The sequence below is a fragment of the Mus musculus genome, chromosome 5, assembly GCF_000001635.26.
Source record: "Mus musculus strain C57BL/6J chromosome 5, GRCm38.p6 C57BL/6J".
Lineage (NCBI taxonomy): Eukaryota > Metazoa > Chordata > Mammalia > Rodentia > Muridae > Mus > Mus musculus.
Genome location: NC_000071.6, coordinates 53,547,442 through 53,691,620, shown reverse-complemented (window position 1 = coordinate 53,691,620; position 144,179 = coordinate 53,547,442). Strand labels below are relative to the sequence as shown.

The 144,179-nt window shown below is 42.5% G+C and overlaps 1 protein-coding gene across 9 annotated transcripts; it reads right to left on the bottom strand.

Moving 5' to 3' along the window:
* Positions 1–34,175: 34,175 nt before the first annotated feature.
* Positions 34,176–135,842, bottom strand: Rbpj (recombination signal binding protein for immunoglobulin kappa J region). 9 transcript variants are annotated; one of them, NM_001277116.1, is made up of 13 exons: positions 101,135–101,275; positions 90,871–90,920; positions 90,659–90,788; positions 64,200–64,238; positions 55,564–55,659; positions 49,432–49,597; positions 45,577–45,751; positions 42,113–42,250; positions 41,846–41,958; positions 40,141–40,281; positions 38,859–39,014; positions 38,436–38,539; positions 34,176–38,316 (listed from the first exon to the last, which is right to left on the bottom strand). In NM_001277116.1, the coding sequence occupies exons 3-13, from the start codon at positions 90,736–90,738 to the stop codon at positions 38,001–38,003; spliced, it is 1,524 nt and encodes a 507-aa protein (NP_001264045.1). In that variant the 5' UTR covers positions 90,739–90,788; positions 90,871–90,920; positions 101,135–101,275; the 3' UTR covers positions 34,176–38,000. The 9 variants fall into 9 exon arrangements, with proteins under 9 accessions (NP_001264045.1, NP_001074397.1, NP_033061.3 ...); NM_001080928.1 differs by lacking the exons at positions 90,659–90,788; positions 90,871–90,920; positions 101,135–101,275 and adding an exon at positions 135,718–135,842; NM_009035.5 differs by lacking the exons at positions 90,659–90,788; positions 90,871–90,920.
* Between the last annotated feature and the right edge of the window lie 8,337 nt (positions 135,843–144,179).

Below are 144,179 nucleotides of genomic sequence, written 5' to 3'. Positions count from 1 at the left end.
TTGTTACAGCATGTCCTGCACAGGGTGTATTTATTTGCCCAGTCTGCAGGCCTATGAAGGGATTCTCAGTGTGTTATCATAAACAGTGGAGAGAGTGAACTGAGATAAAGCAAATGTGACCAGGCATTGTCCTGATGGCTACAGGCACAGAGGGGACAACAGACACTGCCGATCACCGTGCCAGTTGTGAAGGAAGGAAAGGACTGTCCCAGGGGCCGTGAGTCTCAGCCACCATCCAGGCCTATTGCCCTCATTTGGAGTCCAGTGAGAGAATCTCAGACTTCTATTTCTATGGCTGCCCCAGAGATTCACCACAGTGGTGCATCAAGACAGCAAGAATTCCTTATCTTGTGCTCTTGGAAATCAGACTAAGAATAAAGAGTCAGTAAGAAACTCTAGGGGAGAGTACACTCTTCCCTTTTCTGGTTTCCCAAGGCTGCCTGCATGCTCTGGCTCTTGGCCTCTTTCTCCATCTCCAAGGCCCACACTGGAGCATCTTCAACTGTCTCCTGATCTCTCACTGTTTTGTCCTTTCTCCACATCTCTGTGTTGATCTAGTTTTCTCTCTATCACCCATCCCTTCTCTGCCCCTCGTTTATAAGACTCCCTGTTAACAACATCAGCTCACCTGAATGGCGTACCCTAATCACATGATCTTGCAGTCAGGACACAGCTACACCTGTGAGGGCCCATTAGTCTGCCCACCATGGCTTTTCTCCCCTGGAATACCTGTTGCTACGTCATGGCTACTGTGGGGGGGGGGGGGATAGGGTTTGACTAGAGTTCCTGGTAACTAGGTCAGTGCAGGCAAAGCAAGGTTCTAAGTTTTGAAGGTTGAGATCTTAAGAGACTTAAGGTGGGGAATTGGCATTAAAAGAAGAAATACAAATTTGCAGTTAGAATTCGTAGATAATGCTCAACTGGTGCACCCTCCAAAAGTCAAACAGGACTGTGGATCCTGGGGGGACATTTCTAGCACCCTAGGAACTAACTCCAACATGCTTGCAAAGTTTCACTTAGCTTTGCCAGACAGTACAGGATACTTTCTCTCGAGATAAGAATTCCAGAGTGGCCACCAGCCCTGCAGCCTCTCAGCCACACTCCTATCTGTAGATGCCCGCGGGAGGTAGGGAAACATTCATCCTTCATGAATCTCTATGCCTGTATGAGGTTTCTGTGGCTGCCATAACTAAGGGCCACCAACTGGGTAGCTAAACATGGAGAAATATGCCTTGCATTTCTGAAGCTGGGAAGGCAAGATGAAAACAAATCAGCTGCCTGCTTCCTCCCAAGGGCTAGGAGGGAGAAGCTGCTTGGGGCCTGGAGGTAGAGTTCTTTGATTTGTGGAAGCACCTCCTCACCAATGCTCCAGATGCCTGTCTGTCCTTCTCTGTGCTCTCTATAAGGCCTCGGGTCACCTTAGATTAATTAGGGCCACCCTAACGAGCCAGTGACACCTGTAAAAACTATCTTTAAATAGAGCCACAGTTGGTTAAAGACTTCACAATGGGGTTTGAAGAGACACAATTGAGCCCCAAAGCCATCTCTTAGGAAGTTAAAGAGTTTCTACATTTTTCGGCTTCCTATGAAATAGGCACAAGCCACCATACACACACAAAGGTACCTGTGATCTCAGTGAGTAGATGATGTAGGTCCTTCAAATGCAGGTGACCCCTTGCATGCTTAGCCCAGATCAGATGGACATTGCTCCAAAGATGTTCACAGCTTTTGGAGGTAAATGCAGGCCTCAGTTTGCAGCACAGACGTTAGGAGATGAGCTCCAGGCCCAAAGCCACGCTACCAGTGGGGTAGAATGAGGACAAAGCAGAAAGGTGCACGTTTGAGATACATGTGCATCGGCCTCCTCCTAAGAAGGATGAGTGAGCGAGACTCGGGTCTTAAATCAACAAAAGATGTGCCCTAGTAAGGAGCTAAGGCCCCTGTGGGGTACTGATCAGACTCTGCATGCTTCCAGTGAATTCACTAAGGTACAAGATGTCCTGTCAGGGAAGAGCTGACAGTAAAGCACTTGGGAAGCGTTAATAGCCAGGGAGGCCAGCTCTGTGACAGAACTCTAAAGATATACCTGGAGAAGGGAAGGCTGTTCTTGGGTCAGACAGTATGACATTTAGCATTTTGGGCAGGTCAGTCAACAGGGTCTGCAAGAGAGAGAGTGGGGACTGAGGGGCAAGAGACTCGAAGAATGGAAACAAGACAGGCTATCTGATCAAGTATCAAGTCTCATTTATTGAAAGGCAACTATGAGTATATAAGCACAAGCTGGGGAGTGCAGCTAGAGACACTTAACCACAGGTCCAGGATGTGTAGGAGAAAAACAAGATGTTATCAGAGTGTGTTTAGCTGTGGTGGGCTTCTTGCAAAAACATCATGCTAGGAAAACGAGTCTCTCATCAGGGTGGGAAAGTCCCACCTGTAAGTAAATAGCCCAAGATGGCTGCAGAGATGATAGCCGCTTTCTGCTAGGAGTTGGCTCCCAAGAAGATGTCACACTACCAACCTTTGTATAAGTCTGGGTCTGTCAACGTGAGTAGCACCCAAGCATCGTTTCAAGAATTCTCTGTGGAAGGGAGTGGGGGGATCGCATTCCCAAGCAGCATACAGCAGAACATAGAAAGAGTTTAATAAGATTTCAGAAACTAAGGCTTTAGCCAAGAGTCTCAAGTGAGGCTCAGAGAAACTTGTTACCAACTCCCCTGGGGTGATATTTAGGCAGGTGAACCACCAACTGGGTTTTCAGAATCTCTACAATTGAACTTATTATTTGTTAGGGGTTTGACTCCCCTTTCCCCAAGACAAGGATGGCAGGATCACAGACCTCACTAATGCCCCTGCTTGTGGGCCACTGGAGAAATGACTGAGACACAGGCTGTCACCAACCAAGAGTTGTCAAGCACAGGGAAGAAAATCAACCTTTCTGTTCTGAGAACATCATGGAACAGGAAACACGTTACATGGCCTGGGAATAACATGGGTGTGTAATGTCACGTGACCATCCTAGCATATGCCTCAGGTCCTCTCTCTGAAGCTGGACTCAGGAGTCCTTTGGCAAACCAACAAGAACTGCCTGCCTTTCCGGTCGGGTGAATCCATCCAGTTCCTGCCGCACCGTGGCTGACAGTTGCCTGTTTGCACCAGCTGTAATTGCGAACAAGCTGCTGCCAAGTTAGAGAAAAGCTTCTTCAAGTCTCTCTCCTTGCCTGTTCTTGGTTCCCACTCTAGGGCTTTCTCTCTTTATGCAAGTGGCCACATGACCCATGTGACCTCTGAGACTGTCAAAAGACAAGCTGAACTCAGAAGGCAAGAGGTTCTGCGCATGTGCACAGAGGACTCATCAAATAAAATGGAGTTTGGCTTCCTCACTGTCCATTTCGGTCTGTCAAAGTCTCATTTTTAGCTTTGCAAAAGCAGAATATGCTTATTTAGCTACGAAAATCGCCGTGATTATTGAGTATCTAGTGGGAAATATAACCTTATTAAGGTGATTCTGAAACTCTGGCCCCTTGCATATACAAGTGGAGTTTTAGAAAATGCAGAACGCTGGAGGACAGCTGGGTATCTTACGGCAAGAAGAGCGTTGGCTTCAGGGAGCAAGTCAGGAGCATAAAACTCCTGATAGGAAAAAGGGGAACCTGATGAGCGTTAGCACAGTGGAGTTAGCAGGGTATAGAAAGTGGTGGAGCATTTAAGACAGGAGAGAGAGGCTGATGGTGAAGTTGTTTTCTCGGGGTGAGGCACAAACATTGACTCTAAGTGAGTGTGCTGACCCCTAAGATTTTGTCAGATGCAGGAAACCCAACTGCATAATTAAGGTAGTATAATTGCACCTTCTCTTGGCTCTTGTGATGTTTGTGGCTCAGTAGGTGATCCATGCCCAAGCATTCACAAGATCCTGGCTCAATCTCTACCACCACCAACATGGGGAGGGAGTGGGGCAGAGGTGGGGCCAGGGAACACAAAATCCTTTGAGGAATAAAATTCTGTTGCAGGAGCAGGGAGTTGGGACCTGAAGGCCCTGAAGTCTTGAGAGTCATTGTCTTAACTCCCGGTAGGGCCCAGGAAAGTAGGATGGTGCTAGAAGAATCTGAAACACATGCTGACATTAGAGATGGTCTCTGAGCTCCAGGCTGCCTATGGAATTTTCTGGTATCATTCGGCACATAAACTGTATCTAGACATCTCCACTACCACCTCTGTGTGTGTTTATGTGGGGGAGGGGCATATTTCCTACCCCATAAATATTGCACCTGACGGTGTAGCCCAAAGAACAGGGTGAAAGTTGCACTGGGCAAGTTTATAACTGACAAGAGGAGAGGCTTTGTGAACTCCCACCGGTAAAAGCTGGTCCTAGAATGAAAAACAAGCAGGGCAGCTCTGGGCCCACGGAGCTTCCCACCGGTCTGCTGAACTTCATTGATAGACACACAAGGGAGAAATCTAAGCTTACCCCCACCGCTCAACACTGTGCTTTGTTATGTAGTAACAGTAGCTTATTGGTACACAGTCTTTGTTTCCTACCATCTATATGCGATTCCGTCCTTTTTTTCTCTACTTCCTATCAAAACCTTTCTGCTTAAACATCTTGGACCAACCCTGTAACTCTTGGAGTGAATTTCAACTGTAGACTTCTCCTTCCAAACATTCTTCAGGCCTCTAGTCTCTGCAGAAAGACATTACTGTTAGACTCTTAGGAATCCTCGAGCAGATGAGACTGGACATATACAGGCATTTTTCTTGGGTCTCTTGATTTCCCATTTCTCATAGCCTAGGGCAAGGCAAACTCCAGTGCATACATGATATCTCTCTCTCTCTCTCTCTCTCTCTCTCTCTCTTTCTCTCTCTCTCTCTCCTTTCCCAGGAAGGCTCAAAATACTGCAAGGGGAGCTCAGCAAAGGCCAGGCCATGCATCTTTCTCACCGTCTTGCTTGCTGGGAGAAGATGGGGATGGTGGCAACCGCAGCTGGTGGATAAGGACTCCTCCCATCCCCACTCCAGCTCTGGCCAGCTTCCCAGTCCAAATGGCAGAATGCATTCAGGGAGGAGATTAATGTTCACAGAAGACTCCAGAGAACCTCTCAGGGCCCTTCTGTTTATTAAATCAAGAAAACCATGTTTAAATATAATGTCAAGGGTATGACACAGACCAACAGGATCCAAAACAGACTGTCAGCCTTAACCTTGAATAACTAGGTATTCTTCAAGCTTTGACTTGCAGGCTTAAAGCCTCTGACAAATTTTCCCCCCTGAAAGGCCCAGAATCCTAGAGACGAGGTCAGCACTGTCCAACAGAGCCATCCATTTCTGTCCATCAACCGTTACTAATGGCAGAGGCAGAGGTTGTGGCTTTTGTGGCAGGGTCACCACTTCGCACCAGGCAAGGGCCCTGTCTAGACTAGAGGGGCTCAATATGTTTACCTATAGCCCCTAGAATTCTCACGTGCCTCTATTCAAGCCCGTTGTAAGTAGCAAAAGGCTATTATACATGGATACTTGACAATGCTCTATGTCTCCTGGCTCAGAAAACACTGATATGTTAGTGGGCAGCCTGTTGACAAGCTAGAAAGAACATAGAATGTGGTGAGATGGTTCCTTTCCATATCCCATTGAGGTGAGTAAGGCAAGGAGAAGCAGGCAGATGTTTCATGCAGTTAATGATCTGACAGACATGATACATGTCTGTCATACATGTAGGGACTCTTATCTGCTCTTTTACAGCTGAAGACACAGGCACACAGGTTAGGTAACTTTATCTGTATCAGCAATAACAGATGAGGACTGGAAGGCCAGTCAAGGTACTGTGGCCACCAGCCACCCTCTTATCTTCCGGGCTCTGTCCTACCTCAAGGAGCCACGGAGACTAGAGCAGAAGCAGGCAGCAGGAAGGCAGCAGCCATGTGAAGGTCCAGGGGAGAGTGTTCTAGAAACAAGAAGATATTTCAACCCTTAGGCATGAGACGAGGTGTCGTGTCAGGGGCTAGCATCGGGAGCAACAGGAAGTGGCAGACTAAGGGACGGTTTTCACTTTTGCCTGTTCCTGTTTAACTAATGACCCCATAGGACTCGAGTTCACCTTTTTACTTGCCTCAGTGCTAACGAACAGTGCAAAGTTCATGAATTTGTCCTCTTTTAAGGTTTTAATTCTTTTGTCTTTGGCAATTTCGTATGTGTATTCACACATGTATATGATGCACTGTGGTCATATTTATATTCATACATGAATTCACGTATGTATGTGACACTCTGTGGTCATATTCACCCTGACTTACTTTCTCACCCCTTCTACCCTGCTGACCCACTTCTGCCCAACAACCCTCCCTCTTACCTTCTCTCTCTCTCTCTCTCCTCCCCCTCCCTCCCTCCCTCCCTCCCTCCTTTGTGTGTATGTGTGTGTGCAGATCTCATGCAGGTAGCCACAGCTGCTTGGGCCCATGACTGCAACAATCACAACATGTCCAGAAGGGAGCACTCCATAGGACTCCTCCCCACCTTCCAGTTTCCAGCTCTCAAACTCTTTTTTGACCCTTTCCCTGGACCTTGGATGGGGTGGAATGGATGTCCTATTTAGGAACAGGATGATCACACAGCAATCACCTTTTCTCGGGACTTTGACCAACTGAGTCTCTGCATTAATCCCAGCCCTCTGCAAGAACCTATTCTGACCAAGGCTGAAAGCAGCACTAGTTTGTGGATAGGAACATAAAGACTTAGACGACAACTTAATATCATGTCTATTTATCAAAACCAATAGTAGAATTTCTCCCCGCTGGCAGGGGAAGCTGTGAGCTCCCCAGCTACAGATTTTTTACCAGGTGTACAGTGGCTGGTATTTATTCCTTAGCAGATTTATAGTAACCAGCTTCAAATCAAGGTAGAAAGTAATTGGTTAACTCCCCAAACAGTTCACACCACGGTTGCACCTGTGTCCATATCTTGACTGGCAGGCCCAACATATAGTATCAGGGTCTACAGCTGGGGAAGACAGTTGATTGGCAGGTCCATAATATAGTATCAGGGTCTACAGCTGGGGATTACTGTTGATTGATGGGTCCATAATACAATAAACAGTCTTCAGCTGGAGATGGCAGTTGATTGGCAGGTCCATAACATAGTATCAGGGTCTACAGCTGGGGATTGACTGTTGATAACTTTTCTCACACAGCAGCTTCTATAGCACCTCTGATATTACAAAAGCTAACCAGCAGGAAGGGAGATACCAGCTCAGTGCCAGCTTGACTTTTCTGTATTCTGTATCCAAAGTGTGTCACGTCTTTAGTCATCAGTCTTACCTTCTAGTTCTGGTATGTATCCAAGAGTAATGGCAATAGCCTGTATTGTTTGGGGAGTGTCTGGGGCTCCCTGGCCAACAAGTTATAATGAAGTATCCCATACCTGACACTGGGATTTTCATTTGAAAACTCATGGCTTCTGGGAGCAGCCTTTAATTCCTCTTGGGGATAATTAGTTAGATAACTAATTAATGAGCATTGTGCCAGTTGGCTCTTGGCTTGAATACCAAATCCTTCACTTGTTAATTGTTCGACCCAGGGGAAGTCACGTGGCTTCTCTGATCCTGGTTTTTATTTTATGTACAATGGAGATAAAGGACAATCCCCCAAAGTTGGCTGTGGAGAGGTTTAAGTGGAATAACTTATGATAAGAGTCAAGGGCGAGGCTAACACAAGGCAGATCCTGTGAAAATCTCATTTTTTTTTCTCCACTGCAAGCAAAGCCTCCGTCAGTGCAATGGCAGACCCCTGCTATAGAATTAAGAGTTGAGAAGGACAGTATGCCTTGCTATTCAAAATGCTGTCCAGTGACCAGCTCCATGGAATCTTGAAGGAGATAGGAACTAGAATCAAACCCAATTCTATGCACAAACACACGGAAACAGGGGTTGTAAGGAAAATCCCTGGATCTGTAGGCTGTGTGAACCCCTCTCCTCTCTCCACATCATTCTTATTATCAAAAAGGAAGTTTAAGGTTTGGCATGGTGGCTCACATCTGTAATTTCAGCATTCAGGAAGCTGAATCGGGAGGATTGTGAGTTAAAGGCTAGCTTGGGCTATATAGTAGTGAGGTCATCTCAAACAAAACAAAACAAAGCTGAGTAGGGTTGAGCCTGTTCTGGCTCAGGGCCCCTTATCCCAAGCACTGTCCTTTGCACTTGAACCCCAGCCCTCCATGCCTCATACACCAGTTCCCATCCAGCAGCCATTCCTTAGATACCTGGCACTTGAAGTGGAGTCCTGATAACTTCTGACAGCCTCGCATCAGATATCCACACAGACCAGTCAGCAAGGTCCAAGGGAAGGTCCAAGAGCATAGTGCACAGGGATAGCAGTGCACTCCAATTCCTGGAGCATGTCTTCTCCTATTGGCTATTGTCCTGGCCTGGTTGCTATGACTGGAAAACCTACAAAGCAGCCGCCTGACTGTGGCCAGGGGCTCCTTTCTGTGCCACTGCCCTAGCTTCATTTCAGTTGCCATGACGAAACACCTTGATCACACCTTTAATCCCAGCACTTAGAAGGTAGAGGCAGGTGGTTCTCTATGAGTTCAAGGCCAGCCTAGACTAGGGTTCCAGAACAGCCAGACAGCCAAGGCTATGTAGAGACCCTATCTAAAAAAAAAAAAAACCAAACAAGCAAACCCAACAAGAAAAAAACAAAAACAACAATAACAACAACCCACGTTGACCAAAAGTACCACAGAGAGAAAAGGACATCTCAGTCATTGAAGGGATGTCACAGAGGCAGCAGCTCAAGCAGCTAGCCACAGTCAAGAGTCACACAGTCATGACCATAGTCAAGAACAAAGCCATAGCAAACATAGCCTTGCTTGCTCTCATCTAGTTTTCTCCTGTCCTGCAGAGTTCAGACCCCTGACTTAGAAACAATGCTACTTACAATGAGTCAGGTTTTCCAACATCCATTAATAGTCAAGACAACCCCTCACAGACATGCCCAGAGGCATGGTCTAGATAGATTCCTCAAATGAGTCTTTCTTCCCAGGTGACTCTAGGTTATAACAAGTTGACAGTTAAAACCAAGCAGCCCAGCCACAAGCCCACAAACATGAAGGCAGTGGCACGAGCAAGGACAGATCCTTAGCGCACCACACCTTAGGCCTGTCTATAGTCACTTGTCTATTCAGAGCTTAAGAAACAATAGCACGTTGTTTCTTCATTTCTATGATAGAACTCCCAGAAATGGAATTTTCTTTTCTGAGTTGGCACAAAAATCCCTCCTGTGAGGCATGGAGCCTGCTTTCTCGTTCTCGTTTGTGCTGGTGAGAAGGGCGAGCTAAGAACACGTCAAACATGTGTAACACCTCTGCTTTACAGCTCAGTGTACCTGCTTTGATAGGCTTCCTTGCCCAGGGACGACTACTAACTTTCAAATGGCCATGATGGCTATTCCTGGTTGTCAACTTGACAACATCTGGAATGAACTACAATCCAGAAACGGAGGGCACACCTGTGATCCAGATCTTGAGGCTGGAAGACACAGGCTTCTGACCCAGAACTTGACATGGAGATCTTGAGGCATAGTGGCCATTAAAAGCTTAGGCCCAGGCAAGGTAGTACATTCCTTTAATCCCAGGAGACTGAGGCAAGCAGATCTCTGAGTTCAAGGCCAGCCTGGGACAAAGCAAGTTCCAAATCTAGGCGTGGTGGTATACACCTCTAATCTGGGCCACATTTTCTGCTGAAGACCTACATAAGGACACTGGAAGAAGAAAGACTCACTCTTCTTTGCCTGCTTGCACTTTCTTTCCAGCACATCTGTTGGAACCTATCTCTTCAGGATTCCATCTTATACAGAAGACCAGCTGAAACAACTAGCCTCGTGGGACTGAGCAGCTACAAGAGTCTTAGACTTCCCACTCACAGCTGTCCATTGTTAGTTAGACTGTAAATCATTATGATAATTTCCCCTACTATATAGAGATATTCCACGAGTTCTGTGACTCTAGAGAATCCTGACTGATATAGGCATTGATCGTCTGCTATTAGCATTCTACCCTGAACAAGGTGGGTGTGCTAGTCAGCTTTCAAACTACTGAGACAATCCACTCAACACAAGAGAAGGAGTATTTTGGATCACAGCGGCAACGTTTTCACATGCATGGACTTCACAGAGAAACCACAGTCCTGAGAACTGGCAGCCACTGCCCCTCGCCTTCATTCAAACTGTGTCCTTGTGTGTGGTGCTGGGGACAGGTCCCCAGCTCACTCATTCCCGGGAAGCCTTTCCCACTGAGCCGCAGCTTCAGGCCTTCCTTTTCTTTGTATTTTGAGACAGGATCTCACCAGGTTTCTCAGGCAAGTCTTGAACTCACTCTGTAGCCCGTGTAGGACTTGAACTTATGGTTTGATTCCCCTGTCTCAGCAACCCAAACAGAGTATACAGGCCTGCACCTCCAGTCCTGGCTAACCTTTCCATCCTTACTGGACTGGGGCTGACTCATATGCTAGAAATGCAAGAAAAAAAAAAGATAAAAAAATAAAAAATAGGGCTGGAGAGATGGCTCAGTGGTTAAGAGAACGGACTGCTCTCTGAAGGTCCTGAGTTCAAGTCCCATGAAGTTCCTGAGTTCAAGTCCCAGCAACCACATGGAGGCTTACAACCATCCGTAATGAGATCTGACACCCTCTTCTGGTGCATCTGAAGACAGCTACAGTAAACTTAGATATAATAGTAAATAAATCTTTAAAAAAAAAAAAAAAAAGAAGTTGCCCAAGATGAACAATTAGATGGTTAATATCCAGTCTAAGAGGTTACTCTGAAAGCAGAAAACAGCTAAACAGTTTTAAGGTCTTCCAAGAAAAAAAAAATAATAATAAATAAGCCGGATGTGGTGGCACACACCTTTAATCCCAGCACTTGGGAGGCAGAGGCAGGCAGGTTTCTGAGTTTGAAGCCAGCTTGGTCTACAAAGTGAGTTCCAGGACAGCCAGGACTACACGGAGAAACCCTGTCTTGAAACACCCCTCACCACCACCACCACCCCCCCAAAAAAGAATCTACATTCTAGGTCAAGTTCAAGTTTGCTGCCATCTTCTGGCCAACACCGCGGGAGCTGTACCTGGCTCCAGTTTAAACGTGTGAAGCATAAAAGCATTCGAAGCAGTTACAGCACCCTAGGCTCCCACAGACTCACCGTATTCCATTTCCCAAAAGATGAACACAAACTGCAATGTTGGGTTTGTAATGTTTTTCTAAGTTTATATTATAAATTAGAGCTCAAAGAATCTCCAGTCAATAAATGATGGTCAGGCAGCAATGGTACACTCCTTTAATCCCAGCACTTGGGCAGGCAGATCTCTGAGTTCAAAGCCAGCCTGGTCTACAGAGTGAGTTCCAGGACAGCCAGGGCTACACAGAGAAATCCTGTCTTGAAAAACCAAAAAAAAAAAAAAAAAAAAAAAAAAAAACCCCTTGGTGTAAAGTCTGTGGGAATGAGCATATGAGAGACCGTGCAGGGGACATGCACTTCACGGTCTTTATTTGACAACTAGAGCCACCCCAGGAGCTTACTTGGAGCCTTGACAGACAAGGTTCTGGGTCCCGGGACTGTACTGTGGTAGGAGAGAGAGATGGTGCCATCTCTTAGGTCTCGTCTTCCAGTGGAAGAGAAAGGCAGTAAGCACACACGCAGCTGGAGGAGGAGGCTCTGTAAAGACAGCAGGGCCAGAGTCAGTCTGTCACGGGCTGCAGGAGAGAGCCTTCCTTGGTGGGCAGATGGTCCTCAAGCGCCCATGTGCTAGAGGATTAGTCAGCAGACAGAGATACCGTGGGAGGTGGTGAAACTTTTAAAGGGTGAGGCCCTATGTGGGAAGCTATAAATCCTTGAGGATTGGACCTTTGAAGGGACTACTGGGGCTCTGACTCTTTTCTCTACTTCTCCCAAGAGGTAGCCAAGGGGTGATCAGGTTTTCTGTGCCTGCCTCATGCTTCGACCATGATGAGCTACCCCATCCCAGGTTCAGGGAGGCTAACCAGCTATGGTCTCAAGCCTTCAACAGTATGAACCAAAGTTAACCTTTTCTCTTTGGGTTGATTGTCTTTTTTTGTTACATCAGCGGGATGCTTTTTAGAGCAGCTGACTTACGGGAAGATAATACGAATTGGTTCTTCATCCTCTGAGAATAGCTCACAGTTCATGCCACATGGTTTGGTTTGGTTTTGTTTACTTGTAGAGGGAAGAAAACAAGTGGTGAGAACTGGAAGAAACATTCACTCCTGAGCCAGGTGTGAGAGCCAGCAGTGGGTTGGGGTCGGGGTCGGGGGCGGGGCGGGGTGGGCGGGGTGGGGCGGGGTCAAGTGGGGGAGGTGCTGAGGTAGGAGAATGGAGAGCTCCACGCCAGCTTGTTTACAAAGCCACATCCTGTCATAAGCAGAAAAATGAAGTGGAATCAACAACCAACAAATTGGACTCCTGCCCACCTTGGAGAGGCTTATTTTTTTTCTTAATCTTTTACCTTGGACAGAAGTTCTAGACACTTCTATTCTCTGTAGTCTCTGTCATATCTCCTGCCTTAGCTTGTTTGGCCAAGGGTGCCTTCGGTGACCGTATCTTGTGGCACTTTGCATATTTTGCCAGCTTCCCTCGCTGGATGTCTTAAGAGTGGGTAAGGATCAAGGGTCCCTATAATCCAGGCAAGTTCTGTGGCTCCCTGGATTGAGTTCTCCTTGGCCCGAGGTATCTCCAGGCATCAGTTGGGTACCAGGCAAGCTTGGGGAAAGCAGCTCAGCGGGGTGATGCTTTTCTGCTTAATGAGATGGCGTCTTGGAGCTGCTGTGCTGCCCGCGGCAAGCAAGCAAGACGAACACTCATTCCCTGCCCGCCTCTCCACGAACACCTATTTGAGTAATTACCAAATATAACTTAATCCGTCTTGCAAGCCCTACAACTCTGAAAATAGAAGGCCTAAGGCCTCCCAGGACCACCCCTTTCCTCCAAGATGCCTGCCCTTTCTCATATGCAGATGAGACTCTCAAGAATCAGAAATGAGGAATACACCCGGGGGGAAGGCGAGTAGGGAAAGAACAGGAGACTCTGAGTGACAGCGGGCTTGAGGGATGCAGCCAAGGGTCTGCAGAGGATGTGACATTTGGGTCTAGCTCAATAGATCATGCTGGATTAAAGATGACAGGGTTGAGGGAAAAGGTATTCCCGACAGAAGCAAACGACAAGGCTTTCAACACAACAGATAGAAGACAAGAAGAACTGATGAGGGAGAGGGAGGAGTAGGCGGGGATGCAGAGACAGAAAAGATAAAGGAAAGAGGAGATGGGAGAGGAAATGGGAGGGCAGGACTGAATATGCCAGACTTCCCTGGCTACACTCAAAATGAGCTCTGACAATTGACTCAGCCACGGGGAATGTGTTGGCTTAATCTCGTAATTCACTGCACCAGTTCTTTGCACGACTTAAAATATATTTCTTTCCTTTTTCTTTGTTTTTTTTTTTTTTTTTTTTTTTTGGTTTGGTTTGGTTTGGTTTTTCGAGACAGGGTTTCTTTGTGTAGCCCTGGCTGTCCAGGAACTCACTCTATAGACCAGGCTGGCTTCGAACTCAGAAATCCGCCTGCCTCTGCCTCCCAAGTGCTGGGATCAAAGGCGTGCGCCACCACGCCTGGCTTTTAAAATATATTTCTGAACACATTAAAGGATTTGATCATTTATAGTCAGTGGACTATCAACTTACATTTATTAATTATAGTACCTTTTATGAGGCTAGAAATTTTAGGTTCCACAGAATAGGTTTATAATTAAAAAAAAAATTATGGTGGGGGGGGGGGCTGGGGTGTGTTATGTGTCACCATATGCATGTGGAGATCAGAGGACAACTTTTGGGAGTTGTTTCTCTCTGCTCACCATGCTGATTGCATGCTTGATTGAGTTCAAGGGGCAGTCTCTGAGACAAGCATCCTTGTCATCTGAGCCTCTTTGCCTAGCCATGGGCAACAGGATTAAGAGAGAGATGTGGTACCTCTTTAAATTTAGGACATCCCATTGGTTTACATGGAAACCAGGATGTATGAGGGGATCCTAGGCAAAGAGAAGACAAGAGAAACCCATGCAAGAGTGACAGAGGCCTGGATGCTAGGGACCATGGAAAGAATGCCAGAGGCAGAGACAAGCAAAGCTCAGGAGACAGCTCAACAGAACGGCCATGCAGATACAGCAGGTCCCGAAACGCTTTTACTCCTGCCTCCCGGTACGACCTGCACTGGTACCTAGACGCAACAGGGTTGGACTATTCGTGGCAGCTCAAGAAAGCAGCTCACAGGGGAGGATGCTGGCCCTTAAGATGTGGCATGCACAGAGGCTCTAGGACTGTAAGACAGCACTTTCCTGGATACTAGAATATCTGGTCCAGGAACTACAGGATACAATTAAGATGTTTCTCCTCTCCTTACGGTCTCCGGTACCCATGTTACAAACTTCAACTCCTCATCCTCACTCAGACTTAAGGCTCTGCTCACTGAGGTGAAATTTATGATCAACCTGTGACCTGATTATCTTCTTTTTGTAAGTAAATAAATGAGCAATCAATGTGTCTAATCTCTTCGGATGCCCAGCGCGTTGTGGAACGTGTGTGTTTGGCTGCACACGTTCTCCTGTTAGTTCAAAGGAGTCTGACTAAGGTCAATATTTGCTTGCTGAACTCTTTTGAAAATTTATCTCTGTCACTGTTTGCCTCTCAAGGCTTTGCCCTGTGTGGGAACCACCGCATGCACTGCCTGAATGCTTCACTGTTGCATCTGTGAGATCCTGCACACCTGTGTGCCCTCACCATGGGCTTATCTCATGTGGGCGAGCACGCCTTGGAGCTCCAGGTGATGAAGCCAATGAGAGTGTTGTTTAAGTGGCTGCCAGTCACCTCACCTGTAACATTGGGAGGGGGTCTCCTTCCCTCTAGGTGGAAGGCTGTCGTCAAAAGACAGGGGCTATAGACAGTTTCCCATCTCCTCCTCTCCTTAATGACTCCAGGACTTTGGATATTGTGTGTCATTGGTCAATTGCAGTAACTCTGGGCTGCATGAGATTGAAGGTTCTGCTTCATATCTTACCCTCCCCCAGACCTCAGGCCTCAATTCCTCCACAAAAGACTTCCACTGAGGAGCATCTGTGGGGTGAGATTTGCATTGTTATACAGAAATGCAAAACCTCAGGGTTGTGTTTTATCAAAATATAAGGGAGAGAAGGAATATGTGTGGTGGAGGTATAGTCAGGTATGGGGGAAGGGGTGTCTCTGCAGGTCCATGCTGAGGCATCGCTTGCTCCTGAAGGAACAGCCACACAGTATAGTATAGAATAGAGTTTATTTATAGACAGTATAGTATAGAATAGAGTTTATTTATAGACAGTATAGTATAGAATAGAGTTTATTTATAGACAGTATAGTATAGAATAGAGTTTATTTATAGACAGTATAGTATAGAATAGAGTTTATTTATAGACAGTATAGTATAGAATAGAGTTTATTTATAGACAGTATAGTATAGAATAGAGTTTACTTATAGACAGTATAGTATAGAATAGAGTTTATTTATAGACAGTATAGTATAGAATAGAGTTTATTTATAGACAGTATAGTATAGAATAGAGTTTACTTATAGACAGTATAGTATAGAATAGAGTTTATTTATAGACAGTATAGTATAGAATAGAGTTTATTTATAGACAGTATAGTATAGAATAGAGTATATTCACAGCATGGGGAGGGGAGTTGGGGGAGTAGAGGCAGAGAAAGGCAGAGAGAGAGAGAGAAGAGGACTAGAGGCAGGCCATAAGCACTTGGAGAGAGGAGGGGAGGGAAGTGGGGAGGGGAGGTTAGGAGCAAGAGGACGGACCAAGAAGACAAGAGAGCGAGGAGGGGCCAAGCAGCCCCTTTTATTGTGAGTCAGGCACACCTGACTTTTGCCAGGTAACTGTGGTTTAATTAAAAATGTCAAAATTAGAAAGAGGTGATGGTGGGGCAGGAATAGGGTCATCATGATCATTAGTTACTTCCCGATGACTCTGGGATGACATGTCTCTGGGAAACCTAGGAAAATGGGTATGGGGATGTGGGTCCAGTCTCAGGAGAGTCTCGGGACCTTTTTCTTGCTGTCCAGGGCCTATAGAACTATCTGTGGTCTGTGGACAGACAGGAAGGAGCAGGTCCTGTCGAAGCGTCTGTGTCTATGCAAAAGATTGGAGCATCTGTGGGTTGCTTCTCTGGAGCTATCCTGGATGTAGCAAACGTCTGGACTTGACAAGATGCTGAAACACACACACACACACACACACACACACACATTATAGGTAGAGAATAAAGTTAAGTACGTTTGGGAGAAAATTTTTTAGGTGTACATTTGAAACCCTTAGGTCTGGGGGTGTTGGGGGATTCGAGGGCCCAGGACAGGAATCCCATCCTCTGGAACAGGAAGGTGTACTTAACTGGGAGGAGTCCATTTGGTCCATGAGAGGTGGATCTGAGTGGGTTTCCTGGAGCTTATACATTTACAAAAGCGATAAATTTGTTAACAGCATGAACAGTCTTTCAGATGAGCTTAGGGAAGACATAAACCTTTCATGGAGCAGAAGAAGCAAGAAGGCTTTTTTCCTTCTGTCTAAGAAACTGGATATATATATAAATTTAGCAAAATGAGAAACAATTTTAAGTTTACATTTGAGAGACAAAGGACATTTGAAACCTTGACCTTGTGAATATAGTTGATGATATAGTTTATTGTGAGAAATACCTCAAGTCTATAGTTAAAAGGCAATCAAAGGAAACTTATGTTTGGGCTTGTGATCGCACAGTTGGATCATAGAGTGGAATATTAGAGTTAGGCTAACTTATAAGAACTAGGTTAGGCCAGTGGCATAGCAAGAAGAGGAAATATGAAGCATTTAGTCACTGAGTTTAGGTAAGGAAGTAACAGATTACATCTGTGGAAGCTTATATCTGAACTTGTGCATCGTTTATTGTGAAGCCGTGAGCAAGGAAAACCTGTCTGTCTTTGATAAGAAATCTGGCAGTCTTAGCTAGTAAACAAATTTATTAATCAGCAAACACAGTGGTGGATTACCTCAGGGTAAGGAGCGAGGTCTGTTTTCTAGCTCTCAAGCTACATTTACCTTAGCTGTCAATGGAGTCGGAAATCCAGGGAAAGATAAACTATAATCTAGGAGTCATGTATTAATTACATGACTCAGCAAGCCTTCCTGAGAGCTGCGTCTTTCCACAACAGAGAGGGCACGCCTATCCTACTTCCCCTGACCCCAGCCTTTAAATTCCCTACTTTTTGAACTTTCTCGAGTCAAGAAGCAACACTAGTGAAGGATTGGTGACCCGTCCAGCAGGTCCAGTTATTCGAGGGTCTTGAGGGGACCTTCTCCTATGAACCAAATGGGGGGAGAGAAAAGACAGACACCAAGTGTGAGGAACTACATGGAACTATTCTGAATAGCATCAAGGTGTCACTGTATTAGCAAGGCTCAAGGCTTAAATGCACAAGCAAAAGGGGAAGTACTTCTCAGCAGGAGGAATGGGGCAGCAGAAAAAGAGGAAGTACTTCTCAGCAGGAGAGATGGGGCAGCGGGAAATTTTTTCTTTTGGCGACTACATGGGGAAGCAGGAACTTGGTGGTATCAGGGTGTGGTCAGAACATCCGGAGCTGACTTTGGGCTGGAACAATCTGTGGTTGTTCTCGGAGCAATGTGTCGGTGGCCTGCTTTTGACCCCCTTTTCTTCTCGGGGGGGGGGGGGGGTGGGAGGGAGGCCCAATTCAGAGATCAGGACAATTGTGTTGTCTTAATAGCTCCCAACAGATTGGGTCTTGCTCATGCTTTTTCAAGAAGAGAGCCAGGCTCATTCCAGTTGACTTTAAGCATCTGCACCACAAAGAACAACATCATCAGAATGAAGAGACAGCTCACAGGAAGGGAAGCAACCTGGCAGGGGACAAGTATCCAAATATACAAAGAACTGCAAGAATGCTGGATGGTGGTGGTGCACACCCTTAATCCTAGAACTCAGGAGGCAAAGGCAGGCAGAACTCTTGATTTTGAGGCCAGCCTGGTCTAAAGAGTGAGTTCCAGGACAGCCAGAGCTACACAGAGAAACCAAGTCTAAATCAATCAATCAATCAGTCAGTCAGAAAAAAGAAAACCCCTCACAGTCTTGTCCATGGACAATCTAATGGAGGAATTTTCTCAATTGAGGTTCTCTTCCCCATAACTCTAGCCTCTGTCAAGCTGACAAAGAACTAGTCAGGGCAGGATGTATCATGAGACAGGAGGAGAGAGCCTAGAGAGGTGCTAAAGTAGACCGGGACGCTAACTGGGAGGGAAAAGCACTAGGTTGGGGGAACATGTGCAGGCAATGGAAGGAGATAAATGAGAACAGAGTCCAATGACATGCATGTGTGAAGATGCAATGGTACACTTTTCACACTGACTAGTGCGAACCTTTGAAAGGAAAAGAACCATTTCAATGGCAAGCCCCTTACACACATTGTAGGTATTTTCTTGTGAGAGGGAGAGTGCCAAAGCACAACTGAGAGACTTTAGAGATGGTGACACGGGCCAGTCCCCTGAGACACAAGACAAGGGTGGAGGTGTGTGTGTGTGGGGGGGGGGGGGGATCTTGGGTCAGCATCACCACCACCTGGAACGTCTATAAAATGTCACTTCTTAAGCCCAACACAGCCTTCCTGATTCAGATACTGTGGGAGTGAAGCCCAGAAACCCTCAGGTGAGTCTTCAGGTAAGACATATACATATATATATATATACATATATATATATATATATATATATATATATACATACATATATATATGCATATAGATATTGATATATAGATATATATCCAGTATAACTATCATTATAAGGCAGGTGGGTCCAAACATCTGTTCTCTGTGCCTAACCTGTCCATTTCACACTCAAAAGTAGGATCTGTGATGGTTTGTGACACTCCAGTTCTGAAACTGGGTTAGCACAGCACATGGACGACCTTCCCCACTACTGACCACAGGGAGGCAGCAGAGAGTCACATGAGAGTCCACACAGAGCAAGAAGACCCCGCCTGGACTCCATCACCCTGTAAACTGGTGTCACTTCAGAAGCTGTGCTCGAGTCCAGCCCTGTACGGGGATTTGATGACTCTCCTTGGGATCCAGGTTTCCATCCCAACACAGCAGAACTTTGGAATGAGCGTAAACCTAGAGGGCAACTTGCCCTGGCAAGGTGAGGTTGGGTTGCAAGCAGAAATTAGGAATTGTCAGAGGTCTTGGGGAGCCTCCAGCCTCATGAGGCAGTGGTTCTCTCCGATGATAGGATGAAAAGACGCTAGGGTTGGGGGAGGTGGATTAGCTAATAAAGTGTTAACCACACAACCACGAGGACCTGACTCAATCCCACCACTCACACAAAAAGAAAAATGAATAAATGAATACATGAATGAATGAACAAGCAAATATGTAGTCTTGGGCACATGGCTACAATCTTAGTACTGGGGAGGCAGAGACAAGAGGGCTTCCTGGGACTAGCTGGCCAGCCAGAAGGTACTAAGACATCTCTTTCCCTTATTCAAATTAGAAGGACATGCTCCTGGTTCCAGGTGCTGCTCAGGGGCTTGAGGGGGACAGCATCTGGAGCCCCCAGCAAGCCTAATCCTCGGGACAGTGCTCTGCTGCTCCAGGTGAGCCCTGTTTCTTGTCGATCAAACCTCTGAGAAAGCTAGGCTGATTCCAGCCCTAAAAACCCTGGCTCCAGACTGCTAATCAGAAACTGCCCCATCACCTGACCTTCAGCAAGGACAAAGGGCCAGCAGTTTCCAGCCTCCACACCAGGGGAATGGAATGTCCTTAGAGTTGAAGTAAGACAAAGCCCACCAACCCCGGGATTCCTCAGAAACAGCTTGCAGTCACCACGCCCTGGTAATGGTTTCGGAATGCCTAGAGATAAAGTAGACAAAGCCTGCCTTCCACAGAATTCCCCTAATGTGCTATAAACTGGGCCTGCAAGCTCACTTGGGGGGTGAGGATGCCTCTTTATCTTGGTAATGGGAGACCCCAGCATGCTGGACTTCTGCAGATTAAAAACACTCTTTGCATTTACATACTATTTAAGACTGGGGCATCATTCTTCAGTCAATCGCGGAACCTTACTTCCCAACCAAGATCACTGAGGAAAAAGATTTTGACGGGCAGTGGTGGCGATCGCCTTTAATCCCAGCACTTGGGAGGCAGAGGCAGGCAGATTTCTGAGTTCGAGGCCAGCCTGTTCTACAGTTAGTTCCAGGATAGCCAGGGCTACACAGAGAACCCTGACTCGGGGGGAGGGGGAGGGATGGGTAACGAAAAAAAAAAATGATTTCGTTATTTTGTTAAGGTGGAAAAAAATTAATGGAATGTAAGGTTTTAAATATAAGAGAGAGAGAGAGAGAGAGAGAGAGAGAGAGAGAGAGAGAGAGAGAGAGACCTGTTCATTTCTCGATCCTTCTGGTGTTTTGTAATGAGGTGGCATCTTATCGGGGGGGGGGGGGGGGGGCATGCTGAGGATCCCGCCCCCAGTACCAGCCATACGCCTGGTCTAGTATAAAATGAAGTTTATTTGGGGCACGAGAAGGGGGGTGAGAATTGAGTGGAGGCAGAGAAAGCGAGGGGACAGAGCACAGAAAGAGAGAGAGAAAGGGTGGGTGGGAGCCAGGCAGGAACATGGAGGGAGGGCAGAGAGACGGAGTGGAGGAGGAAGAGGAGAGAGAGGAGAGGAAGAAGAGGAAGGCGGAGGGGGAAGAAGAAAAGAGAAGACAGGGAAGGCGAACAGTCCTTTTGCAAGCCAGGCTCACACCTGGCTGATGGTAGGTAACTGCTGGGCGGAGCCTAGAAGAAATGCATGCAGGGCCAAATTCTTTACCTCAGGACTGGGTCCACTCAAAGTTTTCTGTCACCCTCAAATCTTTGACTTATTTAAACTATACTTTTCCCAGTCACTTGTGAAACTAAAGGTTTAAAGAGGCACGGAGAAGTGAGGCTATCAACAAAGGTTAGATGAAGGGCTGTACCTGAGCCAACCCTTATCCAGGCACTGCTCCACTCTTCTCCCTGACACCTCCCACTGGCCTGTCTGGAGCTGAGCAAACACTCAGTTTCTGACCACTCAGGGCCACAATCCTAGACCTTCCTCCCACGGAGTGCCTCCCTGAGCGAGCAAACGCAAGGCTCCTGTTTGTTCCAGTGGACACCTGAAGCAGGGTCCCCAGTTCCCCATCCCCGCCAGTTAGTAAACCCAGGTGGGCTTCAATAAATCAAGCCCATATAAATAGAAGAGACAGGTGAAAAACGGAAGGGGGTGGTGTCCAAAAACGGTTAAAGGAAAATCGTCGAACATGGAACAAAAAGGGAAAGGATGACTATGATGAAGAGGAGAAAATTAAAGAGCGGACCTGGGATGGAGGGTGGGGGAGGGGTCCGACGGGTGGGAATCCCCGAAAGAAGAGCAATGAGGTTTCATCACTGGGAGGTATTGTCACACCCCAGTAACTACCTGGTCAACCTGGTCATGTGTGTTGGGAGCGGGGTGCACAGAAGCGCATATGATGTATATTACTGTGTGACAACAAACGAAAAAGAATCTTAAACAATAATCCTAAAGTTTTCCAGAAAAGAAAATAAATAAAACCAAAGGTGTAAACAAAGAAAACAGGGGGAGGGTTATACAATGTATACAAGTGTACAGCTAAATATTTGGGACGTTAACTATGATGGATTTTAGCCAGGCCGGGCAGTGGTGACTCATGCCTTTAATCCCAGCACTCGGGAGGCAGAGGCAGGTAGATTTCTGAGATCGAAGCCAGCCTGGTCTACAGAGTGAGTTCCAAGACAGCCAGGGCTACACAGAGAAACCCTGTCTCAAAAAAAAAACAAAAATTTAAAAAAACCAAACTATTTTAGATTTTAACCAAGTGTAAGTTATTCCCTGTTGATCTCCAGTGCTATGACCTGTGTCAGACACACACAGCAACTTTGAATTGTTGGAGCATTGTGAAATAAAGAGTTGGATGTGAGGTGGATGCTCACAGTCATCCATTGGACTGAGCACAGGGTCCCCAAGGCAGGAGCTAGAGAAAGGTCTGACGGAACTGAAGAAGTTTGCAGCCCGGTAGGAGGAACAACAATATGAACCAACCAGAGCTTCTGGGGTCTAAGCCACCAGCTAAGGAATACACATGGTAGCGGATAAGTGCGGAAGATACATTTGAAACAAAGTGTCAGACTTAACTGGAAGGTTCACTGCTTCCATCCTGAATGCCAGCTGTGCAAGTTCATTACGTTGGTTGTATAGTCTTTGGGTCTGGTCAGTTTTGGTATGTATTTTTACATGTATTTCCAAGTTTTTTAAAATAAAATAATAAAGTAAAAAGATTAGCAGAAAGTACTCATGTTGGTAAATGCTGAGAAACAAAATTTACCTGAAAGTATGAAAATAAAACAAAGCAGCCTATGGGGCACTCTGTGGCCAGACTCTGCTCTTAAAGGAAGGACTGTGCTTTTCCTGGGGTTCATGAGTGCATAGTTTTCCCTCACTTTACTTTCTTCACAGCTGTCTTAGTCCGGGTTTCTATTCCTGCACAGACATCGGGAACAAGAAGCAAGTTGGAAGGAAAGGGTTTATTCGGCTTACACTTCCACATTGCTGTTCATCACCAAGGAAGTCAGGACTGGAACTCAAGCAGGTCAGGAAGCAGGAGCTGATGCAGAGGCCATGGAGGGATGTTCTTTACTGGCTCGCTTCCTCTGGCTTGCTCAGCCTGCTCTCTTATAGAACCAAGAGTACCAGCTCAGGGATGGCACCACCCACAAGGAGCCTTTCCCCCCTGATCACTAATTGAGAAAATGCCTTACAGCAGGATCTCATGGAGGCATTTCCTCAACTGAAGCTCCTTTCTCTGTGATAACTCCAGCCTGTGTCAAGTTGACACACAAAACCAGCCAGTACAATGTCCAACTCTTTTTTTTTTTCTGTAAATTAGATATTTTCTTTATTTACATTTCAAGTGTGGTTCCCTTTCCTAGTTTCCCCTCTGAAAACCCCCTATCCCATTCTCCCTCCCCCTGCTCACCAACCCACCCACTCCTGCTTCCTGGCCCAGGCATTCCCCTACACTGGGGCATCAAGCCTTCTCAGGACAAAGGGCCTCTCCTCTTATTGATGCCCGACAAGGCTAGCCTCTGCTACATATGTGGCTGGAGCCACGGGAGCTGAGAGTTCTACATCTTCATCTGAAGGCTGCTAGTGGAAGACTGGCTCCCAGGCAGCTAGGACAAGGCTATTAAAGCCCACACCCACAGTGACATACCTACTCCAACAAGGCCATACCTCCCAACAGTGCCACTCCCTGGGCCGAACATATACAAACCATCACTCCTTCCTCTCCACACCCTCTCCAACATTGTCGTATTTGTTGATGATAGACATTCTCACTGGGGTGAGGTGGTATTTCAAAGTAGTTTTAGTCTGCATTTCCCTGATGACCTGGGACATGGAATACTTTTTTTTTTTTTGGGTGGGGGGCGCATTGGTCATTTATTTGTCTTTTTTGAATGCTGTCTATTCAGTTCACTTCCCCATTCATCAATTGGCCATCTTATTTCCTTGGGACTTGATTTCTGCAATACTTTGTACACTCTAGGCATTAGCTGGGCCTCAAGGATAGCTGGTTAAGATCGCTCCCTTTCTCTGGCCTATGTGCTTTGCTGATGGCTCCCTTGGCTACACAGAAACTTTCTATTTTGATGGAACCCCATCTGTTGATATGTGGGGCTAATTTCTGTTCTATTGTGTCCTACTAAAAATGTTGTGCCTACCCGAGTATCTTGAAACATACCCCCTCTCTTTTCTTTTGAAATTTTCAGTACTTCCATTTCCGTTACAATAGTCTTTCTGTAGTATCGGAAATGAACAATGAAACAAATTCATCAGAATGTGGGTTTTGACTAAAGATTTAAACAAACAAAAAACGTCTTAACTGCAGGGGAGAGGAAGGAGAGGAACGGGAACAAGGGCACAGGCAAGCAGAGCTGTCATTTGTTCCTATGACAGATAAATGGCAGTATGCATACAGCATCTAGAGTGAATCTCCTAACCGTGGGAGGCAGACCCACATGGGGTCAGATAGCTGAATGCAGAGGGTGGTGAACAATTTGGTCACAGTTAAAAGTTTCTGAATGTATAAGCAACGCTTAACTCAAAATCAGACGTGTAGTGAATCTGGGTGTTTCCGTGTTAGCTCAAGCAACTTCACTGTAGCTGTTTTCCTGAATACACAATGTGCAAACTTAGTACTGCGCATGTCCTCAGTACCACGTGAATCTTACAAACTGCCTGAAGCACCGTCACTCACACGGAGACCATATGCTATGAGCTGCAGTGTCTCTTTTATTTATTTTTATTTTTTAAAAGATTTATTTATTATTATATGTAAGTACACTATAGCTGTCTTCAGACACACCAGAAGAGGACATCAGATCTCATTACAGATGGTTGTGAGCCACCATGTGGTTGCTGGGATTTGAACTCAGGACCTTTGGAAGAGCAGTCAGTGCTTTTACCTGCTGAGCCATCTCACCAGCCCTGCAGTGCTTCTACTAAGGGTTAATTGTGAGAAACGAAAGCCTACTATTTTTCTGTCACCCTTCCTCACACTAACATGTCTGTGAATTGTACTAGGTTAGAATGCTTGGTTTTAAACATTGTTTGTAGGCCCCACAAGATGGGACTTGCCACCAAACCCGATAACATGAGTTCCCTCCCTGGATAACACGAGTTCACTCCCTGGTGTCCAAGTAATAATGAAAGGAATCAATTCCTGCAAGTTGTTCTCTGACCTCCACACCTGTGCTGTGGCTAAGACAACCTCTACCCCACATCTACATACAAAATATATACGTGTAAAAAATGATGTTTGATCTACTGATGAGCTTCATAAGAAAGAAATCATTAAATAACCTTTGGCTTGGGACTGGAACAGAACTTCCAACACTTTCTGAAATAATTCTGCGATTTGTACTATGTGTTTATTTATGTAAGGCAATGTTCTCAGGATTGACGATCATAAGATCAAAACATCAAGACTGAAGCGCCTTGACAATGGTGTGCATCCTACAGTATCTACCAAATATTCAGCCAATATTTATGTAAAAATAAGCATCTCCATCTAGACAGTAAGCAGATTTGCCATGTTTACTAAACAGTAAAATTCAACATTAAGACCCATCCATAACTCCGGTTTCAGACCTGATGCCCTCTTCTGAACTTCACAAGCACCAGGCACTCATGTGGTACACATACGTAGGCAAAAATAAATAAATAGATAAAAAATAAAAAAATTCACACACTTAAAATCATTTAAAAAATAGTAAAATTATATGTGTACCAAAATTGTTTTAAAATGAATTTCTTTTAAAGAAAAAAAATGTATTATTGATGTATATGTCTGTGTGTGGATCTGTGCACGTGTGTGTGCAGGGCATTTAGCCTCCTGAGTGGAGGAGCCGCTGGATTCTCTGACTCTCCAGTCCATTGTTGGGCTCTGCCTGCCTCTGGGTAAGTCAACCTAATACATTCTTTTATTACATATATTCATATGTTCTGCAGATGTAGAAAGCCCTGTCCAATAGCGTCTGGCTTCTCTGAAAACATCCACAAATCCTACTTGCTTTCCTGCCATAACTAGAAATTACTTAGGAAAGAATTACGCCAATAGAATTAAGCCAGCTATCCCTCCAGGTATGGGGACTCCTGCATGGTTCTCTCAATTAACTCAGACATTCTTACTGCCGCAACCACCAAACTGACAAGAAACCCTTCACTCCCATATTATGTCCCTGTGTGTCTGCCTGTCTTCTTGAACTTGTGATTTGGTGACACAAATACGTATTTCTGAAACATCCCAGGGTAAAGTTCCTTTATTGAGAAAGAATACTATTATGTCATCATTACATCTGATGGACCCTACGATCCTGGACATGTGTGCTCATGAAGTTGGTGTGAGCTTTATGGTACATGCCATGGACTATATTCTGTGCTGGAGACTGGAGACACAAGGAACAAAATGATGTCTCCAGTCAGTCCCAAGAAGCTCTCACACTGTTTGGAGGAGAAAATACAGTCCAAGTGAACACAAATAAGGTCAGGTGCAGCAGATGCCATGAGAAATCAGGTCAAGGGTGCAGACAGGGACTGGAAGGTGTGAAAAGAGAACTTTGTAGAAGGAGCTCAGAAAGGGTGTGGCACAGACTTGGGACTATCACAGGAAGTGTCCCAGACATAGGACACAACAGACGGGGAGAGGACCCAAGTGAAAGCTTGTTTGGCGAATTCAAGGGAAGACACCAGAGTCAGCATACCCAGAGTTTGGTCAACATGGGGAGCAGGTGGGAAGTGAGAACTGAGAAGTGGGGGACTTAGCTAGGTAGGGTGAGAAGCCTGTGGAAGAACTAGACGGGATGGCAAAGATTGATGTCAGCTTGGAGAAAACTGTGGATTGGTAAAGAAAGTCTGAGGCTGTTTGGGGTAGGGGTAGGAGTCCCTGAATATGGGTATCACCAGTCCACAAGCTGGGAGCCCTGAGTAAGAGAGTAGGCATTTCCTTCTGCTTCCAGTTTGCCTGCTCCACCAAACTCTTACTCCCACCATGCTGCTTCAACATGGACATAAAATCAACGAGGCCAAGGCTGAGGGACAGCAATACCTCTAACAATGAACTCAAATAAATGGGGTTCTTCTAAGTCATATACCTCAGGCATTCTGTCACAGTGACTAGCAAAGTAACTGACACTGTCAGCAAGGGGAGACTTAGAAGCCATCAAGCAACAGAGGTCCCCTCCTCTGGCTGCTATGAAGAGACTGAGAGCCAGGGAGGATGCTGGGAGTAACAGCTAGAAAGAAGGGTGATTACTGTGTGAGGGCTCATAGCCCTTTGGTTTTTGGTGGTTTTACTTCCTTCCATTCATGTGGTTGGTCTCCATTCATATTCTGAAGGAGTCTGCTGGCTTTCCTGATGGGCTGATGTGGGACTAGAGAATGAGGAGTCTGTTGGTCTTCACAGTTCCTCTAGTCACCCTTAAGGCACTTATGCAAAAAAGCTGGTCCCTCAACTTAAGAAGGTGGATGAACTTTTAAGAGATGAAGCTTATATGGGGGTGCTTGGATCATAGGGGTGTGCCCTTGAAGGGGATTGTGGGAGCTAGTCTCTTGGTCCCTTTGTTTCTTTGCCACCATTTGGTGAGCTGCTTTGCCATGATGTCCTGTATCATTACAACAAAAGGAACCAGTGACTAAACTGTGCCCAAACCAACTTCTCTTTCTAAGTTCATTATCTCGGGTCACTTCCTTAACAGTAATAGAAAACTAAGATGAAGCCTTTTCCCCAGAAATTCAAAGTTCAGAGGTATCATTTACCCAACTGCTTGAGTAGCTTGGGTAAAAAGATAGCAGCTAGGGAAAAAATGAAGCGTTAATGAAGAGAAATTGGGTTAGCAGTTACATCTACATCTGTGTGGTTCAAGCCCAAAGCCTGGGTGTAGAAGATGCAGGCATGACCTGGCAGCCAGCCTACCTGGAACACTGCTCTTTTAAGTGAGAAGCATGGCACACCAGGCTCTTGAGTATTCCCAGAAGTCATAACATGGCATTCTGAAGTAGCCTGAGAACTGCTGTTGGCTGGCCTGCTGATGTGTCTTCATTCACCATGTCTCCTTTGACATGTTTCTTCTGCACAGAGCTCCTGGTGGTGTGAGCATTCACTGTCCAATCCAAGGTAGTGTGCTAATCACAGATAACTAATCACAGCTGATAGGCTTCCACTATGTAGTTGTTCACAATAAAGCAGATGCTGTATCCTGAAACAATCTCTGGAGTGGTTCATCTCCAGGCCCTTTACTGACCCACAGGCACTGGAGTTTTGTTGGGCGACACCTCACCCCAGAGCAATGGCACCTGGGCAGAACCCATGAACTTCAAAGTCTCTCCCATACAAATGGTGTTTCGGTAGGTCAAGCAGAGAGGAGACATCCTGGAAGCAATGTTGCTGGGGAGCAGGAGAAAAAAGACAGTTCGGGAATCAAAGGTGGAAAGGCGGTGAGTGGAAAGGTGGTGAATGGAGCCAGGAAATTCAGTATCCCAGGAGGCAAATGCAAATGGTTCCAGAGTGTTGGGAGTGGTGGGGATGTGCATCACAGGGAATCCCCAGACAAATCATGGTATATTAAACTGTGTCTGTAATAAGTCACACTATTGGCTATACTATGAGGGGTTTGCAACTTCCTCTACCACCCCCCGCCCCCAGCTACTTCAAAACCATAAAGTACACATACTTTAATATGCTTTTAATCTTTAAAAATACCTTTATTATAAATGTTAAAATGGAAACAATACAAAAGTGGCAGTTCAGGTACCCTGGAGCGTCAGCAGGCGGCATCATTCTTACTGCTGGTCCACGGTGAGAAGGCATAATGGAAAATACCAACATCCCATTCCAAAAGACGCCCTGGTTCTGTTCATGCTCAGAGCAAGGCTCCAAAGCATGCCATAGTGCAGGGGTGTGCCCTGTGTGTGCAGGTTTCTGTATTTTCCAACTCAGTCTCCTTCCCTCAACCCTTTTACCACCTCTGGAATTCTGCTTTTTGGCTCACCAGTCATCTACAACCTACTCTAAGAAGGTCCTTGTCATCTGCTGCCATCTAGATAGCCAGTTACTGTGAGAAGAGGAACCAGGCTGCAGGGGGGTGGGGGTGGGGCAATCCTGTCCAGCCCCAATTCCAACTTCACCCTGCATCAGACAGCTATGCTGTTCTGGCTAGTTCTATGTCAATTTGACATAAGTGTAAGTCATTTTGGAGGAAGAAACTTCAACTAAGAAAACACTTCCAAGAGGAAGCCTGTAGGGCATTGTAAGCAGTGATTGACAGCAGAGGAACCAATCCACTGTGAGTTGTGCCATCCCTGGGCTGGCAGTCCTGATTCTTTAAGGAAGCAGGCCAAGTAAGCCAGAGGAACTCAGTTAATCAGCACTCCTCCATGGCCTCTGCATCAGCTCCTGCCTCCAGATTCCTGCCCTGCTTGAGTTCCTGTCTTGACCTCCTTCAACGATGAACTTACTATGTCAGATAAACCTCTTTTCCTCCTCAAGTTGCTTAGGTGATGGTGTTTTCTCACAGCAACAGTAACCCTGACTAGGACATGGGTTCAGCCTGTGATCAAACCTCCTATACTGCTTACTGCTGCCTCCCTACCCCCGCACTAGACTGTATTATTAAAGACTTCTCTCTTGAAAAAGGAAGGCAATTACAACCGAGATGGTGTTTTGCTTTCAAGACAAAAGATTTGCAAAGCACCTCTAACTTGTTGATACTTTCATTTAGGAGGCTGAACAGCTGTGGGTGTCCTGACTCTTGGTTATGTGTGAGAATGCACCATTTTAGACATGCAACCTTCACAGCTCCAGAGTTGGACTAGCTAAGCTGTGATTAGATATGAGGCCTTCCTTGGTATAAAGAGAAACTTCATTCCAAAATAGATGTTAGCACATTTGCAGTGATTTGAAAGTGTTATTTAAAACTATTAGACAGTGAAGCACTTTCCATTTCCTTCTGTCAATCATTTCTGTAACTGTCTAGGACTGCTAGGTTTTTCCTTGCTGAGAACCTGCACTGAATTGTTCCCTCCTGGAGGTTCCTCTACACAACACTGGAGAAGTCTTTTCTGGACAGGCAATGCAGGGCTCAAACTAGAACCTCTTTCTCCAGTCCCATCAGAATTACGGTTTCAAGCACTGCCCAGAGGTGACCACATCCCACTGTACATGCCAGCAGGCATCAGAGCTCAAATCCAACTGCCTACGAGTTGTTAAACTTCAAGTCTTCCTTCCTGCTGTTGCTCAACCTGCTCTGAGCTCACTACCCTCACTCAGAAACTGGTTTCTCCCATCTTCTCCTTATCCTCAAACCAGCAGACAACAGTAATTCTCAGCCACATCTACCCCAAGGTGCTAGAACACCTTTTTTTTGAAAAATCTTTTTTCCTAGAGATTTACTATGTATACAGTATTCTGCCTATATGTATACCTGCAAGTCAGAAGACTCCACCAGATCTCATTATAGATGATTATGAGGCACCAGGTAGTTGCTAGGAATTGAACTGAATCCAGGACCTCTGGAAGAACAGTCAGTGCTCTTAACCCTTGAGCCTTCTCTCCAGCCCCCCTGGAAGACCTTGATAGTGCAATGTTATCATTTCTTCTTATAAGCGACTGCAGCATTTATGTACTGCTTTTTTCCAGTACAAACACCTTGCCTGTTTCTGCAGGAGACAGACAACCATGTCAACTAAGGATCTACTGTACTGCTGGCTAGATCTGAAGTACCCGGTGGTGGTACTACTTAGAAATAAGCCAGTTCTATAAACAGCCATTTATGCTGTGTAGATGGGAGAATGTAACCTTACACAGTAAAAGTCTCCTACGGACTGGCAGCAGAGCCTCAAACAGGGGTTTATAAATGGGATGGTGGCTCTCTGTTGTTGTTCATTCTTTTTTTAAACATGTATTTACTTTATTTACATGAGAACACTGTAGCTGTCAACAGACACACACCAGAAGAGGGCACTGGATCCCATTACAGATGGTTGTGAGCCACCATGTGGTTGCTGGGAATTGAACTCAGGACCTCTGGAAGAGCAGTCAGAGCTCTTAACCACCGAGCCATTTTTCCAGGGCCCATTGTTCATTCTTGTTGTGACATGTTTCTGAGTCCAGCTCATCTGTTAAAGACAAGGCCAATTTGTTCCTGGCTAGTCACTCAATGGTGGCATCTACCAGCTATACTGGGGAGAATGCATGTCAGAGCCATGGAAGGCATGGGCATTGTTTCAGCATATGCTGTCTGGTCTACTGGTTTTCAAGAACTTGAACGTGAAGCACACCCAGTCTCTTAGCAACTTCAGTGTTCTCCCTCCACCTACTGCAGACTCGAGCCTCTGAAAGCAACCAGTCAGCTCCTGGAGGTGCATTCACCCCATCTCTCTACCTGCCTGCTTCAGTGAATCCTGAGAGGTAATTTTTTAAAATCTGTAGTAGCATATGCAAAACCAATATATCTTTCTTTTCTCACAGCTGGGGGTGGGGAGAAGCAGACGTCTGCCCTGAGCTATAAAGCCACACTACCCTGGAAGATAGAAGCCAGACAGCCTTGAACCCAACAGCCAGAGCAGGTTCTAGGCTGAGGGTAAAGCATGCACAGAGGGACAGGCCATGATCAATGCTGTCTTCAGAGCATTCACTCTCCTAGGAACCACACAGCCCTCAACCTCCACCACAGTTAGAGTAACACTAAGCTAACACTCATCTGTTGGATGAATGGCAGAAAATAATGGCAGAATGGTTGTGTTTTTCTTGAGCACTAAGGTGATATTATTTCATATTCTAGCTCACTGAGTCCTGGTTTTCCTAAAGCTAACATGAGGTGCAGACACTTAACATACCTACCCCAAGTTAGTAGCTGACGAATGCCTGCTCTCTTCAGAGGACAGAGACTGTGCTGAGATGCCCAAGACCAGTCTCTCTAATGTGTGCAACATGCATTTATGGATATGACATGGACAGGGGACTAAATATTAACAGTCCAGGGCACCACAACTGACCAGCACTTTTTTGGTTACAACGCAGCTTTGAACCTGCAATGACGGAGCACACTTCAGCTTGTTGAGGCCAGTTTGCTCACCTGTGAGATGTGAAGGTTGAAACAGGACAGATCTCCATAAAGAAGACACAACTCCATCTGGGGTCAAGCCCTAGGTCCCTTGCTCTGACAGTTATGATGGGAAAAACCTAGTGTGTTATTTAGGAGAGTGTCTCTGGAACATCTTGATGCAAATCTGACACCCCAGCTAACTTAAATATGACCTTGAGCAACTTTCTTCACAGTTCCCAGGCACTCCCCCCACCCACGCCACCCCCCGCCAGTGCTAGAGTGTGCCAGGAGTCAAACACACTAGACTAGTGAAGCATTCTACTACTGAGCTGAGTCCCTACCCTTCCCCCTCACTCCTGCTTTTCTGCTTCTCCCTTTGGCCCAAGCTCACACATCATCTTAAAGTACTATGAGAAACATTAACCAGTATTTAAAATACAAGAAACAAATGGCATGAGCAGACAGATAATTTATTTAAACAACTAAATGTGTATCTGGAGGCAAGAGTCTTCAGGAGAAATTATAGTTAATTGAGAGCCTATGGACGGTGCTTACAACTGTTCTCTGGTATGAGAACACTGTCAAATTGGGTATCTGCAAGCCAGAAAGGCACCTCACCAGAATCTACTGTACTGGCTCCTCGCGCTTGGATTGTTCACTTCCAGTGAACTGTGAGAACCACTCTCCAACACTGCTACTCAGTTGATGTCATGGCTGTCTGTCACTCAGAATCTGTCACGGTAGCAGCATTCTTGTAGTTTCTGGGGGGTGACTGAACCCTAGCTGAGCTCTGGGCCTGAACAGTATAGAACATTTAAAGACCCCAGTCTTATCCTAACCAAGTCTAACTTCCTAGTTACTAGAAGATAAATCTTAATTAACACCTGGAAGTCAGGCATGCCAGCATATGCCTGTAATATTACACTTAGCAGAAGGGTCAGGCGGTTAAGCCCATCCTCAACTACATAGTACGTTAGAGACTAGTCCAAGCTACATGGGACTCCCAAATGAAAAACATCAACAGGGGGGAAAATTAATACCCACACCTCTAAGTAAATACAACGCCCCCTTTGCTGATGCTCTTCCCAAGGACACCGCCATCTGTGCTCTATCAGCCACCAGCACACTCCCAACTCATGAACTGGCTGCTCTCTCAGTGCCAACTGTCCTCAGAGTTCCAATTATTTCCCCAAACTTCACTATGCCTCTGGAAGGACGCATTCCACGTTGAGAATTTGTGACAGGAGAAACCAGTTCAAGAGGGCACTGTAACAACCTGGTCACATCCTCTGGTCAGCACTGCTAGAAAAGACAACTGGGTGCGACAGTGGGCGGTGAGCACGGGCCAAAGTAACTGAGCCAGAAAAATGCTGCACCTGCCTCCCACTCGTATATGCAATAAATGTCCACAGAGCATCAGATTTTATTCGTCACTTCCCTAAACTCAACACTAATTCCAATAGCTGCATGATAACCTATTTGCATTTAGTATGCACGTTACTTATAGAACCTTTTTATGTTTTACGACTTAGCTGGTTAAGAAACCAAGATCTGGCGTGTTTCCTCCATCCACAGACACAGCAGCACCTTAGTCTGGATTGAGTATGTCTACTTCAGGAGTGTCAGCGGTCCTGGCCCTAGCCAAGAGTCTTGTGTGCTGTGCACAATGCAACAGGGTTCCTGGGACTTTTTCTCACAGCTCTCTTGACTCTGCCCTAGGTCCCAGCCCAGGCTGGGGCGAGCCAGCCACCTTGTGGACATTTTTATGTTGACAGTGTTGTCTTTATCTCTCAGCTGTTTTCTATACTAAACTTGTTTTTAAGGAATTCTTTTGTGGTGGACATTTATATGGTGTCTGTCCATTTGCTGAGACTCCCCTCTGTGACTACGCACACGTTACTTCCTGTATGCGGAAAGTATCTAGGCTGGCGTGCCTTCTGCACTGTTGTAGCCACAGACACAATGAATTAAAAGCAGTCCTTGCTACGACTGCTTCGGAAAAGACTGCACACTACTTTAGCCCAACTCCTCACAGCTCTTTTTGGAAGTGAGGGAAACACTAAACCTGAGATTTGAAACCGTGTAATTCCTTCCTTTATATTTGTCTTAATATTACATGAAGTATCATGAGCCCTATTTTGGGGAGTCCCCTAAAGGCATAAACTGCTGTTATGTTTATTCTTTGGTGTACTAGACAAGGAAGCCTTTGCTAAAAAGCAGTCTCCAGGTTTGCTGGGGTTGGCTAGGGGGATAAACCCTTTTAGTAACAACTCCCAATCATTAACACTGTCAAGAAAAGAAAATCATTTTTAAAAACACTCAAAAGGAAACTAATTTAGCATCATTATTACTTCAATGTCCTGTAAAACACAAGGTAAAATCCTAGCCCACAAACTGTAATATAGAATTTAATTTTATCTTTATGAAGTACCTGGAATCAAAGACGATGATGCACGCATCGGGCACATCCCACAGAAGACATCTACAATGGTTTGCATCTCCTTTTTATTTATTCCTAGAAACTGCCCGTATTGCAGAGTTTTCATGGATGAAATATGGAATTGAGCAGATTCCTTTTTCTACAAAATTATGGTATAAACTTGCTCAATTTTCTATCTTATTGCTAATGACCCTTACACGCAGGTGCACAGTTTGTAGAGTAAACCCCTTAAGGACTGGATGCGTAGAACATGCTGCAAGGTACAAGAAATAAGCTACAACTGAGCTTTTACACAAACCTACGTCTGGACTGACACAGGACTGAACACGAGCAAACATTTATCACAACACAGGGGGAAATTAATAGAAAGGCAATACAGCTCGGTCCTGAAAGGGTTAAGTAGAAACACTAAAATATCATGTTTCTAACCATCCATCCCGAGTAACAGTGCTTGAAAAATGAATCAAAGGTGGCACAGAAAACCACACATTTGTTCAGTACTCACCAGAAACACAGCTGCTTTGGAAAGCAGTGTCTGTTACCTTGGTTAATAATCAAATAGCATTTTCTTTCAAACAGGAATCTCTCCCTACAAAAAGATTTTGATTAAATAACTAGTGGATTAATTATTAAAAACTGCATTGGAATTTTTCTGTGGTTGGACACAGACCAGTTTCTCTAATGACAAAAGCATCCTGCCACACCTGGTACCACAGGACCTGGAGGCTAAGGCAGAGACTTTCAAGAATGCTGAGGGGCTCCATGGGTGAGACACTTGTCTCAAGGAAAAATCAAACAAACAAAAAGCCTTAGCAAGCCTAAGGCTCTGGATTTGACCCCAGCACCACACAGAAAAGAAACAAAACTGTCAAGGTTAAGATGGTGGCAGGAAGAGTGACAGCAGGTTCTGCTAGTTAACTGTACCCAAGGACACTGCCACAGTTTAAGAGCGGTCAGTAGCCAGTTCAAACTCCCACTAGTGCTTGACTCTGCAATTGTACAAAGGGCACCCCACATTTTCAGGTTTTGGCCTGCCTTCCAATCTCTTGACAAATTCATGGTGGATCTTGGATTCTGCATTTCGACATGTTTTAAGAAGCTGTGTAGACGCACTGTAAACAGAATAGAAAAATACAGCCACACACCACAACTGAAGAATTCCCGGTTCTAAGAAGATAAGAGGATAAAGGGACCAGCATCAACAGGGGGGAACATTCCACAGTAACGGGGGACAAGACTCCTGTACATCATATATTGAAATTGATTTACAAATTCACAAAAGAGGACTTTTAATAAAAGCAGCTGACAAAAGAACTATCAATAACATGGTAAAGCAGACAGACATATCTGTTCACACTATTCTGTGGTAGGAGTCTGACATAGAACCATAGCAAAATGCCTTTATTGTTACATTCTTGAACTTTGTAAAAAACAAACAAACAAACAAACAAACAGGAAAACTACTTATAGTCTGTTTCAATTCTTACTAAAATAAACAAAAGAACCGAAATGAGATATAAGCATTTTAAAAAGTCAAAGTTCATTTTAATAAAGCCATGAACTTGAAAACTTACTTTAAGCTACAAAGCTGGGTAAGGAAGAGTTTGTTCTTTAAAAGCATCTCATCTGTTCTCAGTTATCGACTTAACTACATCCTGAATCTAGGACCTCAGAAAGCACAACGGAACTGCAAACTGCTCAGGCTCTGAACAGATCGCAGGGGCCTGCTTCCATCGCAACTGAGGGAGAACAGTTACTGCAGAGATAGATCAGTAAGGCCACAGTGAGCTCTGCCCTGGACCACTGAGACAGCCTGGAGGGGTGAGGCGGGGCGGGGAGGAGGTGGGCTGTAGCTGATCTGAAGAGAATCGGCTAGAACAGCTGGTAAGGAGCAGCCTGGGGTGGACAGGAAGGCTGTCACCACCACATCTTACAGGTGGCCTTCCCCTTGACAAGCCAAGGAGGAGCCGTTTAAAGATGTTCGCAGTGGCACTTACAGTGGTACAGTCTTCGAGACAGCGAGTGAAAGCAGCAACGCTGGAAAGCAATGGTCCTGACAGAGGAGTCTAAGGGTCTACGTGAAAACTTTCAGAAGCCCAGAGAGCCAGAAAGACACCAGAAAATGCCATAGAAGTTACAGTCTGCATTCATAAGGTACTAGTGGCTCCTGTTTTAAGGGACAGTAAAAGCTTACCACAATCTAGAGGTAGTTTTTACTCAAGGATGATGGCATCACTAGACTGTGTCCTTTAACATCACACATGTGGTTCTTGTACTAAATGTAGCCCAATGAGTCTGCTTCAATTCCCAAGAAACTGAACAAGGAATAACCAAAGTGCAGGGATGGAAACAAAATGAATCTGGCATATTGGCACACAGGGCTGACACACAAGCCTGAATGCAAGCAAGGCTTAACTAAAAAGGGGGAAAAAAATCTGGACAGAACATTTCTACTGGGGAAAATAAACAAAGGGGCAAAGAGGAAAATGGAAATATAAGTTACATTTGTATTTTTATAAACTTACAACTATCAGTCTCTAAGGTACTGTCTTCTGGCTACTTAGTTCAGTTTATTTAGTTATCATCTAATAAAAGCCATCTTATGGTCTTTAAAATTATAATGATGTTCTGGCTAGGCTAAAAAAAAAGGAAAACATACAATAAATCATCCTGCAGAGATGTTCCTCATTTTACCCTACGGGCACCATCTTGGTAGCAAATAATTCGCATGATATTTTTTGTCATTTGCCAACAAGGTGGGAAACACCCTGTGAAATGTAATCACTGGGAACATTCCAAGTAAAGATAAAATGTTTAACTTACACATAATACAAGTTATGTACAAGATTTGGGGGAAGGGGAAACCTGAACAAATCCTGGAACACAGATGAACTGATGAACAGGCAGAGGCGCACAGCCTTCGAACGGCAGTGCTCACTGCCATGAACTCAGAAAGGGCTAAATGGCCACACGGAGCTGTTAGCATCTCTTAGATTACCACTATAAATACATTTCTTTAAAAAAAGGGAAAACACAGAAATAACTACCAACAGATTCTGAGAACAGACTCAGTTAACACACATTGCATGTATTGCAGGCAAGGCAGAGGCATTTTTAAAGCTTTTGCAGACTTCATATAATCTTAAAAAAAATATGCAGGCCTTTACAAAATTTGACTTGCTGAAATCAAAATAATTCCAACTTATGAAAAAGTCATAAGACTTCAGCTTAAAAAAGTTCCAGCCTTAGACCACAAGAACCTGGAAGTGTTCAGTGTTCAGACTGAACAAACATGGTGAGGCTCGAACCTGAATGAATGTACTTTAGAGCCAACCCTCAAAGGGTGGGGAGCGCAACCTGTTTGGTAACAAGGTGTAGTACACACTGTGATATAAAAAAGGCATGGTGAAAATGTACCTTTCACTAAAGCTTATGCGAGTCCCTTGGTCCATAAGTCTATGTTAGGTTTGTGTCTTCTAGCTTAGCCTGTGCTCCAGCCACATATCTGTTTCCTGGCCATTAAATCAAAACCAAACCAAAACAACCAAAAAGGGGTGCGTGTGAGAGGGACAGCTGAAAACCTGGATTTCCATCAGCCTGTGCATTCTGATGTTGTTCATTGTACTGTGGCCTCTGCATGTCACACCTGCACTGGCAGTTTTGAATAGATCACCTGGTACGAAACGTTTCCCCAAGAAACCACAAAAGATTGTTCACTTTATCCTTGCCTTTCTCTGTCAACTTTTTGCTGCATTCAAGTCAGTTTCAGTCCCAGCAAAAAGACGGTAGTTAGGACACCACGGTTGCTGTGGACGATGTGACACTGGTAGAATTTGTGCTGGCATTTGTGTAATTCCCCTCGCTGTTTGTGTTTGACTCATTGGAGGGCACTTGGCTGGAGTTGGCTCTGAGAATCGCTCCTGCAGCGCTGCAGTGTGGCCTCGGCCCTGGCTCTGGTGTGTAGGTGAAGGTAAGGCTGGTGGAGTAAATGACCCCGTCATTTCGGACCAAAGTCACTGGAACCTGGACTGGCTGGCGGACCCATCTCCAACCTTCCCGGAATGCAGAAATGTCTGGGACCACACAGAGCATGCTCTCTCCACATCTAAGGAGGAAACACACACCATTTAGAAGCATTTTCAAAGCAAACACAGCTCTGTATGGACAGTCTCAGGGGCTTACACCTTCCCAACCCCTGGGTGACAGAACAGGCTCTATCAGTACCTGTACATTGTTTCGGCTTCTACATCCCCAAACCACACTCTTAAATTTGGAGTAAAGTTTTGTCCTGTAAGTTCAAGCATTGCTACGTCCCCGCCGCCATTCAACTGCAATTTAGAGAAACCACATTAAGACAGATTTTCACTCTTCACTGAAGAACAGAGCTTGAGCTATAATTTCATGAAGGTTAACAAGTTCAGATTTATAAAACATCTCTGTTAAATAACATGACTACAAAACCATTTCAAGATAACATTCAATGTGATTTAAGCTTCAATGTAAACATACTTCTTCTATTTTTATTTTCTATGAATAGTACATATAATAAGAACGCAAACTGTAACATTAAAAAAAAATCAGTGTCACAGAAAGTAAGATTATGGCAAGTTATAGCTCAGAACAGCAATAAAGACTAAAGAACCTCACCTGAAGACTTTCTACGACAGGCACAGGGGTGACTGGGGCAAGGACGGGGCCCATTCCCTCATAGAACGTGTACTCGGCCTTGTCTGTGCTAATGATTGTCCAGGAAGCTCCATCGTTTATCATTTCCTTATTTTGTTCTTTTGGACATGGAGTGGCCTTAAGAAAAGCAAATGTCCATATATTGAGTTTTATAAACATTGCAGCGCAAGAGAATTTACTCTGTGACATTCACCTACTTGAGTTACCAAGGAGAAAACTTAGAACAGCCTGGGAACATCCTGACATGCTCACTCCCTCCACGAGTGCAGATGGGATGCTGTCATGAAGGCCACGGGTGGTAGTGTTTGCTAGAACACTTCCGTGATGCACTTAATCACCCCTCACAGCCAACGCTCACAGTGTAGTGTTGCTGCTATACTTTATTAGCAGGTCAGTACTTGTGATGTGAGATGCAAATGGACTCAAGAAGCAAGAATTACCAGAGACCTAAGTCTGCAGAACTAGTAGGCGCTTTGTCACTTCCAGGAGGAAACAAAGGCTGAACCAGAAGCCCCAAACCCTGACCTGGGATCTAGTTCACCCACTAGTGGGGAATAGGACCATGTCTCTCCAACAGCAGCTTATAGAGTTCATCATGAACCCACAGCAATCCTACCACAGCATCAATCCATGTTATAAATGTCCTCTGGAAAGCATCCGAATAAACAGTTGGATATTAGCACTTAAACCATGTCAGTGTTACTACTGGGGGACACCAGCGATACAGTGGATGAAGACTTGAACCCTCTTGTTGAATGCTTTTTCTATTATACATACACACACACACACACTCACTCACTCACTCACTCACTCACACACACACTCACTCACTCACTCACACACTCACACACTCACTCACTCACACACACTCACTCACTCACTCACTCACACATACACACACTCACTCACTCATTCTCTCTCTCTCTCTCACACACACACACACTCACACGATTTTGGAGTGTTCCACTGTGTTCCAAGGCTCTCTGAATGCCAGATTAAGAATCCAGAAGCTTGCTGTAAACAACTTCTCTAAGAATACTCTCATTATCTTGAGTTCTCTGATGCAGGACCATGAGCATGCTTGAGGGCAGTGTGTTATGAACCAAAGAACCTAAGTTAACATATGAACCCAGCTTCCTGCATGTGGGCATAAGTACTTTTTCAGTACATTTTCATCAGTCGTTACTACTGTGCAATGCTGTGGACGGGACAGAGGCCATTCACTGGTCATTTTATAACATACCTGAAATTGGATTATTCTTTCTTGAGAAAGGCACAAGTACATTCTTTCTGTATCCTTAAGGTAAAATGCACATTTGTGGAGTTGTGATACAGGGTCGTCTGCATCCAGTAATGCCGTCTGCTTATCAACTTTCCTAATTATCTGTATTTCAACAATTTAAAAGTCAGTTATCCACATGCAGTCTTTATTTTGTACACTGCTACAGTCCATAGTATATACTACGTAACAACATATTAGTCATTTGTCCTATACCTACACATTAAAAAACATTTATAAACAATGTTAGAAATAAGTCTTTCTATATTTTATAAACATATATTACGTGTATAAAAGTATTATAACACCCCCCTTCAAAGAACACATTTTAAAAAATAGGGCAGGGAGTTATTTGTTGTCTAGACTAATACTTTTTAAATATTAATGCACACAAGCATTGTCTGAGTTCTTGACTGAAAATGCCTTATCCACCATGATTTGCTTGAGGCTTGATGTTCTGTATTGCTAAGAAATTGTTTAGTGTTGTGAATGCTGCTAACAAACAGAAGTATTTTGACGGGCAGGTTCTGACGATCTCTTCATTAATATACAAATTAAATACCATAGGAAAACATCCACAGCAGGCAACAATTGAGTGTGCTAGTCAGAGCAGAAATTATAATGGGATTAAATACTCAAAACCAACATGCTCTTCAGAAAATGGGATCAGGGAAGTGGCAAAGCCCTTAAAAATGTTAACAGCTGAGAGACAAGCCTAGAACAGGCTGCCTGATCACCCTTCCAATGTTCCACAATGTTTATAATCTAGACCAGTGGCTCTCAACTCCCAATCGTAAAGTTATTTTCCGTTGGTACTTTGTAACTATGATTTTGCTAGTTATGAACCGTAATACAAATATCTGACATGCAAGATATCTGGTGTTCAACCGACCCTCCCAAAGGGGTTCCGACCAACAGGTTAAGAACCACTGATCTTTTGTCCCAAAGTTTCTTTTGTAACTGCTTTCCAAGCCACCACGAACCTCCAGGTAGGTGACCTTCCTGCATTTCTTCTCTGAAGTATTTCAGAGCTCATGAAGGGCTGACTTGGCTGTTCTTCCTGGAGCTACGTCTGCTCTAACAACCCTCACATGTCACACCTACTCACATTCCCATTATGATACTGAGTGTGTATCTTAAGCTTACCTTATGAAAAGTGCAAGTTTGAAATCTTTTCAACTTACGGGAGAAATAATGCCTTACAGTTTCACTACTGATGAGCAAGAAGGCCCGTCCTGTGCACTGTCCTAAAGTAAGAAATACCAACGCTCCTACCTAAGTTTAAACAAATGTCTTATTCAAGTTACATAATAGAATGATGCTTGTATTTCAAGGCTATTGAAAACTTGGTCTTTGATTCAGACATAGCCAGTAACACACAAATATAGTATATTACCTGCATCATCATAAAGAAACAAATGACAAACACGCAAACAAAAAGAAACCCACACTAAATTCATTAAAATAGTGTAGGAGACTGACATCAGCAATTTGCTTGTAACACAGACTAATTTTTTACGTGCGAGCACTTCTGGACTGAGCCAATAGCTAACAGGAATAAGAGGGACATTGCATTTTCACATAAAAAAGCATAAAAACTGAGCTACATTTTTCTACCTCTCCTTGATTGTTTCTATCTCATATTCATCAAAGCAGAGTCAAGTCTTACCAATCTTGGGAGTGCCATGCCAGTCACTGAGCACACAAGCTTGACAGTCTGCCCGTAATGGATGTAGCCATCTCTAACTGTGAACTCCTCTCCTTCCGACTCGTCGTCGTCCACTGCAGAGGGGTGGAAACAGACCAATGGTTATCCTTTAAGATTTAGTATATCTTAGGGAAATAACGACTTAATATAGTCACATGTTTTATTAACCCAAGAAGGAGCACATATTATTTTCACACTAAAAATACCAAATGTACATTTTGTACTCACAGAGATGGATGTAAAATGCTCCCCACTGTTGTGAACTGGCGTGGAAATTCCCTCCTTCTACATGCAGGTACCTGGTACTAACTGTCTGGGACCGAAGGCGATTGAACAGTGCCACCTTCGTTCCTGAAGCAATGCACACTGAAAGACAGGGGGATCCTATTTAGATGCGGGGAGGCACGCACAAAGAAAGGGGCTTTGGCTTGGCAAATTATATATACTTTTTTACAGTAATGCAAATAACAAACAGATTCTGGTGGCAAACATTTTAGCCTTCCAAGATAGTTAAAAACACAAAACAAAACAACCCAAACAACAAACCAAGGTCTATCTCTTTACAGAATTATCAAGATAATGACATAAAAGGGGGTTTTAAGTGGTTTTTCTTACTAGTTTTATTTCTTTTTTCTTCTTCTTCTTTTTTTTTTTTTTTTTTGAGACAGGGTTTCTCTGTGTAGCCCTGGCTGTCCTGGATCTCACTCTGTAGACCAGGCTGGCCTCAAACTCAGAAATCCGCCTGCCTCTGCCTCCCAAGTGCTGGGATTAAAGGCGTGCACCACCATTTTAATTAATTCCATTTTAAGATAGTTTAGGCTTTCCAAAAGGCATAAATTAAAAGAAAAATAATACAAAGAACTTTCTTATACTAGTCACCTAGCCTTCTCAGATGTCAGCATCTCATCTTACTCAGAGAACAACACAGGACATTTAACATAGTCATAATTACTAGATGGAAAATTACCTTAAAGAACAACACATGCTTAAAGTAACATTCAACCATTTAAATTATGTTTGCATAAATTCCTGCCATATTGCTGAATGAAAAGGCCAGCTCTGAGACATTCTACACACTGTGATCCTACTAAGCAACAATGCAAGAGTGCCCCCATGTGCTATCATCCAATCCTGGGAAATATGTGTAGAAAGGTCTCTAGAAGGACATTTACCAAAGCACATAGCAAGTTCCACTGCATTATGATTTTAGGAAATTCTGCTATCTCTCAAAAGTAATACTTGTTTTATAATTTATAAGTAACATTTTAAAATAAAGATGTACTTTAGATGTGAAAAATACATCTACATAAGAAGATATCCTAAATATGCAACAAGTTCTTAGCAATACAAACTATCAACACAAACAAAATCAAAGAACTTAAAAAAAAAAAACTAAAATAAAAGAGCCTCCCATTCCTTTGTTTTATTATAGACATAGTAGTATTTACACATGATGCAAAATGTCTGGGATTACATCAACCTCAAACTAAGTACAAAGGCAAGCGGACTGCACTGAAGATTAGCTTATGATGAAATAAGACTGGTCTGAAATTAGGGTCACTATTCAAGTTAGGGTTCCCACTTACTGAGAAATTCTGTTTGCTTTTCCTCCTATAATATAAAGTACACATGAATAAAGACTGAGTGGAAATGTGTGTGTCTGTGTGTTTGTGCATGCGCACACCATAAAAGTACACAAGCTTATCTGGTTGACTATAAAGGCTAAGAAATGACCTTTTCTAATATCACTGGTCACTATCAAATACTATTGATTTATACAACACAAATATTATTCTGTAAATTATAATGTAATAATACAAATTTTAATAATACAAATATTCTGCAAATTAGCAACCAATCAATCAATCGTTTCTCTAACCTGTCCGTTGGCTACACTTCAATCAAGTAGTTGTATGTTGAAGTTCTTCACTGAATCCCTCTGACTAAGTATGTGGAAATTAGAAATAGAAGTAGGAACTCAGTACTAGGTGTACCTTAATGACGTCACAGTCACTAAACACTGGTTTACAAGTTGCTCAGGAGCCTTTAGGAGCAAATTAAACAAACTGCTGAACTTAACTACAGTCTTAACATGAGAAAAAGAAGGTGCAACCAGATGCTCTATGTATGGTTTCTAACTAATAAAATGACCAGTCACCAGGCCATGGAAAAACTGAGGCAGAGAAACATGGAAACAGTCAAATCCAGAATATGGAAATTCGCCAGATTAAAAATGACCTTGTCTCTTCAACTAGTAACTGATATCAAAGGGAGTAGGGAGGCAAGAACAGAAAACCTATCACAGACTATAAAACCTACAGGTTTTATTTAATTTTATGTTTGAACACATGGAACAAACCATTACAGCAATTATAAAAAAGCCATTGCTGAGATATGATTAATCTACTCATGGAATAAATATTAAATGACATTAAAGGGATGTCAACTTTGTGAGATATGATGCTTAAAAACCAAAAGTCATGCATTAAGAGTCACTACTACAGAAATGAGTTGAAAGGACAGGAGGCTGACAACTGTCATGCACTCAGTGCAGCTGTTAGTAAGGGAAGGAGCGCCGGGCGTGGTGGTGCACGCCTTTAATCTCGGCACTTGGGAGGCAGAGGCAGGCGGATTTCTGAGTTTGAGGCCAGCCTGGTCTGCAGAGTGAGCTCCAGGACAGCCAGGGCTATACAGAGAAACCCTGTCTCGAAAAAAACAAAAAAAGAGAAAAAAAGAAAAAAAAAAAAAAAAGCGCGCGGGGGGGGGGGGGGGGGGGGGGAGGCGGGGGCAGGGGGCCCTGCTGGTGTCGGAGACCACAGAAGAGAGTTGTGAAACTGCTGCGGGAGGGGAGACGGCTGCATCAGGCTGCCCTCTTCCTTATATATACATTTCAATGTTTATTCAATGACAAATGTAAGAGAAGAAAGCCAAACAATCAAGTTCAAGTGTGTTGAAATGTAGACTCACTGGGCTGGAGAGATGGCTCAGTGGTTAAGAGCACTGACTGCTCTTCCAGAGAGATCCTGAGTTCAATTCCCAGCAACCACATGGTGGCTCACGACCATCTGTAATGGGATCTGATGCCTTCTTCTGGTGTGTCTTAAGATAGCTACAATGTATATTCATACACATAAAATAAATAATTTAAAAAAAAAAAAGAAAAAAAACATAGACTCACACAGACAGGACACAACCTTGATAGTTATCTGCCAGTGAAACCGAAGCTTCTGCCTTGGGGCCCTTTAGATATTTGGTTTAGTGGCTTACCTGGTTTCCCAGAGCACACTTTTTAAAGTGAGTATTTCTGTCATTCTGAAAGGATTGATGCTTTTGAAATCTTGGGCATTGTAAGGACATTTAGCATCACTGGCTCAAAGCATTATCTTCCTACCTAGTCTCTGATGAAAGGAGCAAAAACCCCTCCGGTTCCCCGAATGCCCCTGGAAACAGTAAGAAACCACTCTAAAGCGATCCTAATAAAGTAACTGAGATTCTCAGAACACTATCATTGAGACTCACTCACTTCATTAGGCCAGACAACACCCATTTATACTCAAATTTAAAACAAGGCCAAAAACTAGTAGTTAACAATGAACTGGCTACTGACAGAACAACCTTTAAATTCGAAAATGTTTGTCTCACTCAGGTAATGTGAGGATTGGGAACAAAGAAGGGAAGGTGAGCATACGTACAGTCAGCATTCTTCAGTGACTGCTTCTTTTTGGAGGGTTTGGAGATGACCTTTATCCGCTTGCTGAGGAACACACCAATGTCATCGCTGTTGCCATAGAACATCTTTACAGACAACATGAAATGTTTTCTCTTGTCTGAATCAGATATGTACAATGTTTTGGCTGTACAGTAGTTCTGTGGAAGAAAAACAAAGAGTGCTAACAACAGCAGGAACCCCTCGATGGTCATGCACCTTCACCTCAGAATGGTGCAGCTACATCTGACCAGACATGAATGCTATCAACACTGCTCTCCAAGACAAACGAGGAATGGATGACAGGCTCACGAGAGGCCGTCAGCAGCGGCAAATCAACTCAGCTTATGTGCCAAGAGGAGAAAATGTAGTCCAGAAAGCTGAACCCCCAAACTCTGCTGGAGACGGTGCCAAATCTGGACCTCAATGTTCAACTGTGGGAGCTGAACATCACAACCACTAACAAAGCTGCCCTTAGGGTGGTTAGGAAACTATTATATTTATTATTCCAGTTCCTCAGCTTAATTTTTCCCCCCAAAATTTAAGTCTACCTGGTACAGGATGCAGAGGAAAAGCCCAGTTGGGAGAACTGTCTAAGTCAACTCAAAAGAGCTGCACAGAAAATAATCCAAGTATCTAGGAGCCAAGCTCTGCTGGCTGTGGGCAAGAATAGGTGCACTGGCTTCTAGAAGTCTGTCTGGACAGAGGGCAGCAGAACAAGCACCACAGGTGTCTACAATCTTACAGGTGTCTACAAGCTGCTTACCAGCAAAGGCATTAATTTGAATGCCTTGAGTTTTAGTTATATACAAAAACGGCTACAATGTTTACTTTAAAAACAAAACCCTGGGGCTGGAGAAATGGCTTAGCTTTAAGAGCACTGCCCACTCTTCCAGAGGCCCTGACCTGAGTTCAATCCCAGCGCTCACATGGTGGCTCATAATCATCTATAGTGTGATCTGATGCCATCTTCTGGCATGCAGGTGCACACACAGAGCACTCATATACATTAAATAAATAAATCTTAAAAAAAAAACCCTCTATGATCCATATTTACTTTATATAGTTTTACATTTCACAATCACCACTCAATGTTACAGCAATTTGATTTTTGTAGTGAAAAATTGATGACTATCTGCAACAAAAGTAATAAGATTATAATTTAGTGAACTATGTATGTAAAAAAAAAAACCTACTGGTTGCAGTTTCAAAATAGCTCATAAAATGTTTCTGTTTATATGGCTGAACACTGTGGTAGCCACTTATGAAACTAAGGAAAACAATGTTAGACTGAACGGGAACATAAAACGTTCTGGATGTTTTTCAGGATATACTAAAGAACTATTTTAACAATAGATTAACTTTGTTTAGTGGGTTTACTCATACACTCTCCAAAAGAATCAAGTTTAAGAGTACAAAAGAAAACATCATTTGTTGAAATGTCTAAAATGCTACAACTTCACCTGTAGGTAACAGCTCTAAAACCCCCCTATTTTCGTAATCACTGTGAACTAAAGGGCTGGGCCAAGATACTGACTTCTTTTACCAAGCAGAGAAAATGATGTCTAAGTTTTATTTTTTTCTGGATTCCCCCCCCCCCCCGCCCACCCCCAGGATAGGGTTTCTCTGTGTAGCCCTGGCTGTCCTTGACTCAGAAATCTGCCTGCCTCTGCCTCCCAAGTGCTGGGATTAAAGGCGTGTGCCACCCCTCCCAACAATGTCTAAGTTTTATTTGAACTATTTCTTCTGTGTGCTCCTTTTAAAATGCAGAACAAGTATCATTCATTCATTAGAAAGTAGCTAGTGAACTCTAGGTCTTTGTTCTTAAAATTTTACCAATACAGAGTGTTAGTAATAGATATACTGCAATAGTTTGTCTCTATAACAAAGTTACATAAGAAAATTTAAATGTGATTTTGAACAGTCTAAATTTTGAAAGGCCTTGCTGTGCAGAAGGCAAAATAAGATAATAACAATAAAAGCTAAATACAATAAACTGTCCTTTGCAGTGGTGGTACTCTTACACACTTAGATATGGCATATATGCATACATAGATAGTTCTATCATATTTTTAAAACACTAGCTAAAGGTCAAAACTAGAACTGTTCTGCTTTGGAAGATAGGATAAAGTCAATGTACTAAAGCAGACAGTCCCAGAACAAAATTTGTATTTAAACAAGGGAACTTCACCCTAACGGGAAGACAGGCCTAAGATCAGATCAGTTAATTCTGAGCACTAACATTATTGGGTACAATCTGTGTCAAGAAAGAGAAGATGCTGTCCGGCCAGCATATGTAAAACATGAACAAGGGCTGCTGAGGTAGCTCACTGGAAGGCACTTGCTGCCAGCTTTACGATCACTCCAGGTCTTACTTACATGGTGAGGACACACACACTCCTTTGGGGAGTCCTTCACTTCCTCACATGTGCATGTGCATTTGTATCCTGTCAACATCCAGGACTTATGTAATAAGGTCTAACACAGACAGAGGGGAGGGCTTCGTGCAGAGATAGCCCCCACAGAACTTAGGACAATTAATGATGCTATTGATTGGGTGGCTTTAGTATTACTTCACTGGAAGGTAAATGACTGAAAGCTAGAACTGGTTAAAATGAGAATATATTCAGCCAACACAATCACAATTGGTTACATCTACTCATTAAAGAACTGAATGTCTAGGTGTGCAGTGTGCTGTATGTAACTCCAGAAATTATTTAACAGGAGAATAAATCGACTGTATTATTTTAAAGTTCAAGGGTCATAATTTAAAGTGGTTTACTGCTCTGCTCTCTTTTACAACAAGCATTTACTATTGTAATAAATATTACACCAAACCTTATCTAAAATCCATGTTATTGACTAAAAACTATAAAGACCTAATGACAAATATCCAGATTTGAAGGTTAGGTTTAGGGGTCTTCTTAAATATGATTAAGAATGCTAACCCCTAGCTTACGCCCTCAACACTCCTATCCTCATGCCAAATACAAAACATAAATATCAGAATAGCCAGCTAAAAGTTACTAAATAAGGAAATAGCTTTTATATGATACTTTGGGTGCTATGTAGTCACTGAGATTAGAATCATTTTCAAAACTTCAATATTAAGACAAAACACTGAATTAGCCGGGCGTGGTGGCGCATGCCTTTAATCCCAGCACTTAGGAGGTAGAGGCAGGCGAATTTCTGAGTTCGAGGCCAGCCTGGTCTACAGAGTGAGTTCCAGGATAGCCAGGACTACACAGAGAAACTCTGTCTTGAAAAGGCAAGCAAACAAACAAACAAAAACCAGAAAAAAACCCACTGAATTTTAGTAATAAATGAACAAACTGTTCTTCTGAATTAAAGTAGTATACATACAGAAAGCCAGTAGACAGAGCATTCTCTGTGTAACTTGTGTTCTGGACTGGTATTGGTTAGCCAAGGCCACTAGGCCCAGACCCATGCTCTATCATGTGTTAGCAGCTACTTCCCAGCAGGGGATGAAGATAGGAACACAGAATAAACCAAAGCTGAGAGACACATTTTCATAACTATCCGAGTATTACAATACTGCCAGGTAGAAAATGAGGGATTAGTCTCCCAATAGAAATCTGACTTACAACTAAGACAGGCAGGAAGCTGGAGAGGCCTCCTGGTGCTGCCTTTAAATGCTACCCCGCACACTATGAGCCAGCAGGCCATAGCTGTCCTGAAGGTATACTTGTGATTCTGATTTACACATTTAAACAGTCACTGTTAAAAGCACTAAAAATAAGTGCAATAAGCACTGGTATGGAAAAAACTAAAATAAATAAACACTGCAAGAATGAAGGCAGAGTGTACATTTTGAATTTACCTTCCCTTCCAAGTTCAGCTGCTGCATTTCTTGGTCACTGTTTCCTATTCCAATAAACGCACAGGGTTGAGACTCTTGTTCAGAACATCCATCTCGTTCCATTTGCTCTTTTTTTTTCTTCCAACCACTGCCCATAAGATACACACAAGGAGGAGGGCAAAAAAATCTGGGGAAAAAAAGTGGCAGAAAAAAATTAAATTCAAGATCATATTTCATCTTTTAAAATATGAATTCAAAGTCATACTTCAATGTACTAAATTGGTCCCTAACATAGCACTTTGGTCATTTATAAAGCAAACTGTCAAGTCAAAAGGACTGATATAAAGACTTTCTTATCTGTTCTAATACAATCTGAGGACTTACTTATACCATCAGTTAGATTGGTCCTGCTTTAAGCAGAACTGTGAATTCTCATAGCTCAAGGCTCTGAACTACTCTACTGGAATTTGGCAAACAAGACACAGATATAATAAATCACTACAGAATCTGTGATTACTAAGTCCTAGCCAAGACAGCAGCATCATCAATTTTAATGCTACTCTTGTTATATTACATCTAACTTTATTTGGTAATTTACCTGGATTACTAGCATTAAAGTAACACCCCAAGTAAGGCAACTAAGGAAGACGACAAAACAGATGCTTGATCTGAGTTCTACAGAGTCCATGTCTATGTACCTTAGCTCCTGAACACCGGGTTTCAGGACTGAGAAACATCTTGGACTGAAAGAAAACTACACTGTATTGTTTCTGCTCATGATTACTAAAAGATTTGCTCTTCTGTATGCCAAAAAGCATCCTCCCAAGTTCTCTCCACATACAATGACTCTGTCAAAACCTAACAATCAAATTATGAATTTATCTCTAACTGTAGAGCAGAATGTACTTCCCCAATGATATATAATGTACCTTTGCCTAATGATAGCCACCGATATGTACATACCTTAAAATGTGTGTCCTGTCCCTTTGTAAAGAGGCCTGAAAACTCAAATGACTAGTAACCAGGCAAGCAGTATAAATGATGAACTAGGTAGGTCTGTAGTTAACATGTAGGAGTATCTTACACAAAGAACTACCTTCCTTCCCCTCTTTCTTAAAACAAAAGGCCCTCATGGTGATTCCTACTTTTTGTATAGTTACGAATACAGAAAAGTGTTTCTTGATTCTGATAATCCTGCTATAAGCAAAACAGCCTCACTGTAACAATAATCAACTACCTGTGCCAAGTTCCAATCATAAGAAAGCAACAGGGAAAGATGACCAAGCACGTGGCTCTGTACTAACACTGCTGAGCTACAAACACAGGCCTCCTACTGGCCAGTGACATCTTCTAGTCAATTGACACTGGGAATCAAGTTTACCTGAAACTCAGACTAAGAAAAGTAAATTGTATTGCTGAGCATAGTGGTACACACCTTTAATCCCAGTACTTTGAATGCAGAGGCAGGCGGATCTCTGTGAATTTGAGGCCAGTCTGGTCTACACAGTGAGTTCCAGGATAGTCAGAACTATATAGAGGTCGAGATAGATAGATAGATAGATGATAGATAGATGATAGATAGATAGATAGATAGATAGATAGATAGATAGATAGATAGATAGATAGATAGATACACAAGTGAACAAATAAAATATGCACCTGTGCATAAAGTCTCAGGTCTATGAGGAGGTAAACCAAGAATAGCATTTACTTAACAGCCTCCAAATGTACTGGCACTTTCTTTTCACAACCCTGGTCAGGTGCTAATCCTACTATAAACCAAACAGTATAAGAAGTGAGCTGGGATTATTTAGTATTTATTAGTTCTTCAAATACTTAATATATCCCCAGGTATAAAAACAACAAAATCAAACAAAGTCACTCTCCTCATGGAACTTACACTCTAATAGGAGGGGGTGGGGGTGGAGGTGGGGAAAGGATGGGTATGAAGTTAATATAGAGACTCTGTTAGCTAGTAGGAAGTACTTACAAAATAAAGCCAGGTTAGGGTGACTAAAATATGGACTGTCTGAGGCAGCCAGGGAAAACTTTGCAGCATTTAAAATAAAGGAAGACAAAGCATATAGAAGCCGTGGCTGGTTAGAAGGGGATCAACCATGGAGAGGAAGTTGGGGGCAAAAAGGTTGAGTAGCCCAAGTGTGTCCTAGAGAGGAGAGTGTGGAGTATAGAGTAGGAAGCCTCTGGGTGTTTCTGTAATACTTAATTAAGCAACACAAAACAAGAGGAGCTTTTCAAGCTTGCATGTTCACACTTGGGAACAAGGATATCAAGGTCATGGCCCAGGTACTGGTCCCAGGACCATGTCACTCCAAGTTTGTAGAGATGCTTATACTGGCTGGGCATATTTTGTAATTGGTTTAGTTTACTTCTATGCCAGGGATCTTTCAGGCTTTTAATGGCAGAGGCTACCAAATGCATAGCAAGACACATCTCAAGTACCTAGGCTAATACACTCTCAGGAACTTCATCCCACGTTAGTATTTTATTGGACACTGAATTATTAAAACTCCTTGGTGAATTGGTATTATCAAATCTGAATGATTTGATATTAGTAATGATTAATACATTATTACAAAGTACTTTTATTTCATATCTGAAGGCTATATGCACACAGAAATGATAAAGGAATGAATATTTGGAATATTTATAGAAATGTGATAAAAAAAAATCACAGAAAATTAACAGCATAAAATTGACTAATTTTAGTCAGACTAAAAGGTATCTATATAAAACTCTGATGGAACCCGGCAATGGTGGTATAAACCTTCAATCCCAGCACTTCAATCCCAGGCAGAGGCAGGCAGATTTCTGAGTTTGAAGCCAGTCTGGTCTACAGACCGAGTTCCAGGACAGCCAGGGATACAGGGCTACACAGAGAAACCCTGTCTTGAAAACACATACACATACACACACACCACAAACAAACAAACATCTCTGATCGAAACCAGGCATTAGGGGTACATGCCTTTAAACCTAGCACTCACAGGCAAGGTAGGCAGATCTCTGTGAGTTTGAGGCCAGCCTAGTCTATTCAGTGAGTTCCAGAACAACATAAACAAGGCTAGGGATATAGTCTGACGAAACAAAAAACCCACTGATCAAGATTCTACCTTGAAAGTTTTTTAAGAATACAATAAAAACAGACTTTCCAATAGTCTATGGAATAAAAGTGCATATTATAATTAAACAAACAACAATTAAAATGCATTTCTGTGTTTGAAACTGACTTTTAACAGCGGTCAAACTTTTAACTGTCTTATCAAACAATGTCTCCTTTTTACTTTCTTTTCTTTTGGCATCTTTTAGCTGACAAGCAATGCTATTCTATCCCACTTGGTGGCGATATATGCACATTTAAGATTTTACTCATTGCAAAATTTAGTCATAAAGTGAATGATTTAACAACAATCCCTTCCCCTCAAGTCCTGTGAACATACATGGGGGAAAAACCCAATAGGTTAAAAAAAGGGCTTTTATTTAGCTTGGTATGACAATTAAGTTTGGTTAGACGAAATCCAAACTTGTCACCACTGAAGGAACACCTGGGAGCTCCTGGTCCATCAATTACCCCAGGTAACACTTACTAGTGTCAGTAACTGTCCCAAGAGCACCTCTCATATAATTGTTCAGTAGACAATACTGAACACTAATGTCATATCAGTCTACCTATCCATCTACCTACCTACCTACCTACCTATCTATTTAATCTATCTGTCTATGGCACAGCTATCAATACCAATTTACGCCTTTTAAATGAAATTTCCTGGCCAGATAATTTTAGCATTATTTACTGGAATTACTTTCTATGACAGATGTGGCCAAAGTGTCTGTGGCCACGTCCCAAGGTTATTTCATGTCTCACTCATACCTCAGCAACTCTTTAAAACAGCCTGAACCAATATCATCAAGGAGGACAGACTTTCCTCCTCTTTCCAGAAAATGGAGAGCAGATCCATCACCTCTTTAATCCTCAAGGAAGCTTCAGGAAAACCAGCCAGCCACACCCCTCTCTGTCTCTGTCTCTCTGTCTCTCTCTCTCTCTCTCTCTCTCACACACACACACACACACACACACACACACACACACACACACACACACACAGAGAGACAAGCAAGCACACATATTTACCCTCCTTGGAAGCATTTTAATACACATGATTCAAAAGACAAAAGACAGAGGAAAGTAGTTACTATAACATATTCATTCTTTTTCTTGGAGGCTAAAACCTAAAATTCTTCAAGTATTTAATGGGGTTATGGGTCGACTAAGCCATACCTAAATAATAGAAGGTTAAAAACAAACAAACAAACAAACAAAAACAGGCTACCACAATAAAGACAATTATTAAAACGTTTATAATTCTTGATAAGCCGCTGCAGCCCTGTGGTCCTGTATTTCTTACAATAACTAGCAAACCCTTATAACTTCAGAAGGCCTCAGCCATCCGACATAAAATTAAATGCCATGTGACTTTGTATAGGTCTAACTAATTAGACACTAGCAACTAACATAATTTAAAAAGGGAGTAAGTGAAGAAAATTATCTAACTGATAAGAGGCTTTGTCAAAACTCCAGAGACTGAAAAGCAGAGGCAGCACTGCCTGTGTTTGAGCCCAAGTGACTAGTGTGATTGCCCCATGCTTCAGTGAGGGCTAGCCTGGCTGGTCTCACCTAGCCAAGGATGGATGAGAAGAGTGAGTGAGGTTCACAAGGACTATGCTTTTTGAGGCACCTTATTCCTCGGCCCTGACACCCTGCTGTTGCTAACCCACAGAAGGCGGTAAAAAGTAAGGCAGCATCAACACTACACCCAGGAGATAGCACATGCCTGTGGGATTTCACGTCATACAAATAGCTTAATGTGACTTCCTATTTTTTTGAAGCTACAAAAATAAAAGAATTTTAAAACCCTGGAATTAGTTGTAGGAGTCCCAATGCTGGTACCAAGGATAACAATCAATTGAAGCCAAGGCAGCACATATGTTTAGAGTTTCTTAGCTTCATTTCCTTTAAAATGCATATTAAAACCCTAATACTGGTAGAGTACTTCCCTGGTTCAAGACCAGAGTTGCTAGGCAATCTTCTCTATTTCACCTCAAAAAGCATAACTGGCCTTAAACAGCATTCTTCAGTGCTAAGAAGCATTCCTGTTTTGCTTAGAAAACAACTGACTAGTGCGAACTCAAGTTCCCAGAAAAAGGTCACACCCATGTCACCAAGGCTGACTGATTATAATGCCACAACTGTCGAGAGTTGGAATGTTGCAAACTCAGGGCTAAATTCTCTTGGGCTATCTTTAGTCTCAACAGTCATTCACCTGTGCCTGACCTAAGAGCCGGTGGCTATCACATAAAATCTTCTAGATGTATTATCAGACTACTGGCTTACACCAACTCAACAGCCAAGGATGTCATCCGACAGCAGTATACCCCTTAGCTGTAACCCAATAACCAAGAAAGGTTTCTTGATTTATAACTTTATTTTCTATAACTTTACAAACCATATTCACATTACAACACAGCATTTGAGGTGACCTACATCTGTGTTCCTAAGCCATGACCATTTATTTACACTTAGCTCTAGAACTGAGAACACACTACACACATACACTAAATTTTCTTATTTAAAAACCCAAACCTAGAAATTCATCTAGGGCCAACTTAATGAACAAAGAGTTGGTTTTTCACATCAACTTCTATGTTTAACTAAAAATCAGTAATCAAGTTTCACACATCAAGTAAAACAAAATAGGGCTGGGTTGGAGCTCATTAAAGAACATTTTAATAAGAGAAAGGCCCAAGATTCTACTCCTACTACCCACTCCACCCCCTCTTACCTACATTAAAAAAAAAAAAAAAAAGATTTTTATTTATTTATAAGTAAGTACACTGTAGCTGACTTCAGATGCACCAAAAGAGGGCATCAGATTTCATTACGGGTGGTTGTGAGCCACCATGTGGTTGCTGGGATTTGAACTCAGGACCTCTTACTCCATGAGCCATCTCACTTGCCCTTTTTCTTTTCTACTATGCAAATGAACCAAGGAATAGAACCAAGTCTCAAACATAAATGTAAATCATATGCAAATTATAAAATAAGCACTATTTGCCCCAAATGCTCAATAATCTTACCGTTTTTCATTTCCGTAAGACTTCTGTGCAACTTTTGCATGAAGAATGAGCACTGTTTGATCCCCTCGTTCTTTTAAATAATTTCGCATAGCTTCCCTGTAATCAAATATAAAATTACTATTGTAGGGAGGGTGTTTTTGTCAAAGCCTTCTTTCACTCTAGCAGATGAGAGGAATGCTTATGAACATTTCTTAAACAAACAAACTTAAACACAAAACCAGAAACAATTGCATGAGCTTCCTTAAAAGATCCTGTGCTAAGGAAATACAAACCCACCTTCACTCTGCATTTTGGCTGTTAAAATACAATTAACGTTTACACTGGTAATATAGTTAACTGACTTTCTCTATAGCTTATCTTGCTCCTCTACCTTCTCCCTTAAGTCACAACCAAACATCAAATCACCCAAACTTCTACTGCCTGACCCGAAACTAACAGTCTCCCAAAGGATTTTGTTAAATATATTAAAAAGATGCTAATTGAAAATTTTGAAACATATTAAACGTTCAAAAAATTGAACATTATATCAAATGAAAACTGCCACATGCTTATTAAGTAATGTTTTATAAAAATTTCAATGTATATATATATTTATTTACCTAAGTTAAGTGCCACATAGGAGGGGAAAAAAAAAAACTCTACAGGTTTAAGTAGAATATCAAGTCTTGAGATATTTTACATATCACAAAATTAAAGTCAGGATAATCAATGAATATTTTTAATAAATTTAAATTAAATTTAACTTACATTATAAATAAAGACAATCCAAATGACAGTCAAAACTGTCAGCTGTCATCAAGTCATTAAATGTAGGGAATTATAGATTTGTGTCACTTTTACACTGAACTCCTTGGATAAACCACAGAGCCTCACCCAGCTTTTACTTTCAGAATCTGAATACAGGAGCTAAGAGCCACCTGGTTCAGGGTGGCTAAAGGGGTCTAATGAGAAAACCAAAATGACATTTATTCTTACTGAGAAAAATGTTTTAGCTGCAAGGCATGGAAAGTGTACACAGTGCAGGCAGAGTATGGACCTCTTCCACTGAAGGCACAGAACCGAATGGAGCAGTGCACTCCTAGCAAGGGCATGGCAGAGCCAGTGCTGAAACAGGTGTCTACCTAGGTCAGGGAGTAGGGGACAGAGGACCATGCACAGGATCTCTCTCAGTATTGAACAGACTGCCAATAGCAAGGGTACTGGGGCATAACTACTGGAGATGAGTGACAGCTCAGAGAATAAGATGGGGGTGGAGATTATAAAATAAAAAACAGCAGCTGAGGATATGGCTTGGTGGCTAAAACTTTTACAAGAGGGCCAGATTCCCAGACCTCATCAAAATGCCAGGTGAGCATGGCGACCCGCCTGTAATTCCTTGCCTTGAAGGCAGAGCCAGGAGATCCCTGGAGCAAGACCAGGTATACAGGCATGGTGAAAGTGGAAGAGAGACTGAGGAAGATTCCGTAATACACATGAAAAAAAGGAAAAGCCAAAACAAGATAAAAACAAAAGTTGAGAGAAGTCCAACACCCTGTCAAAATTTGTACACAGGTCCCACCGTAATACACATGAAAAAAAGGAAAAACCAAAACAAGATAAAAACAAAAGTTGAGAGAAGTCCAACACCCTGTCAAAATTTGTACACAGGTCCCAGTCATGGAACTTGAACTGCAAGCACATTTTCTAAATTACATTCTACTAACAGTATGATCTCTGCCATGTCACTTAGTCATTATTTGTTTATATGTTTATCAGGTTATGTGTTTGCTTTTCTTATCTTCCCAGACACACAACAGAGGCTTCAAGTAAAAGAGCTCTGCCTCAGTTCTTGTACTTGATACCCAGGCTGGATTGAGGGCCCAGGCCCAGTGGGAGAGGATGCAGCTCATCTTAGAGAACTGATTGATGCTGCTAGGAAGGGAGGGAGGAATAGGACTCCAGGGGATGGGGGGTGTGGGGGAGACAACATTTGGAATGTTTAAAAAAAAAAAAAAAGACTGAAACTGTGAAATGAGGCTGTGCTGGTTAACTTTTCTAAGCAAGCATATTAATATAACCAACATAACCAAACACAGTTAAGTTACTTTCCTGAAATGATACAGAAGAGGCAGGAATTAAAGTTTAGCTATCTCAAGGACAAAGTTGTACCACTGGTAGTACAACGGCTAAGCCACATCTCAGCTATGAAACAAGGGTCTAAATCTTAACTCTGTTACTCTTGAATCTGAGGTTTCTCTCCTCCGTGAAGTTACTGGAAAAGAGAAAAAAAAAATAACAAACCTAAAAGCCAGTTAGCCCCAACTCCCAACAAGGAGGTCCTGTAAGCAAGCTATAGGTATCATTACTGTTGTCAATGTTAAGAGCCGTTCCAAGCTCTTAACTATATACACATGCTGCAGGAGAGAGTGAGCATGGGGTCCCATGAAAGCTTTGTAGGCATGTTGCTAAGACCTGGGGATGCACACTGCCTTAGGCTTCTGACTTAAGCCTCAATGCACTGTGAGCAAGAGGCTTTTGGGAAGAATTTGTCTGCATAGGCTGACTGACCAAACCAAAAACATGGGGAGGTTGAAATTTTTTTTCAGAGTCCAGTTACAATCTATTTGGGGCTATCATTAGTCTACTATATGATCATATCCCCACCAACACCTTTTGCCGGCTCCTGCTACTAGATTTAGAATTTATTAACTTAACAAAACCTCAATTTTCCACCAATCAAAAGACCACAAATGTCAGATGGCATACAAGGCAGCCTATCTCCTCTCCTGCTGTAACCTGCTTCCCTGATATAACTATGTATTTTCTAAATCTCTTGATTTACAACTTTCTTTGTTCTGTTACCATAAAAATTCCATGAAACTGCTTTGATGTCAGCATGTTGTATTTGGAGAAACCTCAATGAATGTTTCTGGACCATGGTCACTTATATTTTGCTATAGATTAAACCTGTCTTTCATTCCTTTGAGGTGACAGCTTTTCATTCAACTCAGTACAGCACATCTACCAAATCTATAAGCACATTGATAATGCTTGTCTTTCTTAATATGAGAATGAACGGATTAAAACATAAGAACAGCATCTTACTACAGAGACGGAGGCCAGGCAGGTGGCTCAGCAAGTAGAGGTGCTTGTGATGCAAACCTGACAACTGTGAAAGATAACCTAATTCCTGAAAGTTGTCCTCTGATCTCCAGACACAGCCACTGACGTGTGCCCCCACCACCAAGAGCGAGCGAGCGAGCGAGCGAGAGAGAGAGAGAGAGAGAGAGAGAGAGAGAGAGAGAGAGCTAGCTACTAAACACTTTTCAAACATAAACCTTGCTTAGGTCAACAAAAATACATGGTTCACGAGTCTCAGGCACAGGATTTTAAGAGCAGAGAGATGTCTCCATGAAAGAGACAGGCTCTGTGAAAAGTATTACTCCCAGTAACAGAAAGAAGATATTTTGAACAAGAGAATATATACTTATTCTATCAATTACACAAAATAAAATATTGATAAACCTCACAAGGAAAATCCTCTGCTACTCAACAAATTTTAGCAAGAACATTAGTTAGCAGCTCCAAGCTTGCAGTTATAGAGGGAGGAAAAATAACAAAACTATCTCTGAAAGAATGTGTAGGCTTCTACCCCTGGGGCCCATCCATGGACGGTGAGACGATTCCCTTTTTTCAAACTGTCTTCTGACTTCCACAAACACAGTGTAGCGTCACACACACATACAATTCTTAAAAAGCAAATCCAGTCCTGTTGAATAGTGTACTCTTTACACCACTTATTTGTGCTTTTGACTAAAAATTTAAGTCATGTATAAAGAATTCCTCAGGCAGGGCTGGAGAGATGACTCAGCAGTTAAGAGCACTGACTGCTCTTCAGAAGGTCCTGAGTTCAATTCCCAGCAACCACATGACTCACAAAGTAAATAAATAAATCCTTTTTGAAAAAAAAAAGATTTCCCCAGGCCTCATTAGAGACTCTCCCACCAATACTGCTTACTTTGGGAAATATAAGACAGAACAAGGCAGGGTAGGCTTTGAACATTCCTTAAAAGAAGACATGGCCCCCACATTATACTCCCCCTACAACACAGTGGACACAAACCTCTTAAAATATTTTTTTTCCCAAATAAGACATTGTTTTCCTAAAGCAGAAGCACTTCAGGAGAGAAGCAAAGCTTACCCGAATTCTCCTGAAGCAGATATGCTAGTCTCCCGGGCTATCTCTGATGTAAAAAGATTACTAAAATGTTAAGAGTTTTAATGAGATCTAGGTGGCCTACCATGTGGTGGCTTTAGCACCAGCACACTATACTACACTGCAACAACAGGATATTCTCAGTTCCCCAAAGCTGTTCTTCTGGGTCTCTGAAATCCCTTCTGCGTTTTCCCATTCGGGAAACAACAGTACTCATCTGTAGCCTGTCTGTCAGCAAGAGCAGCTATTTTCTAGAACATGTGTATGCAGAGTTCATTCTTTTTTTTGAACTTCTGAACAGAAGTCTTTGTTCAAATGGATGTTAGTCTATAGTTGTGCTTTCTGTGTTTTAGTAGCATATGAGCACTGCCATCCTTAGGTAACAGCGTTCTGTCCTCAGATTGAACTAGAACTAGATAGATCCTCTTTCCCAACATTTAGGAAGGTATCTAAAGGCTTCTTCCTTAAGCACTCTATAAGAACCCAGCACTGAATCCGGCTGAGTCTTAGCTCCTGCAATAGACACTTCTGGGTTAGTCTGGATTGGTTCTCTTCTCACGGATGATTATATGTGCAGCTTCTCTGTGTGGCCGATAGAGCCCTGCTGTTTCCAGCACCCCACAGTTCTTGCTCCTCTACTGACCTGTCTGGTTGATGGAGCTCAGAGGGTCTCACTGTCTTACTCCTCTGCTCTTGAACTTTTTTTTTTAAACTGAGTTTCTTGGAATTTCAGTCTTTGACTCTATTCTGTGACAGTTAGATGAAACCAAAGCACAATTTAGTCTGGGGATAATTCTACCAAGACAGACTTGATTGTGGGATTTTTATTCTGACTATTGAAAGCAGGCACAATTCATAGCCTTTAGATGTGGTTTGTTTCCAGTTTTCCCCCCTCAGTTGTGGGTAGCTTTCTTACGTGTGTGTGTGTGTGTGTGTGTGTGTGTGTGTGTGTGTGACACAAGAAGTCTGGCGAAGACTGTTCTGCAGATCTGCGCTGTTGTCCCACTCTTGAGGTCTTCAGGAAAGAGACACACACTCACTGAGTTCCACCCCCTTGTTAGCTCCTCAATAACAGTTCTGTGATACTTAAATAAGTATAAACACTGAGATGGACAAACAACTATCTCAATATGTTACCTCTTTTCCAAAGTCCTTGGGACCAGAAGTATTTCAGATTATAGAGGATTTTATTGCTTTTCTATTTTGGAATATTTTCATAGATATGAGTATTTGAGCATCATAAATCCATGTTCCAAAATCTGAAACGTTTTAAGCCATTATTTTGGAACTTAAAAAGGGGTTCTAGGGCATATCAGACTTCGGATTTTCAGATTATGAATGCTCACTGTATAAAGACTGATTTTAGGGTTTTAATATTTTGTATCATCATTTGATTAAGATGTCCCAAATTTGTCTTCAAACCATCTTCTGTGGCTTAATACAATTTATTAAAACTTTTAATACAATTTTCTTTTCTTTTTTTCTTCCCTCAATCCTTCCTTTCTTTCTTTGATGTCATTATGCAGCCTTGGATGGTCTGAGACTCACTTTGTAGTTCAGGTTGGCCTTGAACACACAGAGCTCTGTCTGCTTCTTCCTCCTGAGTATAGTATTAAATAAAGGTGTGCACTACCATGTGGCAACCCACAACTGTCTTCAAGAAATGTCTTAGTAGTGGTAATTACTTGGTAGTAGCCTAAGCAGCCATCAATATGAACCAAGAAGAATGTAAATACAACAGAACACCACAGAGCTATTACAGAGAACTCTGCAAGTCTAAGGCAATATAATAAATACATCGTGGGTTTAAAGAATGCAGGACAACAGTACAGATAGATCCCAGTCTTCTAAAGAAAAAGAAACACACTCACTCATTCTCTCTCTCTCTCTTCCTCCCTCCCTCCCTCCCTTGGAAAATGGATTTTTAAAAAAAGGTCAATGTCGAGGAATGAAACTGTAAAACCACTGGTTTCTTTATTTTATAATTTTTAAGTTAATTCTTTGAAATATATTAAGAATATAGACTGTAAAATTAGCTTTACCTAATGAGAACACTGTATATCACCATAAAAGTGAGTAAACCTTAGGTTTTCTTTTAAAATGATGGGGGATCAAAATTCCAACTCAATTCTTCAACGAATTAGAAGGAGCAATTTGCAAATTCATCTGGAATAACAAAAAACCTAGGATAGCAAAAACTCTTCTCAAGGATAAAAGAACTTCTGGTGGAATCACCATGCCTGACCTAAAGCTTTACTACAGAGCAATTGTGATAAAAACTGCATGGTACTGGTATAGAAACAGACAAGTAGACCAATGGAATAGAATTGAAGACCCAGAAATGAACCCACACACCTATGGTCACTTGATCTTCGACAAGGGAGCTAAAACCATCCAGTGGAAGAAAGACAGCATTTTCAACAAATGGTGCTGGCACAACTGGCGGTTATCGTATAGAAGAATGCAAATCGATCCATACTTATCTCCTTGTACTAAGGTCAAATCTAAGTGGATCAAGGAACTTCACATAAAACCAGAGACACTGAAACTTATAGAGGAGAAAGTGGGGAAAAGCCTTGAAGATATGGGCACAGGGGAAAAATTCCTGAACAGAACAGCAATGGCTTGTGCAGTAAGATCGAGAATTGACAAATGGGACCTAATGAAACTCCAAAGTTTCTGCAAGGCAAAAGACACCGTCAATAAGACAAAAAGACCACCAACAGATTGGGAAAGGATCTTTACCTATCCTAAATCAGATAGGGGACTAATATCCAACATATATAAAGAACTCAAGAAGGTGGACTTCAGAAAATCAAATAACCCCATTAAAAAATGGGGCTCAGAACTGAACAAAGAATTCTCACCTGAGGAATGCCGAATGGCAGAGAAGCACCTGAAAAAATGTTCAACATCCTTAATCATCAGGGAAATGCAAATCAAAACAACCCTGAGATTCCACCTCACAGCAGTCAGAATGTCTAAGATCAAAAATTCAGGTGACAGCAGATGCTGGCAAGGATGTGGAGAAAGAGGAACACTCCTCCATTGTTGGTGGGATTGCAGGCTTGTACAACCACTCTGGAAATCAGTCTGGCGGTTCCTCAGAAAACTGGACATAGTACTACCGGAGGATCCAGCAATACCTCTCCTGGGCATATATCCAGAAGATGCCCCAACTGGTAAGAAGGACACATGCTCCACTATGTTCATAGCAGCCTTATTTATAATAGCCAGAAGCTGGAAAGAACCCAGATGCCCCTCAACAGAGGAATGGATACAGAAAATGTGGTACATCTACACAATGGAGTACTACTCAGCTATTAAAAAGAATGAATTTATGAAATTCCTAGGCAAATGGATGGACCTGGAGGGCATCATCCTGAGTGAGGTAACACATTCACAAAGGAACTCACACAATATGTACTCACTGATAAGTGGATATTAGCCCCAAACCTAGGATACCCAAGATATAAGATACAATTTGCTAAACACATGAAACTCAAGAAGAATGAAGACTGAAGTGTGGACACTATGCCCCTCCTTAGAATTGGGAACAAAACACCCATGGAAGGAGTTACAGAGACAAAGTTTGGAGCTCAGATGAAAGGATGGACCATGTAGAGACTGCCATATCCAGGGATCCACCCCATAATCAGCATCCAAACGCTGACACCATTGCATATACTGGCAAGATTTTATCGAAAGGACCCAGATGTAGCTGTCTCTTGTGAGACTATGCTGGGGCCTAGCAAACACAGAAGTGGATGCTCACAGTCAGCTAATGTATGGATCACAGGGCTCCCAATGGAGGAGCTAGAGAAAGTAGCCAAGGAGCTAAAGGGATCTGCAACCCTATAGGTGGAACAACATTATGAACTAACCAGTACCCCGGAGCTCTTGACTCTAGCTGCATATGTATCAAAAGATGGCCTAGTCGGCCATCACTGGAAAGAGAGGCCCATTGGACACGCAAACTTTATATGCCCCAGTACAGGGGAACGCCAGGGCCAAAAAGGGGAGTGGGTGGGTAGGGGAGTGGGGGTGGGTGGGTATGGGGGACTTTTGGTATAGCATTGGAAATGTAAATGAGCTAAATACCTAATAAAAAAATGGGAAAAAAAAGATAAAATGATGGGGGAAAAGTATTTGAATAATCATTTAAAAAAAAGCATCTATTAAGTCTTTCCCTTACACATCAAAGTCTGACTGGCTAAACATAGTTGCAGCTGTTACTAAGTTTCTAAAAATATTTCATTTTTAAAGTATATCCTTTTATTTCTACCCTACCCCCACCCTCACACCTTTTAGGAGTGAAGGAAATGGAGGGGCTCACGATGTATTATCAATATCTGATTTTCTCAGAGCAGTTCATGTTAGTGTCTAAAATGATAGGCTCTATATGCACAGTCAATGTTTAAGTGGCTAGTATAATGCTTACCTAGTGAGTCGTTTGGGTGGAGGCCGCTCACCAAACTTCCTGGAAAAAATTAAAGAAATAAAGTAAATAAGCTGTCAGATAAATACCACAGTAAACTATAAGGCATTAGAACATGTTCCTATGACTTGTCAATCTTAATTATCAACAGTCAAGGGCAATCATTTGTGCCCCAAAATAACAAATATAGACTACAGAGAGCTCTTAAAACCCAAGGCAGCGAGGCCCGAGATGGCTCAGCAGTAAGGACACTTGCACTCACTCCCTAGCACCAACAGCTCACAATCAACTGTAACTGCATTCCACTTAACTAAAACAACCAACTCAAATACCCAAAGAAGACAGGGAGTGACCAGAGCGAGTGCTGCGAGGACAGCTTGGTACCCACACCTAAGCCAAAGAAAGAGAAGCACAGCCACTCTCTGCTGCTGCTGTTGCAAGAACAGCACTCAGGCTTTGGAAGCACATTAATGAACTGAACAGCACAAAACATGGAAGAAATCTGTCAATGGGGTCAGAGCTTAAAGCAATTCCACTTTTCTTACTTTTACAAATTTTCTCCATTGTCTTGAAATGGGATTAAAAAGCAATACCAGTGAGCTACTGAAGGAAAAGGTGTTAAAGAAAACACTAACTGCTCAGTGGTAGCATGTGTACCCAGCCCTGGGTTCGTCTGCAGGAATCCCACTCCCCATAAAGTAAGGCAATAGGGACATGGAATGGGTCTGAGTTGAATCATATTTACTGAATGCCACTTATGCAATGCAATAGACACAGTGTCACTTTTATTACATTATGGTGAAAATGTAGACTGTGAATTTAAACACGAGGAACAAATTCAAACTGTGAAACAAACAAAATAAGAAACTGACCCAGTTAAAGACACAAAAACCGAAAACCAAAACAAACAAACAAACAAACAAACAAAAGCCCGGCGGTGGTGGTGCAGCGCCTTTAATCCCAGCACTTGGGAGGCAGACGCAGGCAGATTTCTGAGTTCGAGGCCAGCCTGGTCTACAAAGTGAGTTCTAGGACAGCCAGGGCTACACAGAGAAACCCTGTCTCAAAAAAACAAAAACAAAAAACTCAAAACCGAACAACATCATGTAACATATGGTTTAGGATGTTTTCAGTTGTAGAAGACATTATAAAATTAACAGTATCGGAATAAAACAGATCAGATTTCCTAATTTCAATTACTGTTCTTCCTTCTAGAAATACTCACTGTAGTGTTTAGAGAAAAATCTGATGCTGGCATTTTATCTTCAAATGCATCAAAGATAAAGAATCATCTGTGTGTTCGTCATATGTATGTTTAGACACATACACAGGAATAATATAAATGTGGTCAGTGTTCTCACTTGAGGTATCTGGGCGCCTATTCCAGAAACTGGCATCACGACACAACAAAAGGCCCGGCCCAGGGAAGTAAATAATCAACTCTTCATCAAGTCTGACTCTGCTGACTGCAGAACTTGGTGGTGAAAACTATCAAAACCATTCAGGGAAATGGTAATATAGCAGGCCTGTGGCTAGCTTCTTGGCACAGCTTTTATACTATCAGCTCAATTATGTAGTAGGAGCTGTAGATTAAGAACTATTAATACCCAGGTAAAAGATACATGCAGAGAAGCAAACTGTCATACACCGTCGGGCGTTTAAATATCGGTAATCCTTTGAAAGACAACTCAACAATGTCTATTCTAATTCAAGATGTGTGTATCTTTTTCTTAGTCTTTCAATGCTAGTAATTTACATACAGGTTGCTAATTTGACTCATGTAAAGACAGTCTTAAGGATGTTCAACACCATCTATAGCGATAAGACTCTCCAAACTACACATATAATGAGAAATCCATTGGTTACACAACAGCCCCCATGTATTACTGTACATACAGTGCAGAACATTCATTCTGAATGAGGTGCACATTTTTGAAGTGCACATTTTTCAATCAGTCTGTGAATACAGATGTAACACACCTACATATGACTTTCATTCACATAATTACCAGTTTTGATGATAAATTCCATTTTGTTTTATAATGCATTACAGAGAATGTAAGATTTTCCTCATTATTTCTTCAGTTTTGTAGATGTATCCAGCGAAATGAAAGTTACTCTAAAACCATTCTCAAGAGATTTCTAGACTCCAAGAACAACATTCTAGTCCTTTTTTAAGGACAACTTACACTTCCAAAAGCCTCTTAAATACCATTAAAGAGTCTCTGATCATAACTTGTTAATAACTTCTTCAGAACCTTCATTTCAGAGAGTGCCATGTGATGAGGTACAGTCAGTCATGGGAAGGGCTCTCTGCGGAGAGCACTGCCTCTTACTCTAAAGCAAACTGGTAGCATGACTGTTCTCTTGCTGTGATGAGACACCATGACCAAGGCAACAACTCAAGCAGAATGCATTCAACTGGGGGCTTGCTCACAGTTTCAGAGGGTTGTGCATTCTCATTGTTGCAGGAGACAAACAGGCATGGTGCATGGTGCATGCTGGAGCAGTAGCTGAGAGCTTTACACCCAGATCCATAGGCAGCAGGCAAAGACACTGGGCTTGGCATGAGCTTTTGACACAACTCCAGTGACACAACTCCTCCAACAAGGCCACATCCCTCCAACAAATCCTTTGTGTACCACCGACAGCCACAACTAGCCCCACAAGCACCAATAATGGCCCAGCCTTCCAACTTGCTAGAATTACAGGCGTTATATTCAGTTAATCCAACAATAATAGCTGTCTCCCAAAAGAAAGTGCAAGAATTTAGTAGTTGTTCAGTCCATAAGGTGGTCGCCTCAGCTGGTCTTCAGTATGTTAGAATCCCAAAGGAGGAGGCTCTAAGAGTGAAAGAAGAGCAGGGATAAGCTGTCTAGAGCAACAGCTTCTTTCTTCCTTATCCTTATTAGACTGCTGCAAGAAGGTGTGGCCAGGTTAAAAGTAGGTCTTATATTATGACCTTAAGTGATATAGATTTCAGGTGGGTCTTCCTGCCTCAAATGATCTAATTAAAAATCTCTCATAGGTGTGCCAAGAAGCCTGGGTTTTTAGGTAATTCCAGATGAAGTCAAATTGGCAACCAAGAATATCCATTACATATGGATTAACATCCAGAATACACAACAAATTCCTATATTTCAACTAAAAGCCCAATGAAAAAATACATACAGACATTTCTCTATAAGGTAAACAAATGAGCAATATACTCTGAAAATATGTCTTAAATCTCTACGAAAGAAAATACAAATCAAAGCCACAATGAGATAACACTACATACCCATTAGGATGGCTAATAAAAAACATACAAGTAAGAATGTAAAATATCACAGCAGCTATACAAAACAGTATGATTTATCAAAACAGGAAGGAGTATGACTGCGTGATCCACAATACAACTCCTCTTTCGGGCACATACTCAAAACAAGTGAAAGCAAACACCCAGAGGGTACATTCACCACACCGCAGCATTACTCACAACAACTTAAAAAGTGGAAAGAATCCACAATACCCCTTGACAATTACGTGGACAAACAAAATGTGTTCTATACAAAGAGGTATTATGCAGCCTAAAGGAAGATAATACTGGCATATACTACATGCATGAACCTTGAAGAAATGCCACACATAAAAGTTGACAAGTAGTATTGGGATCCCTAGAGTAATAAAATTCATAGTGAGAGAGAAAGCAAAATTGTGACTGTAAGGAACACATGTGCCTGTGGTCAGAAGACACTTTATAAATGTTTGATGCATATTTCTTGAATACAACAGCTTCTATAAAATATATCTTATGGCAATTAAGACAATAAATTCTTTCCAACCCTATTATCATGCTATAAATAAGTGGTACCAAGGAATGCAATAACAGATGTCAAATGAAAGACAAGGACCATGAGGTCTCATCTGCACAACCGATAATTCATCATTGCAAATAAAATATAGAGATGGCTGTTTATTGGACACATTAGCTTTCTGTGGTGATCTGAATAAGAGTATCCCCATAGACTCATATATTTGAATGCTTTGTCAGTAGGCACTGGCACTGTTTGAAAGGATTAGAAGGATTAGGTGGTGGGACCTTGTCTGAGTAGGTGTGGCCTTCTTGGAGGAAGTGTGTCACTGGGGGTGGGCTGTGAGGTTTCAGAAGCCCATGGGTCAGGGTATAGCTGTCAACTACTACATCAGTACCACGTGTGCTGCCGTGCTCCCCACCTAGATGTTAACTAACCCTCGGAAACTGTAAGCCAGTCCCCAACTGTTTTTCCTTTAGAATGTTGCTTTGGTCGTGGAATCTCTTCACAGCAATAGAACACTGACTAAGACACTTTACAAAGCCAGAATTTCATTCTAAAGAAAAGAGAAAACAGAGCAATCGGAAACCTGGTCTAACTCCATAGAGCTAAAAAGTTGTAGACAGGGGACATGGTTCAAATCTGACTCCCAAACCAAGTGATTCTCTTTCTCCACAGCTTTATCAAAGTTGGTGGTATTTCTGACTCACAAAGGCAAAGCTTTCTCCTACATTTTTCCTAAAGACTCACTTTTAATTTAAGTGTATGAGTGTTTGTATGTGTGCATGTATGTGCACCATGTGTACCAAAGAGGCCTAGAGGGCATCAAATCCCCTAAGCTGGAGTTGTCAGCAGCTGTGAGCCACCCAATGGGAACCAAGTGTGTTCTACAAAGGCAGCAAGTATTCCTAACCACTGAGACATCTCTCCAGCCCAGCCATCCCTTAACTTCTAATTACATACCAATCATGAAAAAACAATGAGAAAACACCATAAAAAAAAAATCTATAAGGACACTCCTTGTTTTCCTGCCCTAAAATGCCCTTTTCTTCTTTGTGATAATACTCATTTGCCTCTCCTATTGTACCATATTTAATCTTTCTGGGGGAAAGCTCTTCAATAAAGTATTTATGAGTAAATGAAAGTTACATTCTAATGATCAAATGTTATCGTAATTCAACCAGAAAATATGAAGACTGGAATATAGTTAAATAAGCCAGAAAAAAAAATAAGACTGTGGTAATGGCTCTAAAGGTTAGTCAAATTCAGATTATAAACAAGTTTAAGTAACCTAGAAACCGTTTCCACAATGAGCCAGACTTATTATACACTGGCATTTTAGGCCATCCTTTTATGCTGGCCAAATATTATGGCAAACATACACATGGACAGCATTATAAGATTGTTCTAGACACATTAAACATTGACTGAAATAATGTCAAAACATCTAAAATGGACCAAGACATTCCCTTGGTTTGGTTCTGGTATACCTGAAGAAGCCCATTTGTGTTCTTCCTATTCAAACAGACCAGACATAAGGGCTCAGAGGAGGTGAATTTTTCAGTTTCCTCTTTTTGTACAGAGTGTGGCAAATGACAGACCAAGACAGCCCATGGTAAAAAGAAGTACCAAGAGGCCAGCAAGCCTTATTCTGAAGGAGGTATTTTGTGGTGGGTCAATCTAGGATTTAAAATTTATGGTATTTTCCTAGCATCCTTGTGACTGACTTTTGTTAGTCTACTCACTTCTGGCTTGACTTGCCTTGTCTGAGACACAAAGGTTGATCTCAGTCAATGTTCACATTATTACTCTACAGGAAAAATACAGAGCAGCCTTTTGTTTGTTTAAACTGCAAATATTGGGGGGTGGGATGGGACTGGAGAGTACAAAAAGATAAGGGAAGGAGTCAGAGACACTGGAGCCAAGAAGAGCAGCAACAAAAAGAGAGGAGAAAAAGACTGTTTTAGGGAGTGTCAGAACCACCGAGTCAAAGGAAGCAAGAGTGATGGAGAATCCGGTAGCTATAAAAGGGCAATTGTCCATCTCTCAACAAACCAAATCTGGTCAATCCCAAATATGGAAATGTTTTAGTTGGATACGGCTTTTCTTCTGTGGGATGTGAAAAAGATCACAATCAGTTTCCCTATAAATAATCTCATTTCACTTCAAGAAAAGGCTCCAATTATTAAGGGAGCTACTTTCAAGTTCTGCTCCAGTAAAGCCCGTTTTTCCAGTGCTTTTCAGTCAGTCTCTAGCTTCAGCCTCCACACCTGTGAAATGGGAATGCTGGGCCCGGGTAAAGCATGGCTAATGAGTGCAAAGCACTTAGCAAGGAACACGCTGCTGTCAGCACAGTAGCACACTGAAGCCTTCCTAGCCTTTAGAGCAGTGACTCTCAACCTTCCTAATGCAGTGACCCTTTTATACAGCTCTTCATGTTGTGGTGGCCCTAACCATAAAATTATTTTCACTGCTACTTCATAGCAGTAATTTTGCTACTATTATAAATCATAATTGTAAATATCGGAGTCTTCTGATGGTCTTAGGTAACTCCTGTGAAAGGGTTGTTCAAGCCCCAGGCATGTTGAGAACTGCCTCTTTAGACCCACTAGTATCTGACTCACTAATGTATTTGCAGCGACATAGATTGTTTCAAAAATAAAACAAACAAAAATATTTTGCTGTTCTATTTGTAAATCAAACATCAAGCAATTAAGAGTATGGATTCATCCCATGACAAGATATGTGTTTATCTTAAAAACTCAAGCTTCATATTAAAAAAGTATTCATTTTGTAAACACTCGCCAGAAACAGGACTACAGAGACAAACAGAATAAGACGTGTCCATATGGAATCCATTGGGAAACCAGGCTAGGATTAAAAGCGTGCTTCCTGAAGGAGCTAGTGAACATCTGAAAGGAGAATGCTTTCTGTGGATCTACACTCCCCATCTCACCTTGTTACGGACGTGCGTGGATGTTGTCTGCCTCTGTCCTGTCAACTAACCCCAGCCAGAACTCTCAGTCACAGGTTTTTCCACAGAAATTTCAACACAGGAATCTTAATAAAGCTAAATTAATATAGCGTTAGCTCAGTGGGTCAACTGCTATCCTCACCTGTCATCATTACTGTGATAGGCAAAACACAAAGGCCGTCAAAGTAAGCACTGTCAGAGAATCTGTCTTGTCTTTCTGCCCAGGGTTCCCAGCTGTGCTCTCCCTAACCAGTCTGTCAATGCTGCATGCTTACAGCCACAACTCTTAAAGACTCCACATTAACACAGAGATGTTAAGGCACTTGAGCCCTCTGTCTCCCTGTAAGAGCTAACGATGTCCTAGCAGTTCTGTGGTGCACAGAAAGATGGCTTCAATGAATTTTTCAAAAAGGTCAATTTTCCTAATTCCTCCATTTTCCTCCCAGAAACTGACCTGACCCAACAAAATTCATTTTCTCAACTAGGTTCATACTTGAGATGAGTTATGAAGTACTTTTTCTGGAGCTATCCTACATTGCACAAACATCCAAAATAGTAGTATTTGTAAAAGTAATGAAATACAGCACAAAGTCAACACTGTGCTTAATGACAGTGTCATCACTTGTGCAGAATACTGCACAAGTTGTGTTACCTTAAAAAGAATATTTTAGGTACTTTTAACAACAGTTAATTCTCATTTTTAGAGATGATTCTAACTTTAAAAAAAATCTTAGTTTGTTTTATGAGTGTGTTGCCTGCATGCATGCCTGGTGCCCACAGAAGCCAAGAGGGCATGTGATCCCATGAAACTAGAATTACAGTCAGTTGTGAACTGCCATGTAGGTGCTGGGAATCTAATGCAGAAAGAGCAGCCAGTGCTATTAATCACTGAGTCATCTCTCCAGCCCCTTCTGACATGTTTCTTTAATAAACAAAAGCATACAGAAAGCATATCTAGTAATGAGTGCCTTAATTAACTTTCAATATGCTCCTTTTAGAGATAAGGGAATTCTAGTCACAGAATCCACCACTAAGCCAGACTATTCTGTCCTCAGCTGTGAGCTAGGAAGAAAAAAAAACTCACCAAATAGACAAGATGTTATGGTGCATTTGTGACGCCAAAGAAAAGGAACACATCTCTGAAGAAGTAAATGCCACGGCTCCCAGCAGCATGGATGCTGAAAATGGGTAGGTAAACCTCGCAAAGTAGGGGAAATCAACCCTCTTCATGATGAAAGCTAAGCAATGCTACTGAAGACAGAAATCGACGGCATTGTCTGGAGTCAAGGAGGAAAGTAATAAAGAAATCAAACGCTTCCAAACCCCAAATCCACATGCTTTCACCATACAACACTCCCTACTAACAACACGTCCTCGAATATCTATAGATAACAGCTGTGGAGATAATTAACAAAGATCTCTTCCTACCAGAAAGGGAACCAATGGCATCCAAAACTTGACTCTTCCAAAGTCCAGCTTGGCAAACCAGTGAGTTTCTTGAGCTTACTTATAAAGCATGGGCACAGGGTGACTTACAGGAATGAGGGTAGCCCCCAAACAGCTGTAGCTGATAAAACAGGCTTGGCTAACACCATCAAGACCCAGCGCTGCACTGTTTTCCCATTCCCTTCTACTCCCTACAGGCTCCTATATCTTACTTACACAACACATGTATGTAAGGGGATCCCTACAGGCAATGTGGAGGGTATGGCAAACAGATCACTAAAAGCCCCAGGCAGACAAACATACTCTGCTCATTTCTTTTCAGCAAAGCAAGAGCATGCAAAAACAATACCACTCATAAGGATTTTGTGGCTATGGAAGAATACAACTAACTAAAGCTTATGAAAGACCACAAAATCATAGGTGTGTATATAGTTTTTATTGACATTTTAAGAATTGAAATATAATTTTTAAAACACGAATAAGTCATTTTCTTTATTCAATAGGCTCCTTATTTTTGCCATACGGTATTTTTTCAATAATGGTCATAACCCACTTACCTTCTTGGCCAACTAACTAACAGGCTGAAACTCACAATTTAAAACACAGAACTTCAGAGAACATCAAAGTTACCGTAGCAAAGTAAGTGCATCACAGACAATTTACCAGTCCCCGGTGGCTTCAGTGCCAAACAAGAAAAAGCTCAAACTGAAACACCAATCGATGATGGCTTTTAACTGTAGGAAGGTCACTGGAAAAACTACACAAGATTCAGAACAGAATAGAAAATTGTACCTTGAGTGTTGATTTCACATTTAATAATTCTCTCTCTGCCATTGATTCTTACTGGCCAACCCTTCATATGCATGCAATCATTTAAATATGAAATGTAAATTATACAACATAGCTATATATATACTTTAATGTGTAAATTTGTGTTTTTCAGATTATTTTTATAACCTGCCAAGATAACAAGGAAATCTCAATATGAAACTTAGGACAGACACCAAAGTACTTACACCAGTTTTCTACCAGGAAGAAAAACTGCCAACTTTGCCAGAGCACTAAGATCCTCTCGCAACTTCAAACAAAACAACAAATGGAGTCCTAGTGCAAGCCTTCTAGAAATAAAACCTTGACTTAGAATAGCAAGGTTCATTCATAGAGAAACCTATTTTGTAAACAAGGTAATGAGTACCATCTTGAAAGCATCACGGAGGAGAGCATCTTTTGGAAGGTAGATAAGTGATAACGTTAGGTTCAAATGAATGACTGCCTTGGCTCATAACCAGATGACTACCTTGGATCATGATTTGATCACTGTCATCACCAACTAGACTTTAATATGAAGCAGTTGTCCTGGCTCCAAGAAGGAAATTTCCGTAGTACCTTAGCAACTAACATACCAGAGGATCCTGCTTATGCAGCCCAATGAAGCCATGGCCTGTATCATCAGTGTGTTTCCATTCAACCTGTTGGTCCTTGGTTTATACCTTTATCTTTCCAATGGTCTACACATTTTCCTTCATGTTGGAAAAGACAAACAATTCTAAATCTGATAAAACATTAATAAACTCGGTGCTGCCCCCCAAATTCCTTCACTGCAATATACAAAATAAACTCATGAGCAACCAACCACAGCACAAAAAAACTAGATTCCAAGATTTAAAATAATGACATAAATTTTACATCATGAAAGTAAAATTTTATGAACATAAAAACCATAAAGACCCTTAAGGAAAAAGTAGGTAAGTAGGTACTGACCACTCCTAGAAACCAGAAGTAACTACAAGACTACATATTATGAACATATGTATGATTAGCTGCATTCTTACATTCATGAACTCACAATATTATTTTTTTTAAATCATTCATTTTCCTCTAAATAATTTTTCCCTTCCATAAAGGGTAATACTGTTCTACAAAATTTGGCAACATTAATACCCTAAATGAAGAACTTACAAACTGTTTAATGACAGCATTGTAGAGAACTAGTCTATGATAGTAGTTTTAGGATAATTATAGACTAAAACATAACTAAGATTAGTTATGTGCCCAGCATGGTGCTTGGGCAGGAGAGCTGCCCCTGACCATTGCCACACCCCCACACCCCACAACGTACACATTCACACAAGTCTCCAGTCGATGGGTTCTGGCAGGGTAGAGAAAGACTAGCCTTCCCTTGGGAGGATGGTCACTAGGAGTTTGACCATGCTCCAGTGAGTATACGGACAACACAAAACAGCCTTTTCCCCCCTTTTCTTTTGGGGAAGGGGAATTACACATGAGAAGGGGTGGACATGGGAGGGAGGCCTGGGAGAAGACTGTGCTCAGAGTGCATGATGTGAGATCCCAAATAATCAATAAAAAAAGAAAGAAAAAACTAGAAAAAAAAGGTTATATTATCTCTAAACTACTATTTGATGAAAGAAATTATAGCTTTTACAAATACCTAAGGAGAGCATCTACCCTGTCCTCCACAAACTTATGTCAAAAAAGGGGGAAAAAACAGTCGGTCATTAAAGTTTGTGATTCTAACAGTAAAACCACACTAAATATCCATAAACATACCTGTGATCTAAATATTATAGTATTTTAAAATATAAAAAAAGTAAAGAATTAAGTGTTGATTATGCCCATGACCACTGGGTCACTGAGAGATCTCTAAAAGCAAACCTTCTAATCATGCCATGGTACTTCAAGAACATGTTAAGGTAAGTCAACAGCTTGAAACACTTCGAAGCACCTCAAAACACCTTAGACAGTGCATCTGTATCATTCTTTCATTTTGAGACCATAATGGTTCTGAAGAACTATAATGCATCCATTTGAATTGATAGTCTTATAATTTTAATAACTTAAAAACAAAAAATAAATAAGGACTTAAGTGTAGTGCACTGTTAACTGCTGTGTTAAAACTGTGTTTTCTATGAATTAGGAAGGCAAGGAGTCACTGCAGCACTTGCTTTATATAGATGTTTCTCTACCCGTCCTACAATTTGTGTTTGTCTCCCCCCAGACAGGGTTTCTCTGTATAGTTCTGGCTGGAACTCACTCTGTAGACCAGGCTGGTCTCAAACTCAGGCAGAAATCTGCCTGCCTCTGCCTCCCAAGTGCTGGGATAGTGCTGGGATTAAAGGCATGTGCCACCATTGCCCAGCACAAATTTGTGTCTGCTTCCTCTACCTATTGTCACATTCATCTCTTCATCTTCGTCATCAATATTCTTTATAAAAGCCCTTCATAATCAACCAATGAGCACTATTTAGTGCTGCCCACACGAGTCCTGGGAAATACTCTTTAACACTAATGTACTCAGAGAGGATCATGGGAACTCTGCTGATCAGTTTGTCTATCATAAGCATAGGTAACAACCCAGAGTGTATGCCTGGAGTCTGAAGGGGAAGGAAGGAGCAGTCTTGGAGGCTGTATCCTCAACCTGTGTCCTAACACTACTACTTCTGGGAAAGGAAGTATCAGAACAGACTGAACTAGCAGCCGGGTGGATAGAAACTGTCTGCTTGCTTGCTTGTGCGGAGGTCAGGCTTGTGTAGAAGTGGGCTTGTATGGAGGTGGGACTTGGTCACAGAGGTCTTTGTCAGGTGATGTAAAATAAAGAGAAATCTACACCTCAGAATGGCTTCAGTGTCGCTCTGTGAGCACCCTGGCAGACATCTGGCCTTTCTCTTCACTCTGACCTACCTTTTTAAAATACAAAACAAATACTTCATAAAAGAATACTGCAACTTGTATTGAACAAACAATACCGATAACTTATCAATGAATATACACATTTACTGTCATGAAGCAAGTTAAGTTATTTTAGGATGATCAGTCAGGAAACTTTTAATGAAACTAGGCCATAAAGCAAGTTTCTGAAGAGAGTAAATGAGAAAGGCTGTTAAGACTCTGGGCATATGAAGGCCTGGTGAAGGATGGAGCTGGGCTAAGTCTATGCTAAGGAGAAAGTGAATCTACTCCTGTTTCTAAATATTTCAAGTCCAGTGTCAGATGATGACACATTACTAAGATTTGTATTTTTGCAAAAACACAGATTACAATGCAGTTATTCTATTGAAAGCTGATAATGCACTACATATAAGAAAGATCTCAACCAGGGTAAAACAAACTAATGAAAAACACAGAACCAAAGGACCTGGTCCAATGAAATTCCTGTCTGCAGCCACAGCATCTTTTCAAACTAATGATTTTTGCGGTGTTAGTGGCCTCCAGGGCCTCCCACTCCTGCTCAGAACAAGCTAGTATGGGTGCTTCTGTGCACGTGTGTGTCCCCTCCTGGAAGAATGCTGTGCTCCTGCAAATAAATGTATCCTACACGCAGGGTACCAGGTGAGTGCTGCTGACCCAGTTCCTCTTCCACTGAGAAGGGGGAGTAAGCCACTGGCCAAGCCAGCAAAAATATAAGTCCAACAGAGAACAAAGAATAAAAGTATAGGTCTACTGGACTTCCTCATTGCCTCATTCTGTAGAAGAGCCCTGTTTTTAAAACAGGCAGCATCTGCACTCAATTGACTGGCCTAAAGAAAATACATGTAGAAATTACATTGAATTTTATAGCTAGAATTTCAGAATGTCCCACTGTAGAGTTGGTGTGTGTTTTTCAGTACAATGTCAAACACTTAATGGCAGCCCACAACATCCTGACCCCTCCTTTGACAGGTAAGAGACTAGGACACAAAGAGATGTAGATGAGCTGCCTGTAGTGATACAGTTTCATAAGAATACTTGATCCAGAGGATGAACTGGTGGGCTCACAGATCAAAGTAAAGTCAATTACTGTTGCTTGAGATCGCTTAAGACTATGTACCCGCTATACTGCTGTGCACTCAGCTGGTTTAAGTTTAAACTGCCTTTAAGAGAAAATTACTATAGCTGGACATGGTAGCACATGCCTTTTATCCCAGCACTCAGGAGGCAGAGCCAGGGCAATCTCTGAATTCAAGGCCAGCCTGGCCTACGAAGGGAGTTCCAGTACAGCCAGAACTAAACAGAAGTTAGAGGGGGTGGGGGACACCTTACTATACTTTTGATAACCTCAGCTAATGCATATCTTTCATCTTAAATTATGTACTCTTCTATGCCCCCAACCCAGAATTGTGTGTGTGTTGTGGTGATCATTTGCTGAAAGCAGCTTACACGTTGGAAGTAACCTTAAACAACAATTACTGGTCATCCATGTTGTAAGCAACTTCTAGATGTAACTTTAAAATGTGTTTATAGATGTTTCATTTTTCTAAGTGCTTCCTGGTCAGTCTGGGATCAGAAAAGTTTCTGCCCTTATAAAGCTGTTCAATATTTCTGTAAAGAATTCCTCATCCCTTTTCTATGCATGCTTTCTGTACTGTTCAACAAGTTCAAGGCAAAGCCCTTTGTGAGGGACAGCAGTGAGGACACATGGATATAGACACAGGGACAGTTAGACATCAAGGCAAGCATGGACACAGCAAAAAAGATTCCAGAGAGATGAGTAAACACACACTGCAGATAGGGAGAAGATACAGGACTCACATGGAGAATTCAGACTTGGGCTCATTTTTAATCAAACTAATCCAAGAATAAGTATTGTGTTTTCATCCCTTAATGCATCGTCAACACAGTTGGGTGTTCTTGGATGCCATCTTTAATTTGTTAACCCACACAGCTGCTGAATCTTATAGGACAGTCATTGATCTAATTCCCAAATATAAAACCTATCCTAGCATTGATACAGTAATTTTCTCCTAGAAATAACTAGAAGAAACCAAGTCATGATATGGTTATATAATGTAATTATATAATTGCTTCTCATGTAAAGGTTGATCAGTTTTATACTTAAAATCATATAGCTTGTATGTTATACCAAGAGTCTGTATGCATATTTAATAAACCACTAGAATGACAGCAATTATATTTAATTAAGTCAGAAGCTTGGTGCCTACTAATGAAATCCAATTTTCTCATGAAGTGATACACTTGACCTTTTATCGTTGCTTTAAACTATCTGACTTGGGGACTAAAAAGCTGGTTCAATGTTTAAGAACACTTGTTGATTTTGCAACAAGAGGATCTGGGCTTGACTCCCAGCACCCAAATGGCAGCTCACAATTGTAACTCCAGTCCCAGGAGAACTAATGCCTGTTTCTAACCAACACAGGCACCAGGTATACACATGGTACGCATATACAAATATATGGGCAAGACAGTTATACATATAAAATAATAAAAATGAATATGAAAAAGTTTAAATCAGGTAGCTTTTGCTAAATGGTAGCTGTCCAATCAAAAGTGAACATGAACACCCTTCCCAAAAAAGTGACCTTGAAAGGCAGATGCAGAGACATTTCCTCAGCTTGTCCAATGGTCAAATCCTATCCTTGCAAGAAAAATCAATGTGAATGGTGACGTTATACTCGTAAGTTACAGAGATGACAAAGTGGGGACAAACAGAGCCTCTGATAGTGAGGACACTAAAAGAAGACCACATGCATCAATCAGCAAAAACCTCACAAATTCACTCCAGGAAACACCTAGGCAATTCAAGATCAGAACAGAAACTCTACTTATTCCAAAACCACTGGCAGGATTAAAAAAAAAAATTAACTATGCCAATGTTTGGTAACAAACAAGAAACCAAGACACTCTATGTTGTCTTCACTACAGCTGAAAAATTCTCACAGAATTATCGCAATCAAGGGTTTAAAAATCTACAACAAGAAAATAAAAAGATCATTTTAAAATATCTTCTCCAAGGCAGGCCTGGCGATGCACCTTTAATCCCAGCAGTCGGGAGGCATAGGCAGAAGCAGACAGATCTCTAAATTCCAGGCTAACCAGAGCTACATAGTTAGACTGTCTCAAAAAAAAAAAATTACTTAACAAAAAAACAACATGTCTTAGGCAAAACTCACTGTAAAAGCCAAGTCCAAAATAGCAGACAGTAACAAGAATATTCATAAAAAAATTCTCACCCTTAGTTGTAACAACTTTATTGTAATATTAATAAATATGAAAGAGCCTATGCAAATGTCTACGTGATGTTTCACTTCATCTTCTTTCAGGAGATACAGAAACACATCTTCATGCCAGTTTTTACATCCTACTTTTGATTTTACTTTCATAAAACTGTTCCTTAACAATGTCTCAAATACAGCAAGCACTAATAAATACCAAGTGATAATGTGGCATAGCATGTTTATTCTGAGCACATGAATGTCAGCTAAATGATGCAGAGCATGTGTGGCATTCTCTAAAATACAGTAGGCACAAGTATCTCCTCAACATGAATGAAAATATTTATCAATGACTCTTCCAGGTGGGATGGGGAAAAACACGTTGCCAAAAGATATTAGGACTCTAAAATATAGCTGACATATCCACTTTTACATTCTTAAAAATTAACTCAGGCTGGGCAGTGGTAGTGCATGCCTTTAATCCCAGCCCTTGGGAGGCAGAGGCATGTGAATCTCTGAGTTCAAGGCCAGCTTGGTCTACAGAGTGAGTTCCAGGACAGCTAGGACAATACAGAGAAACCTTGTCTCAAAAACCAAAATATAAAAATAAAAATAAATAAAAATAAAAAAATTAACTCAGGATATTGGGAATCTTGGAGGTTATGCTTAATTGTACTGATACATATTTATAATGAACAACTTTGTATACATGAAGACATTCTGTGATGAAAGTATCAGGACAGCAACAATTTAAAAAGAAAATTATATCAATAAATAAGGCATCCTTCTTGACAATTGAATTTTGGTTACAAATGACCCTCTGTATCTGAGGGTTCCATGTCAGCACATGAGAACTAACCTATCAGGATAAAAGATATTCTAGAACAGAACTGGAAATGTGGCTCAGGGGCTTAACTTCCAGTACAGGCAGGGCATTCAGTTCCAAGGGATCTAGACTCTGGTCTCTAAAAGTACCTATACTCATGTGCACATGCCTGTGTACACACTACACATAATTTGAAGAACAGAATCTTTTAAATATGAGGAATATTTAGTCTGTATTTACTATATCCAGACTTGTCTTTTAAAACAATACAGTGGGGCTAGCAAGATGGCTCAGCAGGTAAGAGCACTGACTGCTCTTCCAAAGGTTGAGTTCAATTCCCAGCTCACAACCACCTGTAATAAGATCTGACAGCTACAGTGTATTTATGTATAATAATAAATAAATCTTTGGGACAGAGGGAGCAGGGACTGAGTGAGCGGGGTTGACCGGAGCAAGCAGAGATCCTAAAATTCAATTCCCAACAACCACATGAAGGCTCATAACCATCTGTACAGCTGCAGTGTACTCATAAACATAAAATAAATTAATAAATAAATCTTAAAAAAAACAACAATACAGTGTGACCACACTTGATAGCTTTACACCGCATTAGCTGTTGTAAGTAAGCTAGAGATGACTTTTAGTGTGTAGTAGTATATGTAGATCAGATAGATACAACTATACCCAGTAACTATAAAAACTTGTGACTCCATGAATTCTGGCATCTAAGAGAGATCCTGGAACCAAATACTACAGGACAACTGTATTTTGTTTGGTTTAGTTTTGACGATTGAATTTATAACACACAATAATTATAAAAACAATTATACAGCACAAAGGTTATGAAGACAACAAGCTACTGCTAAAGTATAAATTTCAGGTATCCAAGTAAAATCAGATGTCAAAAACTTGAAATGTTTATGATTTCATCAAACCCCACATAGTAATATGAAGACAAGGTGTTCCACATTCACTGCTACCGAGTAGAAAAGGCATGGAAAATTCCTGCCAGCAAAGGGGGATTGCTTAAATTATGGTACACCCATGATGAAAGTAGTTTTTAAGTAATAATGACATTAACATGGCAATATGCTAGATACAAGGTTACCTGACTATATTTTTTCCAAAATATGTATACTATTTAGACTTTATTTAGAATAAAAAATTATAATACATTTATAAATACAAATACATTTAAGTTCCATGAGATTAAAACACACCTCAGGTTATTTATACCTATACCTCCAGCACTCAGCCAGAAGACATCTGAGTGGCAGTAAAATAACTACAAAAATGGCCTCTCAAGAGCAGACTGAGACTGAATCCCAGACCTTCCACACAAGACTGCAGTAAGCCAAGGAGCCTCTAGTACCTAAGCCACCTTTTATGGACCACACTTTATCCTTCTGAAAGCCTAGGGTAAAAGTAATGTTCACAGATCAGCAATGAGAAACAGGATTACACACACACACACACACACACACACACACACACAAGCATTATAAATACTACCTGGCAGACACAGAGTGATAGCAAATAACCTAAAAAGTCAGAGCAGGGAAGGAAGGTCTTCGACTTCCAGAAGTGACTGGACTAAAGGCATGTGCTACCATGCTGGCCCAACTGGATTATTTTTAAATGGACACAGAAGTTCTAAGTGTATATCACAGCCCAACATTGTATACTGACATAAGCATAGGCTATGGATTTATTTAAAATATAGACTGTTTAAGGCAGTAAAATTCAATTTCTGCCCTTTAATCATATTTTTCTTTGTAAAAGAACAAAAATATTTAACTACTAAAGCAAGCAACTAAGGTCAGAAAATACTACACAAGTAAGAACTCACCTCTTATTTCTAATTAAAAAAAATTCTTTCAAACATTATTCTTTACTCTTCAACCACCATGAATATCAAAACATTCCTTAAAGCCCATTAAAGGTGATAGAGCTGGGCACATTGCTGTATCTTAGCAAGAGAGAAGCTGAGACAAGAGGTTCTCATCTCTGAAGCTTACCAAGGCTACATACCAAGAACATATATACTACACATTCCCTAAAGTAAATCACAGATCACATGATAAAAATTAAAATAAGAATGCCTGTAATCTTGGAACTCAAAAGGTGAATAAGAAGATTTCATAGGTTCAAGGCTAGCCTGGGCTATGCATAGGCTAATTAGTTATGTTCTAGGTCAGCCTGAGCTAAGAAACTGTCTCTTAAAAAAAAAAAAAAAACCACAAAGCCAAACACACATACATACCCCACAAAAAGTGGGGTTCTGAAATCTCCCACAATGCAGTGTTAGGGATTGAACTTGGGGTACACAAAGCAGGTTCTCTACTACTGAGCTACATTTACAGTCTTTAATTTTTTCCCCCAAATCAAGGTCTCAGTAAGTTGCTGAGGTTGGCCTTTTTTCCCACACTCAGAGCCATTACAGTTTACTTCCTGTGACTCAAATCCTCAACTTGCACAAATCATAGTTGTCACCATTTTACCTTAACTGTCTTGTCAGGTTCTGGGTTCTTAGAAGCCTAGATGTGATGGGCAGTGAGCTTCTCACCTGCTCTTTGCAGTCAGTATGTGTGTGACCCGGTGACCAGGTCCTCTGCTCACTTCTGGATGCTGCTGCACTGTTGAGGCCTTGCCCTGCTGTCAGTACCAGTTTCTCCTCACTCCGTGAATGCTGCTGCTTCCCAGCTGTTTCTGCTTAGTTCTCCACAGGATCTTGGTCTAATTACTACCTACTAGTCTTCCAGTAGGTTTGTCAAATCCTGACCTCCCTCTTAAGCTGGAATCCTATACAGAACTGATAACCTGGGTACCTTCACCTAGCTCTCCTGCATCAACCTTCAATTCTCCAGTTCTTAAGTCAACTGACCCACAACTTCTCCCAGCATTAATTGAACAACTCCTCTACTGTCCATTTATGCCAGTGCCACCTACCCAGTAAATGACACCAATGAGCCCTTGGAATCCATATAAAACATTGGAATTTCCCCCTTCTTGACAAATTTAACTCTACTCACTCTCTGAACTGGCTCAATTAATTATGTCAGAAAAATAAAACCTTACCCTCTCTCCCCAAGATACAACTCATCTTTGTACTATCTCAAAACATCACTGGATTGCTTTCATAATCAAGAAAAGACTTTCAAGTAGACTGAAAATTTCTGGCTATCTCAACTATCAAAGTCAACAATGTTTTTAGAATCTTAGTAATTTTTAAGAGCACAAATATATTCCAAATTTCTGGTTTTTAAATTTTTCCAGTGGGATAAGTCAAGTACACTGAAAACTAGGGGAAGTAACCCTATTATTAGCAAGTAAAAATCTTCGTCAAAGCTTCACTATAAGCCAGTGGTGGCACACAACTTTAATGACTGTTCAGGAGGCAGAGGCAGGCAAATCTGAGTTCAAAGCCAGCCTGGTCTACAGAGAGAGAGTTCCAGGATGGCCAGGGCTACACAGAGAAAACCCACTTTAAAAAAAAAAAAAAGAAAAGAAAAAAGTCCAAAACCAAAAAAGCTTCACTATGAACTGAAAAGAAGATGGTTTTGTAATTGTAAACCCCAGTGTGGCTGCATTCTGAAAGCCTCCCCAGCACAATGCAGCCTGCCTTAATTCTGTCACACGCCACCCTCAAAGCACTAAATAGAACTTGTCATCTGACTCAGTGGAAATTAAAATAGCATACTGACAGCAATGGGTCTCTAATCCCAGCTAAGGTAGTAAGAGGCTCCCAGATTCAAAGTCTACCTGAGGTTACTTAATTGGAAGACCCTGTCTAAAATAGTACTGGGGGGAGGGGAAGTTGGTGAAAATAAAAAGGTTGAACAAGCAGCTAAGAAACTCCTCAAAGGATGATGGGGGGGAGGAATAAATATCCCGAGACTGAAGAAGGGTATTTGCCCGTTAGTTGAAGCGTGATTAAGCATACACAGCTCCAACTGTGGGAAGCACTCATCAACATCATATTCCCTTACTGGACATTCCAAAGTACGGAGTTGGTATGACTAGGAAATCGCCCAACTCAAACACAAATTTCAGGAGGTACTACTCAAGAACAGCAACAGGAAAGCCATCTGCTCGCTGGAAATCGTATTTCAATTCCCCTCGTGAGCTCAGGGAATGAACCACAACAGCACATCCCAAATGCTTCAGAGGTTTTAATTATTCATATAAACTGGCCAGGAAATGTTACACAAAAGGATCTCTACCCTGCTAATATTTTCTGGCTAATTATTCTCATTGCTAGTCTACAACCGTTCTGTTAAAATTTCATAATGAATCATACCACTCACTGGGAATTCTTTTGTATCTAAAGTAATAGTTAATAACTACAATTCACAGAAATTGTTCTTTTTATAAGGAATAAAAATCCTTTTGGAAATATGTCCCATATAATCAAACATCAAATGTTAGTCTCTGTCTGGACACTTTAAACTACTAGGAAAGTGTAAAACTAAAACAGAGATGTTTTTTTATTTACTTAAAAAGAAAAGGGAGGGCTGGAGAGATGGCTCAGCCATTAAGAGCACTGACTGCTCTTTCCAGAGGTCCTGAGTTCAATTCCCAGCAACCACATGGTGGCTCCCAAAGATCTGTAAGGAAGGTCCGATGCCCTCTTCTGGTGTGTCTTAAGACAGCGGCAGTGTACTCACATACATGAAATAAATAAATAAATCTTTTTAAAAGGGGGTGGTGGTGAAAAGAGCTGCACGTACAGTTTAATGACAAGAGTGCTTGCCTAGCATGTGCAAGGTAATAGGTTCAAGGCCAGGCATACCAAAGATTAAGTTAGCTATTTAGGTAATTATCATTTCTATTTTCCTGTTTTTGAAATATATTCAGTACTAAAGGTTTCATAGTATGAAATCATGGTAAGCTCCGACTTTACATATGGTCTAAGTTCTTCACAAACAGCAAGCATAGCACTGTGTGTGCATGTGTGTGCCTTTTCTAGAAGGGTGGATAGTATGGCTGCAAACACTTTTGAACTACATAGTGAGTTCCAGGCCAGTTCTGTCTCAAAAACAGACAGATGACATATAGACAAATAGACAGACAGACATACATGTTGATAGATACATAGTTTCAAGTCAAGGAGTCTTGTTTGGTTGGTTTGTTAGGCTTTTCAAAACAAGGTTTCTCTAAGTATTCTTGACTGTCCTAGAACTCCCTCTGTAGACCTAGACTGGCCTCAAAGTCACAGAGATCCTCCTGCCTCTGCAACCCAAGTCCTGGGATTAAAGGCAAGCACTAAGATTCTTTTTGTTTGGGAAAACTGTCTATTTTGACATAAATAGAAGATAGATAGATAGATAGATAGATAATAGATAAACAGACAGACAGATAGATATAAAGTAAATATTACTTTGATTTTAAAAAATCATTGTAAAACTCCAATCTTTCAATCTGAGGCAAAACAAGTTATTTTAGCTATTACAATGATTTTTTTTTAATAGAAAAAGATTCTGTTCCAAATAGCTCAATGTTTATAGTGCTGCACAGTGGACACAATGGTGTCACAAAAGGCAGTTGAGTATCACGACTAGATGACAGAAACAATTCCCACAAAATGTCTCACCTTCACATCAGACTTTAGAAAGAGAGAGAGAGAGAGAGAGAGAGAGAGATGAAAACATTTAAGCAAATGTTCCAAAACCCTTCAAAGGCAAAGAAAGAGTCAGCATTAAGACGACCAAGGCAGAAACACTCACTTGATTTGTGTCCCCTCCAAAACCACAAACACAGCATTCACAGCAGCTGTGGCTACAGTTGTAAGGAGCCTTTCACAGCTCCACAAGGGCTTATCACTATAGAGGCGCATCAGTTTCTAAGCCACACCCACAGCTGCTGCCTTATAAAAACCAACCAAGTTCGACAGCAAAGACTTTAAAATGCCATGTATAAAACAGTTTTAGGTAAAACTGACATTAAAACTGCTTCAGTGTAACGAAGAGGACCAATTAGATATGGTGGCACATAACTCTGTGGCTAGGATGAACTACATTAAAGATCCCCACCCCTGTCTGAAAACAAGTAATTAATGGTACCTAAGGTACAAAACTATGAGAACACTGAATGATTCTTCAGAGCAATGCCTTTAATTTATATGCTGTTAGAAGCACCTTCTAGCTTCTTAGCATGCTGTAACCAACAGGGGTGAGCAGGACAGTTCCCGTGACTATTGGCTTATGTTCTTTCCACAAACACATACTGAGATGCGAAACTAAAAAGTTACCAGAGAGATTGGAAAGATGGCTCAGTGATTAGGGGCACAGATGACCCTTGCAGAAGACTCAAATTCAGTTCCCAGCTCCCTTGTCAGGTGGTTTAAAACTGTTCAGGGACTCTAACACCCTCTTCTGGACTCCTCAGGCATCTGTGTGCATGCACACGCACACGCACGCGCGCGCGCACACACACACACACACACACACACACCCCACTCCTCTCTACACACCCATATGAGTAAAAATAAATCTTTATGAGAACCAACACGGAGACCCACAAGTGGACAATGAGAGAATGAAAGACTTTGAAGCACAGTCCTAAATGAGATACCTTCATCAAACCCTTCCTCTCAAGGTTCAGAGATCCCTGTGGAAGAAAAGCCAGAAAGGATGAGTGTCCCAAAGAAATAGAGTCTTCTCGACACAGTAGGACTGACACGGAGATGAACTTAAGAGACTGAAGCACCATGCACAAAATTTGCACAGGCTCAAGCCAGAAGGGGTCCCAGCACTGGGAAGGGGTAGACGTGGGTTTCTGTCCCTCACCAAAAGGCTGTGTACAACTGATACCCAGAGGAGGAAAAGGGAAAAGCTGTTTTCACCAGTGGCCACAGAGTGCACTAGCTGACATCAAATGGACTCGATGGTATTTTTATGAACATTTTATTTTATTTTGCTTTGTTGGGCTTTTTTTGTTTTGTTTTGTCTTATTGTATGTTTGTTTTCATTTTCGTATTTGTGGAATTCTGTGTGTGTTTTTGTTGTTTTAAAGAGAGAAAGAGAACAAATATAAAGTTGGGTAGGTAGAGATATAGGAAAGATCTGGGAAGGACTGGGGGAGAGGAAAACATCAAAAATACTATATGAAAAAATGTTTTCAATTAAAAAAGTTTTAAAAAACTGATGGAAACAGCTACAAAAAAAAGATAGAAAGTTTTTATTTTATATGTTACAAATTTTATCTTAAAATCTAGAAAGTCAAACTAAGTATGGAGTCCTAATTTCTAATACTTACAGTAATTTGACAGTTAAAAAAATACAAAAAAGTCTTACACAGACTGAGGGAAAAAAACTTCAACAGAAAAATACATTTATAAATGCAACTCATAAATAAAATGTAAATGGACAATAACTACAGTTTAAAAACAGAAATTCCACCTTAAAATATCTATCTTTTCGTTTCCAGAACGCACCTCTGAGCAGCCACTCTGAACAATGGGCAACCACAGCCCCCACACACCCACAGCCACACGGAATAGTGCTTAATGACCCAAGTGGAAGAACAATGTGCTGCTTAATTACTACTGTCCAGTCTATGCAACAGAAGTGAGGTTTAACACACCACATAATGAGATCACCTGTGCTACATGCTATAGAGTCTAGAAGACTGCATCATCAAACTGTAAGCAAAGGCCATCTCCACAGAGCCGCTCTACAGCTGCTGTTCATTCACTTTCCAGTACATGTATTACCAGGGGGAACTGGAAACTTCAATGTTCTAAGTTTGAAAGGAAACATACACATTTAAATGTTACTTGTGTTTAATTTAGGACTATGACTTTTCTTGGTTGCATTTTGCTAGTTTTGTAGTATTATGAATACCAGATATGCTGAACTCATTCAACACACACACAAAGTATACTCAACCTTTTAAGAGTCAAAAAACACCCTGTAATCACAGCAATGGGGAAGTACTGAGGCCAGTTCAAAACCACTACACTATAGACAACAAATTAGCTTCAGGCTGCCTGAGCTAGAGGAGGACACTGTCTCTAAAATAATAATAATAATGATAATGATAACAACGGAACTAGATCCATCAAAAATATTTCAAAAAATAATAATAATAAAGAAATAATTCCAGGTTGGAAAGAAACTTATCCCACTGACATTTAGCATATTATCTCTGAGGGTTGGGACTTACATGTGTAGAGAAACTACATACTTCATAGCAACTTGGTTTATAGTTAATATATATATATATATATATATATGTCTGATGTCTTTTAAAAACTCAAAATAAAACTTTAGGATGGAAATGACAGCCACATTATTTTATAATCTCTCAAAAGAGGAGGCAGCAATAGACTAGACAAATCAAAATCCACGTATATAATTCACAATAAAACCAGGTTACCAAGTATCCCTATAACACCCAAAAAAACCGCTAACAGAGGAACAAAATACCAGGAGCCACAGACTACAGGATGAACTAACTTGGGATGGCAGTAGAGGGACGGTCTAACTGCAGGATGAGGCAGCCCTCAATATTATAAGACTACAACAAGTTACAGTAACCAAGGAGTAAGACACCTGGAAGAATAAGATCAGGTCATCAATGAAACAAGAAAGAAAGAGAACAGAAGGAAGTAAGAGAGACATAAAGACAGCAGACAGTGCTTCCCAGGGACGTGGGGGCGGGGCGGGGGGGGGGGCAGAAGCAGGTGTGAAGCATACAGATGGTGAACATGGATGCATGCAGTAGGGAGCTTACAGATGGTGGGCATGGATGCAGGTACGGAGCAGATAGCTGGTGGACAACAAACTCATTTTGCAAAGCAGACAGCAGGAGGTTTAAAAATACAGCTCTAGCACCAAAAGTAGTAAGTAACAGAGAGTAATAAATAAAGCAAAGAGGAGACAAGGAAAACCAACATTTTTGACAATAGAGAAATATCAAATGAAAGCTCATGTACAAGCAAGTGGTAGCATTTGCTGCAGTCAGTCAAGGATATGAAGACATTGTAGCCAATAAAAGCAATCAACACGCACGTGTGCACATGCACGCGCCCACACACATGCACGCATCCCTGCATCTTGACACCTAATAAGCAGGGACTATAAAAGAGACCATGCTGAAAGGGGAGGGCAACAGCTGTTGCAGCTGAAATAAAAGGCGAAAAGGTGGACATGAGCGACTGATTCCATAGAGCCAGCCTCATGTCGCAGGCTCTTTGCAATGTTTGGTCCTCACAAGAACTTGCTTTCTCTGTCTCCCAAGAAGGAAAATTTAAGTTGCAAAGCAAGTCAGTCACTCTTACGCAAGGCCATCCTATAACTACACTAATAATTAATTACAAGACCTGAAATTGGTCTGTAGGCAGAAAATTATTTCGGGATTTGGAGGGAGGGAGGGAATGAAACTGAAAACACAGAGTGGAAAAGCGTTACCTAAAGCAGCAGCCATGTCTAGAGTGCCTGACACTGACATCTTGAGCTTTTTTTTCCACAGAAAGTTTAAATATAAACTGTTATTTCAGCACTCTTTGATTATAAACACTATGTGATCAAAGATAACTTTACATGCATTTCTAGAAAGGTTTACTTTTAATTATTTATTTTATGTTTGTGGGTACACCGTCACTGTCTTTAGACACACCAGAGGAGGGCACAGGATCCCGTTACAGATGGTTGTGAGCCACCATGTGGTTACTGGGAATTGAACTTGGGACCTCTGGAAGAGTAGTCCTCTTAACTACTGAGCCATCTCTCCAGTCAGAAAGGTTTACTTTCACAACAATCAAATAGAAAAGAATTATGGTCATTCCTTAAATTCTAACCAAATTTACTTAAACCCAGAACTTCCTTGTCTCTACAAGCAGCATGAAAGCACTCAAATGGAAAGACGAGTACAAGGCAGTCACAGTACAGGGTCGGGAAATGCAACCCAACAGGCAGAAGTGGGTGAGGCTAAAATACTCTGGCCTTCAACTCTCCATGAGACAGAGATAGATGTCGCCTGTAACTAAGGACTGTATTGAGGACTCTGTCAATTCTCTGATCTTTTTACTACTATTTTACTGCACTGTTTGGATGTTTTGCCTACAAGAATGTCAGTGTGTCACTTGTATCTGGTGCAAATGAAGGCCAAAAGGAACACTGACCTCCAGAACTGAATTTACAGATATTTGTGAGCTACCTATGGATGCTGGAAATCAAGCCCAGGTCCAAAGCAATAACAAGTGGTCTTAATGACTGAACCATCTATCCAGCCTGCCCCCTATCTTTTTAATATTGATGGCTATCTGCTGACATTTTTAATATAAAATAAAATGTTAATACTTGTATCTATTAAAAAAAGAATACACTCACAAATATTGTTATTTCTTGTTATAAAACTATAATGGCTCACTCTAAGATATATTTATATTAATTTTTAATTTTTTGTAAAATTTTTCCAATCAGCAAAAGAATAGAGCACGTACATAACATTAGTCCTTAAGAAAAACTTACGGGCTGGTGAGATGGCTCAATGGGTAAGAGCACCCGACTGCTCTTCTGAAGGTCAGGAGTTCAAATCCCAGCAACCACATGGTGGCTCACAACCATCCGTAACGAGATCTGACGCCCTCTTCTGGAGTGTCTGAGGACAGCTACAGTGTACTTACATATAATAAATAAATAAATAAATCTTTAAAAAAAAAAAAAAAGAAAGAAAAACTTACAGAAGTATGTAATCTGTAGAATGCTTGCCTCAAGGGCACAAGGCCAGGAGCTTGAAAGAAAAAGAAAGGTTCAGCTACACAAAGTAACTATGGAAAGAGCCAAGACACAAGTAACAGATAAATCTAGGTTTAAATTCAGCCCACACCTTTAGTCCCAAGACTCAAAAGGCAGATGCAGGTGAATCTCTGAGTTCAAGCCAACATGGTCTACAGAGTGAGTGCTTATGTAATTTAACAATTACCTAATTTACCACTGACAATTTCCAGGAGTTACAACTAAGAAACCACATGTTTAAATAAATGACATGTCACTAAATTGTGTGCAAAATGTACACTGAATATAATAGAGAAGACCAAGTTAAAGAATGGATGCCAATGTTCATGAAATAACCCTTGCAAGGGACAAAAACGGTAAACTACATCAGTGAACCAGCAATCCATTTAGTCAAAAGGCAGTCATTATTAGATTGTTAAGTGATTTACCAAATCCTCTCACCACTATTTTTGAATGCCAGAATGAATTTAATCCACTTCCTTGACATTTGCATAAGCAGAGATGACAGACACAAAAGATTTAATAGCTCCACAGTTAAGAGTAGTGCCTTAGCATATACACCAGATAATGGGTGCATGTTCACCATCATGTTTATAAGTCAGTAAGCTTTTCAGCATAAAATTTAAAGTTATAGTGTTTTTCCATGTGCAAAAGTCTCTCTTTCACCCTCTGCCCTTCTATCTTCTTCTAGGGAGAGGAATGAGGTGGGAGGAATTAAGTCCTCAGTGGGTAAGAAGGTATGCAGTAAGGAGGCCATACTCCTAAGAGTCAGAAATAGAAAATGCACCCTAAGTAGTATCAAGACTGAAAGACCTCCAGTTGGATGTGGGATTCATGACTATAAACCTGCTTTTGGGAAAAAACTAAGGCAGGAGGCTAAGTCAGAGACCAGTCTGTGCTACAGTAGCAATTCACAGGCAGCCAAACCTACATTGTAATTTGCTGTCTCCAAGTACAAACACAAGATATGGTAGTACAGGACTGTAATGCTAGCAAGAGGGAGGCTCAGGTAGGTGGACTGCAGCGAATCTGAGACAGCCTGAGATAAATAATCAATTCAAGGCCAACTTGGACATCACATTGAGACCTTGTTTCAAAAAAATAAAAATAAAAATAAAATCAAAAATAAAAACAGGATGACAGCAACGGAAGTCTGGACAACTGCACAGCAGTTCGGGCAGTGTCACTCCACTTGGCCTGAAGGCTAAAGAACTCACTTGCATAAAGGACCTGACACAGTAAAAGATCACTAATGGCATGAATTAAAAAAAAAAAAAAATTGAAAGCACAAACATACCTCACCCCGCCACACAAACACACACACACACACACACACACACACACACACACCCCAAAGAGAAGGATCTCAGTCATGAACCTCTCAACCTAACCACAAGTTAACTATCTAATCTGCCTGTGGCTGAAAAAAATGAATGGGGATTTTGGAACATGAAATTAGTAAGATATTTTCCAGTTCTTAAGTCCCTGGGTCAATCTAATGGGTTCTATATACAATGTATACAACTCAGGATGCAGTTACCATCATGAGGCATATAGCTGAACAACACAGAGACTAAAACAGTGATGAGAATACAGAACTGGGGTAAGGAGGTGGGTCAAAAAAAAAATCATACCCCAATGTTCGGGCAGACCACACTTCTTCACCTTCCAACAAATTCTCCAAGAAACACGCTAGCTCACTCTCCTCCTTTAAAGCAATCCACAGTCTACCCAACAACAACAACAACAACAAAAGCCTCCTGCAAAAGGCTGTATCTATGGAACATAGTCCATTTCTATGTTCCATTTTCTACTTTAACTAACTCAGGGTTTTTTATTTGATAAGTTTCATGTTCCATTTCAAACAGTACAGTCCAGAAATGCAGAATGGTGAATATAATCCAAGAGTAAGTTTATACATGTATCATTTAAGTAGAAAATTGACTCTGTAGAATTCTGGCTTTATCACTTAGACCAAGTGCCACCTAGTGGCAAGTGTTACATATTATTAAATCTTTTTCAGGCATGGCCATTCATATAGCTGGTAATCTGGGAGATGAACTATGTTATTAGAGACATATAAAACATCTCCAGTCCTTTGGGAGGTCAGAGAAAGATTAGACAGACAGACAAATCTACACCTGCAGAACAATGTTAACTGTCACAGCAAGAGACAAGCATAAGTGAATATTTTGATATTTCTTAACATTTTGACATTCCATATCTCCTTCTCAACTGAAAAATCCCACATTACAAAAGGGGGAAAATTAAACTATTTCTTAAACATCTACTTTCAAAACTGAACAAGGTATTTTCTATTCCTTACTGGATTTACTACTCACACCAACACAATAAAGGCTTAACATGTTCATTATGATCTTCTTTAGTGACACACAGCACACTGATTCCACAGTTCCCTATACTAACTACACTGCCTTAGAAAAGGCTGCTTTGCCTTATGTTTTCCTTATCATCACCACCAATTCCAACTGTCTTTACAGTTTACAACCAGCCTTGCAAGGATCAACTAAAATCTGCACCAACTCTTTGAATCCCTTACTTGGCTTGACAAGTTTCCCCAAAGAGCCCAAACTACACTTCTGGCTTAATTAAAACTCCCTATTACCACCCATCTTTAATATAAACACCTCTCAATCAATGCCACTAGTGTCCCTATCAACACTATACATAGACATGCATCTCAGTCTTGACCACAATTTCTCTTAACTGTAATTATCTGCATACTTCCCACTAAATCATGTCCAACACAGCACGCTGGACACTTGTAGGAGACTGTCACAGTGGGGTTCTTTACCTTGAAGTACTCAATCTGAACTGTCTCTTTCCTACACCTGTTAATGAAATATATTAAGGGAAGAACCTTGCTTCATTTCCCTAGTTACTTGTCATGTCTTGGGACCTCCACGTTTCTCCTTACTTCAACTGGCTTAAGGATTAGGAACTTGGTACAGAATAACTGGTTTTTTGGCATGGAAACTATTCTCACACCTAGAACCAAAAATAGGATTTGAATAAATATGCCTGCATACAACCTTCATGAGCTTGCAGAAAAGGAGGATAATGCCTTTCTTCTAATGCAAACCAGCCTGAAGCTAGTATATCTGCTATTTTACAAGGCCCTATAACACCAGCTCCACACTTCATAATGCAGTCTGTTTCTATTATACTCTCTAACACGTTCAGAAAGTAATACTTTCATAGGAGACTTTTATGAGAAACTATTTTAGCAATTTAGACCATCATCTAGTTAACAATGCAAATTAGCTCTAGTGCCAACAAAACATACTATAGGAATATAGGGATCTTATTAGTGATTTTTCTAGTGTTAATGTATTCTATCTCACGTAGATCCGATTCAGACAGTTTCATGCCTTGAAACTTAGAATGCATAAGAAACGGTTTGTCTTTTCTTTTTATATGTAAGCTTAAAATAGTTTAACTATACCGAATACTGCCTGAGAGCTCGCCAATCTGACTGAACAGATGCTGTGTGGACCTCTGTGCATTTCGTCAACCTAACAAATTTACACAAATATTTACATAGATAAACAATTACTGCCACTTATACTTCCCCCATCCCCATAGATCTCTTATGTATGCTTGAAAAATACATTTTTCAGACCATTAGACTATCATTTCATTCACCAAAGCAGCAGCAGGCCTAATGAGGCATAAGCAACATCATGATGTAAGGCCAGACTCTAAGAGGCACCCAGAACTGCCAACAGAGCATCTGAAAGATAGTAGCAGCTAGGCAGTCAACATTCCTTTATTATTGTGGGTGTCCAAGCAGATCCATGAGCAGCAAGAATTAAACCCAAGTTGGGGGTGACTCAATGACAACACCCCTGGTGGATTGGTAATTTACAAAATATGCCTGCTCAAAATGTCAAAGCCCTATCTTAAGGGTTGCGGACCTAAGTACTAAACGCACTAACACACTACTCCATTCTTAAAACATGACCCACAACCACAGGATGCAACAGAAAGTATATCGTGAGCTTTGTGCATGGAGGGATGGATATCAAGGAAACTAAGTAAAATAGCTCTATATTTTACTATTTACAAATCACTCACATCTTGTTTTATTAGACCTTTAATTTATAATTTCACCGGTAAAACAGTTACAATGTGCCTGGCAGGTAAATACAATGAAAGCATAATTCCCTATTTTACAACTAATGATGAGGAAATTACCAGTGAGCAATCTTTCCTAAAGATGAATTTCCCTATAGATCATTAATTTGAGTCTGTGGTATGGACAAAAAACAAAACAAACAAACAAACAAAAAAAACCAAAGCAGTACACAGTGCCCTAAGGTTTCATGTACATTTTTATGTATCCAAGAATTGAAACACTTAAAAATGGAACTAGCTGGGCTTGGTGGTAACACATCTATAATGCCAGCAGATCATGACGTTAAGCCATCTTGGGCTACAGACAAAGTTGTGCCTTCCTACATGTAACTATGTGACGAGGTCAAAGGACAACTTCCGGTGTCATTCTTCAGACTTTTTTAAAGACAGGGTGGGGGTCTGTCTGCCTGTCTCTCCCTCTCCCTCTCCCTCTCCCTCTCCCTCTCCCTCTCCCTCTCCCTCTCCCTCTCCCTCTCCCTCTGGCCTGAAACCTCTCACCAAGGTGACTAGGATGATTGGCGAATAGAGCTCCAAGGATCTACTGTCTCAACCTCCCCACTAAAATCTAAGCTATCTCTCAGGCCGAAAGTCTTGTCTTTGAGTCTTTGAGTAAATAAGTAAATAACCTCTCAAGAGCTACTTGATAACCAAGCACACTGAACCACAATGTGAAATGTGCACTTGTCATTACTGGATAAACGATGCATAGCAGTATTTCCTATCGTCTTAACACACATCTTTATGAACCTCACTATGTTTTCTAATACTATGTGACAGCCTGAGGCTGACGACATCAACTCCTTTGGGGACACCAGCAGCAGTTTCCTGACAGAATCATAAACTAGAGATACATGAGCATTTTTTTCCTTCAAAAAAATTTATTTGTTTATTTATTTATTTATTGTGAGTACACTGTAGCTGTCTTCAGACACACCAGAAGAGGACATCTGATCCCATTACAGATAGATAGCTATGAGCCACCATGTGGTTGCTGGGAATTGAACTCAGGACCTCTGGAAGAGCAGTCAGTTCTCTTAACCACTGAGCCATCTCTCCAGTCCCAAGAGTATCTTATTACAAGAGTAATTTTATACACTAAATTCAGACTATATAGCCAAGTTAATTCATGTTTTAAAGAAATGTAAACCTGTTTAAAATTTTTTTCTGACTCCTTATCAAGTGCTGGGCACACCTGTGAATATAATATATAAATGATTAAAAGGAAATGGTTTGAGTATACTAATTACACTACAATTTAATTGCATACTTCCTAGAGAATTATACCGGGGGCTGAAAAGATGGCTCATTGGGATGCTGACTGCTCTTCCTAGAGGATCCAGGTTCAAATCCTAGCACACACATGGCAGCTCACAACTGTGTGTACTCCCATGTAGATCTGACATCCACACAGACATATATGCAAGCAAAACCCTGATACACATAGAACAAAAGTAAAATTTTAAAAAGCACCAAAATAAATAAAATACAAAACTTAAAATAAAAGCGAATGACACATACCAACAGCATGGAACTTAGCCTGACATATCTGGTTAAACTATTCCTTGATCTCGGCCTCAAAGAATAACCTGTATTTTTTTCCCAAACTCAGGGAGGCATTAAACTGCTGGGCCTATTTTGGTTGGAACTCAAAGTTCTTAAATATGAGTATTAAGATGAAAGAAGGACAATTTAGTTGAAGAAGGAACCATGAAATAGCTATGAAGAACCTGCTACGATAGCAAAAAATATTTTTCTAAAGCATTAAGCATGTGTGTTGAATCTACTAAACACTTGCCCATGATTTCATTTAACTGTCACAACCCTTTAACGTGGGAATAATTATCTTCCAACTGTTGGGAGAGAAAAGGATAGGCCAGCCTGATAATATTACAAAGATTTAAGTGGAAAGAAAAATAGAATTGGAACCCAGCACAGAGCAAATAGAACTTTAAAGCCCTCTAGCCTGCTGCCTCTCCTAGTGAAGACTGTAGGGGGAGCCATTGAAAGCTTTTTGAACTAGAGTGATTGATTCACTGCTCAGAAACACTGCAGTTGCCATGGAGAAGCTACGGAATCTAGAGGTGAATCTAGAAGGGAAAAGGGTCCTGTGGTAAACTAGGTGAGAAGCGACGTCAGCATGCACTGTGTCATTACAGATTAAAAGGGTTCCTTAGAAGGTAAAACTACCAGTTCTTAGTAATTAGAAAAACAGTAAAGGCTCAACTATGAGCACACATGTAATCCCAGCACTGAGAGGCGTAGGCAGGTGATCTTAAGTACCAGGGTGGCCCGGGCTGCATGGTGCAACCTGTCTCAAAGGTTCAGAAGGAAAGAGCTAGTGAGAGAGGAAGCCCAAAACTTTGACTGGGGAACTAGATGACACCAGACTATCAACTACCAAAATAAAGGAACAATGGGTTTCATCAGGAAGTATCTACAGCATGTCAAGTGCAAAAAAACTTCCCCTAAAACCAAGAGCCAAGTCTAAAATCATGTCTAGTGATCAGAAAATATTCTTCAAAATACCAAAAATATAAGACAGATATAAAACTTTTCAGGCTAAGAGTGCAAAAAATTACTTTGTACTATCCTTTTAAAAGTATTGCTACAATAAAATTTTAAAATTAAAATATAAAAAATTAAGTATTACTACATACAGAAATCAATAAAGGGCATTCCATAATTTTACAATGTTTTAGTCTGATATACCTTCCATCTCTTTGTTTCTGCTTGACACTCTCCCTCTAAATTTATATCTTTTATACAAACTTCAATAACACATAGTTGTTTTTTTTTTCTTTCATTTCACTGTCACTCCTTTAACTTGCCAAGAACTTAGTTCATAACCTCCTACTTGACTTCCTATAAAATGACCTACATCAGCTCATTCCAGTAACAGTTCCTAGACCTTAAGCACACTGTTCATCCAAGGGGGCTCTACCTAGGGCAGGGTGCACCTCTACAGATGTGGCAAGTTATTCCATTCCCATTCTGCACAGTTAGGAAGCTGGCAGAGGAAACAACATATCTTGGAAATAATCACAAAGCCAAATGCCAAAAATAACAATTTTTAGTCAATCCATGAGAAAATACTGCCCCTAGCTGAAATAACATGAATCTAGTATTAGGAGGAAGCAAAATGCAAAATAGTGCTTGCTTTCAAGCCAAGTCTTATTTCAAAAACTAAGTAAACCTCAGAATTAAAACAGGTAAGACCTTTAGAACATAACCATTTCCTTCTAACGCTGGACCCATCCATAATACCAACGATTATCTAAGGAATCACAGCTGGCCATAGCAGCTTTTTACTTGTATATTTTACCCACTTAAGAGATCATACAAGTCTGTGAGTATACATCAAGAAGTAACTTTTACCTAAACTTAACTGTTTAAAACTGAGTGCCTAGACGTATGTAATAGAACGATTCCCCACAAACATGTCGGGGTAATAAGTTTAAAGATGAAATAATACTCAGAAAGGTACCCAGCCACCGTTCATTATATTTCCAAATGCCCACTGTCTAAGTTAAGGCACCATTTTTATTTCACTCCTAGCCTTTGGGCTGAAAGTATAAAAGTCTCACATGCTTAGAAACAACCCCCTCAAGTTGTGAAGCTAACTTTATGATGTCTTTGTGATCGTTCTCAAATGCATAAATCAGAACAAACTACATTGCATTACTATACAGAATTTGCACTGTGCTCACGATCAGAACCAGTGTGCCCAATTTTAGCCTCGAGTTATGCACTAAGTATGAAACAAATGCAAATTCTCACAATTTCATGTATGTTCATAAAGTGTGCCTTATACTGCAAGTATTCCGCCTATAAATTCTAATAACCACGTTTTTAAAAAGCTTTCCAAAGTGCCAACATTCCTTAGACCTCATCTTCTATGTCCTCAACAACTCTTTGTGTACAACTTTATATAGAGAAGAAGCTGCATATGACTTTAAGGGTAATGTATCTTCTAAAAGTAGTGATCAACTAGTGGAAGAATATTTCTGAACAATACATTCAGTATTTACAACCCTAAATTATTTCAACCCTGATGCAGTAATTCAGGCCATTAGTATACAATATCCTACACCACACCCCCAGACTTCACCCAAGCTTTTAACATTACCATAACAATAAGAGCTGAAAACAACTTAATGCTCAAGTAACATAAGGAAGTACCTTTTAAGATAACCAAACTGAAAGCTACCAGTCTTTAGACTGCCCGTAATTAATGTATCCCACAAAGATCCTCAAAGCAGTATTCATCAAACCAAAACTACACTCTGCTCTTTGGCACCTGATTCCCAACGTCGGAATAGGAGTTGCCACACATCCACAGAAGTAAAAATCACAAACTACACACTCAAACTGCAAATTCAAACAACCATAAATGGTAAACTCATTTAAATTATGAAGAAGCAAGCCATTGATCAAATTCCCAAGCCAGATGTCTCCGAAAAGTCATTAAAACTGTAGATACAAATTCCAGGGGAAAAAAAAAAAGATAAACTTCATCAGCCCAACATTCACAAGTTTACAACATCAAAATTCACTCACCTCCTATTCACATCAAACGCACATCCACTGCGAATATCTGAAACTATTCTCCATCACCAACAGGGGGTGGGGTGGGGGGGTGGGAAGTACCTTTGAGCCTACTTCTAACAGTCTTAAAATATACCCTTCCATTAGCCCTCAGGTAACCCAGGTGCAAGGCTACTGCGGATGCCCTTGGCCTGGGGCCGTCAGAAGCCAATGATGGGGACGGCAATAACCATCAAGAAATCGAGATCCTTTTCCAGCGCTACTCTTACCAAGCAAAACAATCACGGGCCCAGAAAGATGGCAAAGAAAAGTGGGGTCGTTTTAATCCCAAGAGAGGGGCGCATAGGGGTGGGTAGGGGTGTGATCCCGAGAGAAATGGGTGCGAAGGAAGAAAGGAGGGGCGCGGAAGGAGCAAACTTAAGTATCTCAAGCATCTCCCAGACTCAAACAACAAAAGCAAACCCTAGAGTCTGTGCGCACTTAGAAGCACCAGATGGAGTCCCCGGGGTTGAGACAGTTCAACAGACAGACACAGTGGGCAGCGGATAAATCAGGCAGTGACGCGAGGGGAAGGGGATGCTAAGAGAATGAGACACTACATAGGGGAGACAAAGCCTTGGGGGGGGGGGGTGAGGACCAAAGAGAAAAAGGTGAGAGGGGATACACACGAGAAAGACAATGGAAGAAAGAGAACGGCAGTAATCTGGTGCCAGGGCTATGGCAGGTCACCCAGCTACTGAAGAGAGGGATACAACAAAGGGGCACGGGAGGAGGGACAGCGGGCGGAGTGGAGGTGCAGACGGGATGCGGGGCGCGCAGCGGCTCCCACAGAGAGCCTAAGGCGGCGAAACAAAGGGCTGGGGGCAGAATCGCGGGGGGCAGCGCACACAGACAAAGCGCTCCGGCGCCCAGGGCAGCGGCTGGGAGGACAGGCGACGCGGGCCACGCACGGGGAACAAAGCTGCGCCGGGATCCCCGCCAGGCCCGCCGAGGGGGGCGCGCGCCGGGCACGGTGCCTACGGCCCCGCGCGCCGGCCGCACTCCGCCCGCAGCCGCCGGCCTCGCCACCGCCCGCCCTCACGCGCCCGGAGCCCGCTCCACCGCGGCGCACGGGCGAGCCCCGCACCGGCCCGCGCCATCGCGTCGCCGCCCCGCGCCGCCTCCCGAGGCCCCGGCGCGCCGCGCGGCCCCGGCCCGCCGCCTGCCGCCGGCGGTCAGACGCCCGCAACTTTCCCGGTTCCCAGCACTCGCTGCCCCCTCAGACTTACCCTGTCACAACAGGCGCCATCTTCCACAAACTCTCGCCAAAACTCCAACCCTCGCGAGATTCCCCCCGCCGCCTTTCCCTGCTCCTCTCCCCCGCCCCTTCCCTCGGCCTCGCCGATCGCTGCCACCCGGCCCCCGCGCCGTCTTTCCCCGCTTCGCCGCCGCCGCCGCCGGGAGCCAGCCGCCTCGCGCCGCCCGCGGACTAAGGGATCTGCTCACTGCCTTTCCCTAGAAACCTACCCCGCCGATGGAGCATGCGCAGGCCGCTCCTCCGCGGACAAGCCCTCCGAGTAGTCCATGGGGAGCGCTCCGGTTATCCGGGTTTTGGGACGCGCCCTCGGGGACGTACGTGGAGACTGAGGAAAACCGGAGGGCATTACTACGGGGACCGGGACTGGAGGGGTCAGGAGGCGGGGCCCCGGGGCCGGGAGGAGGGGTCCTGGGAAAATGCGAGCGTCTCACAGGCCTAGAGGAGACGCCTCCTCGAGTGGGTGTTTTCCAAGTGGCTTCCCGCTCGCCGCGGGTTCCCAGCCTTTTTCATTCATTCCGACGTTCACTGGACACCTCCCTTATGCTAATCTCAGTATCAGGTGCCGGAGCGGCGGAGATCGGGACAGAGCCCCGGTCCCCGGTGACCTGCCAGCGACTGTCTCCATTCATTTGCTCCCGCACGACCCGCACACGCGGCGAGACAGGCGTGATCGCCGCGTGAGCTGACCCTTCCCAAGAGCTCTGCAGGGGAAAAGCATTAGGGGATAAGCTCTGTGCCTTTCGCCGCTTCTCCCCGATGCGAGCTGGGGTCATCCCGAGGTCAGCCTCGCGCAAAGGTGTCCCCCCTAACCCCCCGATGTTCACTTTGCACCCACACGTCAGAGCCCCGAATGGTTGTCCCCAGAGCCACCACTACAAGCCCGGGCACTTGGGAGCGAGCTACCCGCCCAGCTCCGACTGCCTGGGGAACTCATGGCAGCAGCCAGCTTGCAGGATGTAGGTGTGGGTGCAGACGTGTAGGTAACTGCCTAGAAACAGCTCCTCCGGCGGTGGCCCGATGCTGTCGCCCGATGCTTGTCTTGCCTGGGACACCTCTCGGCAGGTGGTGGCCCGAGACCTGTCCCTCCGGTCCCCTACCTGCTGATCCTCCCTGCTCCCCCCCCCCCCCCTTCCCGGCCCTTTGCTTTCCAAGAGATTTCCCAGCTCCTGCATTGCCTGCCTCCCGCAGGGAGCCACAAAAAACCCGGAGAACTGGATCAGCCCGCCCGAGACCCGCTCCGGAGCGCCGCAGGATTGGCGCGGCGCGCTCGCGCCACTGCGCATGTGCGCAATGCGGGCAGCCGGAGTCTCACGCTACACCTCCTCCCGAGCGCCTTCCACCGCTCGGCTCAGACACAACACGGGCCGTGGGAAATTTCCTAAGCCTCGCGAGAACGCGCTCTCCTACCCACCCCGCGGGCGGCTGGGCGTGCGCCCTACATCGCGCAGAGCCGGGGCCCCGACAGGTGTTCGTCCCGTGCGGCTCCCGGGACGCGGAAGGCAGGGTCCGACAGGCGCCCGCGAGGCGGGGCGGGGCGGGGCGGTGGGCGCGTGGCGGGGAGCGGCGGGCTGAGGCCGCCCCGGCACACTCACGCACGCGCCGGGGAGGCTTCCTGTCGCCCTCCCGAGCCTGGTACTTTCCTGAAATGTGACAGACGTGGTGCCCCCCGCCTCCGGGAGCTGTCAGCCAGCCCCGTGTCGGCTTTGAGTCATGCATCTGAGTCACCTAGTCTGGCCTCCACTTCACTTGCTCTACAACAAGTTTGGATTCCCTTAACTATTCTAGCAATGGTTGGTTTGGGGTTTTTTTGTTTGTTTGTTTGTTTTGTTTTTGTTTTGTTTTTTGTTTTGTTTTGTTTTCCTTTATAGTGTCTTCGATGGCTTTGTGAGCCGGCAAGGCTCCGGGAAAGCTGAGCTTAGCGATCTCAAACGTTTGCATTGTGGTACGAGAACACGATTTAAATAGCTTCCCCTTAGTCTGTTCCTAGCCTTTAAAGGAATCCTACATACATACCAGTTTCTGTCTCCCCTCCCCCCCAGATGACTTAAAACGCCAGTTTTGTTTCCTTCCTCTTTCTATTCTTTTGTAGCAAGCATCCCGTTCTAGGTACTGTTTCATCAGATACGTTAGTGGCTGCTGTTCTCCACGCACCCTTTTTGAATTCATTTACTTGCCCAAGAGCTGTCAGAACCCTTCTTCACTCTGCCACTTTTCAGATTGGCGTGGTGCTGTGTAGGACTAGTGTCTTGCTAGCATCATGCACCCACAAATGAAGACTGGGTTTTGACATTTAAAGGACAGTGAACCCTCTAATAGCTAATGTCTCCTGGTTGAAATAAAGCTTTGCTTACTGAAGGTTTGTTAAGGGTATGCGATATGTGTTTGCCTATCGCTTTATTTATTTACTTCCCATTTTTAAAAGGACGTATGCCCATTTAATACGCTATGTCAAAACATGTCTCATCCAGAACAAGAGAGTGTTGCGGAGGTAAAATGCCTTTAAACGTTTCCTCAAGGATTTTTAGGCCTAGTGTGACGGTTTGTGACACTAATGTTGGACGGAAGGCCATGAGACCTTGGAAAGCCTTGATAGTCATAAAACTAATCTCAACTCAAACGCTCCACCTAAGGTGTTTTCCTTTCTCAGTAATGCCAATTCCTTTGCCCTCACTTAAGAGGACCTTGGAATTACTTTTGCTTTTATATATATATATATATATATATATATATATATATATATATATATCACACATTCAGGATTGCACCGGCAAGAAAAATCATGCTAGTCAGATCTATTAGTCTATTTTCTAATCCATAATATGTAAGGAAAGGAAGCTAATATTGCTCCCAGCTTTGGAGGGTGCCGGAGCAAATGATACTAACATCTGTTTGGTTGTCGCAAGTCCTCCTTAACAGATGGTGTCACAATAATAGAAGTATGTGCACACGGATAGGTCACGTAGACTGGAAGATAGAAAACTAGAGGTAGAACGGGAGCCAGGTTTATTCTTTTTAGAGTAACTTTTTTTTCTTTTAAAGATCAAGTTATCTTTTCTTTCTTTTTTTTTTAAATATGTGTGGGTCTGCACAGGCCATGGCACACGTGGAGGTCAGAGAACAACTTGCAGTTTATTCTCACCTACTAGGTGGGTTCCAGGGATCAATCTCTGGTTGCCAGATTTGATGCCACTAGGCATCAAATATCGGCCACTAGGCCCAACTTCTTGAAAATTCCACTACTTCTCACGTTATTACTTTGGGCTCCAAGATTGTGCAAGAACCTGGGATCACAAGTGAACTAGTCTCAAACCACGTACAATACCTTCAAAGTAGACCTAGATCCTAATCATTTCTACCTCCTCAGCAACTAGCTTCATCTAACCCGTCTGTTTCCCCACCTAGCCTACAGGTTGTCTGCTAAGTGAGCTTCCTTCCTTCCTTCCACCTCTACCCAGCCTGAGGCTCTTCTCATGGGACCATGCCTCCTCATCCTCAGAGATTCCACTGGTTTTTCCATTTCCCTACAAGAACTTACCTTTTGGCTTGCTGCCAGACTCTCCTGACCTCTCTGACTCCCAAAGTTCCTCCCCTTCCTTTACTTGAGGCTCTAGCTAGCCTGCTGCCCTTCTTGAAGCTCAGAGGGCACAATAAGCACTCTTAACACCGAGCCTGTGCCCTCTCCGTGACTTGCAGCACTCTCCCCACACCCATATAGGAGGAAGTCTTTTGAAGTCTTTGGGTAAATGTGTCATATACCCTGGCCATTTTCTGGCCACCCTTCCCTAGAGTGACTCCCATGCCTCTTTCTTCTTACATGCCTTGTTTCTATCTTCAAGCTTCAGTTCCTGGACCATTGCCTGATGTGAGGTAGGTAGTCATTATTTGCAGGGAGAATGGAAAGAAGATAGAGAAGCTCTTAGGGCAGAATAGAGATGATTTTAAAGGATGGAAGGAAGAATATTTGGAAGTGGCAGGAGGGAAAGATGGGGGGTGCCCATTTAGAACCATTTGGACCAGTAAGTGGGGCTCTACATTTAAGAGTTTTCCTGCTCTCCATGTGAGCCCCTCAGGAAAGAAAAATTCTTCTAATGGACAATAAAGAAATAGATACTTTCATGGGTGGCTTGTGGGATTAAAAATATAGTCTCTGTGGAAATTGTGGGAATTTGTCACTACGTGTTAATCATACAACTCGGTGTGGTTTGTGCTATAAGTATACTAACCTATTTGTTGAGTTACCTGTATGTTTCAGCACTTGTGATGATTAAAGAAAATGCTGGGAACCTCCTGCATATCAGTAAAGAATGTCTTTTTCTTATTGGTTTTCCTGTATATGTGTGTCTGAATGCATGGGCATGGAGGTCAAAGGGACAACCTTGTCACTTGTCATGCTCACTTGTCACTTAGTTTGAGACTGCGTCGTTTTTTGGGTTTGGTTTGGTTTTTCCAGACAGAGTTTCTCTGTGCAATCCTGGCTGTCCTGGAACTCACTCTGTAGACCAGGCTACCTACCAAGTGCTGGGATTAAAGGCGTGCACCACCACTGCCCAGCCTGAGACAGCATCTCTTGTTTTTCTCTTGCATATTCCAAGCAAGCTGACCAGAGAGCATTCAGGATTGTCTTGTCTCTGCCTCCCATTTTCCCATAAGAGCACTGGGGTTACAGGTGCTCTGTGTAGGAACCTGGTTTAATATGGGTTTGGAGACATTGGACTCAGGTCCTCATCTAGCAAATGTTTCTATTCACTGAGTCTTCTCTCTCAACCCAGGGTTTGCTTTATCTTAAATCAAGGAAAATTGAGGACTGTAATAGTGTGTATCTGTTTTTAAGTAAAACTTACTCTTTAAGTACTTAGGGAGAAGTTTCAATAACAAGCAAATAGTGCTAGTTACTATGTATACATTTGCTTGTACTATAGAAAATTATTCTAGGAACAATGTAATAGTATGTATGTGTCTGCTAAGTCAGAAATACTTTTTATATACTTCTGTGATAGAATCACATAGTTTCAACAACAAGCAAGCAGTGATACATAAATGTACACTTAGTAGCCTATTTGTTTCTATTTCATGTCTCTCTTGGATCCTTTGAATTTGTGCCTAATGCATAAATTGTCTACTTGAAATATAAAACAGAGGAAAATAAAAGAAATGTAATGAATGTTCAATAAGCAGAGAGAGAGAGAGAGCAGATTTGTTTTTCTGTTTATAGGCATGTGATGTGGCATCTCAGTGGAATTAAAATGGAAGAACTTTTGGTCCACTTGGCTCAAGTCAAGTGTTTTACAAAAATGGCTGACACAAAGGGACTTCAGCCTTCCCCTTCCCCTTCCCCTTCCCCTTCCCCTTCCCCTTCCCCTTCCCCTTCCCCTTCCCCTTCCCCTTCCCCTTCCCCTCCCCTCCCCTTCCCTTCCCTCCCCTCCCCCCCTCCTACCCCAAGTAGCAGAATGTACAGACAAATCAGTACTGGAGAGCAAACCTGGATTAACAGGCTTGGAGCAGGATGGAAGAAGATCTAACTCTTACCTCTGTAGAGATAACCATTGAGTCGCATCTCACCGTTTGAAAGAAGTAGGAAGAAACAGAAGTATATAAGCACAGCACACAACAAGCTCTGAGATGTGAGGAGACTTACATTGAGCAGAACTCCAGTTAGAAGACCAATACACATAGACGCAATGCCCTACGTCCACGAAGGACCAATGAGCAGAGACCTGGGACAACTACACAGTCCACAAACATGAATTCCCTCAGACATACTTGTATGTCCATGTTAATTCTGCATTGTTGCATAACAGGAGGGAAATGGAACCAGCCTAGATGTCCATCACTAGATGAGTGGATAATGAAATTCTGGCCCATATATACAATGGAATTTGTTCAGTCATTAAAAAAAAGGAAGTCATTAAATATGCAGGAAAATGAATAGGTCTGGAAAATAGATTAAGTGAGGTAACCCCAACTCAGAAAGACAAATATCAAATGTCTCATATATGACTCCTAGCTTACATTTCTACATATGCATATAAGTGGGTATACGTGTGGGCACGCAATATGAAACTAGAAAGGAGACCAGATGAGAAACAGGGAAGCTGAAACAGAGTGAAGCAGGAAATAAGACACATGTGACATCAAAGTGAAAAGGTGGCTAAGAACTGCAAGGTCATGGGGGAGGGGGGAGGACAGAAGAATTAGCAAAAATAAATTTTGTTTGAAAACGCTGTCATGAAACCCAATATTGTCTGCTTGAAAATTAAGATGCTTTCATTGTAGAAGAAAAGGATGGGGGCTGGAGAAATATCTCAGGGTTTAGGAGCACTGGCTGTTCTTCCAGAGGAGCTGGCTTCCTAGCACTCACATGGTTGCTTGCAACTTTCTATGACTCCAGCTCTAGAAGATCCAGTGCTGCCTTCTGGCGTACAGAGGCACAAGGCTCACAAATGGTGTATCTATATACATGCAGGCAAACTACCCACACACAGCTAAAAAAAGTCACTAAAACTCTGAGTGAGTGAGCATCACTAAAACTCTGAGTGAGTGAGCGTCACTAAAACTCTGAGTGAATGAGCGAGTGAGTGAGTGATGAGTGAGTGAGCGAGTGATGAGCGAGTGAGTGATGAGCGAGTGAGTGAGTGAGCAAGTGAGCCAGCGGCCTGTGCCAAGGAGCAGGTATGTGTGGCGGACTATCAGAGGTGTGAAGCGTGCTGATGCAGTGGCCTGTGCCAAGGAGCAGGTATGTGTGGCGGACTATCAGAGGTGTGAAGCGTGCTGATGCAGTGGCCTGGGCCAAGGAGCAGGTATGTGTGGCAGACTATCAGGTGTGAAGCGTGCTGATGCAGTGGCCTGGTCTAAGTAGCAGGTATGTGTGGCGGGCTATCAGAGGTGTGAAGCGTGCTGATGTAGTGGCCTGGGCCAAGTAGCAGGTATGTGTGGCAGACTATCAGGTGTGAAGCGTGCTGATGCAGTGGCCTGGGCCAAGGAGCAGGTATGTGTGGCGGACTATCAGGTGTGAAGCGTGCTGATGCAGTGGCCTGGGCCAAAGAGCAGGTATGTGTGGCGGACTATCAGGTGTGAAGCGTGCTGATGCAGTGGCCTGGGCCAAGGAGCAGGTATGTGTGGCGGGCTATCAGAGGTGTGAAGCGTGCTGATGTAGTGGCCTGGGCCAAGTAGCAGGTATGTGTGGCAGACTATCAGGTGTGAAGCGTGCTGATGCAGTGGCCTGGGCCAAGGAGCAGGTATGTGTGGCGGACTATCAGAGGTGTGAAGTGTGCTGATGCAGTGGCCTGGGCCAAGGAGCAGGTATGTGTGGCGGACTATCAGGTGTGAAGCGTGCTGATGCAGTGGCCTGGGCCAAGGAGCAGGTATGTGTGGCAGACTATCAGAGGTGTGAAGCGTGCTGATGCAGTGGCCTGGGCCAAGTAGCAGGTATGTGTGGCAGACTATCAGGTGTGAAGCGTGCTGATGCAGTGGCCTGGGCCAAGGAGCAGGTATGTGTGGCAGACTATCAGGTGTGAAGCGTGCTGATGCAGTGGCCTGGGCTAAGTAGCAGGTATGTGTGGCGGGCTATCAGAGGTGTGAAGCGTGCTGATGCAGTGGCCTGGGCCAAGTAGCAGGTATGTGTGGCAGACTATCAGGTGTGAAGCGTGCTGATGCAGTGGCCTGGGCCAAGGAGCAGGTATGTGTGGCGGACTATCAGGTGTGAAGCGTGCTGATGCAGTGGCCTGGGCCAAAGAGCAGGTATGTGTGGCGGACTATCAGGTGTGAAGCGTGCTGATGCAGTGGCCTGGGCCAAGGAGCAGGTATGTGTGGCGGACTATCAGGTGTGAAGCGTGCTGATGAAGTGGCCTGGGCCAAGGAGCAGGTATGTGTGGCGGACTATCAGGTGTGAAGCGTGCTGATGCAGTGGCCTGGGCCAAGGAGCAGGTATGTGTGGCGGACTATCAGGTGTGAAGCGTGCTGATGCAGTGGCCTGGGCCAAGGAGCAGGTATGTGTGGCGGACTATCAGGTGTGAAGCGTGCTGATGCAGTGGCCTGGGCCAAGGAGCAGGTATGTGTGGCGGACTATCAGGTGTGAAGCGTGCTGATGCAGTGGCCTGGGCCAAGGAGCAGGTATGTGTGGCGGACTATCAGGTGTGAAGCGTGCTGATGCAGTGGCCTGGGCCAGGCTTGCAGAGTTTCTAGTGCAGCAGGAGGATCACCTTTCCCCACAAGTTTTCATTTCAGGAGTGATGGCGTATTGTTTCTTTTTATAACCCAATAAATGAAATATTTAAATAGGAAAGGAATGAGTTTGGAAGTCTCTGAACATGTGTCCAGTGGGCAAGCAAAACAGTTGGTGGCTCATTAGCACATGCAACATTCAGTGCTGCTTTTATTCATTCTCTCTGTCTCAGTAGCTGGCTGGCTGGAATTCACTGTAAACCAAGCTGCTTTTGAACTTCTGAAAAGCCTACTTTTGCCTCCCAGTGAGGCTAATGTTGCTTTTATCCTACAATCAAGATTCCCATATTATCTCACTGTCTCTCTCTCTCCTCTCTTCCTCTCTCTGCATTTCCTCTCTCCTGATGTGCACAAGGTCTTTTTCTTCCTCCCGTCTGCCTCCCTCTCCATGGAGACTCCACTGACCTCCTGTGAGGTCAGAGAACCCACCGGAGAGCTACCCCCAATAAACCTGCCTTTATATACCTTAAAAAATAAGAAGAAAGAAAGAAGAGAGAGAGAGAGCTTCCCACATTAATGAACCATGCCCAACACTGAGCTTTTGTAGCTATAAGCGAGTAGACAATGGTTTTAACCCCTAAGGCCTGTCTCTCCCTGTAAGATGTAGGTGATGGTGCCCAATTCATAGAGCTGTTCTCCTGAGAATCAAAGTATTACTATATTAGGATAATACCATGAGATCAAGTCACTAAGTCCAAGGCTTGTATCCTTGCCAACATCCTTCTAAAGCACGACGGATTCTGAGAATCTCAAAAAGCCCATCTTTAGATAGCCAAATATCCAGATAAGTGTTCATGTATCTCTTTAGCATATCCCATTCGGAAATGGCAGTTATTTAATAATATTATTAAGTATTATTTAAGTTCGAAATGGCTCACATGCCTCAATTGAAAAAACCCACTGTAGATGGCTAGTGCATAGTGAGTATATGAAGTAGAGCATCCTACCACCAATCACATGGAATGGGTACCTAACAGACTTCCTGAAGGGTAGGGGATACATCAGTTAGAATGCATACCAGGCTATCATGAGGACCTGAGGTTAATGCTACAGTACCCATGTAAAATCTAGGCATCCCCCCAAACACACATACACACACACACACACACACACACACACACACACACACACGTAATCCGAGCAGGGAAGGAAGAGACAGGATGATTCCTAGCCACTTTAAGGGAATCTGCAAGTCCCACATTCAGAAAGAGAAATACAGGATGAGAAACAACCGAGGAAGACATCTAATGCCAAGCACTGGCTTCTACGTGTGCACACATGCACACACAAGCATGTACACACATGGCCTAGTTCCCATTCATCCTCACACCTCCCTTGTATTTATAGCATCATCTCTATTGTATCCAAGTATATGTTAATCAAATTTACGGAAGGTTGAAAGTGTGGAGGGTGTTATTAGACCATGCAATTCTGTTCAAGTCTATGTGAGTTCTAACTCCAAGACTAGAACAGAACAAGGAGACCACTGGAGGTGAGCTTGGGAAGCAGACTTAGGTGAACTTGAGAAAAGAAAACAGATACCCACCCTAACTTTCCAGCTACATTTGAGTTTTCACAAGGTTCTTTGGCCCTAGCAATTTGACTCTTTTGTGGGCCTGGCTTACTTTCTGCTTAGCTTGCTGAGGTTCAGCAATGCTAGGAGGCAAGATAAGTAAGCAGTCCAGTTGCTCTAGCTAAGGGAAGCATGAATGGGATCAGCGTGCACTCGGTGCAGAGCATGTGAGCAAGCCTAATAAGCTATCAGAGGCTTTTAACAGCAAATTAATAGGAAGAAAATGTTTCCACGTATGATTGATATATTTCATTCTTTTCATAACATAATGATATAAAGGCAGTTAGCACTAAAAAGTACTGCCATGGGAATCATAAAATTCTAGCTGTCCTCTTCTAGAGGCATATATTTAAATTCCAGCTTCCTCGGTGTCCCCCTTTTTGTCTGTTATCACATAGTGCACCAGTTTCGGGATTTGCATTATGTCCGTGTTAAATGTCCACAGCTTGAAGAAACAACTGGTCCACTATAAACAGGTTCATTTTTCTCCTAATCTGCAAATGGGGAACATGGAATTGGAAATATTACATGAATTACCAGGTACTCAGGAAGCTTTTCACCCCCACCCCACAACTACATTCAGCTTTCTGAACCCTTTAAAGGACTATCACCTCCATTGTGTTTTATAGCGTGCATCCAACTTAGAGCATTGAAAGCAATTAAAGAGAAACAACTGTCCTTAAGTAAGTCCATGGCATTTAATTTTCTTTTTCTTTTTCTTCTTTTTTCTTTTTCTTTTTCTTTTTTCTCTTTTGGTTTGTCTAGACAAGGTTTCTCTGTGTAGCCCTGGCTGTCCTGGAACTCACTCTGTAGACCAGGCTGGTCTCAAACTCAGAAATCTGCCTGCCTCTGCCTCCCAAGTGCTGGGATTAAAGGCGTGTGCTACCACTGCCCAGTGGCATTTAATTTTCAGTAGGCACATTTGCTTTTGAAAAGTCAACTGTTGGGCTAGGGTATTGGCTCAGCAGTTAAGTGCTTGTCAAGAAAGTATGAGGATCTGAGTTCTGATTCCCACAAAGCCATGCAAATGTCTGATCCATCTGTAATCCTAGCTTCTGAAGGCAAAGCAAGCTGGCTAGGAGATTGGCCATATTGGTGAGCTCTGGGTTTGATTTAGAGAGTCTGCCTCAAGGAAGATTGTAGAAGAACAATAGAGGGTGATTCCTAACATAAACCTTCTGCCTCCACATGCATGTGAAAGCACACACACACAATCACATGCATACACAGAAAGGGTTTTTTTTTAAAGGGTAACTGGTTATAGAGCAAATTGTTATAATAGAAAACAAGCCTTATATTTCCTTCTCTGGGGTGTATTATGATTAAGCTTCTATCTCGAACATGAGGATGGTCTTTCTCACAGTTTCACGGCAAGCCTTCCAGAAAGGATTTAGACCTTGTATATCGTATCATAATAAGAACCATCAACCTGCAGCGAGAACTTTGTGGCCAGCATCTTTGTCCAAAACGGACTGAGCAATAAAAAGCTTAATCTCGGAAACATCTATTCAAGAAATAACAAATAACTGTCAGCTCACTAGCTGGTCTCCTACAACATCACTGCCAGAGTTGTGTTCTGTCACTTTCAATAGGAGCTGTTGACATTATGCAATTTCAGATACTAACCACATTAACTTGTCATGATATCAATATGTAGGGATTTTTAAAAATTATTTTTGTATTTATTTTTATTTTATGTGTAAGGGTGTTTTTCCTGTAAGGGTGTATGTCTATTCACCATGAACGTGTCCAGTGCCCACAGGAGAACAAGTGCTCCTAACATCTGAGCCATCTCTCCAGCCACAACATGTAATGATAATTGGTTATCTGGTTTTGGTTCTTCAAGTTAGGGATTCTCTGTGCTTGAAACTCACTCTGTAGACCAAGCTGGCCTCAAAGATGTACACCTGACTCTGCCTCCAGAGCTGGTGGGATTAAAGCATGCACCATCACACCTACATGTAGGAATTCTTAAAGATATATTTTTATTATTTTTAAAATTATGTATGTGTATATAGGTTTTCCTATGGGGCAGGAGTGTCGGATTGCCCCTTGGACCTGGGTAACAGGCAGTTGCAAGCTGCCTGATGTGGGTGCTTGGAATTGAACTCAGGTCCTCTGGAAGAGTGGTGCATGTTCTTAAGCACTGTCACCAGCCCCCATGTAGGGATTTTTAAAAGAAGCTCTTGAAACCTTTGAAAAGGGAGGGAGGGAGGGAGGGAGGGAGGGAGGGAGGGAGGGAGGGAGGGAGGGAAGGGAAGGGAGGGAGAGAGGGAAGGAAGGAAGGAAGGAAGGAAGGAAGGAAGGAAGGAAGGAAGGAAGGAAGGAAGGGAGAGAGGGAGGGAGGGAGGGGGGGGAGGGAGGGAGGGAAGGAAGGAAGGAAGGAAGGAAGGAAGGAAGGAAGGAAGGAAGGAAGGAAGGAAGGAAGGAAGGGAGAGAGGAAGGGAGAGAGGAAGAAAGGAAGGAAGGAAGGGAGGAAGGAAGGAAGGAAGGAAGGAAGGAAGGAAGGAAGGAAGGAAGGAAGGAAGGAAGGAAGGAAGGAAGGGAGAGAGGAAGGAAGGAAGGAAGGAAGGAAGGAAGGAAGGAAGGAAGGAAGGAAGGAAATGAAATGAAAAGAAAGAAAATAAGTAAAAGCCTCTGGTAATTTAAATTGAACTATAGATAAATCATGAGCACAGACATCCTGATACATCGTATGCTTGAAAAGCTTCAGCTACATCTAATGACCTGGTCATTAGAAAATGTATTAAAGAATTGACTTAAAAGAATCCTTAAGGACTGTGTTGGGATTTATAACTGATATGGCCCTATATAATTTTTGCTGCTTAAATGATTATTTAAATTGCATCATGATTAGCATCCTGTAATAGGTAAAATACATTATACTGAAGTGGAAGGAATATTCCACCAGTGGAAAAAACATTTCTTAAGCTCATAACTACAAATTGCCTCCCTTCTAAGTACTTTGGAAAGATTTGGAAATTTATTCATGCCTTTTTTTTCTTCCAGTTTTCCAAACACGTAGCCTAAATTCTACCCTCAGAATTACTTTTGACTTCACTGAGAGTTATAAATTACCGTCTGGGAAAAGCATTTGGCTCCTAGTTTTCAATGTACTCTCAATTTCTCCAGTAATGTTCTTATGAAATGCAAATCTGGTGTTCATCAAGCAGTTATACCTACAGAGAGCATCATATTTTCCTTCACCAGCAAATCTAAGTCTTTTATTTTTAACTAGCATGGCTATATCTATATTTGCATGGTACTTTCCAAGTTCCCGAAATAAGCAATAATCATAGAATCTCAGGCAAGAAGAGAAGGACGTGAAAACCGAAAGATAACTTCTGAAGAACGGGTTCCGTGCACGAGTATTTTGTTGTATGCAGTAGAGGGTTTCCAAAAGGGTGTGTGCCAAACCTGCAACTGTTTTCTGTTCTAAAAGATGCTAGGGCTGGGAACGTGGCTGGGTGGTGATAGAGCTCTTGCCTAGGTATGCATGAGGCCCTAAGCTTAATCCTCAGCAGTGCAATAAATAAGGAATGCAAGCTGTGACTTATAATCTGTGAGCTTGGTAAGTATCACAGCGTCTTCACTGCCCTAGGCCCTCAAAGGAACAGCAGCCATCTCTGTCGATCCTCAGGACAGTGCTGAGAATAAGGAGCGTTCTCATTTTCACAGAATATGCTCAGAAAAGGTGAGTCACGCTCGTTATACTCTTAGAAGTAGAATCGATGATCCAAGGACAATTCTTTATTTAGAAATTATAGATATGCACATTATTTTATCATAAACTAGTAGGAATATTTAATGTCAATATTTTGCTATCGGATTATAATATGTATTTATTTGCTCTGTGTGTGCACAGGCACACGTATACCTTAGTGAACTCGTGGAAGTCAGAGGACATCTTTCAGGAGTTAGTTCTCTCCCCCTCCACCTTGCTGTTTCTGCTGCACTGCTTACTCAAGGCTACTGGCCCATAAGCTTCCATGTGACTTTCCTGTCTCCATCTCCTACCTCATAGTAGACTTTCTGGGACAACAGATGCACACCACTGCATCCGGCTAGTCTCCGTGGGTATCAGGGATTGAAATCAGGTTTAGAGGCAAGCACATTTCTCATGCTGAGCCATCTCACCATCCCCAAACTGTCATTTTAACAAATTACATACAGAAGTACAAATAATGAGGGGAGGCAGGACATGTATTTTTAAAAATTAGTTCTTGCATTTGTTTTAAATATTTGAACTAGTAACACTGAGAAACTGGGATGTCTGACAGCTAAAGCAAGAACACTGGTCTAACGCCCATTTAGGGGGTTTTGTTGTGTTTTTGTTTTTGTTTTTCACTATGTTAGTTATTTAAAAAAAATATTTCCCCAATATCATCATGAGGAAAATTATGTAATAATAGCTCTTATAAATAAGGACACAAAAACTCTTATAAATAATTTATAAACATATAAACTATAACAATAGCTCTAAGAAAGAAAAGAAAAAAGGAAGGAAGGAAGGAAGGAAGGAAGGAAGGAAGGAAGGAAGGAAGGAAGGAAGGAAGGAAATTCTCAGCAAAATACTAGCAAGCACCAATAGAGTGAGTAGAAATTTGTCTGTCTTCAACCTACAAAATGACCTCTAGAAGAAACCAACAGTCAGGCTCATGCTTGCAGGTAGAAAACTGGGGTGCTCTCTGTAACACCAGTAAAACAAGTAGGGAACACTCTTACCACTCCACCCAACATTTTGGGTACAGAATGCTCTACCCAAAGCAATTAGGTGAGAAATGAGCATATGGCACATTGGGAAGATGCACTGGAAACAAGACCACTATACAACAGTCAAATGTAGTCGATGTATTTGAGGGTTGGGGTGACTGTAGGGGGTTCAAGACAAGGTTTCTCTGTGTAGTCTCTGGTTGTTCTGAAACTCAATCTGTAGTCTCGATCTTCCTCGATCTCAGAGATCCTCCTGCCTCTGCCTCCCATGTGCTGGGATTAAAGGCGTTTCGCCACCACTATCTGGCTTAGTCAGTGTATTCCTCAGTCAATGAACACTGTGAATGTAATTAAGGAAATAATCTAAGACAAGTATACTAATCTATGCCTGTGATTGTAGCACTTACAAGGCTGAGACAGAAGGATCTTGAATTTGAAGTAAAAGCCTTGACTACATAGGGAGACTGTCTCAAAGTAAATAAATAAATCCATTCAAATTGTAACAGCATCAAAAAGAATAAAATACTCAGGAACAATTTTTTTTAAAGTATAAGGCTTGTAATCTGAAAACTACAAAACATCAATGAATAAAACTCCAAAAGAGCCAAGTAGAAAGACATGCTGTGTTCAGGGATCACAGAATGCTGTCATCCAGGTGGCAACACTCTCGACTGAGCTACAGGCTCAATGCAGTCCTAAGCATATGCCTGCAAAAATTGACAAGGAAATTTCAAAACCCACCAAAAAAAAAAAAAATCTTTAAAAAGAAGTTAGACTGACATGATCTCATTTCAAACATACAAAACTGCAGTAATTGAGTCTGTGTGGCCCTGGCATGAGAACAGGCATGCAGAAAGCAAATCAGAAGTCCAGAGGTCAGCCCTCACATTTACATTCGTTTGATCTTGAGAAAGACTTCAATGAGAAAAAGCGAGGCCTAGGGATAATTGGGTATTTACATGCAAAAGGGTGAAACTGAGGGCTGAAGAGGTGACTCAACTGTTATTGAGGACCAAGTTCAGTTCCTAGCTCTCATGTGGGCTGGCTCAGAAGCACCTGGGACTCCAGCTCTTAGGCATCCAATGCCCTCTGTCTAGCCTCTGCATGTTCTCTCTCTCTCTCTCTCTCTCTCTCTCTCTCTCTCTCTCTCTCTCTTTCTCTGTATGTGTGTGTCTGTGTTTCTCTGTCTCTGTCTCTCTCTCTCTCTCACACACACACACACACACAGCATGCATATACACAGAGATATAGACACACATAAATAAAAATGAGTCTTAAAAATTAGATCATGTAGCCAGGCGGTGGTGGTGCACACCTTTAATCCCAGCACTGGGGAGGCAGAGGCAGTCGGATTTCTGAGTTTGAGGCCAGCCTGGTCTACAAAATGAGTTCCAGGACAGCCAGAGCTATACAGAGAAACCCTGTTTCGAAAAAAACCAAACAAACAAAAATTAGATCGTATGTCAACATAAAAATCCCAAACTCCAACTCATCAAAGAAAGCATCAGGAAAATCCTTAGAAGTCTGGATTAGCAATGGTTTCATAGCTATGGTGTGGAAGCATTAAACAATGCATCAGGGAAAGGCAGCACATAGCTGCACTTCCAGATCCTAGGAGGTAGGAGAAGAGAAATCAGGAGTTCAAAGCCACCCTTGGAAACATAGCACATAACCAACCTGTGTTATGTGAGAACATATCTCAAAAAAAGAAACCAAGCATAACAATGAAAAACAAAAATAAATTGGATTTCATCCTAATTAAAATCTTCAGTGCTTCAAAGGATACTCTCAAGACAGTAAAAGGAGGGTTAGGTAGGAAGCTCAGTTTTTAAACTGCTTCCTAAAGCAAGCCTGAGGACCGACTCCAGGCTTGGCATCCCTGTGAAAAGCCAGGAGTCTGTAACCCCAGCACAGGTTGACTCTGGGGACTCACTGGCCAACCAGTCTGCCTGAAAATAGCAAACTCCATTCCAGTGAAAGCCTGTCCAAAAAAAAAAGTGGAAACTACACTCATGAAATGTCATCAACATGACTGCCTAAACATGACATGAACAGAGTGACATTTAGGGACATGTTAACATGGAAGGGGGAACGCTCAGGAGGCCTCGGTCCTAACTACAGGCAGCTAAGGAGTGTTAGAGCAGGAGAAAGAGTCTTTCTCACAAAAGAGCTCCAAGTGGTCAGCTCTGAAGTCATATGCGTACAAATATATGGACTGAACAGGTTGTATTTATTTATATAGTAACGTGTGTGTGTGTGTGTGTGTGTGTGTGTGTGTGTGTGTGTGTGTGTGTAATAATACAAAAGGAAAGAGAGAAAAGTGGGAGATGTTGGAGGGAAGAAAGGAAAGGGAGGGGAATGATGTAATTATGCTATAATATCAAAATATAATAAAAATGAATTTTAAAGACCCTCAAATTTATAGTGTGCCAAAATCATACCAGTATTATTTATTCTATTTTAACTCTAAGAGCTATGCTAGCACAAAATAAATGCGTCAACATTTTTAGGTACACATTAGGAAAAAGGTGGAGTGATGTTGAAGAAGACACATGACTTCTCTGGGCTTCACACACCAGTGCACCCACACACATGCACATACTGCACACAAAAGTGAAAAATACATCTCACAGAATGAAGGGAGATATTTGCAAACAATTCATTTGATATGAGCCTAGCATAGAGAATAGGGAAAAATTCTTAAAACTGAATAATAAAAAGACGCCTTTAATCCCAGCACTCGGGAGGCAGAGGCAGGCCGATTTCTGAGTTCGAGGCCAGCCTGGTCTACAAAGTGAGTTCCAGGACAGCCAGGGCTATACAGAGAAACCCTGTCTCGAAAAACCAAACCCAAACCCAAAAAAAAAAAAAAAAAAAAAAAAAGGACAAATAACTCCAATAGGTGACCTAGCCCAGTGAGTAAAGGCACCTACCAACAAGCCAGAAGGCCTGGGTCCAGCTTTCAGTGCTCGCCTAATAAAAGGGGTGATCTGACTCCCTCAAACTCTCCTCTGACCTCTACATTTGTGCTGTGGTGCGTGCACACACACACACATTTTTAAAAGACAATTCAACTTTAAAATGGGCAAAGAAGGCCAAGGGAAATAGCATGCAGGAAAGAAGAAGGAGGGAGAGGAGGAGAAAACCAGAGAAGGAAGAGGACGGTAAGCTGGAGGTGTGACTGGTGATAGAACCCTTGCTGAGAGTGTGCAAGGCCTTACATTTAATTCCTAGCACCTCAAAACAAAAGGATGCAACTAGATATTCTTCCCCCGCCCCAAATATGCAATTATCCATTAAAGATATTTTTAAGTGTTCAATGGCATCAGCAGCATCATTAGTGAAAGACCACTTCATACCTACTAAGAAGACAACAATGAAAAAGAGACAAAGACAAGGACCAAAGACTGACAAGGCTTGAAAGCCCCATACTCAGCTGACGGGGACGCAGAGCAGTGCAGCCAGTTTGAAAACACATTGGCAGTTCCTCAAAAGGCTAAGACAGACTTTCTAAATGACTCATGGAGTTCACGCTCAGGTATGAAACCAAAGAGAACCGAAAACATGAAATATATGTCCATACAAAAGCATAAGTTTTGGCAGTACTGTTAATAACGTCTAAAAATCTGAAACTGTAAATGCATACTCACTGGTGAATCCATAGATCAAGTGCAATGTGTCCAGAAAATGGAGTATTAGGCTACAAAAAAGTTAATTACTGATAGTGTCATTACAAACTCCTAAAACTACTCTATATGTAAGAAGCAAATTACAAGAAGATACTGTATAATATGACTCTAATGTCTGGAAAATACAAGTGTGTACAGACAATAGATTAATATAGAGACAGAAGACTGGCTGTCTAGACCAGAGGGATATTTACAGATAGAGATAGATGTAGACGTAGACATAGACTTAGACATAGACATAGAGATAGAATGGATGGATGGGTGGATGGATGGATGGATGATAGATAGGATGGATGGACGGGTGGATCAACCAATAGATTAGATTAGATAGAAATGATAGCTGCCACGTGGTACAGGGCTTAGTTGGGAATAATAAAAATTGACTGTGGTGACAAGTATACAAGTGTGTGAACATACTAAAAATTACCAAATATGCACTGTGGTCTCTTTTGTTTTGTAAAACTGTTTCAGAGACCTGGGATTACAAGCATGTACCACCACACCCAGTTTATGCAGTGCTGGGATTGAACCTTGGGTTTTGTGCATGCTGAGTGAGCTATACCCTAGCCCTGAACATTCACTTTAAATCATTAAATTATATAGCTTGGGGAACAGAACTCACTAAAGTTGTTAAGAAGACAGACAGGCAGAGGAGGAGGAGGAGGAGGAGGAGGAGGAGGAGGAGGAGGAGGAGGAGCAAGAGGAGGAGAAGAAGAAGAAGAAGAAGAAGAAGAAGAAGAAGAAGAAGAAGAAGAAGAAGAAGAAGAAGAAGAAGAAGAAGAAGAAGAAGAAGAAGAAAGGAAAGAGGGAATAGTTATACTTCATTCAGTTAAATGATTTAAAAATGTTGATATGAAGTTTGCCTCAATGGTACGATAGATAGATAGATAGATAGATAGATAGATAGATAGATAGATAGATAGATAGATAGATAGATAGATAGAAATAAAGGAATGAACTCCACAGAAAACCCATGAACAGTCATCACTTTGTTGATCCATCCCTGATGCTCACACTAAAATTGAGATTGCTCTTTAACATTTCTTATGTGGTGTGACCTTAGTGGTGTGTGTGCCTGGACATGCACGCACAGGTAGGTGGAGCTGGAGGTTGACCTCAGGCATCTTTCTCAGTCATTCTCTATCTCATTTTCTCAGACAGTCTCTCACTGAACCTGGAGCTCACTGGTTGGGATAGACCTGCTGGTCTTCAAACCCCAGGCATCCACCCTCATCTGCCTCCCAGCTGTGGAATTACAGGTGTGGGCCAAGCACCATGGCACCTGGTTTCTTATGTAGCTGCTTGGGAGAGAATTAAAGTCCTCCAGCTTTCTTGGCAAGTGCTTTCTTGACTGAACCATTTCCCCAGCTTATCTTTAAAAAGAAAAAAAAAATTAATGGGTGGGAATTATTAAGCATTAACTTAAGTGGTTTTATAGGACATAATCTTTGTGGCTCCTTTATTCCTATAAAGTCTGTGTCCCCTTTTAAGGAAGTTATGGCTCGGAGAAATTAGAAAGGAAGTCATGACCCAGAGAAATGAAGTAACTTTCCTAAACTCACACAAATGGTTCCGGAGAGTTCCAGTTTGAATGCTGGGTCCCACCCCAGCCTTTCTCTATAGCCTGCACAAGGGGTGCCCAGCTGATGGCCTTCTCTCACCCCCACCCTTTATTATAGCCCAGGACTAGGGGTAGGAGAAGGTTACTTGGAAGAGCGTGTCTAGGCAGTTCCTGAGAGTGGGTGTTTCTGGACATCAGGGAACTAGAGAGGAATGGCATAAAAACAGTTTGGGAAACGGAAGTCTTTTTTAAAAAAATGTGAAAGCAGGAAGGGGGAAATGAAGGGAAGAGTGCATTTAAGGTTGTACCTGGAACTTGAGTTATTCTGGAATCCAGACACCTTTGCATTCCGCTCTTGGCATAGCCTTGCTCCAGGCCCAAGGAGAACTCTGAGAGCTTTATTGACTACAATTTCCCCAGGAAGGATATTTTCCAACTCTCTCCTCTTTGCTATTCCCTCTACCATTGTACATGCCTTTTAAAAAGTCATCTCTGCAAGTGCATTCCTTTAATCTTGCTTTTTAAATTAGCCTTTAACTTCAGCACATTCCACTGAGTCCCAGTCCTGTCCTAAAGTTGCTTCTAACAATGCTTCGGTTACAGGGGGAAAAAACCCCAACATTTTAAAAATCACAATTACATTTTAAATGGGCAACATGTGCATATGGAACAAAATTTTAAATTTATAGAAAAGAATATTTATATTTGCCAGGTTTAGCAAATAAAGTACAAGATATAATTTCAGTAAACATCACTGTGTACCTTTAGTGAGGTGGTTTTGTGGGTTTTTTTGTTTGTTTGGTTGGTTGGTTTTGATTTTGGTTTTGTTTTACCTAGAACATGATCAACATAGTTGAGATCAAAGACATTTTTTTGATTTGGGAATAATAGAGGTTGTAATTTGGGAAAGCACAGACTTAAACCTACTTTAAAATGTGCCCGAGGCTTTCTTTCCAAAGAGGTAGCAGAGCTCACACCTGGTCTAAGTCCTAAGGGTCTGGAGACTCGTCGCTTGCTGGTGAGATGTGCTTGGTGCTGACAGAAGCCAAGCTGTCTTCCAAGAAAGGGATTGACCATGGTTTTAGACTTTGAGGAGTTGGGTATGGGGTTTTGTATGCAGATGGTCTGGAGAGGCTAACAACATTTCAAAGGTCAACTGGCATGTGAGGAGAAGTTGTCTATAGCCCAGGTCAAAGGTTCATATGCAAAAATTTGGGATCTGGTTAGCAGTAGCTTCTTGACTTTATTTAAGTGCCCAGAACCAAAGTTCTCCCATTTTAAATCCTTTCTTCCTAGATGATATGCATTTATCCCATGTGTTAGTTGGTGTATACTTAAACTACAGTTATTAACTGTTTGTCTCACATCGTGTATTTATTCATTCATTTGTGTATTCACAACCAAGGATTAAACCTAAGACCTCACAGGTTGCTCAAGTACGCTACCATTGAACTACACCTCCCAACAGTTGAAATCAAGGTTTAATATTATCCTTTATCTGGCAACACTCCATGAACAGAAAAGTCAGACTCTCTCTGGTCATGTTCAGCCTCAGAAAAAGAAAATACTATTATCAGTTTTGTGAGTAATCTTCCCGGAATGTTCTGCCTCACCCCCCACCCCACCCTGCCTTTGGTTTTTCAAGACACATTTCTCTATATAGGACTGGTCATTCTGGAACTCGCTCTGTAGACCAGGTTGGCCTCAGACTCAGAGATTCACCTCACTCTGCCTCCCAAGTGCTAGGATTAAAGGTGTAAGCCACCACACCCGGCTTTCAGGAATATTCTATAATGAACTTTGGTTTCTAGCAATCAGAGTTATCAGTCCCAGGACAGAATAACCTTCCACTTATAGTAATCAAAAAATCTGAAGGAGAAAAATAATGTTGCTTTTAACCATGAGATTTAACCCAACATAAGATTGTGGTGCAGGGCCGGGCAGTGGTGGCGCACACCTTTAATCCCAGCACTTGGGAGGCAGAGGCAGGTGGATTTCTGAGTTCAAGGCCAGCCTGGTCTACAAAGTGAGTTCCAGGACAGCCAGGGCTACACAGAGAAACCCTGTCTTTGGGGGGAAAAAAAAAAGATTGTGGTGCAGGGAAAGAAGGCCAGATTTTAGTTGGTGCTAGTTGGGAACTTCGCTTATATGCCTTAACTTCTGAGATCACCTGTCGGTAGGGAAATTAACCATGATACTCAGCTCACATGTCTGGTACAAAGCAGACCCACGTAGCTCAGTGTAGTCCTGGCCATCTTGGAACTCACTCTTAAGGTCAGGCTATAGATCAGTAGATAAGGGATCCCTTTGTGTCTAGATGCTTTAGGGTGATTTTCCTTAAAGGTTATCGGTGAAGATCTCTGCCTAGGACCAAAGGCCAGATAAACTCACTCTATCTCAAAACAACCTTCTGAATTTTCCATCAGGCAGTTTTACCAAGAACGCAAGTCAGTCTTTCAAGAATCTGATGGTCTCATTTAGCTCACCTCCCTTTCGTCTTACTAACTTTCACCCCGACACTTATTAACTCAAAAATAATATTTGTTGAATGCTTACTATGAATGAGGCAGGAACTGGGTAACAGGGCTGAACTGGAAGTGGAGCTGTTCTTGGGGAATTTGTATTAAGAATTCAAATATGGGGGGCTGGTGAGATGGCTCAGTGGGTAAGAGCACCCGACTGCTCTTCCCAAGGTCCGGAGTTCAAATCCCAGCAACCACATGGTGGCTCACAACCATCTGTAACAAGTGACTCCCTCTTCTGGAATGTCTGAAGACAGCTACAGTGTACTTACATATAATAAATAAATCTTTAAAAAAAAAGAATTCAAATATGGGGCTGGGTGCGGTGGTGCACAACTTTAATCCCAGCACTTCAGAGGGACAGGTAGACAGATCTCTGTGAATTACAGGTCTACAAAGTTCCAGGACACCAAGAACAATCTATGACATATGTAAGGGATTTTCAGTGATGATAAAGCCATGTAAGAAATTAAGCAGGAGTGACAGATGCTAGGGGAAAAAGGGAACGTCACTTCACACAGGCCAGCTGGCCTCATAATAAAACTTTCTTTTACCTACTAGTGAATTTGACTCAGTTAAGATGATCAAAGTAAGCCGGGCATGGTTGCACACACCTTTAATCCCAGCACTCGGGAGGCAGAGGCAGGCAGTTCGAGACCAGCCTAGTCTACAAAGTGAGTTCCAGGACAGCCAGGGCTACACAGAGAAACCCTGTCTCGAAAAAACAAAAACAAAAAAACAAAACAAAACAAAAAACAAAAAAAGATGATCAAAGTACTTTAAGTCTGCACTCCAATAGGAAGGTTGTCAGACACCTGAGCAGAAAACAATAACCCTCAATTTGGAGTTCACTTGATAAACTCCAGCACTCGGTTGATAGTACACTCTTTCAGAGTTTATAGGTTTGGCTCTTTCTACTGTTCCTTGGTGAAAGCTACATGGGAAAAGTAAGAAGTGCAGTGTGTCTTGATACCAATCATTAGCTTTGGTATTACAGACTCCTTTGAGTGAATGTGCATACGCCCTGGGCTCTGCAAGCATCGGGTGCTTTTTATCCCTATTGAGAGGTGAAATGCGAATCCAAAATTCAACTGATTTATCCTGGGATACCCCAGGTCAGATGCAGATAAAAATCAAGGCTGGCGATGTCTAACGGCTCTGCGCAGAGCTGGCTCCTTGGTATGGCATGAGGTCCTGGGCTCAAGCTCCAGGACTTCAGAGAAGAGACAAGGGGTAGCAGGAAGAGGGAAGGACAGAAACAGATGCTAAAGATGGTTATCTTCTCCCTGAGCCCAAACCTGTTTGTACCACCTCCACTGTTTGCCCAACCCTGCTTTTGCATTGTCGAATCGACTTTAAAAGGGACTTAAGCGTGGCACAAGGAGTTGGGTATGTGAAGGAACTTGGACATAACCGCTTCACTCTGAAGTACAAACTCGAGAGTCCCGAGGCCCCACTTTTGCCTTGCAGATCACACATCGACCATGCTAACTAACCCTCAGAGATAATTATCAGCCCATGATGCTGATGGGTACCAGATAATTCTAACGTGGTCTTGGCTCTGTCTTCTGAGAAGCTGCTCGATGTTTCCTGCTTGGGCCTGGCAAGCTTCACAGGGTTCCTAAGAAGAACCTCTACTTTCCTTTGTCCCTCCCAGAGAGGCGATGCATTTTCACTTCACGATGATTAAAACCCAGCGGCCTACGATACTATATTAGTTCACCCAGGCTTCTCAGAATCGTGTGTTAAAATCGAAACTGAAACATCATGGAGGTGGGAAGGTCTACTCATTAGAGTAGGTGATCCTGCCAGTTCCTGTAGAGCTATTCTGAGTGTTGGTGCTATTAAAAAAATAGGCATGAGATTCATGGTAGATCTCTAGATAAGGCTGTTCTCCTAAACAAATTTTGAAGAAATAATGGATTTGTAGACCATTAAAATTTACTGAGGACTAAAAGGAGAAATAACAAGGTGTCTTCATGTTAAACTTTGCTGCAGAGGTAAGGAGCCAAGAACTATTTTGAAATGACTCTCTGACTTAATTGTTCTTCACTCTCATGCCAACGTGTGTGTGTGTGTGTGTGTGTGTGTGTGTGTGTGTGTGTGTGTGTGTTAAAGTACTGCCACTTTTCTGGGAGAGAGATGAACTATTCGCATAGGCTAGTGCACACACTAGGAGGCTCTCTACAGCTTCCCCATCCTACCTTATCTCTTTGAAGTTTGACCCTGCAGCACAACTGGACTCCATCCTCCTTTAAATCATCCACCCCCTGGATACTGCCTGGTGGCATCTCACTGACTCCACTGGTTGGATATTCCTGACAAAAAGACATAAGATTGCTTGTGTTCCTTTCTCTAGCACCCGCTCACCTTGAATCGGTCTCCACCGTTAGACTAAAGATCAGGTGCCCCGGATACAACTTTGAGCTTGAGGTTATAGGCATTTATTTATAGGCCAGAAAGTTTCCTTCCAATGTTCGTAGTCAACAGATAGGAGTAGTTTAAAAAGATATTTGGGGGCTGGGGCTGGGGTTCAGTGGTAGGGTGTTCACCTAGCGTGTGAAAGGCTCCTGGCGTGAATTTCACACACACACACCCATGCACATACACACACATACACACACACCACTGCTTCCAACAAACAAAGAGAGCCTTTTTAATAGCTCATCTTCACTGACTGTCAAGGGATTGTTTTCTTCTGGAGACACTCAACCGACATGGAATTGAGCTCTGCCCATCTACAAATCCCCTGTAGGGTTTGTGAAACAAGCCATAATCCCCCTCATGAAAACACACACTGGCTATTTATGCTCATGCTTGGTCCAAATATTACAATTGTTTCTGGATTTCTGCCACATTCCTCTCGAGATGGTCATTTGGGAGAGTTTGTTTATAATGTGTGTTTTGAATGAAATTTTAAAATTCCAAGACCACAGGATGTAAGACTCAATTGTGGGTTAAACTTCATTTTTGCATTCCCCCCCCCCCCCCCAAAGAGGGCTTACTTACATTACAGCGGTGAACAGTGAATAGAAAACAGGGCAAAGGTATGTTTTTGGTTTTGTTTCAGGGATCAGTATTTGAAAGACTATGAAAAGCACATGCTACCTTGAATGATGAGGGAAAGTTGTTTCGAAATGGCCTGTGGCATTCGGTTGTTGGTTCAGGTGAATTAAAACATTAAGTGAGTTTATAGGAACCAGAACAAACAGTTTCTTTAGTGCCTGTGTGAATCGTGGCGTTAAAATCACAGACAAAACCCCTGAACTCCAAGATTGCATCTCTCTCCTCACACAAAGTCAAGCTTATTGAAATGAACAGTGGAACAGAACTCATTCAGAAGTTGGAAAAGAAAAGCTAAATTATAAAAGCTTTTCTAGGATTCCTTCTTTTCTGTTCAATCCTAGACTTGTCCCTTATGTCTTTGTTTATTTTCTAAGCTGATGCTAATTCTAACCGTCTGTCTGAGATTTTATGGGAAAATTTCAACTTTTAAATATAAATTAAGGTTTCTTGTATTTAAGTACAACTTGAAGTATTTTTTATTTTTTTGGGTTTTTTTTTGTTTGGTGTGTGTGTGTTACGAATGATAGACAATAAAGTGATGTGTCTGGCTTTCATGATTTTTCTGCTGGGCACCTCAGCCTTTGACGTTTGGATCTATTGTTTACTTCTTGGTACTTATGAGGTAAGGTACCATAGTGGATAAAGCCCTTGGAAATGAAGGCCCCGGTCTGAGGAGCACCTCGGCCACCGCTTTCGGCTGGATTTCTCCCCGCATCTCTGAGGGGCACCTCAGCCACTGCTTTCGGGTGGATTTCTCCACAAGCTGTTTCGGTTTACTTTCTCTCCATAAATCGGACGCACGTTCGCACGCGCACACCAGCGATTTCTATGACATAGCCTTTCTGGAATTCCATAAACACAGGATATCCAACATGGGCTAACCACTTGTCCAGAAAAGAAAATAAGCAGACGGTTGCCCACAGAACACAGCTTACATTCGGGCAGCAGAGTCCGCCAAGAAGCGATTGCATTGAGTCTCTGTCTGACTGATACTCCAACCTGGAAAGCGACAGAGTGCTTTGCAATGGCTGTTTCTTGTTAACAGAATGACTTACAGCCTCCGAATTGAGGGCTTATTTGATTTTTGACCTTGATCATCAGAGAGGGTGTTGTAGAGGACCACTGCAAATACTGTTCCTCTTAGGTACAAAGGAAAATGCTCTACTTAGGAAAAAAATAGGATAAAAACAATAAAATAATAAAACAATTTAATGTTTAATAAAATAAGACATTTGCTATCATATCAGGTGGACATATTTAGCTGTTCCTCTCTGACAAGAATCCTCAAAGCCTTTATAAAACATTAGGAAATAAATACTACCCTTCTTTGCTAAACTATTGACTAGTTTTGAGCTTAACACAGTCCTAAAATAAGAACACCAGCAGCAATCCCAAGCTTAGCTTCAACAGTGGAGTTTTATGCTAAGGTCTCCTCTCAGCTACTTAGTGCTCTAAATAAAGGGGGTTGGGAGTAGCAGCCCTTCCAGAAGCCAGGCAGGTTGGACTTGACAACCTTGCATTCCTATAACTACAGTGGGAGATCACTTTGCTAAATGTTACTCACTTTTTCTGGTCTACGGGTGGAGTTACTGAAACTGCCAATTCTAGGGCTCAGACGGTTCCTGTAAAAGCAGCCTTCAACGCATCGGAAAGACTTTCCTGGAGGAAGGAGCGCTGGCTCCATTTGTCTTTCTGGATTTACTGGGCTCGTTAATTCAGGTGCTCTGATAATGGTGCTAAGTGGGAAGAAGCCATTTTCTCAATTATCCTCGTCTGATAAGCCTTTTGGGAGTGCAATGAGCTACTGTCATTATGTAATTATGCCGTCCTTCTAGTTTCATGCCATGGGCAAAGCTCTGCAGCATCACGCCTTGGGTGTAGACCTGGTTGAGCAGCCCTTACCCTTCCACTCTAGTCTTCTATCTTCTTCTCCTGCAGTCCACCTTTCATAGCACACCTGCTTTTGTCTGCTTGTTTGGTCTTTTGGAAATAGGGCCTTACTGCTAACACAGCTTAGCCTGAAACTCTCAATTCTCTGACTTCAGCTTCTCAGTTCTGGGATCATAGGTGTGTGTGTCAACTATCCCAGATCACCAGGTCATCTGGGATGATCTTTCAAAAATATGAGTCATGCCTCACCACCATGCCCTGATTGACAGACAATCACATCTTTTCACGTCCTGCAGCTTTCTTCCAAGATCAGAGCAGTTGATTTGTCCAGAACGGGAGTTGGTAGCCAGAAGATATTGTGGTCATCAGTGATCTTTCATTGATAGCAATTGCATGATATACTATTCTAGTGTGATTCCACCAATAGTGAGTGTAATGGCACAGCCAAGGCTGAGAATGGGACATCTATCTCGTCAGTAGAAAACTTTTTTTTTTTTATTCGAGACAGGGTTTCTCTGTGTAGCCCTGGCTGTCCTGGAACTCACTTTGTAGACCAGGCTGGCCTCGAACTCAGAAATCCACCTGCCTCTGCCTCCCGAGTGCTGGGATTAAAGGCGTGTACCACCACCGCCTGGCTGTCAATAGAAAACTTATGTTCATCTTTAAGAAGGCCCTGCCTTCATCAAATGGGAGGATGCCAGTGCTGAATATATTGGAGGGATCTCTGGCATTTCTACTACAACCGTGAAAGCTGGACTCACTTGAAAGCATGGACCCAAAGGTCCAACATTTCTGCCCCTAAGCTGATTGATGCCCATATCTAAAATGTGTGAGTCATGGTCACTAACAGTGCTTTTTGCACCACCAATTGCTTAGCATTTTAGTCATCAGTGACAGTTTTGGCAACATGAGGGAATTCATGACCATGGTGTAAGATATCAACTGGTCCTTAGAAGACTATAGGTGACTCCATGGAAGGGACTAGAGCATTATTCTGGCAGCTGCTGGCACGAACTAGCCTGGGAGCCAGGTGATCCCTGAGCTCAGTCATAAACTCTGAACAGGCCACTTGTGGATCCGACCTGACATGTGGACTAAGCTTTTTTAAAAGGTAGTGGCATGGCTGGAGTGGTGGCTTAGAAGTTAAGAGCACTGGCTACTCTTCCAGAGGACCTGGGTTTGATTCCCAGTGCCCAATGGTGATTTACAACCATCTGTAGCTTCAGTTCTAGGAACTCTGATGCCCTCCTCTGGCCTCCTTGAACACAAACATGCATGTAGTGCTCATACATACAGACGAGACTCATATGCACATAAAATACAAATCTAGCCAGGCAACTGTGGCACACGCTTTTGATCCCAGCACTTAAGAGGCAGAGGCAGGTGGATTTCTGAGTTCGAGGCCAGCCTGGTCTACAGAGTGAGTTCCAGGACAGCCAAGGCTACCCAGAGAAACCTTGCATGGAAAGGTCTTCTAAAGGGCACACTGGTCTACACTAAGAATCATGTTGTATCCTGAGATTTTAACAGTGACATCCACCCACTCTTTTGATGTTGGGACTGACTTTGCCCTTAATACAAACTATCTCAAACATATTGCCAAGTTTGACCATGCATTTGGTGCATCAATAGAACTGCAGAGTTTATAGTTGGCATGTCCTTCAAGGAGTTACACTGCCTGGACCACTATCCCCAGAAAAAAAGCTTGAAAGGACGAGAGATGTCTTCAGCTGAAACAGAATTTAGGGATTGTCTGATTGCCCAGATTTCACAGTGAAGTCCAACACACACACACGAGACAAATAGAGTCAGAGAGAGAGAGAGAGAGAGAGAGAGAGAGACAAAGAGAGACAGAGACAGAGAAAGAGATAGAGGCAGAGACACAGAAAGACAGACAGAGAGATAGAAAGAGACATCAGATTTATGTTACACTGAGATTTAAAACTTCCCATACACTTGCCTATTATTTTTGTCATCTCTCAAGCATTGTGCCATCATAATTAGCATTGAAAATCTGCTAACAAAAAAGTCATGTGCAATCTTACAAGAAACAAAGAGCCTGGGAGCCCAGGGCACACTCCCAGATGCCAGAGATAGGGTGGATCACGACAGCTGGCTGAGCGGAAACTGAGCAGCCTGGGTATCTGGGAAAGGAGACCGTTCAGACCGGAGATCCGACTGGTGCCTGAGGAGCCCCTGAAGACGCCTATAGCAGGCCTTTGAGGCCCCTTCAACGTGTAGTTTCTGGCCACCTCTTCAGCCTCTGGCCTCTCTTTCACTCTCCTCCTTGTAGCTTATGTCCCAGCCAAATATCCAGAATCGTATTCCAATGTGTATTCCAAGGAAGCAAACCCAGTATTTTGGTGCACAGTAGTCAAAGATATAGGAACAGCGTTGTTGAAGAATAAAGAAAGGAATTGTGCTGTATCGACTGTGGAAGTAGCTAATGAGAGGGATCTCACCCAACACACATGAAGCCCTGGGTTCAACCCACAGCAAGTCATGCCCCCCAACACACACCAAACCAAACAACTGTACATTATTTCTCTATCTTATATACAAGTCTTTATAGAGAGAGACACAGGCACACACAGTAGAATATTATTTCACTATAAAACTCAGGACATGAGTGTCTTATGCCTGTAATCCCAGGGCTTAGGAGGCAGAAGGAAAAGCATTATTCTAAACTCCAAGACCAGCCTATAGTAAGATCCAGGTGAGACTGGGCTTAAAGAGTGAGGTTCTGCATCAAAAACATACAAAAATAAATAAAGAATAAACTATAACAAACAATTAGTATATCCTGGCATTTGAAATGACAAAGATAAACCTTGACAGCATCATACTGAGTGGATGGTAGCACATCCTCTAATCTCAACACTCAGGAGTCAGAGGCAGGAGGATCGGGAGATCAAGGCCAGCCTACACAAGACTCTACATCCAAAACAACAATAACTAACCAACTAACTAAATAAATAATGGGACAGAGGAGAGAAAATGCCATCGAACTGGCATTTCCATGGAGAATCTAAAAGGCTGGACCCTCAGAGAAGCAGAGGGTAATACAGTGGTGGGAAGGGCTGGGGGTTTTGAAAGAGATGCTATCAAAGGCACACACTTTCCCGTAGACACAAGAATTAATGGAAAAAGAGACATGGAGGGTGCAATGGGAATGGGAGGGTAGGGGAGTGGGTGTATACGGGAGGGTTTGCAGGGATGCAAAGGAATGGAGAAATGTTTCAATTACATTACAATCTCAAAGATAAAGCAAAATCCAACTCAGCAGCAACAAAAAACAAACAGAAAAGAAAACCGGCAAGTTCTTGAGGTCTAAGGTACAGCGTGGTAACCATAACTAAACACACTGTTGTGAACCTGAAACCTGCTAAGAACATAGGGTTGTCATCAGTGACACACACATGCACACATGCACACACACATAGAAACCACTCTGTGGAGTGACAGATCCGTTAGCTAACCATGGTAATCATTTCACACTGTTCATGCACAACAAACCGACTCATTGTACATTACAATTGTGCAAGTTGCCAATTTTCTCTCAACAAGGGTAGATAAAAAAAAGTAAAACCTTAAAAAACGAAGCAAGCTGGGTGGTGGTGGATGCCTTTAATCCCAGGGCTTAGGAGACAAAGGCAGGCAGATCTCTGTACATTAGAGGCCAGTCTGGTCTATAGTGTGAGTTCTAGGCTACACAGAGAAACCCTGTCCTGAAAACCTAACAACCAAATAAGGAAAAAACAAACCACAAGACCTCAATCCCTAGACATGGGCTCCCTGGAGACAGAACATACCTAGAGGGTAGAACCTACGAGTGCTACCATCCGTTTCCTCTGAATGAGGACCTGGGGCAGCTGTCAATCCACGCAGTTCCCCGGGATACAGTTTCCCACCACAGTTGATTTCTTAATTCTCCCCCTTTATACTGAAGTTTATACATTTTTAAAAGTATCGAATCCACGAACACTGCTATTGAACCACAACCCCCAGCCCTGAGGCTAGCACAGGAGCTAAATAAAAGCATGTTTGATTTTTAAATGACAACTTTGCCACAACATCTTTCAGCGGCCTTTGTAACATTTGCAGTTTTTCTACATGCAGTGAAAAATCAATGTTGGCAATTCTGCGTGTGTGTGTGTGTGTGTGTGTGTGTGTGTGTGTGTGTGTGTGTGTGTGTGTGTAGTGAACCATATATCTGTGCAGCACATGGCCTCCACCATAGAAGCTTCTATGTGTGATGGTGACAGTGCAGAGACTCATACCTGGTCACAGGGCTGAGAAGTGACTGTTGAGTGTTCAACCCTAATGGAGCGTTAGTAACAACCCACCCAAGGTTCAGAGACTACCACAGATTTGGGTAGTCTCTGAACGGAAGAGGCCAAGTGGGAAAGGCTGTGAAACTGTCCTTTGGACAGGACATGGCTTTTGCAAACCAGAACTCAGGGCAGCAGTAGTTACTATACACGAGCTGCACAAGACTGGGCCCAACAACACTCCACCGTTGATGGAGGAAGGGTTCATGATGCAGAGCTACAGGCAATTAATGGCTTAATGGTGGCTAGGAGATGGGGCTTCCTGGCTTAGTCATTGGTAAGTTATCCTTGCTCAGTAAATAACCCCAACCCATGCTCAACTTATCAAGCAACCCCAGTTAAATACAGTAGAGCCCAAAATAAATACACCAGGGCACAGGAAACTAGGAAAGAGACTTGTTGGAAAAAAGAGAGGTTCCACTGAACGGAAAAGGGAATGAGAGAGATTAATATGGGTGTTTGATCAAAGTGCATTATACACACACACACACACACACACACACACACACACACACACACACACAAATGAAATTGAGAAGGAATAAATAGATAATTTTTTTTTTTTTTTTTTTTTTTTTTTTGGGTTTTCGAGACAGGGTTTCTCTGTATAGCCCTGGCTGTCCTGGAACTCACTCTGTAGACCAGGCTGGCCTTGAACTCAGAAATCCGCCTGCCTCTGCCTCCCGAGTGCTGGGATTAAAGGCGTGTGCCACCACGCCCGGCTAGATAATTTTTTAAAACTCACATTGAACAAGTTCGCTAGCCGTACACTAACCCACCACCCTGACGAGAGTTGGAACACAGTGCCTGTCCACATCAGCTTCTCCACCCTGATTGCTTTCTGGATTATTCCAGAAAGATTCACGTTCATTTTTCTGCCCTTCTGTATGCATTCATTTGTTTCTCTACAACACTTCTTCACCACATTCTATCAACACGTAAGTAGTAAGCAGAACGCAAAGCCTCATAAGCAAATACTCGTTTGCTCAAGACAAATAAACAGTATCCAGGGGAAATGTCTTCTGCTGGGTTTTGGTTTCTAACGAAGGGCGATTTTCCTTACTATCTCTCTTCATCCATGGAAGAAGTCCAGCTGGCCTCAAACAGAAATAAAGGCTGCCAATATTTATGTTTTTCATTTAGAATTCTATTCTGAGCAAAGGAGATTCCAAAATAAATAGGAATATTTGTAGTTTCCATAATATCTAAATGAAAATATATTAAATCGTCCATTTTTAAGGATATCTATCTAGGGTGTGCTTTTTGGTGAACTGGAGAGAGCCCTGGTGGGTGTTTCAGAGAGGGCATAAGGTTTCTGGAGCTAAATCTGAGTTGTGAGTTGTTTCATGGCAGCATGGGGCAGCTGTTTGCACCTGCCTTCCTTTGTTTTCAGGCTAGCATTATCTATTCCAGGATCCTAGGCCATGTGACAGAAAGCTTTGGTTTCAAGTAGTCACTAGCACAGAAGCTTGGATAGACTTGAAATTCCTTTTAAGGGGAGAAATTGGCCAAAGCTTTTGTATAACATTGTTTTTCACAGCAGTGTAAAGTAGGCTGAAGTAAAAGGGTATACTGGTGTTTCATTCTTACAGATGCAAAATCATAGCACGTGTACGCATGCACTTACATATATGAGATATATGTTTGTGCAAATATACACATTACAAAGATAAATGACAGAGGTTAATGTGGGTGTTTCAAAGTACATTACACACATGAATGAAATTGAGAAAGAATAAATAATTTTTAAACAATTACATTGAGCCAGACAGTGGTAGCACACACCTTTAATCCCAGCACTTGGGAGGCAGAGGCAGGCGGATTTCTGAGTTCGAGGCCAGCCTGGTCTACAGAGTGAGTTCCAGGACAGCCAGGGCTACACAGAGAAACCCTGTCTCGAAACAACAACAACAGCGATCATATTGAGCAAGTCTGTTAGCCGTGCACTAACCCACAACCTGGACAAGAGCTGGAACACAATGCCTATCCACATCAGCTCTGGAATAATCCAGAATAATCTGGATTATTCCAGAAAGATTCACATTCATCTTCTGCCTTTCCCATATGCGTTCATTTGTTTCTCTGCAACACTTCTAAAATATATGTACACACACACACATTTGTATGTATGTATATATATACATATATATACACAAAATTTCTAATATATACATAAATATATATAAATAATATTATAATTTGACATTTGCCTATAACATTACACTAAGTCTTCCTTGCTCTGTGAAACCAGATATCCAAAGCCATCCAAAGCCATCATTTAAATGGGTGATAGAGAGCATTTGTATTAGAGGTTTCTAATAGAGAACGCCACGTTAAATAAATGAGATCCAGCAGTTCGCCCAGACTCTCTCTATTACTGGGACGGTCCAGCAGAGAGACTAACCACTCACTCAGACATATCCTCTCAATCTATTTCTCAATTTACGAAGCAATCGCAAGACAAGGGTCCAGGCTGTATTTCCTTAGTCTCTTGCTCAAATTTATCCACAAAAGCACCTTCTCCGATGTTAATATTCGGGATTGGCATCAGAATGGCGCACGGATTGGTATAAACATGACTGAAGAGAGCGAACCCAATGTCAATCGCCACTGTCACCACACTGATCCCGGCCATGGGGCTCCTGTTAACTCTGGATCCATGCAAGGTCAGTAGTATGCTGCTCACAGTTTAAGAAAGTGAAACACCCTCCAAAAAAGCCGCGGTAGCCTACACCTCTAACCCCTGCGCTCGGGAGGCAGAGGCAGGCGGAGCGCTGTGATTTTTGACACCAGTCTGGTCTACAGAGTAAATACCAGGACAGCCAACGCTACACAGAGAAACCCTATCTATTGAAAGAAAAAAAGCCAAAAACAAAACAAAAAGTGAAATTCCTGATAGGAGTCACAGCTCCTTTCTCCACCCTCACAGCCAGGACAAAATGGGAACCAAATTCATGGCCCAGTGTTGTAATCCGATCAACCTGTGGCCGGAAACTCTTCCCACTAGATAAAGGCTAACAAACCATCCCAAGTACTTTTGGTGACACTCCCCAATTCCACTTCATAACTAGTTTTGCAACCATTATGAATCGTAATGTTAATATCTGATATGCAGGATATCTGACAGGCCACTCCCCAAAGGGGTTACAACCTACAGGTTGAGAACCGCTGTTTTAGAAGTTGAAAATACAAATTCCAATGAATAAGTCAAGTGTAGTGAGTCTTACCTATAGGCCAACATTTGAGAAGCCGGGTTAAGCAGACGCCTCGAGTTCTGGGCTATGCTGTAAATTCCACAGCAGCCGGAGCTACAGAGTGGGACCCAGTCTCAACTTGCTGGATATCTTGAAGGAAAGTCATGGGATTCCATTTCCTCTTTCTGAATGGAGATGCTAATGCCACTGATTCCCTACTGGAGGGCTGAGCAGGATTGCTCCGGAATTGGTAGTTAGTACCTGTAGGGCTGACTGGTCTAAACAATACTCATTGAGTGCCGAGGTTGGGGGATGGTTACGCTCGAGAACGCCTATGAAGTGTAAGCCATATAAAACTCTTTACACCCCATGTTTGGTCATGGTGTTTTATCACTGCAACACAAAGTTAACTAGGAAGACAGGCAGGCACAAGGCTGCATGCAATCCAGTTCCTTACAAAGCTGAGGCAGGAGGCTTGCTTGTTTCTGCCCAGCATAGAGAGAACACCTCCCATAAAATTTCCTCTGACCACTACAAGTGTGGACACACACACACACACACACACACACACACACACACACACACCATAAAGGTCCGGGAATCACTGAAAGAAGAGCCTAGACTTGAGTAGTATGGAAAGATAGTGTTTATTCTGCAGAAACAGCCTGAAATCAGGGATCAACTATCCAAGCAAAATGGTGACCACGTGGGAAGCTGGCCCCTTTAAAACCAGTTAGGGGTTTTCCAATTGTGGTTGGGTCACCTTCATCAGGATTGTTTGAGCTATGTGTGCTATTTGTATACTTCTGATTGGTTCCTCAAGGACGAGGATTACCTTATAGGGACTTTTTCCATATCTGTTGTAAGCCGCGGGCCAGATGTCTGGGCAGTTGCTGATTGACTGCCCATTGTTTTGCAGTTTTTCAGAGAAGCCTGGGCTTCTCAGAAATTGAAGCTTAAGGCCTAGCATGGCTGCCTGTTCTAAAATGAAGTGAATTAGGTCCTCTCAACATATACTAAAATGAACAAAGAAAACCTGTGGGTAAAAACATGTCTTTGAAAAGACAAAAAAGAGGGCCTTGGTTGTGCATGCTTTAATCTCAGTAGGATGAAGGCAGAGGCAGGCGGATCTCTATGAGTTGGAGGCCAGCCTGGTCTAGAATGCCAGTTCCAGGATAGCCAATGCTACACAGAGAAACCCTGTCTCAAAAACTAAAAAAACAAAAAACAAAAAAAACAAAAAAAAAAAAAACTAAAAAAACAAAATAAAAACTAAAAAAAAAGAAGAAAAAGAATTTATATTTTGAAAACAACCTAGTCCCATTCTTATATAAAACATATCCTATAAAGTTCATTATAATATGTTATAATTTAAAATATTTGAGGGTGGGTGGGTAGGGTGGTTTGAGTTAGGGTCTCTCTTGGTACCTGTGGCTGTCTTGGAACTTACTATGAAGCCTAGGATGGCCTAGATCCAGCTGCCTCTACCTTCCAAAGAATGCTGAACTAAACCATGCGCATCACCACGCCCAGAATAACTTAAATTTCTTAAATGCTTGTTTGAATTGAAAGTACAGCAGTCCATCCGGGCGGTTGTGGCGCACGCCTTTAATCCCAGCACTCGGGAGGCAGAGGCAGGCAGATTTCTGAGTTCGAGGCCAGCCTGGTCTACAAAGTGAGTTCCAGGACAGCCAGGGCTACATGTAGAAACCCTGTCTTGAAAAACCATTAAAAAAAAAAAAAAAAAGTAGCAGTCCATGATTTAAAACAAAGCAAGCAAAAAACAAACAAACAAACTGTCTTTTAAGATAGAACTTAAAATTCAAGTGTGACTTCAGTGGCAGGAGGATTTTGATCCTGGCTCAAAAGTTTGTTCTAGAAGGAGCAAACTCACCAGACTCAAACATATTTCTTCCCAAGGCTTTATTTCTCTCAGTGCCATGATCCTCCGGTCCCTTGACAACTCCGTTTTATGTGAGTCATAGATAGAAATTCCTTTAGGGAGTAAAGGCCAAGCAAGATTAGGATGGAGGTGCTTATGTATGTATACCTTGTAGAACACTTGTTTGGTGAGACTATGTATAAAGTTTGCTAAGACCCTGTGGGTGGAGGCTGGTTAGATGACTCATCTGGTAAATGCAACCAGGCCTGACCGTCACCTGAGTTTGATGTCTAGAATCCACAAGAGAACCATCTCTCCAGAACTCCAGAAGTTATTCTCTGACCTCTACTTACATGGGCAGGCATGCCCCCATTCTCTCTCTCTCTTTCTCTCTCTCTCTCTCTCTGCCTCTCTCTCTCTCTCTCTCCTTTTTTGTCTTTCAAAACAGTGTTTCTCTGGGTAGCCCTGGCTGTCTTGGAACTCCCTCTGTAGATCAGGGTGGCCTCAAAGCCTCAGACTCACAGAGCTCTGCCTGGCACTGGTGTACTGAAATGAACGGTGTGTGCCACCTCCACCCCAGCTTGATACACACATTTTTTTTTAAAGAACACTGTGTTATAGAAAGCTAAGGACAAACAGGTAGACAGCTGACCTGCTTCCAAGAACTGGTGTGGTATCCCTAGAACCAGAATTCTATAGTGGAAATTATATACTGACCCCATACTCCAAACTTCTTGGTGTCTACTGGTTGTCCTGTAAATGAGGCTCCCAAAAGAGACTCTTTAAAGATAGAAACAGGTGGGCCTGGGGGTTTAGGCCTGTAATTCTACCTACAGGAAATTTGGCAGGGAAAGCCCAAATTCAAGCCTGGTCCAGACTTAAAAATAAGTTCAGGCCTAATCTCAAACAATTTATTGAGATTCTGCCTTAAAAATAAATAGAAAAGAAGAAGAGGAGGAGGAGGAAGAGGAGGAGGCAGAAGAAGAGGAGGACAAAGAAAAGAAGGAGGAGGAGGGGAACAGGGGAGGGACTGGAGGATGTAGCTCAGTGATTAGAGTAAGTGCTTATACCTACAGGCCCCTGGAAGCTAACAAGAACAGAGAGGAACTTTCTCTTTGTAAAACCCATCATGAAAATTAACCACGACTTGGAAAAAGCTCCAGGAAACCTTGGCTGTGTGTCCTTCAGTGGAGTCATACGTGCTATGGCATAGACTTCCTGAGAATTTTTTGACTCTATGAGGGTGTATCCTTTGATTGTCTTGGGTAGATTGTTGTGGTGTTTGTTTGTTTGTTTGTTTGTTTGTTTGTTTGTTTTGGTTGCGTGCGTGCGTGTGTGTGTGTGTGTGTGTGTGTGTGTGTGTGTGTGTGTGTGTGTGTGTGTTTAAATACTTTTTAGGGATAAATTGTAGACCACTACTAACAGTTCAGACAAGTCCTGTCCATAGCACTCCCTATGCCTCTTGTTCTGGAAGCACACATGCATTTCATCTCATTGTTTTGGGTTTGATGATTTGAAACATTTCACTCTGCATGCTTTTAGCCAATGTTTCATGGATCCCTTTAATTCTTCCTTTCAGCATTTCCAACTTCATGCATACACATCTGATCGGCACAATGTCCTCTAGCGTTGCTGGGGTGTTCCTGAATGAGTGAGCTGAGTAAGGTCTTTGGTGCAAGCTCATCTTGATATTTGTGAGAGTTGTGATTTTACTTTTTGAAAATTTGATTTATCACGCTGCCCTTAGAGGAAAAACTGAAAATGAATCGGAAGCTGTAAAGCATATGTAGTAAAATACCCAGACAGCCAGGGCAGCAGGAGAGGGTAAATAGGGTGGAATCTTTGGAATTCCTGTTTAGAATCTTGGTATTGTGGTGGTCTCATTCATTATGCTACATCCAGTCACTAGCACACAACGGTGCTCACCAGGTAGTCTGCAAAGAAGCTCAGTTGGAAACCAAGGCAGACAGACAACTGAGCGTGTGAGTATGTGTGTGCACACGCACACAGACACACAGACACACACCACTCCCCATTGAGGAATATGCAGCAACTAGAGGGGGAAAAAAAAACCCATGAAGACATCACATGAAAACAACTTGGAAAGTTACCACCCAAGCTGACTCCAACTTTTAAAAGCATGATGGAAGCCTTTGGGGAAAAGAATACATTCACAAAGACCAATGATGTCTTCAAAGGCCTTCTCTGGGCTTTGGAAGCGAGGGCCAGGAGGGCATGTCTCTGAGGGGAGAAGCAAGAGATGGTAAGGATAAACACACCGACCTTGCCTGGTTTTTCCTCCGTCACTGACGTCCAGATAGTGTTAGTCCCTGTGGAGGAGGACAGGCCTCCTGTGTCCTTTAAGGCTGCACGTGCTCACACATCACATTTTCCACAGAGTGGGCCTGACTTCCTTGGGAACTCATAGCTTGGCCAGGCTGGCAATTTACCTTCACAACTCTCAGGGGAAACCCACAAAGACCAACTATTGGAGAGCCTTGGCCCAGAGTCCTGAGGCTTAAAGCCCAGGACTGGTCCCAGGAGAGGAGAGAGGCTCGTGTCTGGTTGGGTTAGGCAGCCTGGCAGAAATTACGAAATCATAAACTTTTCAATTCCATCAGTGTTGGGTTTTCATGAATGTGAACATTACAGAGAGGGACTAGAACAAAATATTGTCAGATATGGCTTCTTGCCAAAAATGGTGTACCATCAAAAACAGGACACCAGCTAGGAAGATAAATCATACCCAGTTTCATAGACTGAAGAAAGACAGGGTTATAGGACCATTTTCAGTACAAAGGCAAGGGGTTTTCTTTAAAGGCACAACAGGGACACAAAGCCTAACATCTTGTTTGCATTTTAGAGTTTTGTTTTGTTTTTACTAGAGTTTCGTGTAGAATAGGCTGGTCTTAAACTTGCAATATAACCCAGGATGACCTTGAACTTGTGACTCTCCTGCCTCCACCTCTAGAGTGCTGGGATCACAGATACATATCATCATGTGCTGTGAGTGGAATCTTGGTACTAGTGTTTGCTAGGCCAGCACCCTGCTAACTGAACTATATCTGTAAACCCCAAGTTTCCTTCCACTGCTCATAGAGTTGTCTTAGTCAATGCTGCATTGCTGTGGAGAGACGCCACACCATGATCACTGCAACCCTTGTAAAGGAAAGTATTTAATTTGGGCTTGTCTACAGTTCCAGAGGTTTAGTCCATTATCAGAATGACAGGACGCATGACAGCAGGCTGGCAGACATGGCGCTGGAGAAGGACCTGAGAACTGTATATCTGATCCACAGACAGAGGGGGGAGAGAGAGAGAGAGAGAGAGAGAGAGAGAGAGAGAGAGAGAGAGAGAGAGAGAGATAGAGAGAGAGAGAGAGAGAGAACTACTAGGACTGGCTTGGGCTTCTGAAACCCCAAAGCCTACCCTCAGAAACAAACTTCCTTCAAAAAGGCCACACCTACTCCAATAAGGCCACACCTACTCCAATAAGGCCACACCTACTCCAAAAAGGCCACACCTACTCCAATAAGGCCACACCTACTCCAATAAGGCCACACCTATTCCAATAAGGCCACACCTACTCCAATAAGGCCAAACCTCCCTAATCCTTTCAAACAGTGTCAGGCCCTAGATACCAAGTATTTAAATCTATTAGCCCTTGGAGGCCATTCTTGTTCAAACCACCACATCTATAAAGAGCGATCAAATGCCTATGTGTATATGAAGTTATGATGAGGCAAAGACGAGTAATTTTTTTTCCACTTAAGTTATTCTGTTTCTTGCTGGGCGTGGTGGCACACACCTTTAATCCCAGCAATTGGGAGGCAGAGGCAGGCAGATTTCTGAGTTCGAGGCCAGCCTGGTCTACAGAGTGAGTTCCAGGACAGCCAGGACTACACAGAGAAACCCTGTTTAAAAAAAAAAAAAAGTTTTTCTGTTTCTCTTAGTCAGCAAGCCTATGGTTGTGATAGGGGGTGAGGAGCAGGAACAACAGAGTTTCAACATGTTAAAAACAAAGCAGGTATGAGTCTGGAACCCCCATCACAGTGGGCTACCCATAGGTAGTCTTTTATAGATTCCTGTAGATTGTGTTGCTTCGGGGAGTCAGTTTCACGAAAAGATATAGCATCTCTACTCACACCCAGACAACTTGGCCTGAGCAAGGACACAGAAGGCCTCACATGGCATCCCCTGATTTCTAGAGCCTTGTTTCTGTCACTTGAAGGAGAAGGATTGTTTGAGCACAGAACTTTAGTTGTTGACCTTTGTTGTTATTAGTGCTGGGATTTGAACCCAGACCTTTGTGGATACTGAACTAAGCATATACCTACCACTGAGCTACATGTACCCAGACCCCAAAGTACATTCTTCAAATTAACAACAGCCTTTGAATGTGTGTGCTGCTCTCAGCATCTCTTTGGGATCATATGAACTGTGTTTTGAAGAGTAGGTGACATCTGTCATGTATCAAGACACCTCCTACCTGGGTGGTTTTCCTCTGATTTGCCTTGTTGCTTAACCTCATGACAAATCCTCATTCTCCTGGTTCTAATCTCTTCCTCAGAATCATGAACACAGTTCCCCTACCTTGCCAGGCTGTGGGGAGGAGGAAGCACAGCTCTAGAATGCTACATGCCATCCCTAGGAAAAAGAGAACCCTGCCTGCTCTCAACCTGTCAATGACTGGAGACCTGGGATTTGAGTGTGTCCGTTCCATCTGTTCCATCCATTTTCCTTCCATCTTCTTAGTTGAGACAAGGTTTCCCTTTGTCTCAAGCTTATCTGAACCTTATAATCCTCCTGCCTCAGCCTCCTGAATCCTGAAATTACAGGTGTACACTGTCATGGCAGGCCAAGTCTTAAGCATTTCAACAGATTCTGTTTAGGATGGCCAAAGCAGCAGCCCTTCTCCACATAAGTCACACAGGGATTTGGCTATAGGAAGAAGGATGCTCCAGGCAGCCATGCCTGAGATCACTTATCGCCCGCCTATTCTTTGTTCTTGAGTAAGTTACGTGAACTGAACTTTCTCAGTTTCTTCCAGTGAATATCAGTGAAGGCGCCTAACTAATTGGTTAATTGTACATATTAAATGGCAGCTTGACTGTCTCCCCATCATCCTGCCTTCTCCTCCACCCGTTTTGCTGCTTTAGAAATGCCCCCCCTTCCAAGAACAAACAAACAAAAAAACCACCACAACCACTAACAAAACCTTTTCTTATCTTCTTCTTTGATTTGGTCCCCAGTTTTCTCCATTGTCCAACAAATACCTACAGCGCCCTATGATGCACCTCTTCTAGGTGCTAGGAATGCAGCAATGACCAAAGTCATCCACATTCCTGTTCCTGAGCTTGTGTATGGGGTAGGGCAGGGCACAGAAGACACAAAGAGACCTGTAATGCATGTAGATAGAAAGAAAGTTAGGAGACATGAGCAATTATAGGAAAGTAAAGCCAAGAAGAAGCGTAGGAGAGAGTTGGGATGGGGCTGTGTGTGAGTACAAAGACCCACGGATGTCAGAGGAGTGGACTGAGAAGAAATGTGCATCCCCTCAGCCACAAGAGAAGAGAAGGTGGGATAGAGTCCAGGGAAATATAAATGGCAAGCTCTGGACTGCGCCTAGTTTCTACGAAAGCGAGAACTATTGGTGGACCAAGCTCTGAGAGGCTGCAGTTATGACCCTTGAGAACAGCCTGCCCACTTCCCAGTCTCCCTGAAAGACAGCAGGGGAGGCAGGGAGACAGCTGTCTGAAGATCTGCCAGGCTAGACTCCTGTGAACTCTTCTGTAAAAGAATGGACCATTCCGGGAATAGATTGGCTTCAGAGGACTTCCTTGAACTTAGCTTTCTTTGTCAACCTTGCAGAGTTGCCTGGGAATAGAGTCTCGGTGAGGGACTGTCTCTCCTGGGTTGCCCTGTGGGCATGTCTAGGGTAGGAGGCTTGTCTTAGTTGAGTTTTTAGATGTGGGAAGACCCAGACCACTGTGGGTGGCGCCATTCCCTGGGCCAAAGGTCCGAGATCATGAAGGAGTAAAGAAGTCAATCTCAGCACAAGTGAACATGCCCTTTCTCTCTGCCCTTGACTGTGCCATTCTATAGCTAGCTGGTTTAAGTTCTTCCACCTTAAAGTCTTTGCAATGATCAGCTGTAACTGAAAATTGTGAGCTAAAACTAAACCCTTTCCCCCTAAGTTGGCTTTTGCTAGGATAAATTTTTTTTTGTTTGATTGGTTTTGTTTTCAAAATAGTTTTTGTTTGTTTGTTTGTTTGTTTGTTTGTTTTTGTTTGTTCATTTTTTAGTTTTGGCTGTCCTGAAGCACACTCTGTAGACCAGGCTGGCCTCGAACTCACAGAGATCCACCTGCCTCTTTTTCCTGAGTGTTGAGATCAAAGACATGTGCCACTGCCACCCAGCTTTTTAGGACATTTTATCACAGCAACAGATATGAAACTAGAACCCTGGGCTAATGTCAGTTAGGCCTTTTTTATTTTCGTGTTTGAAATGGCCTTGGGGATCTTCACCTCTCTCTGCTCTAAGCTTCTTTTCTACTACTGGGCCTGCAAAGGCACTTGCTTCTGTTTCTAGCACAGCCAAGGACAGGAGGCCG

Bases quoted from the DNA above. Each gene is read 5' to 3' on its own strand.
- Rbpj (XM_006503796.4), bottom strand. From the start codon at position 72,194: ATGAAGAGGGTTGATTTCCCCTACTTTGCGAGGTTTACCTACCCATTT. The intron at 45,752-49,431 runs GTAAATTCAAAA...TTTCTTCCACAG, and splicing joins AGCTGAACTTGGAAGGGAAG to AACTACTGTACAGCCAAAAC. The intron at 42,251-45,576 runs GTACGTATGCTC...CCTGTCTTTCAG, and splicing joins GTCACTGAAGAATGCTGACT to TGTGCATTGCTTCAGGAACG.